General features: G+C 28.2%; 9 protein-coding genes across 11 annotated transcripts; 7 read left to right on the forward strand and 2 right to left on the reverse strand.

The window, feature by feature from the left end:
- Positions 1–2,512: 2,512 nt before the first annotated feature.
- On the forward strand, positions 2,513–18,836 carry Cpr56F (Cuticular protein 56F). The gene is made up of 2 exons (XM_075309493.1): positions 2,513–2,625; positions 17,355–18,836. The coding sequence occupies exons 1-2, from the start codon at positions 2,620–2,622 to the stop codon at positions 17,982–17,984; spliced, it is 636 nt and encodes a 211-aa protein (XP_075165608.1). The 5' UTR covers positions 2,513–2,619; the 3' UTR covers positions 17,985–18,836.
- An 8,898-nt stretch (positions 18,837–27,734) lies between these two features.
- Positions 27,735–36,944, forward strand: LOC142239523 (uncharacterized). The gene is made up of 4 exons (XM_075311311.1): positions 27,735–27,872; positions 30,175–30,263; positions 34,471–34,574; positions 35,607–36,944. The coding sequence occupies exons 1-4, from the start codon at positions 27,735–27,737 to the stop codon at positions 36,545–36,547; spliced, it is 1,272 nt and encodes a 423-aa protein (XP_075167426.1). The 3' UTR covers positions 36,548–36,944.
- A 3,823-nt stretch (positions 36,945–40,767) lies between these two features.
- On the forward strand, positions 40,768–53,273 carry LOC142238114 (VWFA and cache domain-containing protein CG16868). Its single transcript, XM_075309664.1, has 6 exons — positions 40,768–40,898; positions 44,524–45,082; positions 45,151–46,360; positions 49,471–49,725; positions 49,797–51,794; positions 51,866–53,273. The coding sequence occupies exons 2-6, from the start codon at positions 44,585–44,587 to the stop codon at positions 52,642–52,644; spliced, it is 4,740 nt and encodes a 1,579-aa protein (XP_075165779.1). The 5' UTR covers positions 40,768–40,898; positions 44,524–44,584; the 3' UTR covers positions 52,645–53,273.
- Positions 53,274–58,851: 5,578 nt separating this feature from the next.
- Positions 58,852–63,946, forward strand: Mpcp1 (Mitochondrial phosphate carrier protein 1). The gene is made up of 5 exons (XM_075309932.1): positions 58,852–59,010; positions 62,425–62,592; positions 62,662–63,238; positions 63,303–63,493; positions 63,570–63,946. The coding sequence occupies exons 2-5, from the start codon at positions 62,451–62,453 to the stop codon at positions 63,728–63,730; spliced, it is 1,071 nt and encodes a 356-aa protein (XP_075166047.1). The 5' UTR covers positions 58,852–59,010; positions 62,425–62,450; the 3' UTR covers positions 63,731–63,946.
- Positions 63,947–69,497: 5,551 nt separating this feature from the next.
- LOC142238003 (ATP-dependent RNA helicase DDX24) lies at positions 69,498–72,983 on the forward strand. Its single transcript, XM_075309490.1, has 10 exons — positions 69,498–69,773; positions 69,839–70,354; positions 70,687–71,119; positions 71,176–71,499; positions 71,554–71,673; positions 71,741–72,057; positions 72,131–72,266; positions 72,324–72,507; positions 72,572–72,703; positions 72,778–72,983. Exons 1-10 carry the CDS (start codon positions 69,573–69,575, stop codon positions 72,938–72,940), a joined length of 2,526 nt encoding a protein of 841 aa, XP_075165605.1. The 5' UTR covers positions 69,498–69,572; the 3' UTR covers positions 72,941–72,983.
- On the reverse strand, positions 72,692–74,838 carry LOC142238004 (sister chromatid cohesion protein DCC1). The gene is made up of 6 exons (XM_075309491.1): positions 74,687–74,838; positions 74,539–74,620; positions 73,377–74,267; positions 73,151–73,314; positions 72,987–73,087; positions 72,692–72,905 (listed from the first exon to the last, which is right to left on the reverse strand). The coding sequence occupies exons 1-5, from the start codon at positions 74,740–74,742 to the stop codon at positions 72,988–72,990; spliced, it is 1,293 nt and encodes a 430-aa protein (XP_075165606.1). The 5' UTR covers positions 74,743–74,838; the 3' UTR covers positions 72,692–72,905; position 72,987.
- Positions 74,839–77,117: 2,279 nt separating this feature from the next.
- sced (scrambled) lies at positions 77,118–84,906 on the forward strand. Its single transcript, XM_075310893.1, has 3 exons — positions 77,118–77,729; positions 78,278–79,961; positions 83,920–84,906. The coding sequence occupies exons 1-3, from the start codon at positions 77,236–77,238 to the stop codon at positions 84,715–84,717; spliced, it is 2,976 nt and encodes a 991-aa protein (XP_075167008.1). The 5' UTR covers positions 77,118–77,235; the 3' UTR covers positions 84,718–84,906.
- A 6,260-nt stretch (positions 84,907–91,166) lies between these two features.
- Dpit47 (DNA polymerase interacting tpr containing protein of 47kD) lies at positions 91,167–93,082 on the reverse strand. The gene is made up of 5 exons (XM_075312374.1): positions 92,831–93,082; positions 92,480–92,769; positions 91,583–92,059; positions 91,357–91,521; positions 91,167–91,301 (listed from the first exon to the last, which is right to left on the reverse strand). The coding sequence occupies exons 1-5, from the start codon at positions 92,981–92,983 to the stop codon at positions 91,199–91,201; spliced, it is 1,188 nt and encodes a 395-aa protein (XP_075168489.1). The 5' UTR covers positions 92,984–93,082; the 3' UTR covers positions 91,167–91,198.
- Positions 93,083–107,132: 14,050 nt separating this feature from the next.
- Agps (alkyldihydroxyacetonephosphate synthase) lies at positions 107,133–121,543 on the forward strand. 3 transcript variants are annotated; one of them, XM_075311382.1, is made up of 6 exons: positions 107,133–107,655; positions 115,699–116,045; positions 116,243–116,329; positions 116,635–117,820; positions 117,891–117,995; positions 120,873–121,543. In XM_075311382.1, exons 2-6 carry the CDS (start codon positions 115,816–115,818, stop codon positions 121,275–121,277), a joined length of 2,013 nt encoding a protein of 670 aa, XP_075167497.1. In that variant the 5' UTR covers positions 107,133–107,655; positions 115,699–115,815; the 3' UTR covers positions 121,278–121,543. The 3 variants fall into 3 exon arrangements, with proteins under 3 accessions (XP_075167497.1, XP_075167498.1, XP_075167496.1); XM_075311383.1 differs by having other exon boundaries at positions 115,751–116,045; XM_075311381.1 differs by lacking the exon at positions 107,133–107,655 and having other exon boundaries at positions 115,099–116,045.
- The last annotated feature ends 17,183 nt before the right edge of the window (positions 121,544–138,726 follow it).

The following is a 138,726-nucleotide window of genomic DNA, read 5'->3' on the forward strand; positions in this document are numbered from 1 at the left end:
CAGTCCCATCTCGCTCGTATTTATCAACCTAGCGATCAAAATAATTGCCGAACAATATCGGGAAAATTACCTAAAGGCAGCCCCATCTCGCTCGTATTTATCAACCTTGCGATCAAAGTAATTGCCGAACAATATCAGGAAAATGTCCTAAAGGCAGTATGGAAGCCCTGGCCAGACAAACATTTTGGCCGCAGTCCTCGGACATTCCAAACTCATTACTACGCGCCAACCAAGAATGACTTAAAAAGAAGGTTCTTCGCTTCATTTTTACCACCAAATGCACTCAAAAAAACAAAACTGAACTATCTATTTCACTAAAGAAAATTTAACTTTATTTTATTTATTCCATGAATTATAATGTTTGGAGAAAATTTCAGTTACTCTAATAATATTTTGCGTACGTAAGTTAAATGAAATAAAAACCGGGAAACAAAAACTATGCACAAATTAAGCACAAAGATTTACTAAATTCGTATTTCTCATAAAAATCTTCATTATTTCTTTAATTTAGTGATGTCACTAAAGACATTCTTGCAATTTTGAACTCCAATTTTTTTCTTCAAACTACAAAATTTCTTTAATAAGTGAAAAAAATTAATTATGTCTAATAAATTTTCCTGAATTAGTCGAAAAATATTTACTTACTTTTGTAATATCGGCGTGATGTCAGAGTTTGTAATACTGTTTAGTTAAAATTTTATAAAAATAATCTAAATTTTCTAAAATTAACCAAAATTGTTCTTCCTGGTGGCTTCACTGTTTTTTCTGTGCATTTCTACCGCACACTGGTCACCAAAATCTCCAAATCTCAATCCCTTGGATTTTTGCCCCTGGGGCATTTTGGAGAGTAAGGTTGAAACTAAAAATACCAAAGTGTCAATCATTTCAAAACGGTGCTTCGCCAAGAATGGATTAATATACCGCGGATTCAGATTCGCGCAGCGTGTGATGGTTTTGTCGGCAGTTTGAAGGCCATAATTCGGACCAAAGGTAGTCAAATCGAACAAATCTAACTGATTCTAAAATTTTGTCATTTCCGACATTTTTGCTTTTAGACAATAAAATTAAAAAATATAGCGCTTTACACTCAAAATACAGTGACCCCACCAGGAAAGAAAATTTTGTTTAATTTTAGAAGATATTAACTGAACTATAATACAAACACGGATGCCACGCCGATTTCACAAAAATGAGTAAATATTTACCGAAAAATTCAAGAAAATTTATTTGGCATAATTTTTTTTTTTTCAAAAATTGAGTGCAAAAATGTCTTTAGTGCTGTACGAAGTTCAAGATGGGCGCATTATAAGTAAAGTTTACAAATTTTCAGAAATTCTAAACTATTTTGTGGGTGACACGTATTCAGTTAATCTTTATGCTACATTTGTGTATAGTTTTCCCCCTTTCTCTCACTTTCTCAAAACATTATAATCCCGTCAACTAAAATAGACTTAAATTGGCTTTAGTTAATAATAGGTTTCAATTTTTTTAGTGTAATTTAATTGATTACATATTAGCCAGCTTGTATGGGTCGATTAAAATTTCCCATTGCGTCTTCTTGTTTATTTGCACGCAGGGAAAACAAGATGTTTGTGGCAAAAATTTCTCAATCATCCAAAGATAACATTTTGCTCTAGGAGGTGATCTGGGCTATTCGCGGTTTTCACAGTGACCTTGCCTATCTCATATATGTACCTTCGTTTGGCTTTGATTTTACATCCCTCGTATAATTCAATTGAATATTCGATAGTATTTTGTTGCTATTGGTTTTCAGGCTTATTTAATGAAAGTTTACTGAATGCAACAATCGGACAAACATATTGGACCTATAAATGCTCATTTGAAGCAACAACAAATGTATCAAAGACAAAACAATCAAAATGCTTAAAAATGTTCAAAAAAAAATGCTTTAGTCATAGTATATGGAAGGTAATGCAATTTTATAGGGTTTTGTTTGAGTAGTCCACAAATGTTTCCCTTGTATGTTTTAGGTTGTACAACAACAGAGATTCTCTTAGTTTATTTTTGAGTACTAAGCTTCTGAGTTGTTGAGTTGAGTAGTAGTAGTAATAGTGATTTCCATTGATATTTGCTATTGCTGATCTTGAAATTGAGAAGCTCTTCTTGGCTAGAGAGACCCTCAAAATAAACTGAAGTTCTCTTTCCACGAGAAGTTATATGGAAGCTACATTGAAACTTCCCGTACCAACACAGTACATCTACCTCTAAGAGTTGATTTTTGAATTTGGCGCGAATTTTCGATACTGTTTTTTTTTTAACAACATGTTTTGTTTTTGTCACTTTATATTGTTGTATATGCTCTACTGAGTATTATGCTTATGTATGTTAGCCGTTTTTTTATGTTTGAGTCAGCCAAAATATAGTGTGTGTGTGTGTAAAGTATCTTCTCTTACGGCGATGATGTTGATGATGATTTTGTTTTTCGGTTTTCCTAACATTAGTTTGGTACAAATATAAATAGCAGCCTACAAAATTGTTACAGTATCAAATCCCATTCAACCATCTTCATAAGAAGAACAGCAAACCAAAAACACATCTTAAACACCTAACTTTACATTTTGTGTGTGATCCTTAAACCCAAGCTTTGAATATACAACAATGAAGGTATAGAAAATAATTAGAAATAAAATTAAAACAAAAAATCTATTAAGGACATTATAATATGGAGAAATTTGTGAAAATTGTGTAAAATAAAGAAACATTATGTTTTGAGTCGGGAGAATTAAAAAAAAAAAAAAACATTTCTCAGCGAGAAAGGGGAGAGTGAAAGTGTTATCATTTTGAAATAAAAATAGCGAGAGTAATTTTGCTTTGTTTCAAAAATAAATTAAAGACATTTTTTTTATAAAACAACAGTGTGACAAAATCTAGAAAAATTGAATGAAGTGTTATACCATAAAATTGAAGGAGATTTGAAAGTTTGGATGTATTTGCAATTAAGAATCAATTCGAAAAATTTTCATAATTAAAATCAATGGATATTCTAAAATTAAAAAAGGAATAACATGGATATTCCATAGCTTTTTTTGTAGTAATTTTATACCAATCATATCCAGTGCTTTTTATGGCATTGAAATATAAGTAAATAATTATCAATATTTTAAAATGGAGAGTTCCAAAGGTCCTTTACCATAAAAATTTAAAATTAAAAAATCAAAATGTTTTAATTTGTAAAAGAGGACATTTAGAATAACATTGGGAAAATGTATATGAGCTATTTTTTATATCGAAAATATAAATGCAATATTGCTCTTAGTATACCGGAAAAAAAGTCAACGAAATTTTTTTTTTGAATCGATTTAACATTATTTTAGTTCATGACAATAAGTTGATTTTATTTAAATTTTGTCAAATGTGAGAACATTCTTCTTACTACAATTTTGTTTTGCTTTTTGAACTAAACACAATTTTACTAAATAGGAAAATATTATTTTATTTTTTTTTTTTTTTTTGATTTTCGAACTAAACACAGTTTTATTAAATTGGAAAATAGTTCACAAGTTTGAAGTTTACTTAAATTTTCTCAAATGAGTAAAATTTCCTTAAATTGTATCTGTCCTGCATTTCAAATAGCGCTAAAGATATTTTAACAATTTATAATTTCTTCTTGAAAATATGAAACAGAAAATATTAGTTTTAATACATTTTCTTCTATTTGACAAAAAATATTAACTTATTTGTATCATGTTGCAATTAGTAAAATATTTTTGAGTTAAAATTATCTAAAAGAAACTTACATTTTCTTCATGGTGGGTTCACTTTCTATTCCCAATGGAAATTCATGAAAAAAAACCTTGTCACTCCTAATGCCACATTACACTAGCAGTTCAAATAAATCCAAAACTAACTTCCCACTGATATATTAAAGAGGAAAAGTAGGAACATTTCTCACAGCAATGATAACATTTTTGCTTCTATGAATCGATAGATTCTTATAGTATAGTAAAAAGCATAATGATTTTGAATAAATGGTGATCAATTGAATGGAAAATTTATATCTATAATGGATTAATTAAACTCCTATAGTTCTATTAAATTCCTAAATAAAAAGATATCGTCATACTGCAGTTATTTAAATATCTGAAAATACACTAAAAAAAGTGAACCCTAGATGGCACTAAAGCCATTTAAATTCTACTTTAGTTCATGAAATTATTATGTTTTGAAAAATTTCCCTTCACTTTAATATTTTGTTGCATACGTTATTAAAAGGAACTAAAAAAAAGGTGAACAAAATTATACACACATAAAAAAAATATTTACTACATTCTCCCACATACGTTTCGAATTTCTTAAAATTTGTAAATTTTCGTTTGACACTAAAATTCATAAATTCATCGTATCGATGTCTACATTCCAAAGTGCGCTAAGCCTAAAAAGTGAATTTTACAGGAAACAAGAAACAAGTTTTTTTTTTTGAAATTTCTCAAAACCCGTATAAGATAGAAATTCCCTTATTTGCGGTCTTAAAATCATATTTTTTATAATTTTTTTTAGTATGTACGAACTCAAAATAGTGTAATTGAACATGACTAAAAATTACTTAGACCACTTAAGACCCAACACAGCTTTTTGTCCTTTTTGGATTGGACATTTTTTAAAACTTTAGACACAGGCTAAGTGCAATATTAACCATAACTTTTGATGGAAATGTCCAATAAATTCGATCTTTTGACAGGATGCAATTCACATCAATCCGAATAAAAAAACAGCGAAATCCATCAAAACATGCTAAGTCGACTTAGCGTACTCTGAAATGAGGGCATCGATATAACACTAAAGAAATTTTTGCAATTTTGAAATCCACAATTTCCTTCAAACTATGAAATTTTCTTTAACAAATGAATGAAATAATTATGTCTAATAAATTTTCTTGAAAAATATTTATAATATTTAAAATTGCTTAAATGTTCTTACAAAAAACCACGGTTGCCACTCGTGCCAAAAAAAAATTACCGTAATTTGAAGACAATCTTACCAAAAAATCTTCCAAATTTAAACATTTTATTTCTATAGAAATATTTCTCAAAAAAAAATTTTTTCTATAGAAAATTTCGTCAAAACTTTATTTCTATAGAAAATTTTGTCAAAATTTTATTTCCATAGAAAATTTTGTCTAAATTTTACTACTATAGAAAATTTTGTCAAAATTTTACTACTATAGAAAATTTTGTCAAAATTTTATTTCCATAGAAAATTTTGTCAAAATTTTATTTCCATAGAAAATTTTGTCTAAATTTTACTACTATAGAAAATTTTGTCAAAATTTTACTACCATAGAAAATTTTATCAAAATTTTATTTCGATAGAAAATTTTGTCAAAATTTCATTTCTATAGAAAATTTTGACAAAATTTTATTTCCATAGAAAATTTTGTCTAAATTTTACTACTATAGAAATTTTTGTCAAAATTTTATTTCCATAGAAAATTTTCTCAAAATTTTACTACTATAGAAAATTTTGTCAAAATTTTACTACCATAGAAAATTTTATCAAAATTTTATTTCGATAGAAAATTTTGTCAAAATTTCATTTCTATAGAAAATTTTGACAAAATTTTATATCTATAGAAAATTTTAACAAAATTTTATATCTTTAGAAAATTTTAACAAAATTTGATATCTGTAGAAAACTTTAACAAAATTTTATTTCAAAGGAAAATTTGTCAGAATTTTTTTTATGGAAAATTTTGGAAGTACCTGTTAGTTAAGTTAGGTTAGGTGGCAGCCCGATGTATCAGGCTCACTTAGACTATTCAGTCCATTGTGATGCCACATTGGTGAACTTCTCTCTTATCACTGAGTGCTGCCCGATTCCATGGTAAGCTCAATGACAAGGGACCTCCTTTTTATAACCGAGTCCGAACGGCGTTCCACATTGCAGTGAAACCACTTAGAGAAGCTTTCAAACTCAAAGTGAACCCTAGATGGCACTAAAGCCATTTAAATTCTACTTTAGTTCATGAAATTATTATGTTTTGAAAAATTTTCCTTCACTTTAATATTTTGTTGCATACGTTATTAAAAGGAACTAAAAAAAAGGTGAACAAAATTATACACACATAAAAAAAATATTTACTACATTCTCCCACATACGTTTCGAATTTCTTAAAATTTGTAAATTTTCGTTTGCCACTAAAATTCATAAATTCATCGTATCGATGACTACATTCCAAAGTGCGCTAAGCCTAAAAAGTGAATTTTACAGGAAACAAGAAACAAGTTTTGTTTTTTGAAATTTCTCAAAACCCGTATAAGATAGAAATTCCCTTATTTGCGGTCTTAAAAGCATATTTTTTATAATTTTTTTTAGTATGTACGAACTCAAAATAGTGTAATAGAACATGACTAAAAATTACTTAGACCACTTAAGACCCAGCACAGCTTTTTGCCCTTTTTGGATTGGGCATTTTTTAAAACTTTAGACACAGGCTAAGTGCAATATTAACCATAACTTTTGATAGAAATGTCCAATAAATTCGATCTTTTGACAGGATGCAATTCACATCAATCCGAATAAAAAAACAGCGAAATCCATCAAAACATGCTAAGTCGACTTAGCGTACTCTGAAATGAGGGCATCGATATAACACTAAAGAAATTTTTGCAATTTTGAAATCCACAATTTCCTTCAAACTATGAAATTTTCTTTAACAAATGAATGAAATAATTATGTCTAATACATTTTCTTGAAAAATATTTATAATATTTAAAATTGCTTAAATGTTCTTAAAAAAACCACGGTTGCCACTCGTACCAAAAAAAAATTACCGTAATTTGAAGACAATCTTACCAAAAAATCTTCCAAATTTAAACATTTTATTTCTATAGAAATATTTCTCAAAAAAAATTTTTCTATAGAAAATTTCGTCAAAACTTTATTTCTATAGAAAATTTTGTCAAAATTTTATTTCCATAGAAAATTTTGTCTAAATTTTACTACTATAGAAAATTTTGTCAAAATTTTACTACTATAGATAATTTTGTCAAAATTTTATTTCCATAGGAAATTTTGTCAAAATTTTATTTCCATAGAAAATTTTGTCTAAATTTTACTACTATAGAAAATTTTGTCAAAATTTTACTACCATAGAAAATTTTATCAAAATTTTATTTCGATAGAAAATTTTGTCAAAATTTCATTTCTATAGAAAATTTTGACAAAATTTTATTTCCATAGAAAATTTTGTCTAAATTTTACTACTATAGAAATTTTTGTCAAAATTTTATTTCCATAGAAAATTTTCTCAAAATTTTACTACTATAGAAAATTTTGTCAAAATTTTACTACCATAGAAAATTTTATCAAAATTTTATTTCGATAGAAAATTTTGTCAAAATTTCATTTCTATAAAAAATTTTGACAAAATTTTATATCTATAGAAAATTTTAACAAAATTTTATATCTTTAGAAAATTTTAGCAAAATTTGATATCTGTAGAAAACTTTAACAAAATTTTATTTCAAAGGAAAATTTGTCAGAATTTTTTTTATGGAAAATTTTGGAAGTACCTGTTAGTTAAGTTAGGTTAGGTGGCAGCCCGATGTATCAGGCTCACTTAGACTATTCAGTCCATTGTGATGCCACATTGGTGAACTTCTCTCTTATCACTGAGTGCTGCCCGATTCCATGGTAAGCTCAATGACAAGGGACCTCCTTTTTATAACCGAGTCCGAACGGCGTTCCACATTGCAGTGAAACCACTTAGAGAAGCTTTCAAACTCTCAGAAATGTCACCAGCATTACTGAGGTGGGATAATCCACTGCTGAAAAACTTTGTTGGTGTTCGGTCGAAGCAGGAATCGAACCCACGACCTTGTGTATGCAAGGCAGGCATGCTAACCATTGCACCACGGTGGCTCCCTACCTCTTAGTTGGAGAGGGATTTAATACAAAATCTACTAAACCATCAAGAACTCTACCAATCTACCAAACAGTAAAAAATCTAACATTTGTGGTAAAATTTTACCAACTGTGGCAACCGTGATCATAACGCATAAAATCAATGTAGTACTTACCTGATATAAAACGATTTGTAACCAACAGTAATGGAGAATAATCTGGAAATGAGAAAAAAATGTTTAAAAATTTTTTCCTTAAGAAATATTTACACTTCATTAAATGTAGACGTCAGATCAATATGCCTAAGGTCAAAATCTGTTATTTCTGCTAGGGTAACAAACATTTCTAAAGGATGATAAAACCCCTCAGTAATACTTAAGAAAATTCTGGAATATTTCAGATTAAAAAAAACTTTCCTTTATCATTGAGATTAAATTATTTTTCAATTATTTTCAAATGACCTAAGAAATTATTTATAGTCACAGAATTTACACATTTTATTAAATTTTTGGGTATTTACTTACCAAAAACATACTCTAAACAATAGCATACAAATTGGACAACTAATTGTTAATGATTTACTATATCAACTAAACAAATTTGAGTCACGATAACTAACTCTATGAATGAAAATAAATTGAATGTAAATTGAATTGTAAAGAAACCACTTAAAAGCAACCATTCAAGCATTTCATTTATGGTCAACAGAGTTAATGAAATGTACTTTAATAATAACAACTATGTTAGATAAACACCAAGACTCACCCAAACACAAAAAAAAGTACCAAAAAACATGCAGGCCCTATAGAAATACAAAAGGATTAGATTAATGTAACTATGTAAGTTTGTGGCTTAAGTCTCTTGTTTGCTTTTGAGAGGTAACACAAAATAAACCCAAAACCCAAACCATGGTGGGTCTTTACTTCTTTTCTTTTCAAAAGACATGATTTGATTTATAATTGATATATTAAGTTTAATGGAAGAGTTGTAGAGATTTAATTTCAAATCTTCCACTTTATATCACCTTTTAAATAGATAAATGAAATTTTTCACAAACAAAAAGTAAAAGCTTTAAAATTGATGTGAGATAACTTTCAGCTATTTACAGGAAGTGGCCAATACATCAATGTCAAATAAATGTTCAGTATTTGCTTGATGTAAGAAATTTGCTAAAGGCGGAGAAAGATTTGTTTAAAAAAAAATAATAAATAAAATCTTGTAAAATACAATTAAACATTAAACGAAAAAAAAAACACAACATGAGAACGTGTTTTGAAAAATATTTAGGGAATTTTAAAAATAAATTTCTCAGCTTTTGTGTACAGATAATGACTTTTCCTAATCTAACATTAGATATTCTTGCACCGTTTGTGTCTTAAGTTTTATTAAATATTTTTGGAATTTTAAAAAATTCCTAAAAAAATTAGACTTACTTTTTCTAAGATATTATTGCACTGTTTGTGCCTTAAGTCTTTGATTTGTGTACTAAATACGGTGGCCACTTGTGCCAAAAATAATCGACTAAAATTTTAAATAAATTTTACCAAAAATCTACCAATTGAAAAAATCCCAAATAAATTTGACTAACATACTTTTCCTCTATTGGTTAAGCTACTATTGTAGTTTAGTCAACGCATGGTTGGTTTTAAGCTGAAATCAAAACAACAATAAAAATTTTATTTATATAGAACATTTTTTCAAAATTTTATTTCTAAAGACAATTTTATCAAAATTTTATTTCTACAGAAAATTTTGTCAAAATTTTATTTCTTTAGAAAATTTTGTCAAAATTTTAATTCTACCGAAAAAGTTTCCAAAATTTTATTTCTATAGAAAATATTTCAAAAATTTTATTTCTACCGTAAATTTTGTCAAAATTTTATTAATTACAGAAAAAATTTCCAACATTTTATTTGTAAAGACAATTTTGTCAAAATTTTATTTCTTTAGAAAATTTTGTAAGAATTATATTTCTTTAGAAAATTTTGTCAAAATTGTAATTCTACAGAAAATTTTTTAAAAATGTTATTTCTTTAGTAAAATTTTTCCAAAATTTTGTTTTTACCAAAAATTTTTCCAAAATTTTATTTCTATAGAAAATTTTGCCAAAATTTTATTTCTATAGAAAATTTAAGTACCTCTTATTTGGACAGGATTTTTTTTAAATCTACCAAAACCTGAAGAACTCTACCAATCTACCAAACAGTAAAAAATCTACAATTTTTCGTAGAATTCTACCAACTATGACAACCGTGGTACTAAGTCTAACGTATGTTTGTGTCTTAAGTCTTTAGTTTTTTTTCTCAATTATTGTGTTTGTATTTTATTTCTTTAGAAAATTTTGTCAGACTTTTATTTCTTTAGAAAATTTTGTCAAAATATAAATTCTACAGAAAAATTTTTCAAAATGTCATTTCTCTAGTAAAATTTTTCCAAAATTTTGTTTTTACCGAAAATTTTTCCACAATTTTATTTCTACCGAAAATTTTGCCAAAATTTTATTTCTATAGAAAATTGGAGTTCCTCTTATTTGGACAGGATTTTTTTTTTGCAAAATCTACTAAAACCTCAAGAACTCTACCAAACAGTAAAAAATCTAAAATTTTTCGTAGAATTCTACCAACGGTGGCAACCGTGGTACTAAGTCTAACGCATAAATATCCAAATGTATGTTTGTGTCTTAAGTCTTTAGTATGTTTCTCAATTATTTTGTTTGTGTCTTAAATCTTTTGTTTTTCTAGGCTAACCCTTATTTCATAAATTTGAATTTCCTTCACAAAAACTTGATTTTTTATATATGCATTTTTTTACATATATTTTTAATGAGCTGTATTCAAATTACCTCATATTAATCAATTGTGATGTCAATTTTATCAAATCTATTGCTTTGATTAAACGCGTGAACTATTGTGCAATCCATTAATTGAATTTTAAATCTTCAAACTCTTCCAATTTCGTAATTTTATTTTGTATTTTACAAAAACTGCAATACCCATAGGCCCTTATCAAAATTTATTCACCAGCAATTATAATATACACCCGTAGAAACTTGTTCAAATATTTTCTCGACTTAAAACAAAAGCCGCCCGCTACCATTTGCATCAACACCATTTGAAATCAATGGCTTATACATAATTTTCTATTTTAGTGGCTTTTTTTATATCACATTACTAGCCCCCATCAGCAGTAAAAAAAATACATAGCGCGCCTGCCACCAGCATAATTAATAAAAGTTCACAATTTCTCACTGTCATCGTCCAATGGCATTTAAAGCATGGCATTTTTTTTCTTAACAAAAATGCAAAAAAATATACATAGAAAAAATATTTTGATATATATTACATTCAAAAAGGAAGAAGTAACTGAAACAAAAGAATTCAACAAAGTTCAAGTTCAAATCAATACTGAAAAAAAAAAAACAAAACAAAAAACGTTAAATACAAATTTGCAAATACACGCAATATATATTAGCGATTATTTTAATTTTTATGAGATTTTTCGTGCTTTGGTTTTTTTTTTCTTACAAAATCATTAAAGTGTCCAAAGCCCTGACAACCAAACTACATATCACAGAAAAAAAACCACATCAATTTTATATTTGTTTTCGTTTTTTTATTAATATGGATGTTATTGATTATGGGCTCATTCATGGTAATAAATTATAAGGGTCTGTTATTTAAATTAATTAAGCTATTTTGATTAGAGACCCATAATAGCCTACATCAATGAGATTACCTTTGATGTTCGATGAAAGCTATATGACGATGATAGGGCAAATTAGGTGGCCTAATGACAGCAAGCCGTCATAATAAATTTAGCCCCACTTTTAGCCTGTAGTCATTTGAATATTTTTGAAACAATATATTCATAGATAAATATTGTTCAAATAAATTGACGATATTTATATTAATGAATGAAAACTTTACACATATTTATGGTAATTTTTTTTTTGTATTTCTGTCGTTTTAATAAATGTTATTTGTGTTTTTCATACTAAAGAGGAGTTTAGAGGGGTGATAACAAGTATATTTTTTTTTATTTATTATTCACCATAATTTTAAAAACTATAATAAATATTAAAGAACTAAAACGAACAAAAGCTATTGGCTTTGTAAAAATTAAGAAATAAGCTAATTGAAAAACTCCCAAAAGTAGAAAACAAGTCCATATAGTACAACATTGTTATTGACCAAGTTTAACACTTTAGGAAATTTGCCCTAAAAAGTTTTAAATACTTTTTTTTATTATTAGAATAAAAAAGAAAATTATGTTTATTTAGTGGGTTTGAGGCTTTCTTCCTGTCCATTGAAGAAATGGATTCCCACAATATTCTTTAAATATTTTCCCTTTTTGGAACCTTATATCCCAATGACAAAAAAATAAAACAAACCCAAAACTACTTCAAAATAAGTATATACAGCAGTAAGTTCGTCCGGGCCGAATCTTAATTTATAGTTTCCTTTGAAATTTCAGGGGGGTTTGATGGCAGATATTCTCCCAAGCAGAGCATTGGAATTACACTTCCCGAAGATAAATTTAAAGATTTTACTTATGAAGACTATATCAGATTCTGGATTTATAAGAACCATGTTTGTTTGATTTGTAGAGGAATTATTAACATCTCTTGTAAGTGTGCAAGAAAATTATAAAATAAGGTCTTTATTTTAAATCTTAAACCTATAGATTTTCACCCGAGAAGTAAAATCTGGAAATTTTACATTGAGTTTCAAGCAATTTTCATGATCAGTGCGCCTTCTAGTTATACTTCGAAGAAGTGATATCGGTCTATATGGAGGCCTTGCCAAATGGACCGATAAAACCTAAATCCGATACCAGTTTTTGTGAGCCTAAAATATCAGAATATTTACAATTGCAGGCAAATCGGATAAACGCTACGGTTTCTAGAAACCCAAGGAGTTAAATCGGGAGATCGTTCTTATGGGGGCTATACTAAAACAAGGACCGATACTCACAGTTTTCGGCACACCTCTTTATGGTCCTACAATACCTGTAGGTTTCCAATTTCAGGCAAATTGGATAAACACCACGGTTTCTATAAGCCCAAGAAGTAAAATCGGAAGATCGGTCTATATGGGGCTATACCAAAACATGGATCGATACTCACCATTTTTGTCATACCTCTTTATGGTCCTAAAATACCTGTAGATTTCTAATTTCAGGCAAATTGGATAAAAACTACGATTTCTATAAGCCCAAGACCCCAAATCGGGAGGTCGGTTTATATGGGGACTATATCGAAACCTGGACCGAACTTGACCTGCCTGCAGACAAAAGACGAGTTTGTGCAAAATTTCAGCACAATTGCTTCATTATTGAAGACTGTAGTGTGATTACAACAGACAGACAGACGGACACGGTTATATCGTCTTAGAATTTCTCCCACACATCGATATTTCGATGTGTTACAAACGGTATGACAAACTTATTATACCCCCATCACCATTCTATGGTGGTGGGTATAAAAAAAACCAAAACTACTTTAAAAAACAAGTAAGGAAAGTCTAAAGTCGGGCGGGGCCGACTATATTATACCCTGCACCACTTTGTAGATCTACATTTTCGATACCATATCACATCCGTCAAATGTGTTGGGTGCTATATATAAAGGTTTGTCCCAAATACATACATTTAAATATCACTCGATTTGGACAGAATTTGATAGACTTTTACAAAATCTATAGACTCAAAATTTAAGTTGGCTAATACACTAGGGTGGAACACAATTTTAGTAAAAAAAAAAATAAAAAATATGGGAAACTTCGCAAAAGTTTATTTATGATTTATCGCTCGATATATATATATTAGAAATTTAGGAAAATTAGAGTCATTTTTACAACTTTCCGACTAAGCAGTGGCGATTTAACAAGGAAAATGTTGGTATTTTGACCATTTTTGTCGAAATCAGAAAAACATATATATGGGAGCTATATCTAAATCTGAACCGATTTAAATCAAATTTGGCACACATGACTATATTACTAGTTGTACTCCTAGTGCTAAATTTCAACCAAATTGGGCCAAAACTCTGGCTTCTGGGGCCATATAAGTCCACATCGGGCGAAAAATATATATGGAAACTATATCTAAATCTGAACCGATTTCAATCAAATTTGGCACACATGACTATACTACCAATTGTACTCCTTATGCAAAATTTCAAGCTAATCGGGATAAAACTCTGGCTTCTGGGTCCATATAAGTGCATATCGGGCGAAAGATATATATGGGAGCTATATCTAAATCTGAATCGATTTCAACCAAATTTGGCACGCATAGCTACAATGCTAAATTTACTTCCTGTGCAAAATTTCAACCAAATTGGGATAAAACTCTGGCTTTTAGGACCATATTAGTCCATATCGGGCGAAAGATATACATGGGAGCTATATCTAAATCTGAACCGGTTTCAATCAAATTTTGCACACTTGACTATACTACTAATTGTACTCCTAGTGCAAAATTTCAACCAAATTCGGCCAAAAATCTGGCTTCTGGGGCCATATAAGTCCATATCCGGCGAAAGATATATAATGGAGCTATATCTAAATCTGAAGCGATTTCGATCAAATTTTGCACACTTGACTATACGACTAAGTGTTATGTTTGTACAAAATTTCAACCAAATCGGTATAAAACTCTGACTGCTGGGTCCATATTAGTTCATATCGGGCGAAAGATATATATGGGAGCTATATCTAAATCTGAACCGATTTCTTCCAAAATCAATAGGGTTCTATTCTGACCCAAATTAGGAACATGTGCCAAATTTGAAGGCGATTGGACTTAAATTGCGACCTAGACTTTGATCACAAAATGTGTTCACAGACAGACGGACATGGTTATATCCACTAGGGACCCACCCTGAGCATTATTGCCAAAGACACTATGTGTCTATCTCGTCTCCTTCTGGGTGTTACAAACATATGCTCTAACTTATAATACCCTGTTCCACAGTGTGGCGCAGGGTATAAAAAATATTGTAACATTTTCCGGGTCACACGCTTGGGGTTTTATTAAATTTTCGTTTTGAGTCATATTTTTTTGGGATGTTATTCCAAACACTTTGCAAATACGCGCCAAAAGACAACAACCGTTGTACTTTAGTCAACAAAATTGTACAAAATTCGCTCATAAGCCAACAATTTGTTGTTATGTACGCATTTCCACAACCTTTATTGGACCTCTATTGGTCTTATAGCCTTCTGATGTACGCTTGCAGATTCACCCAGAGAAGGAATATGATCACCTCAAATATGTTGCAAGAGCAAAATGTTATTTTTGGATGGTACCATGTAACATGTTTGTCGCTACAATTTTGTTTTCTCGCCAAACATAACATACTTTCGGAAAACAGATACATAATTTCGCAGAAAATAACATGGTCACAATGAACATGTTACATGGTCACCATCCAAAAAATAACATTTTGCTCTTGAAACATGTTTGAGGTGATCATATTCCTTCTCTGGGTGTTGCTAGAAACAATCAAATCATTCGTCCTCTTTTCATCAAAGTGATAGCTAAAGTAAACCATTTGTCCCGACTCTTTGAAAGCAATGACTGCAATATGACATTATGGAAAACTGTGCCTGTATTAATACATGTGCTTTCAATCGATCTTCTTCAAATATTATAAAATAAAAAAAAACCTTCATTTGAATATACCATTACATCGAACTTGAAGTTTTGCTTCAAATTTCGGAAGTATATTAAAAACTTCCACATTTAATTATTAATTCTTAGCTATGGTATTTAAGCATGCATGTGCCTTAAGTCTTTCGTTCTTGCAGCTGCAGCTTAGCAAATCGAAATCATATTGACACTAAGCATTCTCACCAATAATTATCAAAAGAATTTTATGATCTTCCAAAACCACAACACATATCTTCTCAAGCACGCATGGGTCTTAAGTCTTTCGTTCTTACACCTGCCACAACAATGTTAAATCAAATTTTTCAACAACAAATTAAAAGCTACAAAACGTTAAGCTATTAAATAAAATCACCAACGGATATCTTAAAATGTAATTTGAAATTTACATAAAAATATTTGCGATACCAAATTCAAATAAACTAAACCAATCAAAATTGAATAGATTTTCAAAAGTGATTGGAAATCTCAATTTTTTTTATTGGCGATATAGCGACCTTTAAACCAGGCAAGCAATTACTCTCATGAGCAACAACCTAATCAAAATGTAAATAAAATTTATGATGAAATACTTGGTAAAAACAAAATCCAATTTAATTAAGTTTAACAAAAACGTATTCCCAGTAGGTATACGTAGAGAAAACGTTCCTTTTTAAGTCTTTTGATATTTTGTTCATGGAAGACTTTGTATATCATGCAAATTGTTGGGCAATATGACATTTTGTTATTGGATAATTTGATTTAATTACTTATTTTCATATAACCAAAAAAAAATCCAATCATGCTCAATGGACTTGATATCCAAATTCCTTTGAAACATAATGACATAATGTGACAGTATAATTTTCATACTGAAGCAAAACAAAAAACGTAAAAAAACAAAACAAAAATTAAAGAAAATCTTATTTTACAATCTCTAGATCTCATAGAAGCCAAAAGTCTCTTACAGCCGAGCTCTTTAAATGCTTGCTGTTTTTTGTTTTGTTTTATAAAGTCATAATCTCGGCAAGACTTCTCATGAAGAATTATCGCTTGAAATCTGAAATCATGTCTATCCCCTACGGCTATGAATTCATATGCCTGTCTTCTGCATTTTTCTTATATGCTTGCATTTGATGCTTGCGTTGGTTTTTCCTACAGATACTATTTCTTGAATGTTGTTATACTTATTTCACTTGTTATTGTTCCTCGGCTATCAACAATTTTCCTCTGATATAAATCATGAATATTTTAACAATTCTATTACATCGTGATCTCTGTCAGATTCTTTCCGCTTTAAATGCGCTAGCCTAGTCACAATGAATGGGGCGGCAGGTTTGCTACCACACAAAAGCTGTAAATGTATTTTTAAGTAAATGTTACATTGTTGATGAAGAGCTACAAATTATTATGAAAGATTTGTATTTGTTTTTTTTTTTTTGTTCGGCTGAATTGCTATAGCATTTGACTAATGTCTCGTATGTTGTCTCGACACATGTATTAGCATATTAGCTGCTAGAGTTTAAACCATACGACATCTATCAATTCAAATAATGATCAGATTAATTTGGCAAAGATAATTCTGGGAATAAGAAGTGAATGTAAAATAGTAGAGGTTACTTCATCACAAGTGATTTGAAAGGGTTGGCTACTGATAGTCAAACCAAAGGCTACTGATAGTCAAACCAAAAGTTTTTGCTATAAAAAAGTTCTCGAGGGGGAAGGGAAAACTACCAACATTAAATGGCCTTTCAAAGCTTTATTGGCACCATATTCAATTTAATTTAATTTCTTTAACATTTCTCTAATTTTATTTTTTCTTTTTTATTTTCACTTTTCAGTGCTTCGCTACAATTGCTTTCTTGGTCTGCCTTTCCGTCGTCTCTGGCGAACCTCCAGTACCACAGAATAACTATTTGCCACCCAATCAACAACAACAACAACCTTCGAGTAACTATTTGCCACCCCAGAACTCATATCAGGCTCCCAATAGTAATTATTTGCCTCCTCAACGTGGTGGTGCTCAGGCCCCACAAAATAGCTATGGTGCTCCCGCTGTAACTGGTGCTATCTTCCCCAAACAAGGTGCTGGCGTTGGTGGTGGTTATGGTGGTGGTGCTGGAGCTGCCGGAGGTTATGGTGCTGGTCAAAATGCCGGTTATGGTGGTGAAGAAAACTACGGACCTGCCAAATACGAATTCAAATATGACGTTCAAGATTATGAATCCGGTAATGATTTCGGTCATATGGAATCTCGTGATGGTGACTTCACCACTGGCCGTTACTATGTTCTCTTGCCCGATGGCCGTAAACAAATTGTGGAATACGAAGCCGATCAAAATGGTTACCGTCCAACCATCCGTTATGAACAGGTTAACGGTGGTCAACAGGCTGGCGGACGTGGTGGCAATTACAATAACGGTGGTTACGATAGCAATGCACAACAAGGCAAATTTGCTGGTTATCAATAAGGCTTCCACAAACAACAGAGTATAGAAAAAAAATAGGCTTAACAGTGAAAAAAGAGAGATTTTATTTCATCACTTAGTCGTTATGAATTCTTTTTTTAATGATAATTTTAGTATTTAAAAGCGAGCATACATTGGAGCGTTTAAAGTAAGCTAGCAAAAGCTTTAAGCTTGGTAAAAAGCTATTTAAAAGTATTCCTTAATTGTACCTTTAATTCTCACAGACTCTATCATATTCGCTCTCTCTCTCTTTAACTCTCAATATTGTTTCATTGAATTCTTTCCCAAAACCGAATTTTTTTATCATTTCATAAAACAAGCCTTAGCCTTAAGCTTTAACGCCAACTTGCCATAAAGCTTTTGTCTATTCATTGCCAAAGCTACTCTTAAAGTCGTCTTTGCTATCAATGAGTGGAGAAGAGCTTTTTTGTTGTGTATATTAATTATTATTAAAACTTTTTTGTTTATTCGTTTTTTATAATTTGTGCGCTATTCGTAATATCACCGTCGTTAAGTGCTTTCATTGTTCTCTTTTGTATATTTCAAAACTCTTTTATGCTGACACTCTCATAAAAGCACTCACACACAAAAAAACCCTATATATTTAGACACAACCATAAAAATGAACATACAAATCTCATCCCCCCCTACCCCATGCATATACACATACACATGAAAATGACCATTATTTGTCGTCCCATGAAAAAACCACCCCATTTAAATTTATTTTATAATACTCATTATTTTAAAGATATTTTAAATCATAGCAATTCATGTAAACAAAAAATCATGTAAAAAAATATGAATTAAAAATAAATGCATTTTTGTAAAAAACAAAGTAAATAGCAAAGAGTATTCATTATTCTAAAATTAGAAATGAAATTTTGCAAAAAAAATCCGATAGAAATGAAATTTTGCAAAAAAATTCCTATAGGGATGAAATTTTCAGAAAATTTCCTATAGAGATGAAATTTTCAGAAAATTTCCTATAGAAATGAAATTTTCAGAAAATTTTCTATAGAAATGAAATTTTCAGAAAATTTCCTATAGAAATGAAATTTTCAGAAAATTTCCTATAGAAATAAAATTTTCAGAAAATTTCCTATAGAAATGAAATTTTCAGAAAATTTCCTATAGAAATGAAATTTTCAGAAAATTTCCTATGGAAACGAAATTTTCAGAAAATTTCTAATAGAAATGAATTTTTAGAAAATTTCCTATAGAAATGAAATTTTCAGAAAATTTCCTATAGAAATGAAATTTTCAGAAAATTTCCTATAGAAATTAAATTTTCAGAAAATTTCCTATAGAAATGAAATTTTACAAAAATTTCCAATAGAAATGAAATATTGCAAAAATTTCCTATAGAAATGAAATTTTAAGAAAATGTATTTATTATAGAAATGAAATTTTTAGAAAATTTTCTATGTAACAGGTTGGCTGATAAGTCCCCGAAACACTGTTTTTTGTCAAAATTCGTTTTTATTATTCAACATAGTTCCCTCAAGAGCGATACAACGATTATAATGACTTTCCAATTTTTTGATACCATTTTGATAGTACTCCTTCGGTTTTGCCTCAAAATAGGCCTCTAGTTTCGGCGATCACCTCTTCATTTCAGCCAAATTTTTTCCCTGCGAGCATCCTTTTGAGGTCTGAGAACAAGAAAAAGTCGCTGGGGCCAGATCTGGTGAATACGGTGGGTGGGGATGCAATTCGAAGCCCAATTCATGAATTTTTGCCATCGTTCTCAATGACTTGTGGCACGGTGCGTTGTCTTGGTGGAACAACACTTTTTTCTTCTTCATGTGGGGCCGTTTTGCCGCGATTTCGACCTTCAAATGCTCCAATAAGATAATCGATAAAAATTATTCCATGCGAATCCCAAAAAACAGAGGCCATTACTTTGCCAGCGGACTTTTGAGTCTTTCCACGCTTCGGAGACGGTTCACCGGTCGCTGTCCACTCAGCCGACTGTCAATTGGACTCAGGAGTGTAGTGATGGAGCCATGTTTCATCCATTGTCACATATCGACGGAAAAACTCGGGTGTATTACGAGTTAACAACTGCAAACACAGAATCATCAACACGTTGTTGTTTTTGGTCAAATGTGAGCTCGTGCGGCACCAATTTTGCACAGAGCTTCCGCATATCCAAATATTGATGAATATCACAACATAAAGAATTAGCAATAAGTTTAGAATGATACTATTATTCGGGCGAAAATACAAAATAAAATTTTGACATGAGATTTCGAAATTTTGACACATTTTTCTATAGAAATGAAATTTTGCGAAAATTTCCTATAGAAATGAAATTTTGTAAAAATTTCTTATAGAAATGAAATTTTGCGAAAATTTCCTATAGAAATGAAATTTTGTAAAAATTTCCTATAGACTTGAGATTTTGACAAAATTTCCTATAGAAATGAAATTTTCAGAAAATTTCCTATAGAAATGAAATATTGCAAAAATTTCCTATAGAAATAAAATTTTCAGAAAATTTTCTATAGAACTTCCAAAAATTTCCTATAGAAATGAAATTTTTAGAAAATTTCCTACAGAAATGAAAAAAAAAACTATAAAATAATACTTTGCAAAAAAAAATTACTATAAAAGTGAGGTTTTGCAAAAATTTCCTATAAAAATGAAAAATTAAATTTTCAGAAAATAAAGCTTTCAGAAAATTTCCTATAGAAATGAAATTTTCCAAAAATTTCCAAGGAAATTAAATTTTCCAAAAATTTTCTATAGAAATGAAATTTTCCAAAAATTTCCTATAGAAATTAAATTTTCTAAAAATTTTCTATAGAAAGTAAATTTTCAGAAAATTTCCTATAGAAATGAAATTTTCAGAAAATTTTCTATAAAAATCACATTTTCAGAAAATTTCCTATAGAAATGAAATTTTCAGAAAATTTCCAATAGAAATGAAATTTTCAGAAAATTTCCAATAGAAATGAAATTTTCAGAAAATTTCTTATAAAAATGAAATTTTCAGAAAATTTCCTATAGAAATGAAATTTTCAGAAAATTTTCTATAAAAATAAAATTTTCAGAAAATTTCCTATAGAAATGAAATTTTCAGAAAATTTCCAATAGAAATGAAATTTTTACAAAATTTTCTATGTAATGTAGTAGCTCTGGACAATGACGCCACAAAACGTAAAAAATTAGCAATAAGTTTTGAATGACGCTATTATTCGGGAGAAAATACAAAATAAAATTTTGACATGAGATTTCGAAATTTTGAAACTGTTTACTATAGAAATGAAATTTTGTAAAAATTTCCCATAGAAATGAAATTTTGACAAAATTTCCTATAGAAATAAAATTTTAAGAAAATTTCCTATAGAAATAAAATTTTCAGAAAATTTCCTATAGAAATGGAATTTTCAGAAAATTTTCTATAGAACTTCCAAAAATTTCCTATAAAAATGAAATTTTGCAAAAATTTTCTATAGAAATGAGATTTTGCAAAAATTTCCTATAGAAATGAAATTTAGACAAAATTTCTTTGTAATGTAGTAGCTCTAGGACTTAGGATGCCGCACAATGTAAAGAATTAGGAATAACTTTAGAATGACACTATTATTTGGGCGAAAAAAAAACGAGGGGCAATACAATTTCGCCATTTTTATAAAGACTACAGAAATTTTGAAAAAAATTCCCATAGAAATTAATTACTATATAAATGAAATTTTGTGAAAAATAGAAATGAAATTTTAAGAAAATTTCCTATAGAAACAAAATTTTCAGAAAATTTCCTATAGAAATGAAATTTTCAGAAAATTTCCCATAGAAATGAAATTTTCAGAAAATTTCCTATAGAAATGAAATTTTCCAAAAATTTCCTATAGAAATGAGATTTTGCAAAAATTTCCTATAGAAATGAGATTTTGCAAAAATTTCCTATAAAAATGAAATTTTGACAATTGCCTCACTATGTAAAGAATTAGGAATAACTTTAGAATGACACTATTATGTTATTTGGGCGAAAAAACGAGGGGCAATACAATTTCGCCATTTTTATAAAGACTACAGAAATTTTGAAAAAAAATTCCCATAGAAATTAATTTCTATATAAATGAAATTTTGTGAAAATTTTCAATAGAAATGAAATTTTTACAAAATTTCCATTTCTTATTAAATTAATTAAATTATTAGACCCAATTAATACAATAAAAAAATTAAAATTGTTTACTTCATATTTGAGCTGTTTGCCTTTGAACTTCATATTTGATGACCATAAATTTTGATATTTGATATTAAGTGATGGATGGTTTAAATTATCGATAAATCAATGGGGATGTGAAACCATGAACCTACGGCGTCAAAGCAAATCATACTATAGAGAAACCCATATTTTTGCTAAAAACTTTATTTAAAAAATCAAAGGCGTAATATCAAAATTAATATTTAAGTTTAAAGTTTTTTTTCAAGCTCTTTAAGGAAGTTCATTTCAAAACCAACTAATATGACTCTCAATAAAAATTCATAAAAATCTGTTCAAGTACCATTCAGAATTCACAGAACCGTTTTAAATATTAATGAAACCTCCATTGGATCGATGTCATAGACCTTAGATTGAAGTAGAATGTAGAGTAATTTATACAAAGTGGTTAGTGAAGAAGATGTATAGACCTATTATTTGGAGGAAATAAACTATTTTGGGTGAATTTTTTATCTACACTGAAAAAACTGTAACCAATAGCTTATATGTATGGAATGAAAAAATGTAATTTTCTATATTCTATATGGGTTCAAACAATTCTTACTTTGCAAAATTTAATCTCTATAGAAAATTTTGTCAAAATTTTATTTCTATAGAAAATTTTGTCAAAATTTTATTTCTATAGAAAATTTTGTCAACACTTTAGCTGGACAAAAAATGTTTTCAAAATTTTATTTCTATAGAAAATTTTGTCAAAATTTTATTTCTACAGAAAATTTTGTCAAAATTTTATTTCTATAGAAAATTTTGACAAAATTTTATTTTTATAGAAAATTTTGTGAAAATTTTATTTCTATAGAAAATTTTGTCAAAATTGTATTTCTATAAAAATTTTGTCAAAATTGTATTTCTATAGAAAATTTTGTCAAAATTTTATTTCTGTAGAAAATTTTATTTCTATAGAAAATTTTGTCAAAATTTTATTTCTACAGAAAAATTTTTCAAAATTTTATTTCTATAGAAAATTTTGTCAAAATTTTATTTCTATAGAAAATTTTGTCAAAATTTTATTTCTATAGAAAATTTTGGCAAAATGTTATTTCTATAGAAAATTTAGTCAAAAATTTATTTCTGTAGAATATTTTGTCAAAATTTTATTTCTACAGAAAATTTTTTCAAAATTTTATTTTTATAGAAAATTTTGTCAAAATTTTATTTCTATAGAAAATTTTGGCAAAATTTTATTTGTATAGAAAATTTTGGCAAAATTTTATTTCTATAGAAAATTTTGTGAAAATTTTATTTTTGTCAAAATTTTATTTCTATAGAAAATTTTGTCAAAATTGTATTTCTATAGAAAATTTTGTCAAAATTTTATTTTGTAGAAAATTTTGTCGAAATTTTATTTCTATGGAAAATTTTGTCAAAATGTTATTTCTATAGAAATCTTGTCGAAATTTTATTTCTATTTATGAAGTATTTCATGGTTGGAGCGGAAAAATCAAGAATTCTACCAAGCAGTAAAAAATTTAACATTTTTGGTAGAATCCTACCAACTGTGGAGCATAGAAGACGCATTTCTCTAATATAAACATTGTGCAAAAGTCGATAAACTTTTCAATGTAGTCGTTTTGTCTTTAAAGTTAAGTGATTCGACTCAAAAGAAGGTATCATTACATGAAAGAAATTTTTGTTTGACTAAGTTTAAAGAAATTTGGTTTGACTAAGCTTTAATAATTCTGTTTGACTAAGCTTTAATAATTCTGAAAAATTCTTCAAAATGAATGAAATCGCCTTTAGATTTGTTGACTTTTTGTATCGTGACTTCAAATCAAAAATGCTTTCAAAAATAGAAGATGTTTTCCAATACTTCATAATTTCTACTTGAATTCTCAGCATCTTTGACCCGGAATCACTACCCCAATCATAAGTGTAAAGACAAAATCTTTGGAACCTTTTTTAATGTATATCTCGTTTTTATTTGGACATTAAATTTTTTTTAGGAAAATTTTTAATATTTTGATGTACGAAATGTACGGATTGCAATGAATGTCCAAAAGTCGACATTTTGGAAATTTCATCTACCTTGAGTCCCCAACGTTTTTATAAGCCTATCATAATATTCTCACAATGCAATAGAAATAATTACCAATCATATTGCACTCAGATCATAATAAATATAAATTTACTGATTACTTGATTTTTTATTTTGAAAAAAAAAAAAAAACATAAAAAGCCAATATTCTATGATGACTGACTCCTCAACAACATTGGACTCAAAAAAAAACCAAACAGCTCCCATAAAGTTCATGTACCATAAAAGCCCTTGAATTTGAATGCATGTTAAAACGTGAGTTGGAGCCTTTTTTGTTAAAAGCCTTCTTGGTTTATTTTTTTGTATAGTTAGGATTGTTTCTTTCAAACTGTTTATTGCAGAAAAATAAAACCTTTTTCAATTTATCTTCAATCTAAGTATTATGATATCTAATGAGAATAAGAAGACTTATCATGAATTAGCAAAAATTATGCTTTTTGTTCTTATTGTTGTATTGTAAAAAAAAATATGACGAGTTTTTGTAAAGGTGTGAAGATATTTGTAATAATCGATCAAATCCAAAAAAATCGTCTACTAAATGATGTTCATAGTCTGATTGACGATAAAAATTAAATCTATTTATACATTTATGTGTTACATCCATATTTTTAAATCTCATACTTAAAAAAAAATTTGGTTTTATGACTATATGGTACCTATGATAGAGAATTAGTGTTAGTAAATGGGCATAATGACATACGAACATCCCGGTCTTGATGACTCGAACTAGTAATTCTGACCCCTTTCGCAAATATTTATTGGACTGTAGGAGTTATAATCACGGTTGCACAGTTGGTAGAATTCTACCAAAAGTGGTAGATTTTTCTACTGTTTGCTAGATTGGTAGAATTGTATATGTTTTAGTAGAGTTTGCAAAATATTCCTCTCCAACGATAAGGTACTTCACAAATTTGTTATAGAAATAAAATTTTGACAAAATTTTCTAGAGAAATAAAATTTTGACAAAATTTTCTATAGAAATAAAATTTTGACAACATTTGCTATAGAAAAAAAATTTTGACAACATTTTCTATAGAAATAAACTAGAAATAACATTTTGACAAAATTTTCTATAGAAATAAAATTTTGACAAAATTTTCTATAGAAATAAAATTTTGACAAAATTTTCTATAGAAGTAAAATTTTTTAAAGAAATACAATTTTGATAAAATTAAAAAAAAAATAAAATAAAATATTCTATAAAAATGAAATTTTAGCAAAATTTTCAATAAAAATTTTGACAAAATTTCCGATAGAAATAAAATTTTGACAAAATTTTCTATAGAACAAAATGTTGACAAAATTTTTTATGGAAATAAAATTTTGACAAAGTTTTCTATAGAAATAAAAATTTGACATAATTTTCTATAGAAATAAATTTTTGACAAAATTTTCTATAGAAATAAAATTTTGACATTTTCTATAGAAATAAAATTTTGACAAAATTTTCTATAGAAATAAAATTTTGACAAAATTTTCTATAGAAATAAAATTTTGACAAAATTTTCTATAGAAATAAAATTTTGACAAAATTTCCTATAGAAATAAAATTTTGACAAAATTTTCTATAGAAATAAAATTTTGATAAAATTCTATATAGGAATAAAATTTTGACAAAATTCTATATAGGAATAAAATTTTGACAAAATTCTCTATAGAAATAAAATTTTGACAAAATTTTCTTTAGAAATAAAATTTTGACAAAACTTTCTTTAGAAATAAAATTTTGACAAAATTTTCTATAGAAATAAAATTTTGACAAAATTTTTTATAGAAATAAAATTTTGACAAAATTTTCTATAGAAATAAAATTTTGTCAATATTTTCTATAGAAATAAAGTTATTACAAAATTCTCTATAGAAATAAAATTGTGACAAAATTCTATACAGGAATAAAATTTTGACAAAATTTTCTATAGAACAAAATGTTGAAAAAAATTTTTATTGAAATAAAATTTTGACAAAATTTTCTATAGAAATAAAAATTTGACATAATTTTCTATAGAAATGAATTTTTGCAAAATTTTCTTTAGAAATAAATTTTTGCAAAATTTTCTTTAGAAATAAAATTTTGACAAAATTTTCTATAGAAATAAAATTTTGACAAAATTTTCTTTAGAAATAAAATTTTGACAAAATTTTCTATAGAAATAAAATTTTGACAAAATTTTCTATAGAAATAAAATTTTGACAAAATTTTCTATAGAAATAAAATGTTGACAAAATTTTCTATACAAAAACTTTGACAAAATTTTCTATAGAAATGAAATTTTCTATAGAAATAAAATACAATTTTGACAAAGATTTCTATAGAAATAAAATTTTAATAATTTTTTTTAAAGAAATAAAATTTTGATAAAATTTTTTAAAGAAATAAAATATTCGATAAAAAAATTGTAGCAAATTTTTTTTTTAAATTTTGACAAAATTTCCGATAGAAATAAAATTTTGACAAAATTTTTTATAGAAATAAAATTTTGACAAAATTTTCTATAGAAATAAATTTTTTCTATAGAAATACATTTTTGACAAAATTCTCTATAGAAATAGAATTTTGACAAAATTTTCTATAGAAATACAATTTTGACAAAATTCTTTATAGGAATAAAATTTTGACAAAATTCTCTATAAAAATAAAAGTTTGACAAAATTTTCTTTAGAAATAAAATTTTGACAAAATTTTCTATAGAAATAAAATTTTGACAAAATTTTCTATAGAAAGAAAATTTTGACAAAATTCTCTATAGAAATAAAATTTTGACAAAATTTTCTATAGAAAAAACATTTTGAGAACATTTTCTTTGGAAATAAAATTTTGACAAAATTTTCTTTAGAAATAAAATTTTGACAAAATTTTCTATAGAAATAAAGTTATGACAAAATTTCCTATGGAAATAAAAATATAACAAAAAATAAAAATAAAAGAAATAAAATTTTGATAGAAATAAAATTTTGAGAGAAATAAAATAAATTTTTGAGAGAATTCTCTATAGAAATAAAATTTTGGGAAAATTTTCTATAAAGTGAAATTTTGAGAAAATTTTCTATAGAAATGAAATTTTGCAAAATATGATCTTTTTTTTTACTTGGTAGGTTTTTGGTAAAATTTTCTCCAAATTTTTACTAGATTATTTATGGCTCGTGTGGCAACCAAAAATTCTACCTCCAATGTCATAAAGACCTCATACTCCAGATAAGTTTAAATGAGGGTTTATTATACCAGGGTAGACTATCACTCGATACTAACAACACCCTTTCATAAAATAAATAAATTAAAATATTTTACAAATGTATATGCACAAATCAACACTGATTTTTTTAACGTTATTCAAAATTGGTTTGTTTTTTAAAATAACCAAAAAATGGTCATGAAAGGCCAATAAATTCAAAACCAAATATTGTAACCTAAATCCAAGTTAAGGTGTGATCGTGTGTTAATGAATGGTGGTGTCTAGTGGGTGATGCGATTTGGAAGATGGCCAGAATGAATGAAAAATTAGCCACTTGGGTCAATGTTATAGCAGTCAGTTATGAGTCAACAATGCCACCAGATGGGGAGAATTGTTATGATTTTGACGTATCACAAAACAAACAAGCAAATATTGAAGAAAATCACCTTGGGGTAAATGTTTGTATTTTTTAGATGGTAACACAAAACCGTCTATATTTTATCCTTAGATCTTTTTTGCCATTTTTTTTGTAATTTTTTAAAATGTTAATTGCATGATTTTTATATTAATTTTCTGTACACAATTTCTTTAAGAGAAGTGCTCTGTATGCATACAGAAATTGTCAGGAACGAAATTTTAGACAGAATTTTCTTTTGTGTTTTGTAAAAAAAAAATTCTTTAAAAAACAACGAAAACATTTTAGAGACAATCGTTAAATCTCTTGTCTTATAATTTTGTAAATTTGTAGAAAAAGCGAATTTCGTTTGTCTAAAATTTCGTTATTTTAGACAAATTTTTATTTTATTTAATTTAGTATAATTTTTTATTTTATTTAAAATTTATTTTTACCTAATTCATTGGAAAATCATACCCGAGTTTAGCCTTTCCCTACTTACTTTTTATACCCACCACCATAGGATGGGGGGTATATTAACTTTGTCATTCCGTTTGTAACACATCGAAATATTGCTCTAAGACCCCATAAAGTATATATATATATTCTGGGTCGTGGTGAAATTCTGAGTCGATCTGAGCATGTCCGTCCGTCCGTCCGTCCGTCTGTTGAAATCACGCTAACTTCCGAACGAAACAAGCTATCAACTTGAAACTTGGCACAAGTAGTTGTTATTGATGTAGGTCGGATGGTATTGCAAATGGGCCATATCGGTCCACTTTTACGTATAGCCCCCATATAAACGGACCCCATAATTTGGCTTGCGAGGCCTCTAAGAGAAGCAAATTTCATCCGATCCGGCTGAATTTTGGTACATGGTGTTAGTATATGGCCTCTAACAACCATGCAAAAATTGGTCCACATCGGTCCTTAATTATATATAGCCCCCATATAAACCGATCCCCCGATTTGGTTTGCGAGGCCCCTAAGAGAAGCAAATTTCATCCGAACCGGCTGAAATTTGGTACATGGTGTCAGTATATGGTCTCTAACAACCATGCAAAAATTGGTCCACATCGGTCCATAATTATATATAGCCCCCATATAAACCGATCCCCCGATTTGGCTTGTGAGGCCTCTAAGAGAAGCAAATTTCATCCGATCCGGCTGAAATTGGGTACATGGTGTTAGTATATGGTCTCTAACAACCATGCAAAAATTGGTCCACATCGGTCCATAATTATATATAGCCCCCATATAAACCGATCCTCCGATTTGGCTTGCGAGGCCTCTAAGAGAAGCAAATTTCATCCGATCCGGCTGAAATTTGGTACGTGATGTTAGTATATGGTCTCTAACAACCATGCAAAAATTGGTCCACATCGGTTCATAATTATATAGCCCCCATATAAACCGATCACCAGATTTGACTTCCGGAACCCCTTGGAAGACCAAAATTCATCTGATTCAGTTGAAATTTGGTACGTGGTGTTAATATATGGCCTCCAACTCCCATGCAAAAATTGGTCGATATCGGTCCATAATTATATATAGGCCCCATATAAACCGATCCCCAGATTTGACCTCCAGAGCCCCTTGGAAGGGCAAAATTCTTCCCATTCGGTTGGAATTTGGTACGTGATGTTGGTATATGGTATCCAACAACCATGCAGGAATTGGTTCCTATCAGTCCATAATTATATATAGCTCCCATATAAACCGATCCCCAGATTTGACCTCCGGTGCCTTTTGGAGAAGCAAAATTCATCCGATCTGCTTGAAATTTGGAACGTGGTGGTAGTATATGATATTTAACAACCATGCCACCTCTTGGAGGAGCAAATTTAATCCGAGTGAGTTGAAATTTGGTACATTGTGCTAGTATATAGTCGTTAACAACCATGCCTAACTAGGTCCATATCGGTCTATAGTTATATATGGCCCTCAGATAAATCGATCCCCAATCACACAAAAATTGGTCCATATCAAGTTCATAATTGTATATAGCCCCCATATAAGCGACCCCCATATTTCAATTCTGGCTCTCTACGTACAAAAAGTCCATATCTATTCGTAATTATTTGTAGACTTAACTATACATAACTTTTTTGTCTAATATATACCATGTATGGACTAAATCACAATTTAGAAAACGATGTTAAGAAGTTTTAAGATACCACAACTCAAGTATTCGATTGTGGATGATAGTCTTTCGTAGAAGTTTCTACGCAATCCATGGTGGTGGGTACATAAGATTCGGCCTGGCCGAACTTGCGGCCTTATATACTTGTTGTTTTTTTATTTATATTTTTAAAGTATTAATGAATATTTTGTTAAAGCTCTATTATGTAATAACCTAGCGACGTCCAAGTGTTTTCTATCCGAATACACATTCCATTAGACTATTAAGTACTAGACATCATCCCAAATCTATGCACATGATCGATCTGTAATGTTGCCTTTCATTGTGTCAAAGCAAAGCACACGATCTTTTTTTTTTGCCATCGCCACTTAGAAATTATCAGCATGGCTGATTTTTTTCTCGTTATTTTAACTTCTTGTATTGTTTTTTTAATTTTTTTTATATCAACTCCCCATAATGATGACACTTGACACCAATAACAAGTGTAACTAACATCAAGACTTTGGCTCAGAAACATCAACAACAAAACTTTAAAAATTTCTCATATAAAAAAAAATGTTACAATTTCATCGTTTCATTGCGTGTCATGGTGATGGCGTTTTCATGATTATGAGGTGTTTTCAAGCACATAAAAAATAAAAGAAACACACAAAAGTAGGTAATTGTCAAAAACAAAATTTAATCTCTTGAAAGGAAGACATATAAACAAACAAACCTAGCTTAATAGAAAATTAAAAAAAAATAGTTTTTAAGAGAATGTAAAGCTATTTTCTAGGCTTTACTATAATAAATTAGCAAAAACAAAATTAAACGCAAACCTATTACATAGGTTCAAGTGATGCCATAAAACATAGTGATATTTGGAAATAAGGAACTATCCCTCCTTTTGATAATATATCATTTTGGGCCTATGGAATTCCATCAATATTTGTTTTATTTTGACACTTCTTTGATGAAGTGACACGAACTATGTTATGCGAATCATAAAGCATACGACAACGAGATGTTGTAAACTCCCCAACATATATGACTTTTTACAAAATCCCAAAAGCCAAACAAATGTGAAAAACACGTTTAGGTCTTAAGTCTTTTGTTTCAATGACACATTGCTAAGGTACATTTGTTTAGTGTGCTATTATTTTTAATATTTTACTTTCCTTAACAATTTGAGAATAAGAAAGTGTAATTTTCTTAGCAATTATCTGGTTAAAAGTGAAACAATAAAAAAGTGCCCTTAGTGTGATATAAAGCCAATGTTAACCGATCTCTTGATTTGCATTGTTTTAGAAAGAAAGAATTTTATTAATCCAGATTCTTAGGCCGATAACACGTAGTTTGACTTTTTGCACACAAAAATACCTTGTAAAGTTAAAGCTTCACAGGAATTCCGAATTTTAGTTTTATTTATATTGTCGTGTGGCAAAAGATTTCATGTCCTTAAAATACGCATACGCATTTGCTTAGCATAGAAGACGAATTTCTCTGATATAAAGCGTTTTCCTTGCCCAAAAGACGATAAGCTTTACAATAAGTCAATTTGTCCTTGTAGTTAAGTAATTCCAAATTGGATATCCTAACATGAAAGAACATTTTGTTTGACTAAGGTTAAATTGGCTTTAGTAATTCTTAAAAATTCTTCAAAATTAATAAAATCTCTTTTTTCTAATTTATTAACCTTTTGTATCTGAAGACCTACAATTTGTAAAGAAGACCTAAAATTTACATTATTCATCCTATGTATGTGAAATTTGCAATGTGTAGGTATGTAGGAAGTACACAGTCGAACAGACAACGTCCAATGGCGAATTATTGGTACGATTCGATGTCGAACACAGAAAAAAATAACTTTCGTTTTTAATCGCGAAATTAATTGATCTAATTAATTATTAATTGAAACTTCTTTGACCACAGACATGATCATCATCACCAATTAAAGAATTTATTCATTCAATTAATAAAACTTAAATTAAATGAATTTGTATGATTGATTTTTGTTTTAATTAAACAAAATTCTATTAAGCTTTTAATTTAATTATACCCTCCACCATAGGATTAACTTTGTCATTCCGTTTGTAACACATCGAAATATTGCTCTAAGACCCCATAAAGTATATATATTCTGGGTCGTGGTGAAATTCTGAGTCGGTCTGAGCATGTCCTTCCGTCCGTCCGTCCGTCTGTTGAAATCACGCTTCCGCACTTCCGAACGAAACAAGCTATCGACTTGAAACTTGACACAAGTTGTTGTTATTGATGTAGGTCGGATGGTATTGCAAATGGGCCATATCGGTTCACTTTTACGTATAGCCCCCATATAAACGGACCCCCAGATTTGGCTTGCGGAGACTCTAAGAGAAGCATATTTCATCCGATCTGGCTGAAATTTGGTACATGGTCTTGGTATATGATCTCTAAGAACCATATAAACCTATCCCTAGATTTGGTTTGCGGAGCCTCAAAGAGAAGCAAATTTCATCCGATGGTAAATGGTGTTGCTATATCAACCATGCAAAAATTGGGCCACATCGGTCCATAATTGTATATAGCCCCCATATAAACCGATCCACAGATTTGGCTTGAGGAGCCTCAAAGCGAAGCAAATTTTATCCGATCCGGCTGAAATTTTGTACATTGTGCTGGTATTTTATTTCTATAGAAAATTTTTTTCAAAAATTTAATTCTTAGAAAATTTTGTCAAAAATTTATTTCTATAGAAAATTTTGTCAAAATTTTATTTTTATAGAAAATTTTGTCAGAATTTTATTTCTATAGAAAATTTTATCCAAATTTTATTTCTATAGAAAATTTTGTCAAAAATTTATTTGTATAGAAAATGTCAGAATTTTATTTCTATAGAAAATTTTGTCAGAATTTTATTTCTATAAAATATATTTGGCAGAATTTTATTTCTATAGAAAATTTTGTCAAAATTTTATTTCTATAGAAAATTTTGTCAAAATTTTATTTCTATTGAAAATTTTGTCAGAATTTTATTTCTATAGAAAATTTTGTCAAAATTTTATTTCTGTAGATAATTTTGTCAGAATTTTATTTCCATGGAAAATTTGGTCAAAACTCTATTTCTATAGAAATTTTTTGTCCAAATTTTGACAAGATTTTATTTCTATAGAAAATTTTATCAAAATTTAATTTCTATAGAAAATTTTGTCAAAATTTTATTTCTATAGAAAATTTTGTCAAAAATTTATTTGTATAGAAAATTTTGTCAAAAATTTATTTGTATAGAAAATTTTATCAGAATTTTATTTCTGTAGAAAATTTATGAAACACCTCATAGTTGTAGAGGAATATTTTGCAAAATCTTCCATAACATCAAGAATTCTACCAATCTACCAAACAGTAAAATATCAGCCATTTTTGGTAGACTCGTGTTCATAATTGTATATAGCCCCCATATAAAGCGACCCCCATGTTTCAATTCTGGCTCTATAATTACCGCACAAAAGTTCATATCGGTTCGTAATTATTTCTTACCTATATATACCGGTCAAGAACTGAATATATACGTATTTAATTGACCTTTCTTTTGTCTAATATATATCCCGCAAGGGCTAACTTACAATTTAGAAGATGATGTTAAGAGGTTTTAAGACGCCTTGTCATCGGCCGCAACCCAAGTAATTCAATTGTGGATGACCGTCTTTAGTAAAAGTTTCTACGCAATCCATGGTGGAGGGTACATAAGATACGGCGTGGTCGAACTTACGGCCGTATATACTTGTTGTTTTTTAAGTTTTAATTTTTTTTTTTAAATTGCTTTTTCTGTGAAGAAAATATTTCTTTTTCATCACATCAAAGCACCGCTTACACCTCCCGCCACGCGTTCAAATGGACCTACAAACAGCTCTTCTTTTTACCTTATTATTCCCATTTCGGTCTTGCGACTTACACAAAAAAAAAATTATATCTGACTGGAAACAAATATCAGTAGAATGAAATAGCTATCGCTGCAACGGAGATCTTCAATCACAAAATTGAATTAATTGACCCAATTAAATTTTTAATTGAAATTGCTTCAATCTCTTAAATGATAATATCAATCACCAGAGTCAATTGCCAAATTAATTCATCCAATTAAAAAAATAATTGATACAATTACTTATTAGGATTGATTTTTATTAAAATTTTTTCGAATCAAATAAATTTGTGATTGAATTTTTTTATTAAAGTTCAATTAAAATTTTAGTTGTAGTAATTTTGGTGATATTTTTTGTGTATGTGCAGATCTTGAGAAACGTACTTTTTCAAACGGGTTAAAAAAAATTGGACCATTGCTGGGCCTAGGGAAACTGAATATGTTACTATGCTTATGCTTTTTTGAATGCAATTAACTTATCAAATCACCCTCGTAATATTGTTTAAGATCCTATTAGGAATATTTTAACGGATTATATTTTTACATATAAATACATTTATCAGTTCTCTTATTTGAACCCGAAAACCGACGTATAATATATTTTCTATGACCTTGACCAATACTTCAAATCCATAGAGGAGGATGGAAATTTCGAATTCGAATTATTCAAACACATGAAAATAATGATCGTCCTGATCGACTCAGTGCAATTTTCATTGGTGTCTTATGTGCTATTGATGGTAATTCGTTGATGGTAATGCGTAAATAAAAAATGGTGTAGCGTACTATAATTTTAACAATTTTAACAATTTTTCACTTTTGTTAACTAGGCATTATTCTTGTAGTTTTAAATTTGTTACTAAATTATTATTAATTAAAACCAAATGTGACCTGGGAGTTTTAATTTAAGGTTAAAGCGGTTGTTTTACTAATTTGGTTTCTGGAACACCAAAAATGAATAAAAAATCATTAGTGATTTTTTTGTTGTTGTCATTTGTCAACGCCGATCATAAAGCAAGACTACTAGTGAGACTTTTATTTTTATAAATAAAAAAAATAAAACACAAGAAACGACAGAAAAAGTGGCAAATAATTGTTGTAACAACATTGAACTTGAACACTTTCAGGGTACAATAAATTTTCGTATTTAAATTTGCAAATAAGAGAAAAGAAATTTTTTGAATATAATTTTAAAAAGAGGAAGCCTAAACATTTAAGAAATTAAATTGCAATTTTTTATTTTTTTTTTTATTTTGACAAAAACAAAGTCAATGTTGTGATGACAACTATACTCTAGAAAACAGAAAATCACTTATAGTTCATTAAACATATTAAAACGTGACCTGCACATATAAGGAGAAAAATTAAAAGAATTTTAAGTTAACAAAAAATATTTTTGGCAGACACCTCCTTATAATTGAATCATAGGCATAAACAAAAAAAATGCAACTTGATGCATATCTATGTGTTTGGAATTTTTAATTGACAACTGCAATTTTGAAATGATTGTTCAACTATATTTTCTATAAAAACCTCCTAAATATTCTAAATTGATAGCAGTCTTGATATTGTTTCAAGAAAGCCAGCTATTCTCAGAGATTCAAAATAAAATGATGATAAAAGTAAGTTTTCATTATTGAAAAAAAAAGATGAAAAATTTAAAGAATCAATTAATAAAAATAAAAATTAAAAAAATTGGTTGATATTAATTTTTAATTTACCTAAAAAAATTCTTTCTTCTTAATTATTTTATGTTTTTAATCTATTTTCAGCTAATTCTACTATCATCTTTAGCGGTGGCTTCAACTCTAGCCGAAGCCCCATTGAATGGTCAACATGGTGCCCCCTATGCCCTTCAGGATTTCGGCCAAATAAACCTTTTCATTTACCTGGTGAATATATACCACCTACAGTGGATGATTCTGCTTTGACAGAGCAACAGCAGCAATACGATCCCAATCGTGGTTTTTCATATGAAGTCTCCAAACAAAGGGTAGAATTTGCTGGACAAGAGGTTCAATCCTTCCCAATTAGCCAACCTCATCGTAATTATGGAGCCCCACCGCCACCACCATCACCCAGTAACAATGACCACCAGCCAGGATTTATAAACAATCATGATGAAATACCCCATCATCATGGTGGCAGACCATTTTTTGATCAACCACCTCGCCAACGGCCATCCGGTGGTAATCAAAGACCTTTCCAACGAAGACCAAGTGAACGTTTCCCTCCCCAGCAAAGACCCCAACCTAACAATCCTCAGCAAGGATTTTTTTCCACCCAACCTTTACCCAATCCCACCACTGATGAACGTTTTGAGCCCCAACAGAATTTACCCGAAACCCAGCCGAAACCTGCTGCCCAATATGGTGCCCCTATTAATGTAGATCCTCGATATGCAGGCTCAGAACAACAGGATAACATTGATGAGTTACAAAAACAATATGCTTTGGATGCTCTTAATGCCGCTGTAGACAATTACAACCGTCTGCAGGAAAAAAGTTCAGATCGAATAACTCAAGGACAATATTTTATTGTTAATCCCGATCAGACTATACAAAAAGTTCAATTTACTACAAAACAAACGGAACAAGAAGCCGATGCAAATGATTTTACAGCTGAACTCAAATACTCCAAAGTGGGAGAGCTGAAGGATCCTTTGTATAAATACAATGCCGAGGGGCAATTGGTGCGTATTGTCAAGAAGTAGAACGAAAGATGGTTGGTAACAGTATTCCAGTATTTACTCCCCAACAAATCCCACATATATGAGTATTTAAAAATTATTCTTCAGTTTAAGACTATTTTTAATGTATTACGTAATTATGGCAACTTAGATTTCTTTATATTTGCATACAAAATTTATGAAAAAGGTGGCATCGCTGAAACAGCTGACTACAATTTTTATGACAGAAGTGGTTTTTATATGTCAAGTTGGATTATTATTGCTCCAAAATTATACCAACTTTCACGAAAAACTTTTATTAAAATTTTAAATACGCAACGAATCACAATTTTCTGCTCATTTCAAAATAAATTTAATGTAAACTACACAAAATTCAAAAACAAAATAAAATAGCATCGTTGTTTTCGTAGAAGTGACACTACCTTTTGTAGTTTTAATTACCGAAATCAGATACATTATTTCTGAAATAATAAAATGGTTGCGATAAACATGTTTCAAAATTAACATTTTTCTCTTGAAACATGTTTGAGGTGATCATATTCCTTCTCTATGTGTAGAAGGTGTCTTTTAGAATGTGCCAAAAAACGACATTTTGTAAATTTTAAAGCAGCATTACAAGTATTAATAACGTCTCATATTTCCTGGCCGCATTTCAAAGTTCGTTTTTCTCTCCTATCACCAAAGTTAAAATTGGAAATGTTTTTTAAATATGATATTAAGGAAAATTTTATATATATATATATATATATATATATATATATATATATATATATATATATATATATATATATATATATATATATATATATATATATATATATATATATATATATAATATATATATATATATATATATATATATATATATATATATATATATATATAAAATTTTCCTTAATATCATATTTAAAAAACATTTCCAATTTTAACTTTGGTGATGGGAGAGAAAAACGAACTTTGAAATGTATATATATATATATATATATATATATATATATATATATATATATATATATATATATATATATATATATATATATATATATATATATATATATATATATATATATATATATATATATATATATATATATATATATATATATATATATATATATATATATATATATATATATATATATATATAATATATATATATATATATATTTATATATATATATATATATATATATATATATATATAATATATATATAAAGGGTGATTCTTTTGAGGTTAGGATTTTCATGCATTAGTATTTGACAGATCACGTGGGATTTCAGACATGGTGTCAAAGAGAAAGATGCTCAGTATGCTTTGACATTTCATCATGAATAGACTTACTAACGAGCAACGCTTGCAAATCATTGAATTTTATTACCAAAATCAGTGGCAGAAAATCCGCTTTTTTATCGACAAATTTTGTTCAGCGATGAGGCTCATTTCTGGTTGAATGGCTACGTAAATAAGCAAAATTTCAAGAACTGCCCATGCATCCCGAAAAATGCACTGTTTGGTGTGGTTTGTACGCTGGTGGAATCATTGGACCGTATTTTTCAAAGATGCTGTTGGACGCAACGTTACGGTGAATGGCGATCGCTATCGTTCGATGCTAACAAACTTTTTGTTGCCAAAATTGGAAGAACTGAACTTGGTTGACATGTGGTTTCAACAAGATGGCGCTACATGCCACACAGCTCGCGATTCTATGGCCATTTTGAGGAAAACTTCGGAGAACAATTCATCTCAAGAAATGGACCGGTAAGTTGGCCACCAAGATCATGCGATTTGACGCCTTTAGACTATTTTTTGTGGGGCTACGTCAAGTCTAAAGTCTACAGAAATAAGCCAGCAACTATTCCAGCTTTGGAAGACAACATTTCCGAAGAAATTCGGGCTATTCCGGCCGAAATGCTCGAAAAAGTTGCCCAAAATTGGACTTTCCGAATGGACCACCTAAGACGCAGCCGCGGTCAACATTTAAATGTAATTATCTTCAAAAAGTAAATGTCATGGACCAATCTAACGTTTCAAATAAAGAACCGATGAGATTTTGCAAATTTTATGCGTTTTTTTAAAAAAAAGTTATCAAGCTCTTAACAAATCACCCTTTATTTATATATATATATATATATATATATTATATATATATATATATATATATATATATATATATATATATATATATATATATATATGTATATGTATATATATATATATATATATATATATATATATATATATATATATATATATATATATTATATATATATATATATATATTATATATATATATATAATATATATATATATATATATAATATATATATATATATAATATATATATATATATATATATATATATATATATTATATATATATATATATATATATATATATATATATATATATATATATATATATATATATATATATATATATATATATGTATATATATATATATATATATATATATATATATATATATATATATATATATATATATATATATATATATTTTTTTTTTTTTGTATAATGTTAAGTACTAAATTCGATTTTGCGAAAAACGAATACCATCTGCCTATTTTTTTAAGAAAGTAAAAACTTTAAAAGAAATCTTTGGAAACATATGGAAACTATGCTTTGGAATTTTCTTAAAAATGTATAATTTTATTCTGCTTTTACAGATTTTGGATTTTAGCGACTAAACTCGAACTTAATATCCACCTTAAGACCGGTACTAAGTTCGTGTTTCTTAGGTGAAAACTAAAATTTTGCACTTTTACTTTTCTTTATCACGTTCCCTGCCAGCATTTCAAAGTTCCATTTCATCCTCATCGTTACCACAGACTCGTACGTGACACCACAACAATCGCCAACTGTGATGGGGTAAACGTATCAAAAAGTACAAAATGTACATGAAAGTATTTTGCCATCACTATACAAGAGCCATTTTATATTTTGTGAAACACCAAGCAACTAGCTTACTATAATTTATTTAAATAAAAATGAAAATGAAGTGCTGAAAACATAGTTATTAAGCTTTAAAATTGTGAAAGGTATATTGGTGAACAATTTTCGACTTTCCAAATGGAATAAAGTGAGAGTTTTTCAGATATTTTTCCGGACACGCTGCCTCCATCAAGAATTAACCCTGATAGACGCTGGAGCATCAGCCGAATATAGCAGAATTGCAGCTTATAAATCAACATAACTCCTTTTTTAATGCATTATGTTCAATGTGTTTTTGTTCGTATAAATGTTCTACCTAAAAATTTTATTCACCTTAATAAACATCTAAACAATCGTATTTTACTTGACCACAATGATTGTTTTACAACTATCTTAAAATGCACTTTTTCTAATAGTTTGAAGGGGCCTTATTGGCGTTGTTCTAAATGTATCTAAAAAGGCACCTAATAATTGCACTCATGCGATACTTTTTTGTAGTAACTTGGCGTGGTATAACTTCTCAATAATGACGACACTTTTGCGGCGAGTTTTGGATATCGTATACGACTGTTTTCGACGTGGTGGGGACTTTCAGAAACGCCGCTAAATTCAAAAAAAGTTGGCAGGGCTAACATTTTTCACTGTTACTTCTTTATCAGGTTATTTGAAGAAAATAGTACTTTTCGAACATATAATTTGGATAATTTCCTTCAAGTTATATTGGATTTTTCAAAGGAAACCCGAATCTTATTGTTAATTTGTATTTACAATTTTGGTTTTCACTTTTGAACCACGAGCATAGTACCAGCCTTCAAGTTACTAACAGGAACACTCAATCAATGTCTCTTTAGTTTGTTCACTAAATGGACCGTACATACGTTGCGTAGTAAAATACGTATACGCTGTTAAAGTGATAAATATATTTTCGATTAAAAATTTTGATTTTATTCAATCTTTCTTTTATAAATAGAAAATAATTATTCAAGCTTGAGATGGTGGAACAAAAACTAGGGATATAAAGCAAGTGTTCTGCTTGTTTATTTGTAATTTAGCAAAGTATATTATGCCTTCATTTTATATTTTGTATAATACAACAATGTAAAATTTAATTATCTGTGTTTTTTTTTTATAAAATCCTTCATGCAAAAGTTGTTTAGAAAGTGACTTTAGATAACAATACCAACGTTGAAAGCCACCTTTATATAGGCAAGCATGCCAAAAAAATAATTCCCAGGTAGTGTTTGAATAGATTTTAAATTCCTACACGGCAACACTGTTTGAAATCATTTGCTATATCGTTGTTGTTATTCTGTTCAGATGTATATTTATTTTTCTACCATATAAAATTATAAAAATTGTAATAAATTGTGTGAAAACTGAAAAATAATCAATATAAATATGTTCTCAATATCCTAATAAATCGAGGTAGACAGGAATTTAACAAATTTATAAATAAAAAACCAGTGAAAATGTCATGTAAAAATGTTTTCCTACAGAAAATGTGAATATGAATGAGTGTGTATTGTGTGTTGGAGAGTGTATGCTGGCATGTATCTGAATCTGAGTGTATCTGCCCTCTTTGTTGTTTGCCGCCGTCTATAAAAAAAGATTGTAAATAAACAAAAAAAATAGACACACTGTGGGTCTTAACTGGAATGCCATAAGGAAAAAACAACAAATTATTTTAAAACCGAATGTGATATCTTTCTTTGATGTGTGTTTTGTGCATTTTGCCATTCTAAACACCTACCTACCCGCCAATGATGGGCTATAGTTTTCGTGGGGCCCCAAGAGGTGCGGAACGGAACTAAGCATAAGAAAAAAACTTGTTTTTAGCTACAACGATGGGTCAAATCGTTAAGGGATTTTTCTGCACAAAATTAAACGTTTCCTTTGTCTGAGATGTCGTTCCTTTTCGTTGACCCTTACAATATAGAAATTTGCAATTTGAGAATACTGTGTTGTTTTACAGATAAGAGTATCAATTTTGTTTTTTTTTTCTTTTTTTATTTCCAATAGACTATGACCTGACAGTCTAAGTAGTAATACAGGCATGTTAATTATCACTATTACCTCCCTAGAAATAGCAGGAAAGAATTATTTCCAATATACCTGCCATTGGCGGGAATGGAACAAATCATATTGCAATCTACGCGATTCGAAATTAACGACATCAACGAAAAACTAAAATTTTTGGACGACATCCTACTGTGTGCATTTTGTTGTTAATAAACTTGATTTAAACTAAATTGGGTTAATGCACAAACAATTAACAATTACTACTTCCAAGAATCCCGAAAAAATCGTGGAAAACCTCGAGATCCCGGGACTTTATATTTTGAAGTCCCGAGATTTATAAAAATCATTCCCGAATGACAGATCTAGTTAACACTAGGACTCTACAAAAGCGTAGAAAGGCCTATGGGGCCTTAGCCCCCTCCCGAAACATTTCAACGTCTCCCAGAAATTGAACACCTAATTGCCGTTTTCCATTGTTCATTGTTACTTCATTATAGATATTTATTATAGAATAGACCAAAAATCTTTCAAACTTTGCAAAATCAATATTTTATTTCTATAGAAAATTTCGTCAAATTTTATTTTTATAGAAAGTTTTGTCACAGTTATTTCTATAGAAAATTTTACAAAATGTTATTTTTATAGAAAATTTTACCAAAATTTTATTTCTATAGACATTTTTATCAAAATTTTATTTTTATAGGAATTTTTATCAAAATTTTATTTCTATAAAAAAAATTTGTCAAAATTTTATTTCTATAGAAAAATTTTTCAAAATTTTAGTTCTATAGAAAATTTTACCAAAATTTTGTTTCTATAGAAATTTTTATCAAAATTTTATTTCTATAAAAAAATTTTGTCAAAATTTTATTTCTATAGAAAATTTTGTCAAAAAATTATTTCTATAGAAAAAATTTGTCAAAATTTTAATTCTATAGAAAATTTTAGTTCTATAGAAAATTTTGTCACAATTTTATTTCTATAGAAAATTTTGTCAAAATTTTATTTCTATAGAAATTTTTATCAAAATTTTATTTCTAATATAAAAAAATTTTGTCAAAATTTTATTTCTATAGAGAATTTTGTCAAAAATTTATTTCTATTGAAAATTTTGTCAAAATTTTATTTCTATAAAATATTTTGTCAACATTTTATTTCTATAGATAATTTTATCAAAATTTTATTTCTATAGCAAATTTTGTTAAAATTTTATTTCTATAGCAAATTTTGTTAAAATTTTATTTCTATAGAAAATTTTGTCAAAATTTTATTTCTATAGAAAATTTTGTCAAAATTTTATTTCTATAGAAAATTTTGTCAAATTTTATTTCTATAGAAAATTTTGTCACAATTTTATTTCTATAGCAAATTTTGTTAAAATTTTATTTCTATAGCAAATTTTGTTAAAATTTTATTTCTATAGAAAATTTTGTCAAAATTTTATTTCTATAGACAATTTTGTCAAAATTTTATTTCTATAGAAAATTTTGTCAAAATTTTATTTTTTATAGAAAATTTTGTCAAAATTTTATTTCTATAACAAATTTTGTTAAAATTTTATTTCTATAGAAAATTTTGTCAAAATTTTATTTCTATAGAAAATTTTGTCAAAATATTATTTCTATAGAAAATTTTGTCAAAATTTTATTTCTATAGAAAATTTTGTCAATATTTTATTTCTAAAGAAAATTTTGTCTAAATTTTATTGCTATTGAAAATGTTGTCAAAATTTTATTTCTATAGTAAATTGTGTCAAAATTTTATTTTATCAAAATTTAATTTCTAAAGAAAATTTTGTCAAAAATTAGTTTCTACAGAAAATTTTGTCAACATTTTGTTTCTATAGAAAACTGTGTCAAATTTTTATTTCTATGGAAAATGTTGTCAAAATTTTATTTCTATAGAAAATTTAGTCAAATTTTTATTTCTATAGAAAATTTTGTCAAAATGTCATTTTATCAAAATTTTATTGTATCAAAATTTAATTTTTAAAGAAAAGTTTGTCAAAAATTAATTTCTATAGAAAATTTTGTCAAAATTTTATTTCTATAGAAAATTTTCTAAAAATTTTACTTCTATAAAAAATTTTATCAAAATTTTATTTCTATAGAAATTTTTCTCAGAATTTTATTTCTATGGAAAATTTTCTCTAAAATGTTATTTCTATAGAAAATTTTCTCAGAATTTTATTTCTATGGAAAATGTTCTCTTAAATGTTATTTCTATAGAAAATTTTCTCAGAATTTTATTTCTATGGAAAATTTTCTCTAAAATGTTATTTCTATAGAAAATTTTCTCAGAATTTTATTTCTATGGAAAATTTTCTCTAAAATGTTATTTCTATAGAAAATTTTCTCAGAATTTTATTTCTATGGAAAATTTTCTCAAAATTTGAAATTGATTTCCATAGAAATCAAAATTTGTCAAAATTTGATTTCCATAGAAAATTTTATCAACATTTTATTTCTATTTTTTAATTTTGTCATTCTACTAACTATGGCAACCGTGAATATAGCCCCTCTACCACACTATATCCGAAAGTAGACAACAATCCGATATGCTCCCATGGCAAAGTAGGATATCTTAAAAATTCTTGTTCGTGGAATTTCCGTTCACCTGGAAACGAACTCGAGAACTAAAGTCTGTCGAATCACAAATATTTTGGGTGTTCGTTAGAAAATCATAAATCATGAGAGTTCATTGCGATTTTCGAAGATTTATAGCAAACACTATACCTAAAGTTACTTTAGATTCATTCTAGACGAACGATTCGTCTCGGGACGATTTTAGGTTTCATGAACAGGCAGATATATCGCCTTCCATAAGTTAGTCTTTTTCCATAGACCATTGACTTAATTTTTGGACTTTCCCCATATAGGGCACATAAGGGGTTCTCATCCAATTTCTTAAGAAATATTTTCTTCGCCATTAAAACGGTCCCCTAAACTACCCGAATCTGGGTTTATAACCAAATTTGTTTTCTCTTCTTAATACTAAGACTAATTGTTTTCTCCCCCTCTACCAATTTCAGAAACTCTTCATTATATTGGATTAGAAAAGGTACATCTAAATGTTGCATAAACAATACAAAAATGCCAACATCTTCCAGACATTTGCTAAAATGGCTATATGTGATTCTGCAGATAATCACACTAAGTAATATACCACATAGGGTTTATACATATCAAACCACCAATTCAAATACAATACTACAACAACAAAATGTTCCTCAAACACCAACTATACAACAACAGCAACAAGGAGAGGCAAAAGTAGTGGCCGCCGCATTAAATATACCGGCAGTTAATATTGTTAAGCAAAAAGTGCCTTTACATTATGATAATGGAACTGTGGTTGTTACACCACAAATCAATCATAATGTTCTACCAGCGCCTGCCGTGGTGGCGGTATCTGCGGCCTCACAAATCCCTAATGCGGCAGGGCCACAACAGCAACAATTCCTACAGACACCGGCCAGTGTTTTCTTTACGACTTATAATAGCCAACAAAATGTTCGACAATTATTAAGGAATATGGATGAACGTTTCAAAAATATGCGTAATGTAGAAATGAGAGTGGCCACCATACAAGTAAGTTTTGGGGTAGTTGATTTGTATTATAATACAATTTTTGTTTAACGTTTGTCTTTTGTTTTTAGGAAATTTTCGATTCTATGCATTTCTCCACATCGTCGTCATTTAATTTTAATAAAAACCTTTCCGTTAATGGAGATCGTATGCCCTTGGCTCTTATAGATTTTAAATTACAACATGATTTGCATCACTTTAGTAAACGATTAGCGGAAAAACTGGAAAAAGCTTTACATATCGTTAGAGAATTAAAAGATTTCTTCCAGACCAATATAACACAGATAATGCAATTTACAGCTGAATATGAAGAGGACTTGGAAGAGGATGATGCCGAAGTGGAACCAGAATTTGATATGGAATTAAATGATATCGAACGTCCTTTGAGTCCCCATGTCAAACCCTTGTATTTGAATACATTCATACAAGCTTGTTATGATATGGATTCTTCAAGTTTCACTGAAATGCCCGAAAACTATAACAAACAACAAATACAAATACTCAATTATGATAAGACTGATTATGCACCCCTCATGAAGAACTACATAGACACCTCTTTGCTCAATGAAAATAATGAACTAACCGTGGAGGCTAATTCATATGTCAAGGAAAAAATCAAATCGCTCAAGATGTCATTGCTGAAGAATGAGAAAACTCCATGGAATATGGAAAAAATAAATATTGGAAATCATATAAAACACATTTACTTTCTGTCACGTAGTGATGATGCCAGTGATGCATTCACAAAATTCTATCATGATTCACATTTTCGTTATCTATTTACATCGGCCATATATAAGAAATATGTCTTCCTTCTGCTCGATGTTGGCTCAGCCATGAGTGGTGAACTTTTGGAATTGTCCAAAACCTACATATCAAATATTTTACAATTACTTTCGCCCAATGATCTAATATCTTTGGTTTGTGTATCGGATGAAGTTGAGAATATGCTATTATTGGATGCTTCCGACACAGATGCGGCCAACGGCTTATATTTGACGTCACGCGAGCGTAAAGAAGAAATTCTCAATTATATTAGTAGCTTATCATTAAGTCGATCATTGACAAATCATTCATTGGGTTTTGAGTATGCCTTTAAGATGTTGGCAAGATTGGAGAATGCAAGTCTCATCAATGGTCAAACTCCAATACAATTTGTGTATATAACAAGGGGACTGTTGACTAATTTTTCGGATGCCATGCATGTTTTGAATGTTGTTGCTAAAGGACAACAAATGTTGCAGTCGCCGATTGTTATCAATGCTTGTGGAGTAGTTTTGGGTAAGTTTAAAAGAAATTTATATTATAAAAAGCTTTTTTAATTTATATCAAGGTTAAAGATATTTTAAGGGATTTTATAATAAGAACCAAAATGTCAGCTTTCGACTTTTTAGAATGTGGAAAATTGGCAATTGCGAGTTATTATTGTTAATTTCATTAATTTTAGTTGTAATTATAATTATTTTCCATTTTTAGGTAATTTTAATATTAATTTTATTTGTTTTTTTTTTTAATTTTAATTATAATTATTTTACATTTTTTAAGGGATTTTATTAAGAATCAAAATCTCGGCATATCGAGTTTTTGACTTTTTAGACTTTTACATTGCGAGTTTTTAATTTCATTAATTTTATTTTTTTAGTTTTAATTATAATTATTTTACATTTTAAGGGATTTTATTTATTATTTAATTATAATTATTTTACATTTTTTAAGGGATTTTAATAAGAATCAAAAAGTCGGATTTTCGAGTTTTTGACTTGTTAAAATTTGAATAATTTGACATTGCGAGTTTTTAATCTCATTAATTTTATTTGTTTTTTAACTCTAATAATGATTATTTTACATTTTTAAGGGATTTTATTATTGATTTTATTTATTATTTGATTTTAATTATTATTTTATTTTTTTTTTTAAGGAATTTTAATAATCAAAAAGTCGGATTTTCGAGTTTTTGACTTTTTAGAATTTTGATAATTTGCGAGTTTTTAAGTTTTAACTTCATTAATTTTATTTGTTTTTTAGTTTTAATAATAAGTATTTTACATTTTTAAGGGATTTTATTATTGATTTTATTTATGGTTTAATTTTAATTATATTTATTTTAATTTTTAAATGATTTTAATAAGAATCAAAATGTCGGCTTTTCGAGTTTTTGACTTTTTAACAGTTGTAAAATTTGACATTGCGAATTTAAATAAAATCAATAATTTTATTATTGATTTAATATATTAATTGATTTTAATTATTATTTTATGTTTTTAAGGAATATTAATTATCAAAAAGTCGGATTTTTGAGTTTTTGACTTTTTAAAATTTTGATAATTTGCGAGTTTTTAATTTTTAACTTCATTAATTTTATTTGTTTTTTAGTTTTAATAATAAGTATTTTACATTTTTAAGCAATTTTATTATTGATTTTATTTATGGTTTAATTTTAATTATATTTGTTTTACTTTTTAAATGATTTTTAATAAGAATCAAAATTGACTTTTTAACAGTTGTAAAATTTGACATTATGAGTTTTTAATTTCATTAAATTTATTTTTTTACTTTTATTTATATTTATCTTAAATTTTTAAGCAATTTTAATATTAATTTTATTTATTTTTTAATTTTAATTATAATTATGTTACTTTTTTTTAATAAAAAGAAAAAAGTCGGTTTTTAGAGTTTTTGACTTTTTAGAATTTGGATAATTTGAAATTGCGAAGTTTTATCTTTAATTTCATTTATTTTATTTTTTTTTAGTTTTAATAATTATTTTAAACCTTTATGTTATTTTATTATTAATTTTATTTATTGTTTAATTTTAATTATAATTATTATACATTTTATAGGATTTTAATAAGAATCAAAATATCGGCTTTTCGAGTTTTTGACTTTTTAGAATTTGGATAATTTGACATTGCAATTTTTTTAATTTTTAATTTCATTTTTTTAATTTTTAGCTTTAATTATATTTTACATTTTTTTAAGGGATTTTAATATTAAGATTCTTTATTTCTTAATTTTAATTATAATTATTAAAAATTTATAATATATTTATTTCAATATTAATTTTATTTGTTTTTTTTTTTTGTAATTAAAATTTTAATTATTTTACATTTTTAAGGGATAAGAACAAGATAATAAGTTTCAAAGTTTAATATAATCATTTAAATTATGAGAAGCATTTTTTTAATTTATATCAAAGATAAAGCAATTTTAAGGGATATTAAAAAGAACCAAAATGTCAGCGTTTCGAGTTTTTGACTTTGTAGAATTTGGATTTTTCATTAATTTTATTTTTTAGTTTTAATTATAATTATTTTAATATTAACTTTATTTATTTTTTAATTTTAATTATAATTATAATTATAATTATAATTATTTTACATTTTTAAGGGACTTTAATAAGAATCAAAATATCGGCCTGCCAAGTTTTTGACTTTTTAGAATTTGGATAATTTGACATTGCGAGTTTTTAGTTTTAATTTCATTAATTTTATTTTTTAGTTCCAATAATTATTATTTTAAATTTTTAAGGGATTTTAATATAATTTTTTTTTTATATTTTAATTTTAATTTTAATTATAATTATTTTACATTATTAAGGGATTTTAATAAGAATCGTAATTTCGAGTTTTAGAATTTGGATAATTTATTTTTATTTTATTTTTTATTTTATTTTCTGCATGAATGTAATATAGATATTAAAAAGAGCCAAAATGTCAGCGTTTCGAGTTTTTAACTTTGTGGAATTTGGATTTTTCATTAATTTTATTTTTTAGTTTTAATTATAATTAGTTAAATATTAATTTTATTTACTTTTTAATTTTAATTATAATTATAATTATTTTACATTTTTAAGGGACTTTAATAAGAATCAAAATATCGGTCTGCCAAGTGTTTGACTTTTTAGAATTTGGATAATTTAACATTGCGAGTTTTTATTTTTAATTTCACTAATTTTATTTTTTAGTTCTAATAATTATTATTTTAAATTTTTAAGGGATTTTAATATATATTTTTTTTTTTTTTTTTTATTTTTTAATTTTAATTATAATTATTTTACATTATTAAGGTATTTTAATAAGAATCGAAATTTCGAGTTTTAGAATTTGGATAATTTATTTTTGTTTTATTTTTTATTTTATTTTCTGCATGAATGTAATATAGTCAATCAGACCCTAAGACAGTTACAATTACAATACAATAGCAGTATTACTACTAGAAAATAATTTGATATTGCAATTAATTTTTAATTTCAATAATTTTATTTATTTTTTTTTTAGTTGTATTTGTAATTATTTTACATTTTTGAGGAATTTTCTAATTTACAAATTTTCGGATTTACAAATATTAAAATTTTAAATACTCAAGATTAAATTTTTCCAAATTTTTTCCAGATGAAAAACGCATTATGTACGAGAGACAATTTTTAACGGATATAACATCACAAAATTATACCAAATATGATATCGATGTTAAAGACTGGTATAAATCCGATTATCAATTAAATGGAAAATTATTTTTCCTTACCAAAATGCAACAGGACACAATTATACAATCGGCTACGGCAATATTTCAAAAGGATTTTCAAGATGGTAAAATAATAAAAACCTGGCAAGTACATCCACCAATTGTGGATGCCACAAGTAGAGGTAAGTGATAAAATAGATTCACTCATTAAAAACAAAATCATATTTATTCCATATATATTTTTTACATTTAGATACCATAGTCTCGATAACACATGCAGTCTATCCATTTGGTGTTGTGGGTGTAAATCTCTACCTGTCCGATTTAATAGAAGATGTCCACAGTTATCACTATCAACAACAACAGTTTACACTTAACAATCAACAAGATAACTCATATGCTTTTTTGATTGAAACCAGCGGCAATACCCTAACACATCCAGCTTTTCCAAGGCCCATAACACAAAATCAAACTCCCTTTCCTGTAGACATACAATATCTGGAAAATTCTACCAATTTCGCTTATATACGGCAAAAAATGTTAACGCAAGAAAATGGCAATGAAACAACCACAATATTTCTAACCAAGAATCGTAAACAAGAAAAATACATACGTTCCTATCAATGGCATAATATATTGCGTTTTTATGTCTTGTGCATGGTGAATACGAGAAAAGCAGAAGAGGTGAAAAATATGTCCACGAGTTCGGATACAAAACTAAACCTATTATTACCAGCCGCGTTGCCATTGACTTTGAAACATTATGCTTCGAAAAACAATATTCCCATGTATACCCATTCAGAGGATTATGAACAATATTTTACTACCATTGACTTGATATATCATCGCCTGGATTTATTGCCGGCCAGAGGATCTAGTAATTTATGTCGGTATTTTCGTCAAATATCTACAATGGATGCGGCCACTTTATTCTTAAGTTCTTTGGCATTTGAATCGCCTTTTACATTCCTTCACAACAATCGTTTGAGTTCTTCACAGAGCCAATTGAGAACTATATCGGAAAGCATTATAGCCTATTTGAAAGATTCCACGGGACTCTTGGCGAATCCAGGTCTAAGGCCTCAAATACGCCAGGAAGTTAATGCTCTCTACACAGCAATACAGCATCTTAAAAAAAGACATCAAGATGCTCGAGGATCGTTGAAAAACTTTATTATACGCCGTTACATAGCATCGGTAAATGGCGTTTTGCAAGTTTATCCTGGTTGTTTGCTAAGCAATAGTTTTGATCCCTCACAAAGAACCTGGTATCGCAAAGCTATACAAAATCCAGGAAAAATTGTAACCACAGAGCCGTATTTGGATGCCGCCGGTGCTGGTTATATTATAACTATAGCCCATACGATATTTGAGGGTAAATCAAATGCCTTACATTCCATAGAGAGGGATCAGCCAGTGGCTATAGTTGCAATGGATGTACCCTATTCATATCTATACAGAATGATTTTAGAGACCACACCTTTGTGTCAAATGCACAATATTAAATGTTTGCTTTTCGAAAATGAAGGCTATTTAGTGGCCCATCCATCGATGATGGAAGCCAAAACGGCAATACGTAATCAACGCAGGCCCCACGAGCATTTAACCCACAAGGAGTCATATTTGGCCAATGACATACTAAATCACAAGACTCTAGTGCGTAAATTGGCATGTGCAAATTATCAAAATCGTACTTTGCAAAGATACTACACCTTCAATACCTCCCTCACTGAGATACTTACAAATGTGGTGCATGGCGAGAGGACAAAATATGCCATAGCTCTCATAAAGGGATCCAATATTTTTGCTGCAGTCCTCAATTCAACATGTGATGGAGGTGCATTTTGCCCCTGCAGCACTATCGATCGACAATGTTTGAATTGCAAACGTATGGATCAATCGGATTGTGAGTGCCCATGCGAATGTCCCATGCCCGTAACAAGTGTTGCCGATTATGCATCGTCCCTGGGATATGATGAGGAAGAAGGTTCAACCAATTTCTCATATATAAATATAACAAAACAATATCCCTACTGTGAGCCGCCCTATGAGATTTATATTCCAGATCCTCAAATATTTCTGACACATGCTCAAAGTATGGAACTGCCGACATGTGTGAATATAAATTGTGATAGTTATGCCAATCAGCGTGAATGTTTGGGTGTTATGGGTTGTGAATGGTGTCAACAAGATGTGGATGGTAATGGATTTGCAGCGGCATTTTGTAGTGCTCAATCATCATGTTATAATGGTAAGTCGAATGAGATATCCTGAAATTTTTTAGGAGATTTAAATGTTTTTTTTTTTTTTCAAATTGTTAAGGAGTTCTTGCCAGCCCCTCACCATACGGCGAATTGTATGATGATGATCTTTTGGTGGCTCATGGATATAATCCAGCAATTAAACCCAGCAATTATTCAGCATTTGGACCTGTTGGTGGGGCAATTGTTGTCTTGGCCATAGTCATTGGTTTTGCCATTTATTGTTATCGCCACAATGTGGATAGCTCCTCCCAGGAACATTTCTATATGGATTCCATGCAAGAGGAAAACTATGGTTTACCTTTATCCCGTTTCAATTTCGATGATTGCCAGGCCCATGATGATCCTCCGGGGGGAGGAACAAGTGGTGGTTATGATCATACAGCAGCCCAACGTAGTCTTATGAATGCTGCTGATATTTCACCATACCACATGAGCACCGGCAGTAGTTATCGTCGTCCTCCCAATGGTGAATCTGATCATGGTTATTCAACTATGACTCCCCATGAAGATTCATCCGACCACCAATGCTTTACATTGGCCGAACCCCTATTGCTCAATGATAAGCGTCATAGTAAATCCGATACAATGTCCATATCAACATCCATATCTTCGCCCACTAATCGACAGCAGCAATCATCGCATTATGGGTTTTCAAACAAGGATTCCCGCTATAATATAACATCACCTAAAAAATATCATTCCCCTAGTAGGGGTGTCTACGAGCCAACTACAATGCCATTGCAAACATCACTAGCAAATGATGATGTTCCTGGGGCCACGCATCTCATATTAGCTCCTGTCACTGTACATAGACATATGGAAACAACCGAATCATAGCCTTAAGTTTATAGCTCTATTTTTTTCACTTACTGTTTTTGTCGCGCCATGTCGTCTTTGTTAATATGTAATTTTTGTCTTAAATCTATATTAAGAAAAAAAAAACAAACTATTCCACCAACAACTTACACTTGATTGCCAATATTAGTTTTTAAGTTAAAATCAACCAATTTTAGTTTTAGGCAAAACGTTTTTTCTATAGTTTAACTATAAAGAAAAAGAGTTTGAGTTGAGCGACTAAGAATTTCCAAAACAAAAAAAAGGGAAATCGAAAAATTTTGTTTACTAACTAAAACTTATGCATTTAAATGCTTCGAAAATATGTTTTTATTGTAAGAAGATTGTTTTTAATAAGTATTATATTTTAATAAATATTCGGATACAGTTAATACCCTAAATAGTAAACGGGAGTTGAGTGAAACGAGAGGAACCTTATAATTAATCCCTCCCCAATTTACAGTCTGCCCCCCTTGTCCATTTTAATTATATTAAATAATATGTACTTATTTAAAAGTATTATTGCTTTACCCATAACATAAAATCAAAATAACTAAACATTTTGTATACTATTGCGTTAATTTAAGAAGAAAAAAAAAACACCATTAAATAAAACTTAATAACAATCTTAATTATTTTTCATCATAAAAGAAAATTATCCAAAATATTTTGTTTTGTTGGTCGAAAAATAATGTTTGAGGGGTAAATGGGCCTTCGCTATTGGGCTCTTCTTGGATGTTGGAGATTCAAACAGAATGCAAATTTCTAAAAAAGAGCAAATGGAATGGTTTATTCCAAAATTTTATTTCTATAGAAAATTTTGTCAAAAATTTATTTCTATAGAAAATTTTGTCAACAATTTATTTCTAAAGAAAATTTTGTCAAAAAATTATTTCTATAGAAAATTTTGTCAACAATTTATTTCTAAAGAAAATTTTGTCAAAAATTTATTTCTATAGAAAATTTTGTCAAAATTTTATTGCTATCGAAAAGCTTATTCCTATAGAAAATTTTGTCACAATTTTATTTTTATAGAAAATGTTTTCAAAATTTTATTTTAATAGAATTTTCTTTTCAAAATTTTATTTCTATAGAAAAATATGTCAAAATTTTATTTCTATAGAAAATTTTGTCAAAATTTTATTTCCATAGGAAATTTTATTTCTATAGAAAATTTTATTTCTATAGAAAATTTTGTCAAAATTTTATTTCTATAAAAATATTTGTCAAAATTTTATTTCTACAGAAAATTTTGGCAAACTTTTATTTCTATAGAGAATTGTGTCAAAATTTTATTTCTATAGAGAATTTTGTCAAAATTTTTTTCTATAGAAATTTTTGTCAAAATTTTATTTCTACAGAAAATGTTTGGCAAACTTTTATTTCTATAGGGAATTGTGTCAAAGTTTTATTTCTATAGAAAATGTTGTCAAAATTTTATTTCTATAAGAAATTTGTCAAAATTTTATTTCTATAAAAAGTTTGTCAAAATTTTATTTCTATAGAAAATTTTGTCAAAATTTTATTTCTACAGAAAATTTTGTTAAAATTTTATTTCTATAGAGAATTTTGTCAAAGTTTTATTTCTTAAAAAATTTTGTCAAAATTTTATTTCTATAAAAACTGTTGTCCAAATTTTATTTCTATAGAAAATTTGGTCAAAATATTATTTCTATAGGAAATGTTGTCGCAATTTTATTTTTATAGACAATTTTGTCACAATTTTACTTTTACAGAAAATTTTGTCAAAATTTTATTTCTATGGAAAATGTTGTCAAAGTTTTTTTCTCAGAAAATGTTGTCAAAATTTTATTTCTATAAAAACTGTTGTCTACATTTTATTTCTATAGAAAATTTTGTCAAAATATTATTTCTATAAAACATTTATTGCTATAGAAAATTTTATTTCTATAGAAATTGTTGTCAAAATTTTATTTCTATAGAAAATTTTGTCAAAATTTTACTTTAAAATTTTTTTCAAGATGGTATTTTTATAGATTTTTTTTTTTTCAAAATTTTATTTCTATAGGAAATTTTGGCAAAATTTTTTTTCTATAGAAATTTTTGTCAATATTTTATTTCTATAGAAAATTTTGTCAAAATTTTATTTTTATAGAAAAAAAATTTGTCAAAATTTTATTTCGATAGATTTTTATTTTTTTTCACAATTGTATTTTTTTTTTTCAAAATTGTATTTTTATAGATTTTTTTTGTTTCAAAATTTTATTCCTATAGAAAATTTTGTCAAAATTTTATTGCTATAGAAAATTTTGTCAAAATTTTATTTCTATGGAAAATTTTGTCAAAATTTTATTTCTATAGAAAATTTTGTCACATTTTTATTTCTATAGAAGATTTTGTCAAAATTTTATTTCTATAGAAAATTTTGTCAAAATTTTATTTCTATAGAAAATTTTGTCAAAATTTTATTTCTATAAGAATTTTGTCAAAAATTTATTTCTATAAAAATTTTGTCAAAATTTTATTTCGATAGAAAATTTTGTCAAAATTTTATTTCTATAGAAAATTTTGTTAAAATTTTATTACTATAGAGAATTTTGTCAAAGTTTTATTTCTTAGAAAATTTTGTCAAAATTTTATTTCTATAAAAACTGTTGTCCAAATGTTATTTCTATAGAAAATGTTGTCGCAATTTTATTTTTATAGAAAATTTTGTCACAATTTTATTTTTATAGAAAATTTTGTCAAAATTTTATTTCGATAAAAAATGTCAAAATTTTATTTCTACAGAAAATTTTGTCAAAATTTCATTTCTATAGAAAATGTTGTCCACATTTTATTTCTATAGAAAATTTTGTCAAAATATTATTTCTATAAAAAATTTATTGCTATAGAAAATTTTATTTCTATAGAAATTTTTCTCAAAATTTTATTTCTATAGAAAATTTTGTCAAAATTTTATTTTTAAATTTTTTTCAAAATTGTATTTTTATAGATTTTTTTTCAAAATTTTATTTCTATAGGAAATTTTGGCAAAATTTTATTTCTATAGAATTTTTTGTCAAAATTTTATTTCTATAGAAAATTTTGTCAAAATTTTATTTTTATAGAAAAATTTGTCAAAATTTTATTTCTATAGAATTTTTTTTCAAAATTGTATTTTTATAGATTTTTTTTCAAAATTTTATTCCTATAGAAAATTTTGTCAAAATTTTATTGCTATAGAAAATTTTGTCAAAATTTTATTTCTATGGAAAATTTTGTCAAAATTTTATTTCTATAGAAAATTTTGTCAAAATTTTATTTCTATAGAAAATTTTGTAAAAATTTTATTTCTATAGAAAATTTTGTCAATTTTATTGCTATCGAAAATTTTGTCAATTTTATTGCTATAGATAATTTTGTCAAAATTTTATTTCTATAGAAAATGTTGTCAAAATTTTATTTCTATAGAAAATTTTGTCAAAATTTTATTTCTATAGAAAATTTTGTCAATTTTATTGCTATAGATAATTTTGTCAAAATTTTATTTCTATAGAAATTTTTGTCAAAATTTTATTTCTATAGAAAAATTTGTCAAAATTTTATTTCTATAGAAAATTTTGTCAAAATTTTATTTCTATAGAAATTTTTGTCAAAATTTTATTTCTATAGAAAAATTTGTCAAAATTTTATTTCTATAGAAAATTTTGTCAAAATTTTATTTCTATAGAAAATTTTGTGAAATTTTATTTCTATAGAAAATTTTGTCAATTTTATTGCTATAAAAACTGTTGTCCAAATTTTATTTCTATAGAAAAATATTATCAAAATATTATTTCTACAGGAAATGTTGTCCCATTTTTTTTATAGACAATTTTGTCACAATTTTATTTTTATAGAAAATTTTGTCAAAATTTTATTTCTATGGAAAATGTTGTCAAAGTTTTTTTCTTAGAAAATGTTGTCAAAATTTTATTTCTATAAAAACTGTTATCCACATTTTATTTCTATAGAAAATTTTGTCAAAATATTATTTCTATAAAAAATTTATTGCTATAGAAAATTTTATTTCTATAGAAATTGTTGTCAAAATTTTATTTCTATAGAAAATTTTGTCAAAATTTTATTTTTAATTTTTTTTTTTCAAAATTGTATTTTTATAGATTTTGTTTTCAAAATTTTATTTCTATAGGAAATTTTGGCAAAATTTTATTTCTATAGAAATTTTTGTCAAAATTTTATTTCTATAGAAAATTTTGTCAAAATTTTATTTCTATAGAAAATTTTGTCAAAATTTTATTTTTATAGAAAAATTTGTCAAAATTTTATTTCTATAGAATTTTTTTTTTCAAAATTGTATTTTTATAGATTTTTTTTTCAAAATTTTATTCCTATAGAAAATTTTGTCAAAATTTTATTGCTATAGAAAATTTTGTCAAAATTTTATTTCTATGGAAAATTTTGTCAAAATTTTATTTCTATAGAAAATTTTGTCAAAATTTTATTTCTATAGAAAATTTTGTCAAATTTTTATTTCTATAGAAAATTTTGTGAAAATTTTATTTCTATAGAAAATTTTGTCAAAATTTTATTTCTATAGAAAATTTTGTCAAAATTTTATTTCTATAGAAAATTTTTTCAAAAATTTATTTCTATAGGAAATTTTTTCAAAAATTTATTTCTATAGAAAATTTTGTCAAAATTTCATTTCTATAGAAAATTTTGTCAAAATTTTATTTCTATAGAAAATTTTTTCAAAATTTTATTTCTATAGAAAATTTTTTCAAAAATTTATTTCTATAGGAAATTTTGTCAAAATTCCTATAGAAAATTTTGTCAAAATTTTATTTCTATAGAAAATTTTGTCAAAATTTCATTTCTATAGAACATTTTGTCAAAATGTTATCTCTATGGAAAATATTGTCAAAATTTTATTTCTATTGGAAATTTTGTCAAAATTTCATTTCTATAGAAAATTTTGTCAAAATTTTATTTCTAATTTTGCTATTTCAGTATAGAAAAATGTTTGCTTTTGAACTATCGGATTACAGTGACCACACAAAGGCTTTTTAGTAAGCATTCTTACTGTTCCCAGCAAAAAAAGCGTCGCCAAAAAAGTTATGAAAATGTTCTTTTTGGATCCGGAAGTGGTGCAAAATTGACGCAGTAGCGATGAATTTAACATGGGCTTGTAATAGGACGGAAGTTCTCCATTTCAACAGCCGTTGCACAGAATTTGCATCACTTCTTTAGGTGTGATCCGAATTCAATGTTTTGGATGTAAATTAAAAAATTCTGTGATATTATGTCAAATAAATAATTTTTGTAATTTTTTATAATTTTTAATGGATTCTAACGCTTGTCGGAAACGTTTGACCTCAAATATTTTCAAAAATTCACAATTTTTTCAGATTTGTTCCATTTTATGAATTCTTACTCCGTTTTTAACGTATTTGAAACAAAAAAAAGTTAAAATTACCCATTAAAAGTATGAAGAACCCAAGTTATAAAAAATTGAATTAAAAGAACTTCCTTAAAATAGAGAACATTATTGGGAGTGCATCTTCTGGAAGTGGTTTTAAAGTTGTGCCTTTTGGAAGAACTTCCAAATTTTTTTGCTGCGATTATTAATAACAAAATTTTTGTTGTGTGTAATCGATGATTTCAATCACCTATCATCGAGTGTAGCATAGACTTTATGCCTATTCAAAAAATTTTGCTATTTCCTAAAAAAATTGAAGATTTTTTCATATGTGGCTGTTCTCTTTGTTCAATTGCAATAATCTCTTATTGTTGCATAAATACTGGCCTTGCTGTTGAGGGAGAACTGTAAGATGGTAATGAAATTTATTTTTAAAATTTTTCTTCTTTTGCATGCAACATGAAAGAAAGCATCTCACGCACAAACAAATTTGAAGGCAATGAGAATTGCACTCAGAGTACATAGCATTTACATACTACTAGAATGGTATAACTCATAATTGATTAACATGAAAACTATTGAATTTATCCAACAAATATAAATAAATCCATCTACAAAATTAATTTAAAAAATAAAACTTTTACAATTCTTATAATATTTAAAAATTCTTTTGGATAAAAGCTCTTTAGATTTATTCGAAATAATTGAGTCTTTTTCAGTTTTTCTATTTTGAGTTATACCATTTTTCAAATATAGCAGTTTGGTGGCAATTTCTCTTAAGGAAGTACAAAAAATGTACTTGCATTAAAATCTTTTTCAATTCAAAACCATAAAAAAATCTCATTAAATTTTCAAACCAATTTTGAAAATCATTTCAGTTGTTGGGTGTTTAACGAACGCGTAGCAGCATACGCTAATTCCGATACCAATTCAAAACGAAATTTATTCTTTCCCCCACAGCAGATAAATTTCGGTCTGAAGTAATACTTTTTTATTTAAATAAAGTGAGTTTAGAAAATCGATATCATAAATTTCAATAAAACCGTTTTGAAGTGGACTAGTAATCGCAAATATGGACATAGAATTTAAAATTTGCAATGTTATGCAATGTGTTTAGAAAATGTCATTAGGAGAAAAATAATGAATATATCCTATATAGTATATAAATAAGTGCAAGTGCAAAATATTGAAATTAGGAAAAAATATTTAATCAAAAAAATTTTAAAATTATAAAATAATTAACTTTCGGGATTTCAAAAAAAGGTGGCGATCCTAAATATAAATTAAATTTTAATTTATATTATTTGTAATTTGTAGTCTCCAATATTTACTATTTTCCAAAATTATTAGAAATTATCATTATGAATTCTATCAAAAAGCCATTTTTTTACAAAGTGTTAATGACCTTCGGGGAAAATTTTCACGGTGACAAATGCACCGAAAGAAAACCGAGTTACATCATTTTTTGGCATATTACAACAGAAGAATATAACCTCAAATCGCCAAGTTGTATCTCAGCATTATAATAAAAAAAATGCCATATGTTAGGCTTGATTCCAATACCAAAAAAATTAGAAAATCATTGTCATTAGTATCGAAATATACCTTGAACCTGAAAATGTAAAAAACTACATGGTATTGAAAAAAAATTAAATTGTTTCTTTGCCAAAATTAATTTAGCATTGATTGAAAATACCTTTAAACAAATTAGAATTTAAATGCAATTTGTAACAATTTTTCTGTTTTTATAGAAAGACCAAAGCATAGTTTTGTGGTTTTTGAAAAAATAAAGAAAAAAATTATTTTAAATATTAAAAAAATGATTGTAACCCACAAATTTTGGAATAAACACTCATAAAAAGTTTACTTGAATTTAAAGATTTTGACCTTCCCTTAAGGATTTTGGTCCTCTTAAGGGACATATTATTTGTTTGCTGTTATATATTTGCATTTAATGATCTAGCGAACAACAATTCTTAAAATGTTTATGTTTTAAATTTTTTGATTTTAAGAACCAAAAATTGTTTTTGTTTTTTTGTTAAAAGCTTTGCTTTATGTCTTAATTTAAGAAATATTAAATTTTTTGAGTAATTTCTTGTATATTAATTTTCATAAAATTTAATTTCCATTGAAAATTTTCACAAAATTTCATTTCTATAGGAAATTTTGTCAAAATTTCATTTCTATATGATTTTTTTAATTTAATTTCCATAGGAATTTTGTCAAAATTTCATTTCTATAGGAATTTTGTCAAAATTTCATTTCTATAGGAAATGTTGTCAAAATTTCATTTCTATCGGAAATTTTGCCAAATTTCATTTCTATAGGAATTTTGTCAAAATTTCATTTCTATAGGAAATTTTGTCAAAATTTCATTTCTATAGGAAATTTTGTCAAAATTTCATTTCTATAGGAAATTTGGTCAAAATTTCATTTCTATAGGAAATTTTGTCAAAATTTCGTTTCTATAGGAAATTTTGTCAAAATTTCATTTCTATAGGAAATTTTGTCAAAATTTCATTTCTATAAGAAATTTTGTCAAAATTTCATTTCTATAGGAAATTTTGTCAAAATTTCATTTCTATAGGAAATTTTGTCAAAATTTCATTTCTATAGGAAATTTTGTCAAAATTTCATTTCTATAGGAAATTTTGTCAAAATTTCATTTCTATAAGAAATTTTGTCAAAATTTCATTTCTATAGGAAATTTTGTTAAAATTTCATTTCTATAGGAAATTTTGTCAAAATTTCATTTCTGGAGAAATTTTCACAAAATTTTGTTTCTATAGGAATTTTTGAAAATATTTCATTTCTATAGGAAATTTTGTCAAAATTTCAATTCTATAGGAAATTTTGTCAAAATATCAATTTTATAGAAAATTTTCACAAAATTTCATTTCTATAGAAAATGTTCACAAAATTTCATTTCTATATGAAATTTTGTCAAAATTTCATTTCTATATGAAATTTTGTCATAATTTCATTTCTATAGAAAATTTTCATTTCTTTATGAAATTTTGTCAAAATTTCATTTCTATAGGAAATTTTGCCAAATTTCATTTCTATATGATTTTTTTTTAATTTAATTTCTATAGGAATTTTGTCAAAATTTCATTTCTATAGGAAATTTTGTCAAAATTTCATTTCTATAGGAAATTTTGTCAAAATTTCATTTCTATAGGAAATTTTGTCAAAATTTCATTTCTATAAGAAATTTTGTCAAAATTCATTTCTATAGGAAATTTTGTTAAAATTTCATTTCTATAGGAAATTTTGTCAAAATTTCATTTCTGTAAGAAATTTTGTTAAAATTTCATTTCTATAAGAAATTTTGTTAAAATTTCATTTCTATAGGAAATTTTGTCAAAATTTCATTTCTGTAGGAAATTTTGTCAAAATTTCATTTCTATAAGAAATTTTGTTAAAATTTCATTTCTATAGGAAATTTTGTCAAAATTTCATTTCTGTAGGAAATTTTGTCAAGATTTCATATCTATAGGAAATTTTCCTAAAATTTCATTTCTATAGGAAATTTTGTCAAAATTTCATTTCTGGAGAAATTTTCACAAAATTTTGTTTCTATAGGAATTTTTGACAAAATTTCATTTCTATAGGAAATTTCGTCAATATTTCATTTCTATAGGAAATTTTGTTAAAATTTCATTTCTATAGAAAATGTTGTTAAAATTTCAATTCTATAGGAAATTTTGTCAAAATTTCAATTCTATAGGAAATTTTGTCAAAATATCAATTTTATAGAAAATTTTCTCAAAATTTCATTTCTATAGAAAATTTTCACAAAATTTCATTTCTATATGAAATTTTGTCAAAATTTCATTTCTATAGAAAATTTTCATTTCTATATGAAATTTTGTCAAAATTTCATTTCTATAGGAAATTTTGTCAAAATTTCATTTCTATAAGAAATTTTGTCAAAATTTCATTTCTATAGGAAATTTTGTTAAAATTTCATTTCTATAGGAAATTTTGTCAAAATTTCATTTCTATAGAAATTTTGTCAAAATTTCATTTCTATAGGAGATTTTCTGAAAATTTTATTTCTATAGGAAATTTATGCAAAATTTCATTTACATAAGAAATTTTCACAAAATTTCATTTCTATGGGATTTTTTGTCAACATTTCATTTTTATAGGAATTTTCACAAAATTTCACTTCTATAGGAAATTTTGTCAACATTTTCTTAAATTTGAAAAAAAAAAATACTAACTTATTTTTACCGTGTTACAATTTGTAGATTAATTTCCTTAAAGTTTTCTAAGCTAGGCTACATTTTCTCTCAATTCATTTTTAGTAATAATATAAATAAATTTTTGTTTTATTGTTTTTTTTTCCTTTTTTGATGAATACTGTTAATGATGATATAATTTCCTTTGTCCTTTATTTTTTTTTCTTTTAGGATATATCTGCCATAAACCCAACAATATGTTGTTCTCTTCACTGATAGAAGCTGCCCAAAATTCTCCCTTTAAGAAACCATTCACCACAGCTAGCTGTGAACCAGCTATGGAGAAGGGTCAATTAACCAGGACCCACAATATCCAAGCTGCGGCAGTTGCCGAAGGTGGTATGTATTCAACTGTACAGTAGTACAAAAAGTAAAATAATCACTAAAAACATTTTATATATTTCATAGATTCATGTGAATTTGGTTCCAACCACTACTTTGCTCTATGCGGTTTGGGTGGTATAATTTCCTGTGGTATTACACATACTATGGTTGTACCATTGGATTTAGTCAAATGTCGTTTGCAAGTCGATCCTGCCAAATACAAGAGTGTATTCAACGGTTTCAAAGTGACATTGGCCGAAGATGGTTTCAAGGGCTTGTCCAAGGGTTGGGCTCCCACATTCTTCGGTTACTCTATGCAGGGTCTCTGCAAATTTGGTCTCTATGAAGTTTTCAAAGTTATGTATTCCAACATTATTGGCGAAGAGAACTCGTATTTGTACAGAACAGGATTATATTTGGCTGCATCTGCTTCGGCTGAATTCTTTGCCGATATTGCTTTGGCACCTATGGAAGCTGCTAAGGTTAAGATTCAAACTACACCTGGTTTTGCCAATACATTGCGCGAAGCTCTACCAAAAATGTCAGCCCAAGAAGGTATGGGCGCTTTCTATAAGGGTTTGGTGCCATTGTGGATGCGTCAAATTCCATACACAATGATGAAGTTTGCTTGCTTTGAAAGAACTTTGGAATTGTTGTATATGTAAGTAAAATATGGGATGGTTAATCTAAAGAGACTTCTGATAAAATTATACAAAATTGTTTAGGTATGTTGTGCCTAAACCACGACAGGACTGCACAAAGGGTGAACAATTGGTCGTTACATTTGCTGCTGGTTATATTGCTGGTGTATTCTGTGCTATTGTTTCACATCCAGCTGATACTGTAGTCTCAAAATTGAATCAAGCTGCCAAGGGCTCAACAGCTTTGGATGTAGCCAAACAATTGGGCTGGAGTGGTGAGTATCAGAAATGAAAAGAATTTTGTGAATTTATATCTTTACTTGCTAAACTGTATGAATTTAATATTGCCAGGTTTGTGGGGAGGTTTGGTTCCCAGAATTGTCATGATCGGTACCTTGACTGCTGCCCAATGGTTCATTTACGATGCTGTTAAAGTATATTTGCGTATGCCCAGACCACCACCACCAGAGATGCCCGAATCTTTGAAAAAGAAGATGGGCATTACGAATTAGGTTTTATTTTGTTTTTAGCTAATATTTTAATTTAATGAATAAATCGCAATTGCGTTATTCGTAAGAGCGTTCCCCAATCCGCACAATTTTGTGCTTATGCATATGTGTATGTATGTGTAAAATAGTGGCCTAAACGGAAATAGTATTCGAGAACAGATTCAAATGAACGAATATAATTTTAATAAATTCAAGGACGTCATTGTTCAAACAAAGTTATGTTTAGTGTTCGTTTTATTGGTCTTTTATGGAGTTGCGAAGTTATAAACTGAATTATAGATCCGTAGCTTAAATTTATGAAGTTACAGAGCATTTGTAATACTATGGGAATAATGGAGCGGTATGATTTTCAATAGCCCATTCACATTAGATCCGAAATCTACTTAAAATCGATTAGAAATCCTTTTTTAAAGTGAAATGACAGTTGAAATCTAGTTAAAGTGGATTTTGAAAATGAGGTATTATAAAAACGTGGCTAAAATTCATTTACAAAGAGCTGTAATGCCAGGTGAACGGTAACATGTCCTGGCCAGTGCTGCCGCTACTACTTCAATCGAAGTATTTTGCTTCATTTTCACAAAATTTACTTCGTCACTCCTTCTTCCAAAAATCTGCTTCACTTTTTGTTCTGCTCCAAATTTTTAAATTTTTCCCCATATTACCTCATTGTTTTTCCTATTCCTTTAATTACGATGAACATAGCGGTTTTAATCATTGAATTATTAACCGATGTGGACCAATTTTTGCATAGTTGTTAGGTTAGGTTAGGTTAGGTTATGTGGCAGCCTGATGTATCAGGCTCACTTAGACTATTCAGTCCATTGTGATACCACAGTGGTGAACTTCTCTCTTATCACTGAGTGCTGCCCGATTCCATGTTAAGCTCAATGACAAGGGACCTCCTTTTTATAGCCGAGTCCGAACGGCGTTCCACATTGAAGTGAAACCACTTAGAGAAGCTTTGAAACCCTCAGAAATGTCACCAGCATTACTGAGGTGGGATAATCCACCGCTGAAAAACTTTTTGGTGTTCGGTCGTAGCAGGTATCGAACCCACGACCTTGTGTATGCAAGGCGGGCATGCTAACCATTGCACCACGGTGGCATAGTTGTTAGAGACCATATACTTACACCATGTACCAAATTTCAGCCGGATCGGATGAAATTTGGTTCTCTTAGAGGCTCCGCAAGCCAAATCGGGGGATCAGTTTATATGGGGGCTATATGTAATTATGGACCGATGTGGACCAATTTTTGCATGGTTGTTAGAGATCGTATGCTGAAGCCATGTACCAAATTTCAGCTGGATCGGATGAAATTTGCTTCTCTTAGAGTCCCCGCAAGCCAAATTTGTGGGTCCGTTTATATGGGGGCTATACGTAAAAGTGGACCGATATGGCCCATTTGTAATACCATCCGACCTACATCAATAACAACTACTTGTGCCAAGTTTCAAGTCGATAGCTTCTTTCGTTCGGATGTTAGCGTGATTTCAGCAGACGGACTACTTCAATTTTATTCAATCCACTCCACTTTTTTCCAAAATCTACTTCACTCAATTTTTCACTAGCGGCAGCACTGGTCCTGGCATCTGAAGAGAGAGCACCTTTGTGCACTCTCGGGAGAACCAGTCTCTTTTCTTCACAACCGGAATGTAATCTCCCTCTCCACGCAAATCTTCATTTCTGAACAGCGTCTGTGTGTGCCGGCAATAAGGCACGATTTGTTTCGATCGCCGATCATTTTTTGGTTGTATCTTTGAGAACAAGATTACTCAAAAAATAAGTAGAGGGCGAATTTTACACCAATTTTGGTCTTGGGCCCACGGTTACCACATTTGGTAGAATCCTACCAAAAGTGGTAGATTTTTTTCTGTTTGGTAGAATTCTTGATGGTTTGCTCGATTTTGCAAAATATTCCTCTCCAACTAAGAGGTACTACAAAAATTTTTTATAGACATACAATTTTGTCTGTTTTCTATAGAAATAAAATACAAAAAAATGGACAAAATTTTCTATAGAAATAAAATTTGACAAAATTTTCTATCGAAATAAAATTGTGACAACATTTTCTATGGAAATAAAATTTTGACAAAAGTTTCTATAGAAATAAACTTTTAACAAAATTTTCTATAGAAATAAATTTTGACCCATGTTTTTTTTTAGAAATAGTATTTTGACAAAATTTTGTATAGAAATAAAAATTTTGACAAAATTTTCTAGAGAAATAAATTTTGACCCAATTTTCTTTAGAAATAAAATTTTGACAAAATTATCTATAAAAAAATTGAATATAATTTTCTATAGAAATAAAAATTTAACACAATTTGACACAAATATAAAATTTTGACAACATTTTCTATAGAAATAAAACTTTGAAAGAATTTTCTATAGAAATAAAATTTTAACCAAGTTTTTTTTATAGAAATAAAATTTTGACAAAATTTTCTATAGAAATAAAATTTGTACAAAATTTTCCATGGAAATAAAATTTTGGCAAAATTTTCTATAGAAATAAAATTTTGACAAAATTTTCTATAGAAATAAAATTTTGATAAAATTTTCTATAGAAATAAAATTTTGACAAAATTTTCTATAGAAATACAATTTTGACAAAATTTTCTATAGAAATAAAATTTTGACAAAATTTTCTATAGAAATAACAGTTTGACAAAAATTTCTATAGAAATAAAACTTTGACAAAATTTTCTATAGAAATAAAATTTTGACAAAATTTTCTATAGAAATAAAATTTTGACAAAATTTTCTATAGAAATAAAATTTTGACAAAATTTTCTATAGAAATAAAATTTTGACAAAATTTTCTATAGAAATAAAATTTTGACAAAATTTTCTATAGAAATAAAACTTTGACAAAATTTTCTATAGAAATAAAATTTTGACAAAATTTTCTATAGAAATAAAATTTTGACAAAATTTTCTATAGAAATAAAATTTTGGCAAAATTTTCTATGGAAAATAAAATTTTGACAAAATTTTCTATAGATATAAAATTTTAACAATATTTTCTATAGAAATTAAATTTTGACAAAATTTTCTATAGAAATAAATTTTGACCCATGTTTTTTTTAGAAATAGTATTTTGACAAAATTTTCTATAGAAATAAAAATTTTGACAACATTTTCTAGAGAAATAAATTTTGACCCAATTATCTTTAGAAATAAAATTTTGACAAAATTATCTATAAAAAATTGGACAAAATTTTCTATAGAAATAAAAATTTGACACAAATATAAAATTTTGACAACATTTTCTATAGAAATAAAATTTTGTGTAAATCAGTAACTAATCAAGCTCGATGTTATGACCTCGAGCTATAGAAAATTTTGTCAAAATTTTTTTGCTATAAAAAATTTTGTCAAATTTTTTGCTATAGAAAATTTTGTAAAATTTTTTGTGCTATAGAAAATTTCGTCATATTTTTTTTATAGAATATTTTGTATTTTTTTTTTTTTTTGTTATAGAAAATTTTGTCAAATTTTTTGCTATAGAAATTTTTTCAAAAATTGTTTGCTATAGAAAATGTTGTCAAAATTTTATGTCCATAGACAATTTTGTCAAAATGTTCTTTCTATAGAAAATTTTCTTTCTATAGAAAATTTTATCAAAATTTTATTTCTATAGAAAATTTTGTCAAAATTTTATTTCTATAGAAAATTTTGTCAAAATTTTATTTCTATAGAAAATTTTGTCAATATGTTATTTCTTTAGAAAATTTTGTCAACATTTTATTTCTATAGAAAATTTTGTCAAAATTTTATTTCTATACAAAATTTTGTCAAAATTTTTTTGGTATAGAAAATGTCAAATTTTTTTGCTTTAGAAAATTTCTTCAAATTTTAGCGATATAGAAAATTTCGTCAAATAGTTTTTGCTATAGAAAATTTTAACAATTTTGTTTTTGCTATGGAAAATTTTGTAATTTTTTTTGCTATAGAAAATTTTGTATTTTTTTTTTTTGACAAAATTTTGTCAAAATTTTTTTCCTATAGAAAATCTTGTCAAAATTGTTTTGCTATAGAAAATTTTGTCAATTTATTTTTATCTATAGAAAATTTTTTCAAAATTTTTTTGCTATAGAAAATTTTGTCAAAATTTTATTTCTATAGAAACTTTTGTCAAAATTTTATGTCCATAGACAATTTTGTCAAAATGTTCTTTCTATAGAAAATTTTGCCAAAATTTTATTTCTATAGAAAATTTTGTGAAAATTTTATTACTATAGTAAATTTTGCCAAAATTTGTATACTATAGAAAATTTTGTATCTTTAATTAAAAAAAAAAATATATTTATATTGAAAGCTTTTTTTTACTTTTCAATATATGACCCGTAAGTCGAACATCAACTTAATTCAACACTTTTCTTAAAAAACGCAAATCTAGAAAAAAATTAGATCAATTATCATGCTAATGTTTTCGATCAAATCAAATTGTCAATGACAACTTATCTAAAACAAAAAAAAAATCAGCCCCGTTTGTTTTCCTCATTATCCCTTATGTATTATCACAATTGATCTGGCAAAAATAAAAAATGAGAAAGAAAATAAAAACAATGAACTCAAACGGAAGGTATCCGTATTCGAAATTGTCTCGTTTTTTGCACTTTTTTGCAGTTGGTTATTTGTGGTATTCAAACACTTTTCCTGACAATTCGTATATAGAAATAAAATTTTAACAAAATTTTCTATAGAAATAAAATTTTGACAAAATTTTCTATGGAAATAAAATTTTGACAACATTTTCTATAGAAATTAGTTAGTTAGTAGTCCGTTGTAATTTATATAAATTGGCCGCTAAGTGACTTCAAATTACATGATGAAAATAAATAAAAAAAAAAATAAAATTATGACAGGTTTTCTATAGAAATAAAATGTTGACAAAAGTTTCTATGGAAATAAAATTTTGACAAATATATCTATAGAAATAAAATTTTGACAAAATTTTCTACAGAAAAGAAAATTTTGACATTTTCTATGGAAACAAATTTTTGCAAAATTTTTAATAAAAATAAAATTTTGCCAAAATTTTTAATAAAAATAAAATTTTGCCAAAATTTTTAATAAAAATAAAATTTTGCCAAAATTTTTAATAAAAATAAAATTTTGCCAAAATTTTTAATAAAAATAAAATTTTGCCAAAATTTTTAATAAAAATAAAATTTTGCCAACATTTTCTAAACAAATAAAATTTTGTCAAAATTTTTTATTTAAAATTTTGGTAGATTATTTTTAGTTCGAGTGGCGACCATGCTTAGGCCCCTTCCCATATAAGCAATATATATTATTTTTTTTTTTCAAAAAAAAAAGATATAAAAACGAGAATATTAAAAATCCAAGCGTATCATTTTTGGGTTCGCGTTAGCCAACTTTAGACCATATTCATAGGAGAAAGTCTCAAACTCAGGATGAGGAATAACAACGCGCATCATTTTGGATTCGCGTTAGCGCACTTTGGACCCTTATTCTAAGGAGAAAGTCTAAAACCTCCTTAAGAATATCGCTAGAGTTTCGCGTTAGTCCAGGTGTCGATGTGTCGAAGGGTAGACATTTCCGACAAATTCTTTACTTTACATTTTCTCTTCAAAATATACGCTTCTGCCCCCAAAACATTTTCAACAACTTCACTTTGAATATTTATTCAAAAAAAAATTATTAAAAATCGAAGAAACGCAAAGTTAATATTTTTTTTATAGATGTATTGGCAACTCTGTTATTGTCTCAGTTGACAGCATAACAACCCTGTTTTGAAAGCAAGAAAATCATAACAAACAATAACACGTGCCGGGATAGAAGATTGTTTTCTTCGTCTCACAGAAGGAACAATAATGGTTCAAAATAAACAGAAAGGTGGCCCAAAGGCCAAACTACCCAAACTTAAGACAAAATCTCCTAAACAAAGTGCAGGTCAATGGGAAAAAGTTAAACTCAAAGGTAATGTTATCACTGAGGATGGGGTAGGCTTAGAAGGTCTGATTGGGCTGGAAGTTTTGGAAACTTATGATCCATCTCTTGTTGAACTTTCAAAGGTAAGATATATAAAAATTCCAATAGCTAAACAATGTTTTCATGTCTTTCATATTTTTTACAATAGCCTAAAAGCACTCGTAAACAAAAACGTATGGAACGAAAAAAAGAATCAAAGAAGACTAAATCAAAATCAGATAGCAACGAAGAAACTGCTAGTGAAGATGAGGAAAATGACGATGAAATGTCCGATTCAGATTCCGAAGAAAGTGATTCTGGGGAATTTACTAAAAAGAAGAGTAAAAAAGAATCCTATAAAGATCGTTTGGCTATGAAACTGGAAAGAAGACGTCAGAAAAGAGAGGAGCGTAAGTTACAAAGGAAATTGTCGAAGAAGAAGGGAGTCACTGTGCCAGATAAAGAAGATAAGGACAATAAGAAATCCAAAGAGCAAGTGAAGAAACGCAAAAAGCAGGAAGAATCTTCTGATGATAACGAGGAGGAGGAGGAACAAAACGAAGATCGTTTTAAGTTTCTGAGACCACCGCCCAATGACGATGAAGATAATGGAATGGATGATAGCAATGAAGATGAAGCTCCCGAATTGGTGGATAGTAATGCTATAAGCATAGATGATCTTGAGGTAAAAATTTTATATGTGAGAGTAAGAGAAGGTGCAATTTATAAAACTATTTTTTCCTATCCTCATAAAAGTTAGCCCATGACCTGTTTTAAGAAAAACGGAGAGGAACTATTTCCATATATCTCACTATGAACGTAATACAACTTAATTTCTTTAAACATTGTTATGTCTTTTGTAATGACAACTTTTCCAAATTTTTAAAAGCCCATATGTTATATCGCATTTCCCAGCTTTGAAATAATTTAAAAGTTGCGAAAATTTAAAGGGATTTTTTTTATTTGGTCGAATTCTTGAAAACTAGAAAATTTTAAACTCTTCACTTATTTTTCCAGGGTTGGAATGGTTTGGGTGTCCCCCAATGTATTTTAAAAGCTCTAGCTGAAAAAGGTTTTAAATCGCCTACAGAAATTCAAGCGCGAACACTTCCTGCGGCTATCATGGGGAAAAAGGATATTCTGGGAGCCGCTGAAACCGGTAGCGGAAAAACCTTAGCCTTTGGCATACCTATTTTAACGGGTATTATGGAATTGAAAAGAAAAAAATCCAAAACTGGTATAAGAAAACCTTTAGCAAAAACGAAGCAATCGAAAGAGGACAAAGAGGAATTCGAAACGGAAGATATCTCTATGGAGGTTGATTCGGATATGAGTGATAATGAAGAAAAAGAGGATAATCAAAATCCACTTTATGCTTTAGTTTTAACACCCACCAGAGAATTAGCTGTACAAGTTAAGGATCATTTGGTGACTGCTGCAAAGTACACTGGTAATTGTGATAGTAACAAAAAAAAATGTCTTTAGCTAAAAAAAACTTTTTTTCAGGAATAAAAATTGCTGCGATTTTCGGAGGCCTATCGGTGGCTAAACAAGAGCGTCTTTTAAGTAAACAACCAGAAATTGTGGTGGCTACACCGGGACGGTTTTGGGAACTCTATCAGCAGGACAACAAACATCTAAGAAATTTAGAGGACATCAGCTTCTTAGTTATTGATGAAACCGATCGTATGGTGGAGAAGGGTCACTTTGAGGAACTTAGAAGTTTGCTTAAACTTTTGAATGACAATGAAGAGAAAAAACAATCCAGACAAAATTTTGTATTTTCTGCTACATTGACATTAGTTCATGATCTCCCAGAACATCTTCAAAGTGAGAATACAGTGAATTTGAAATTTAAACATTAATATAAAATCTGTATTTCAGAAAAAAATTTTGGCAAAAAGCCAAGATTTATTAAACAAACTTCGGAGGTGAAGATTCAAAGTCTCATCGATGAATTGGGTATATCACAACCTAAAATTGTAGATATTACAAGATCACAGCGTAAGCATTTTTTTACCCATAGCATATGAATTATAATGAATACAGAGTATTTTTTCCCCCATCCTAGAAACTGCTCAAAACTTAACGGAATGTCGTTTGATATGTCCCCTAGATCAAAAAGATTATTACTTATATTATTTTGTTCATAGACATCCTGGACGTACTATTGTTTTTTGCAATTCCATTGATTGTGTCAAGAGATTGGCCAACCTCTTTGGCTTACTACAATGTGAACCTTTACCTTTACATGCGAATATGATACAAAAGCAACGTTTGAAAAATCTTGAACGTTTTCGCGATAATCCTTGTGGTTTATTGATAGCCACCGATGTGGCGGCACGTGGTTTGGATATACCTAATGTGGAACATGTCATACATTATCAGGTTTGTTTTAAATCCCCTAAAACTAATAAAACTGCTAAACCTATAATATGAAAAATATGAAAATCTCTTTCAGGTACCCCGTACTAGTGAAAATTATGTCCATAGATCCGGTAGAACGGCCAGAGCAAATAAAGATGGCATAACTGTAATGTTTATGGAACCGGGAGAAGTCAAAAGTTATGTAAAACTTTACAAAACTTTGGAGCGAAGTTAGTAATTTGATACGCATCATTGTTTGCTTACCTTATCATTTTGTCAATTTGTAGCTGAAGATTTGCCATTGTTTCCCGTTTCTGATCGTTATCTTGGGGCAGTCAGAGAACGTGTTGATTTGGCTCGAGAAGTTGATGTACAGGAATTAAAATTGAAACGTATACAAAGTGAAATGGGTTGGATGAAAAAAACTGCCGAAGAAATGGATATGGTTATAGATGGCTATAACGATGAGTCGTAAGTTGTTAAATGGTTTTTCTTTTTATTTCTTTTCCAATTGACTGGCTTCTTGTATTTGAAGTGGTGGTAGTGATCAGGATGAGGATGCTTTTATCATTGAAAAACGCCGTAATCGTATACATTTGGCCAATACTAGGCATCAATTGAAAACCTTACTATCCAGGCCAATATTTCCCAAAGGTTTTAGTTTCAAGTAAGTTCTTTGAAGATTTCATTTTTTTTTTTATAAATAACTTTATAACTATTTTTCTTTAACTAAAAATACAGATATCCCACTGCTAGTGGCGGTTTACAAGTTCCAGAAATGTCTAATGGCTCAAAAATAAACAGCAACAATGAAAAGCCCAACAGTGCTGTAAAAGCCATGCAAGAGGCCATTGAAGATATGAAAAAGGCTAAGAAAATGCGTAACAAAAAGAAAAAATCATAATTATGTGAATATAATTTTTAATAAAAAAAACGAAAGCAAAATATACCTTAATGTTTAGTAACATAATATCTTACACCATTTTCCATTAAGGATCTAGCATGTTTGGCCATTAGCGTAGAAACCGAAAGAACAGGTGTAGTAAAGCATCTGGAATACAAGAAAGTAATAACAAATAATGATTACAAAACAAGGATCCACCCTGGGACTTACTCTATATAAGGTTCTATTTCATCCAAGGTCCATTTTGATTTTGTTTTGAACAAAAGACGCATACGATCATGTATATTTAAAGGTAAATTATCTTCGGCTAATGATCGTATACAAGGTACAGCTCCCTCCTTATCAAATATACCCAATCCCCTTAAATATTTTTCCTAAAATTAAAAAAAAAATACACAAATAAATGGCAATCACATTAATAAGGGCAAAAACTTACATCGCATTTCATTCCTTCGGGTACAGCCTCTTGCCATGTACTTAAGAATTCATCTACTCGGAATTTTAAACCAGGCTGCAAAATATTTTGCGCCACAATACGTGCCACCAATTCTTCTTTGTAGGTAAAACAATTTTCCTTGCCTTCCGTGGGTGTGGTATACAAATCGAATAGACCTTCTACAATTTGTTTTGGTGCTATACCCTCTAAAGCATTTATGGTCTCTTCACGCTCAACTTCATCCAGGGCCCAAGAGTTTTCTGCTATTATACCAACCATTAAATTGACAATACGATATTCATATTCACACTCCAAAACTCTCATCCAGCCTTCGAATTCCATGGCTCGATATTGTTTAAGACCCTCTAGAAATTGTTTACGGCTACATTGTATGGTATCCAGTAATTGATCGAAGGTAAAGAGCAATTTACGATCGATATCCTCTTCATGTTCTGGCCCTGAATAACGTGTCATTTGCAATAGATCTCCAAGTTTACGAAATCTTGGTCGTATCTCACGACATTCAAAATACTCATGGAATATTTTGAGAATTTTCTTTTGTTCAAGTGTACGCTCCATAAGTAAATCATCATCGGCACTATCATTTAAACTACGCTCCAAAGAAGTATTATTGCCCGTGCGGGGACTTTTCAATGGTGATGTACTGGTGGCAGCAGCATATTTTAAATCTGGTACTAGTAGCAAACTATTGGATATTTCAGCTGCTTTTATATCGTAAGTTTTCTCATCGGTACAGAGGACTACTTTCTCATTTTGACCACCTTTGAAAAATAATGATTGTCCTTCCTCTATTTGTTTGATCATATGATCATCTAATTCCAAAAGTTTGAGATTATCACTTATTATTTCTGCCGATGGATAATAAATGGCCTGTGATGAAATTAAGAGTAAATAGATCAAGTAATTTAGTAAGATTTCCAAGTATATTGATATAATTATTGGAAGATTAAAATTAGAAGAGGTTTCACCAAAGGAGCTTAAAGTTCAATTAGGCTTAATATTGATAGTAAATGGCCACTCTATATGAGCAGGACTTACCTGCTATTTGAACCGTAAGTTAATAACATTCAAATTTCAAATATGCGATCTTTACGCGAACAGTGTAAAGTTTATTTAAAATATGATCCAGTAAAATAGTTACCTGTGTAATGTGAGTTAGATTTCGTTCATCCAATTTTGCATGTTTAATAATTCCCTTAACATCGTCCAAATTACGTTGATACCTGCAAGTACAAACAGCAACAATAAATCAATTTCACCGCCTTTCACAAATAAATTTTGTTCCTTACAAGTATTCTTCTTGTTGATGCTCCTCCACTTCCATATACGAAGGATCTTCTGCCATTTCGGATAATAACAGAATTTGAGCTGGAATTGGAGCAATTATGTTTACTATTGGGACAATTGGCGCCAACACATTCAACACCTGATTATAGGAAGTGTTCACAATAACAAATTTTTAAGAATGTGGCAACAACGACAATAGTTAGAAATCAGTGTTGTCTACTTTTTTTAAATTTTCTTAGAATCTCGACAAACTCAATGGTGATGAGCATTCTTCATATGGAAAAACATACCTCTAACGGAAATTTCGTTTGCGTGCCAATAAAACATCCTTGCAATGTATTTCGGAGCAACTCTAGTTTAGCTATACCTCGTAAAAAATTTTTTTTTTTTTGGGTCGATAGAGAATTAAATTTGACATCAAAGTAAAAAGTAACCGGTTGGCGGTCGCAACCGGTTAACCGGTTATTCGAGCCTAAAGTGTAAGCAAATAATCGTTAATAAAACCGGTTTTGGTGAACCGATTACTTTACGTGTTTTTGAACCGGTTTTGTTGACAAACCCGGCTTTTAATCCAAAAACGCTCGATGTAAAGGTACAAAATTACTGAGTAGCTGTAAATTCTTTAATTAATTTTTTTAATTTTTATTTATTTTTTTATATATATATTTTTTATTTAGTTTTTAGTTTTTTTTTTTATTTAGTTTGTATTATGTTATATCATTTTTTTATTTATTTTATTGAGTCTCTTTACTAGCTTTTTATGTTAGTATTGCTGTCTTACTCACATATTCATGTTTTTTTTTACTTTTTTATTTTTTTTTATTGTTCTTATTTTTTAATTTTTTAAATTGATAATTTAATTTATTTTTTTTAATAGTTTTTTTCTTAATTTTGTTAATTTGTTTTAATTATTATGTATTTGTTAGTTTCAAATTCAGTTTAGTCACTTATTGATACTATTTTTGTTATTAATTTCTAGTTTTTAAGCGCATAATTTTTATAATTTGTTATTATTGCTATGTTTGTGTAGTTTTGGAATCCGTATATGGCTTTGCGGCTTGGATTCGCCAAGAGAAAATAAATAAAAAAAAAATTACTAATTGCATTGTAAAGCTAACACTTCTACCTATCCGATATCTCCGTTAGAACCAGATATATTTGATCTGAAATTTAATTGTAACCGTAAAATTTGAATTTATCGTTTTAGTGAACCGATTACTTTAAAATGTACATCACTAGAAAGCTAAAGGTACGACCTTTCAAATGAGGTACAACTCGAGTTTATTCGGATATCAGTTTAGGTTTTACATGAAAAAATACGTGTTTTTGAACCGGTTTTTTTGACAAAACCGATTTTTAATCCAAAAACGCTCGATGTAAAGGATCAAAATTACTAATTGCATTGTGTAGCTAACACTTCTACCTATCCGTTAAAGTCATTTGCTTGCCGATATCTCCGTTAGAACCGGATATATTTGGTCTGAAATTTAATTGTAACCGTAAAATTTGAATTTTACCAAAAAAGAATTTTATTCAATTTTAATTCAAAGTTGTTTTCGGGGTAGAATGAAAACAGATCCGGTTTAAAACCGGTTATGGTTTGAATGAACTGATTGTTCCTAAAGCCACATCACTAATCGCGCGATTTTTTTTGAAAAAATTTTTCATTTTGTCTTTTCAAACCGGATATGGATTGGATCTGGGTAGTATGTCTAATTGTAGGAATAAGAAAGTGCCGCAGGCAAAAAATTTTTTCAAAAAACTCGCGCGATATTTTTGAAAAAAATTTTTATTTTTCAAACCGTATATGGATGGGATCCGGGTAATATGTCTAATTATAAGAATAAGAAAGCGCAGCAGGCAAAAAAATTTTTATTTTTCAAACCGTATATTGATATATAATAGTTAATATCACCGGTTATAGTAAAGATAGCAGCTTGACTTTGACCTTGACGGAAAGGTAGAAGTGTTAGCCACACAATGCAATCCGTTATTTAGAACTTTTATATGGAGCAGTTTTTGAGATATAAGCTTATTTATAAAAAACCGGTTCCGAAAAATTCAAGTTTTTACCCGTACAGCTGGAAAGGATGAAGCTGATATAACGGTTCATACATCATTTTAAAGGTATCTTCGAAACCTTTCTAGTGATGCACTTTCAAAAGTAATCGGATCTCTAGAACCGGATATATTAAGGACCGGTTATCCGGTTACGACCGTCAAGAAAAAAAGTTGTTGTTGTAATCTACTCAAAGAGTACTACCATCTGTGAAGTTTTGAAAAAAATCTGAGAGGTATAGCTAAACTAGAGTTTAGCCAAATTCGGAGAGGCATTGTTATCGATTGTTTACATTTTGCTCCAAAAAATTAAATGGTAAAACTAAACTTACTAAAATACATCTGGCAACACTTAATGCATATCCTAGAATCCTGTTGTACACAAAAAGGAAAAGAGAATAGGAGAATAGTAGTCACACTCCCTAAAATTTAGAAAATAATTGTAGGAAATGTTTTAAATTACAGTTTACCATAAGAATTTAAGTAAATAAAAATGATGGAATCCAATGAAATATCCGTTTCGGTTGATGTCAAACTGGATATTTACGATAAACGACCAGAGTCGCTGAATTTTAAGACATGGACCAAATGTGAGGTGAAAATGGAAGCTGTCAAATGTTTACCCTGTTTCCTACGTATTACAATACAATCTCAAGACCAGGATCACACACAACCACCATTCAATCAACTGAATATTAAAATAAATGTTCCTGGGGTCTCACTTAGTTTGGCCACATCCAGAACCAAACAATTTTCGTATGGCTTATTTTGGAATAATCACCGTAGGGATTGTTTTATATATTTTGCAGCCGATACTGAGACAGAGTGTCGTAGGCACATGAAATGGATTAAAAAGTCCATAAAAAATTTAGAGATTTATCGACAGGTATTCTTTGAACAGCGTCGAAATAGTCGTTATCCTGGCAGCGGCGGAGGAGCATTGCAGGTTGATGGTTCACAGAAACTTAATAAAAAGGCTGAACTAAGGTAAGTGATGGAAAGGGTTAAGAAGTTATTTGGAAATACTATCTTTCTTCTATTTTATAAAAGTACATACATATTTGTGATCAGGAGATTGTTACATTGGGCAAAATATAGACCGTTTAGTAAAAATCCGATATACATACCTATGTAGCATATGGACACTAGTTGCATCGTCACTATGTAAATAAAATTTAGTGGTGCTTAGTGCAATTGAGTTAATAGTGGAAATAAGAAAATCGTTGTTGAAAAGTTAGAGCTGACAGGGGGTTCCAATTAGGTCTCAAAAAGGGCTTAAAAATTGTAAAGAATTATTTACCAAATATTTTCAAGACCAGTGAAAAACTTTGTGTTTTTTTTTAATGTTTCCATGTCTGCAAAGAATTATTCTACAAATCAATAACATTTTTTTAAAGCTCTGTAATTTTTAAAGTTTTTGTGAGGCTAAAAAAAATAAATAATAACTAAAAAAGCTACTTTTTTAGAGTTTTAGAAGACCTGGAATTGTTAACCCCACATTTCTAATAACATAAACAATTTCTCCTATTTTACAGCTCTGTAAAAGACGCCCTCAGTTCCCTTGGTCCGTTACCGCAAATTCCCATTACTAACAATAGCTTCAATTGGTCTGGAATTACTCGTGCATCACGAGCTTCTGACATTTATGAAGAAATATTCGAAGGAAATGTTCCCCCACATTTACCACGGCGTCTTTCGCGGGCTTCCATTGCATCCGGTATATATGAAGAAATGAAACCATGCTCCCAAAGCATAATTGACGCTATTGTGGAAGAACAATTGGAATGTCCACCTCCCTTACCACCATTGCCACCACATCGAAAACGTATGAATACTTTCGGTATCGATTCATCAAGTTCCCATGGTGATCTACCTCGCTCAAATACAAATCCTGAATCTGACTTAGCTAAAAAGAAAAAATACAAAAATGTTCTGGACAATATATTTGGATCGGGTCGCTCTAAACGGGCTGAAAGTGTTAGTGAGACACAGGCTTGTACTATGGAGGATATTATCAATGGGGGATCAAGTGACAACTTTAATAATCCTATCTATACCAATGATATTCTAAAAAATCCTGAGATCTCCAATGTCATGGGAAATAAACGTAATAGTTTTTCAAGTCCAGATTTGTCGAAAATAAATTTCCTGGATACTTTTGATGAAGAGAAAATTGCTGCTTTACTCTCATTACAAAAATCCACGGATGATTTGGAGGAAAACGATGACTTGAATGATGAGCATACTGATTTAGCCAATGCTGAAGTCCACAACTATAGTTCCTTGAGCTTGGATGATTCTTCTATTGGGCATTCGACGTCTAGGGCCATTCTGAAACGTTTACATGTTCTAAAATCGAAATCGGGTTCCATGGAAAGTCTAAACATTTCAGAGCAAATACCTCAAAATTTTAATTTCTCTGCCTGCAATACGTCTTCCATCAATTTGGTGGGATCAAGTGGAGCTGTACCTTCTTTGCAAAAATTGAAAAAGAATAACATTGTCATCGAAGATGATTTGACGGGCTATTGTGTTATGGCTCCCATACAAAAGAAAAAGACTGAAAATTGTAGCACTAATGCCACCGCCACATCATCTACTACTTCATCCACATCATCGGGCTATTCCACGGGTTCTTATTGTTCTACAACATCATCCTCCTCTTGCTCATCGAATACCAATTCATCGGAACAAAAGAAAGATCTCAAACCAGAATTGGCAAAAAACCAAAATTCCCAGCCCATACAAAAATTAACTAAGGAAAGTGATTATGATCTTGTGCCTCTGAGGAAAACACCCATACCAGTTAATAATGATAGCAATAATATCTATGAAAATATGCAATCCGGTTCACCAATTAATGTCAGTATTATTTTAAAACCTCATGAGCAAACACCACCCTTGAATAAGGATTTCAGTGGAAACCTCTATGAGAATTTGCTTACAATAAAGGCAGCTCAAGAATTGGAACAACCTCTGCCGGGTAATGTTTGCACCAGTACACCCACCGAAATGTCTGGCGAAAAGGATAATGCCCAAAATAGTATGGAGGAGCAAGAGAACTATTATCAAACACCTAGAAAATCCATTATCAGTATTGATGACAAAGTACCCTCGTACTATCCGAACAGTTGTGATACAATGAAAATGAAAAGGGGATCAATAAGTCCATCGAAACCAACGACACCACAATCCTCTTTGAAATCCGATGAAAAAGAGGTAAGAAAAATTTTATGTTCGATAATTAATAACTGTTTTGGTTCCATTTCAAATCAATTATAATTTTTTTTCTTTATATTTTATTGTGATGTTTTGAAATATTTTGTATTTGTTGATAGTTTAGTTCATAAAGGTTTACGGAGTTATTAACTTGACTAGGATTTGTATTTGTGTTAAAAGTCTTTTTAGTCAACATTTCACTCAAGCGGGTATTGTAAATGGTTTTTTATTAATTATAAAAAAAAAAACAACAGATTCTTTTAAATATTAAAAAAGTTGATATTGCGATATAAAAGTTGACATTGCGATATTCTTTGACATTAATAAATTTTCAGCGGTGAAATTTTTGATAAAAAATCGATTCTAATTAAAGTTAAAAGTGGAGTTTGAATATGGAAAATCCGTAAAAGAAATTAAGTCCATATTCAAAATTGGGGATATAAAACTTAAAGATTGACTGACATTTTACTTCTGTTCTTTGTCGGTTTATATAGAGGAGTCCACCATGGGGCTCAAGAAGTCAAATTTGGGGTCTACATATAAAAATGAACCGATATGGAAAATTTTTTGCATTAGAAGGCATATAATGACTACGTAACAAATTTCAACCGGAAATTTGCTATTCGAACAGGCTCCGAATCACGGTTGCCACATTTGGTACAATTCTACGAAAAATGGTAGATTTTTTACGGTTGGTAGATTGGTAGAATTCTCTATGTTTTGGTAGATTTTGGAAAATATTCCTCTCCAACTAAGAGTCATTTCAAAAATTTTTAATGACAATAAAATTTTGCAAAAATTTTCTATAGAAATAAAATGTTGACAAAATTTTCTATAGAAATAAAATTTTGGCAAAATTTTCTATAGAAATAAAATTTTGCAAAAATTTTCAATAGAAATAAAATTTTGCAAAAATTTTCTATAGAAATAAAATGTTGACAAAATTTTCTATAGAAATAAAATTTTGACAAAATTTTCTATAGAAATAAAATATTGACTAGAACATTTTGTCAATATTTTCAATATTGACTAGAACATTTTGTCAAAATTTTCTATAGAAATAAAATTTTGACAAAATTTTCTGTAGAAATAAAATTTTGAAAAAATTTTCAATAGAAAAAAATTTGACAAAATATTCTATAGAAATAAAATTTTGACAAAATTTTTTATAGAAATAAAATTTTGACAAAATTTTCTATAGAAATAAAATTTTGACAAAATTTTCTATAGAAATAAAAATTTGAAAAAATTTTCTATAGAAATAAAAATTTGAAAAAATTTTCTATAGAAATAAAAATTTGAAAAAATTTTCTTTAGAAATAAAAATTTGAAAAAATTTTCTTTAGAAATAAAAATTTTGACAAAATTTTTAATGGCAATAAAATTTTGACAAAATTTTCTATAGAAATAAAAATTTGAAAAAAATTTCAATAGAAAAAAATTTTTGACAAAATATTCTATAGAAATAAAATTTTGACAAAATTTTTAATGGCAATAAAATTTTGACAAAATTTTCTATAAAAATAAAATTTTGACAAAATCTTTTATAGAAATAAAATTTTGCAAAAATTTTCTATAGAAATAAAAATTTGAAAAAAATTTTGACAAAATATTCTATAGAAATAAAATTTTGACAAAATTTTCTAGAGAAATAAAATTTTGACAAAATTTTCTATAGAAATAAAATTTTGACAAAATTTTTAATGGCAATAAAATTTTGACAAAAGTTTCTATAAAAATAAAACTTTGACAAAATTTTCTATAGAAATAAAATTTTGACAAAGTCTTTTATTGAAATACAATTTTCGACAAAATTTTCTATAGAAATACAATTGTGACAAAATTTTGTATAGAAATACAATTTTGACAAAATTTTCTATAGAAATACAATTTTGTCAAAATTTTCTATAGAAATAAAATTTTGACAAAATTTTTAATAGAAATCAAATTTTTTCAAAATTTTTAATAGAAATAAAATTTTGTCAACATTTTTTATAGAAATAAAATTTTGTCAAAATTTTCTATAGAAATAAAATTTTGACAAAATTTTCTATAAAAATAAAATTTCGTCAAAATTTTCTATAGAAATAAAATATTGACAAAATTTTCTATAGAAATAAAATGTTGATAAAATTTTCTATAGAAATAAAATTTTGCCAAAATGTTTAATAGCAATAAAATTTTGACAACATTTTCTATTGAAATAAAATTTTGACAACATTTTCTATAGAAATAAAATTTTAACAAAATTTTCATTAGAAATAAAATTTTGACAACATTTTCTATAGAAATAAAAATGTTGTATAGAAATAAAATTTCGACAAAATTTTCTATAGAAATAAAATTTTGACAACATTTTCTATAGAAATACAATTTTACAAAAATTTTCTATAGAAATAAAATTTCGTTAACATTTACTACAGAAATAAAATTTTGACAAAATATTCCATAGAAATTAAATTTTTGAAGCGTATACTGACATCACGTACTGTATGTATAGCTCAGCCCCCAACCACTTACATCCCCACACTGAATGCAAATGTTCAGGAAACAGTCGCTAAAGTAAACCATCCATCCTACCTATCCCGTCCCTAACTTCCACTGTGATATATCATCACATGACCGTACCATGGGAGGCCCTACATCCCAGTAACCGTATCATGTCCAGAAATTTTGACAAAATATTCCATAGAAATTAAATTTTTGGAGCGTATACTGACATCACGTACCAAATTCAATTCATCAACCGGATCGTATAAAATGTAGTCCTTCAATTGTTCCGGAAGTCAAATTATGGTATGAAATTAATAAATTTTTTGCCTAATTATTGGAAAGTATGTACTGACATCACATACCAAATTTTAACCGGATCGGATAAAATTTGCTGTTCCGAAAGTCAAATTTGGGTCTATTTTATATTGGAGGCTATACAATTATGGACCCATATGTACCAATTTTTTGCATGCTTGTTAGATAGTATATACTGGCATCATATACCAAATTTCAACCGGATCGGATAAAATTTGGTCCTTCAATTGTTCCGGAAGTCAAATTTGGGTATATTTTTACATGGAGGTTATATATAATTTTGGACTGATATATATATAAAATTTTTGCATAATTTCTATAGAGCATTTACTGACATCATACACCAAACTTTGACAGGACCAAATGAAATTTCTTTCTTCAGGAGGCTATGGAAATCAAATTTCGGGAACGTTTTTATTATATATAATAATTATGATTTATATAAAGGCTATCCCTGAAGATGGTCCGATATCACCCATTTGCCTACATTAGTTGCTATCCGATTTACATTAATAACAACTATTACCAAGTTTGTGTGATTTCGACAGATGGAAGGGCATCGCTAGATCGATTTAGAATTTCTCCACGACTATACTATATTTTAGATCAATATTTTAATGCATCCTATGGCGTAAAGTAAAGTAAAAATACAAATCCACTTACGTCAGAGTTATACGTGTCCTCTTAATATGAGAAGAGAACACTGCATAGAATGAAGCTGCATTTTTATAAATGCGTGTTGCCTGAATGTAACATTAGGACAATGGGCAAACGAGTCCGATTGTGATGTGGAACCACTTAGAACAATATCATCAGCATTACTGAGTAGGAATTTAGCCGTGACCTGGAGTTTAATTAGTTGAAAGTAAATATACAGGAATAAATTATAGTGATAACACAAACCGGACCAAATCACTAACCTCAATAGTAGTAGATTTGTTCCAAGACGTCTTAAAACCATTGAGGTGTAGGGTATACAAATAAATCTAGTACGTTTTTTGTATGTTTATACCCTTCACCACTATTTTCTTTTGTTTATTTGTTTTGTGTTTGTTTTTGTGTGTATCTGCGTGTGTATTTTTGTTTTCATTGCAATCAGAATGTTTACATTCTATAGAAACAATACCATGCATTACCTGTTCCCTTTTAGAAATCTTCAAATAATCTTGGCCTCAAACATTTGGTTAACATTAAAATGAAACGTGAACGCAAAGAAAATCTTTATATATCTTCACCGCAAAAAATACTCGAACAGAGGAAAAAATCGATTTCCCAGTCGGATACATCGGCAGGTATCACGACGTTAACACGTCGTTCACAAAATGCTCAGAAGATTTCCGATAATGTTTATACAGTTAATCTAAATAAAAGAAAATCATTGATGCTTTCCTCCAGCAATAACAACAACAACAATAATAATACGGAAAAATCCTCATACAACGAAGAAAATGATGCCGCCCATATAAATCAGAAACTTCAAACGGAACTTTTACAATTAGCTTTATTACAAAATATCGATTTTAAATTTGATGATACATCCGATACACATAGTGGCAGTATAACTACTAGTGGAAATTCTCCAGCATCTTTGACAACTCAAAGTGGTATAAAACGCTTGGAAGAGGCTGAACTGGAGTACGAGAACTGTTATAGGGCCACCAAAGATGCCACTCGATTATTGAATAAATATGCCACCTTGGCTCCCAAACAATCGATGAGAATTAAGCAATTGCAACAACAATTGAAGAATAATCAAAGCACAAATCAAAAAGATCTAATGACACAATCCACAAAACTGGATTCGCCCGGAGGGTCCGAAAATTCCGTTCAGGTAATGGGTACGAAAAAATTTGCTTCGTTGCCAAGATTTAAGAAAATCGATTTTTCCCCTCTCAAATTGAAAATTAACAATGTGCTGCAAAGAAATAATCATCAGCCTGAATTTTAGTTAGTGATTTTTAATTGATAATCATTACACATAAGAAATAATCTATATATCTGGTAATAATTTATAAAAAAAAAGCTTTAATTGTTTTTTGTTTGTCTTTTAAGAAAAAAATGCTACATAGGAAAAAAAAAATTATAACACAAAAGATTAGGAAACAAATTAAACTTCCATTTCATATATTCTATTTATTGTTGATTTATATATCTAATATCTATACAATGATTTATTATTATTATGATTATTTTTAGAATATTTATACATATGTATGTTGTACAATTAGCATTTTATGCAAGAAATACTTTGTAAATTTTGTTTGTAATGATTATTTTATTAATTTTCATTTCAATTATTTATAAAAGAAAATATTTATTTTAAATAAAATCAAATTAGCTATTTCAGCATAGAAAAACTTAATACAAAATATAATTTATATATATATATATGGTAAAAAATATATCCATAAATCTACAAATCGTTCTACGTTATCGTTCTTCCGAATTTGAGTGATTATACTGGAAATTGAGTACCGTTGTGGAGGCATTAGGAGTTACTCCCTCAAACGATTCTCAATTTGTATGTAATCCTCATACCTGCAGCTTCTTCAATTGTAAGTTAAATCCTTTTCATCGCTGGACTCGTTTTTTTTAGTCATCTATAAGGCCTGGATCCACAGTGCGTGGTCTGAAATCGAAGTTATACATCAGAATAAAATTATTAATGTAAAATATTTAAAAAATCAAACATGAACTTAAGAGCATTGTTTATCGTTTCTTCCTTGCTCATAATTTTATGGGTACGTGCAAGATTTTTATATTCCTCCTCAAGTCTTTCAAGGATGTCTTTCATGGTTTACTGATTCTGAAAAAAACTACACATTAAAAAATAAAAACAAAAAAAAACTTACACTCGAACTGCACAAACTACGCGCTTCTTAACTATTTTGTTTACCGTCGATTTTCATCGCAATTAGCATAGCAATACTATCAACTCTATTGTATCGATAAAGAATTGAAATGCTAACAAAAAATTTGGAAGTTCTTCCCAAGTCATTACTTTTAAAGTACATCCATAAATGCTCTTCTAGAGATGGACTTAAATTTCACCTCAAAAGAAGTTATTTCGAGATAATATATAACAATTCTTTGTTTTATGCAGTTTTATCAATAAAATCAAATTTTCTGAATTTTTGCTGTGCAAAAAAACACAGCAAGGGTATATAAAATAACTGAAAATTTCAAATCAAATTTAGAATTTGCTATAAAATATTGTCTTGTTTTACTCAAAAAATCTTGACGAAGAGATAAAGGTTGAGAATGTTAAGAAAAAAATTTTATTTTTGTAATTGTTTCCTTATTTTTTTAAAATTAAATCTCTTCTAGAAATGGATTTACTTTTCACTTCAAAAGAAGTTATTTCGAGAGGAGATATATAAAAATTCTTTGTTTTACGCAGTTTTATCAATAAATTCAAATTTTCTGAATTTTTGCTGTGCATAAAACACAGTAAGGATATATAAAATAACAGCAAATTTTATATCTAATTTAGAATTTGCGATAAAATGTTGGCTTGTTTTATTCAAAAAATCTTGAAGATATAAAAGTTGAAAATGTTAAGAAAAAATTTTATTTTTGTAATTGTTTCCCTATTTTTTTAATTAAATCTGAAATGGCATTTTATCTGAAGAACTAATAAGAATTCAATACAGCGGATGCCCTAAAACGATGACTTTCGCCCTGTGACAAGTTCATGTAAAATGCATTGCTTCTGGGCCAATTTTCCACCACTTACAGATCAAAAAGAATATTTTCATTGCTGTGTTGGCTACGATGTTTTTGGTGGGATTATATATCCAGATGTAAATATGGCTCCGGCGTAATTTTTAACTCAAAATAATCTAGAAATTACATAGTGATGATAGATTTAATTAATTAATAATAATATTATTAAACCTGCTAGGATTATTAAAACACAGAAAAAAATTCACGAAAAAATATCCAATTGAAGTCTCAATTGAGTTTTAAAAAATATTCAATTAAAAATTTAATTGATTCAACAAAATTTTTTAATTGAAACGAAAATCAATCACAAAAATTAATAATCACCCATGTTCTGATGTCCACTTCAATTCCACTTCCATTATTCACGTCAAATCCACGAAGGTGAAAATTTGGTGTTCTTAATTCCACGCTCTTTTTTGAACTTTTCTGTAACCAGCTGGGTTGCACAAATCACCCAAAAATTCACTAAGGCGGAAATCAAAATAAGTGGAATCAATAGACTTATTATATTTTTTTTTTTCATTAAAAATGACGCAGTTTTAATAAAACTCATGTATTAAATATAAAACATTTCAAATTTTTTACGCGAGTACTTTTTTTAACCGGTAATACACCCATCTTGGACATAATTCAACTTTCACCAAGACTTTTGCAAGTGAATTGATTTCACGAAAATTCCAGTGAAAGTGGATTGTAGGACACGAAAATCGTGGAATTGATTCACATTCACCTGGAAGTGGATTTGGGAACATGGTCAAATATCAATTAATTTTTTTTAAATAGATCAATTAATTTTTTTAAATAGATCAATTAATTTTTTAATTGATACTATCATTTCTGTGATTGAACACATTTCAATTGAAAATTAATTGAATCAATTAATTTCGTGTTTGAAGACAAAAAATATTTTTTTGTGTGAATGTAGTGCAAATAGCTGTAAACTATTATTAACAGTTTTTTTTGTGATTTTTTTTATATTTTTATTAGTTAAGTCAATTAACAATTATCAGTATTGTATACCTACTTGTATTACATTAGCTAGCCTTATTAAAGCAAATAAAACATATCTATATTAATTTCGGCTTGAAATGCTATACATAACTTATATATACATAAGCTCAATGATAACAAAAAAATATATAAAACGTTCAAATAGCTAAAGCTCAATTATATATCGTTTGGGAGAAATGTTGAAAATTTTGGAAGAAGAAATTCAAAAAAAAAAAAATCCATATACTACGAAAAAAGAACAATTTTGTATGAATATTTTATAAAAAGAAAAATAATTAAAAATAAAAATTTTGATATCGTTTTCATAAAATTTTAAACAACTGCTGCTTGTTTTTAAGAAACCCATAAACAATTTTTCAAATTGACATTTAAAAATATAGACTTTTCTTTTCAACAGCTAGAACCTGACAGTAATTCTATTCTCCTAAACTGAAAAAAAATCATAGACTGGTATGTAATTATATATAAATATACATCTAAATTTCATTTTAATTAAAACTAAGAAGATATTGTTGACTATTAATTATGCTTGTTGAATATAACTTTTTATACGATTTTCGTTGCAAAATTTCGAATTTGAATACGCTTTTTAAACATAAAAAAACATATCAAAAAATTAAAAAATTTTTAATGTAAAATTATTTTAAAAAATGTGTTTTTTGCAAAGGAAAAACTAAATATAATATATTTTAATGCAAAAATAACATTCGGCTTGGTCGAATATTACATATGTTAATTATATGTCTTTAATATACAAACTAAAGAAAGAAAAAAATGTATGAAACAATTGCTTATAATCGTAAAATTTTATGCCAAGTATCCGTGGATGTTTTGAGTCTCACATCAGAATTTATCAATCAATGGTCCCCAAATTTGTTTTTTAACATCATAAAGGAGACAATAGGACAACAAGGTTCTATAGGTTATACTAACATATTTCCGGGTATTCTATGTCCATTAAAATTAGTAATGTACTAAAACAATATTTATGGAATATACAGCTTATAGGGGACTCAAAACTCTACACCGATAATTATTTTTTTTGCAAATGCGATTTCATTTCCTTTCATTTTAGGTTATAAAAAATACGATAATTGATATTAGTTATTTAATATTTTTATATTTTTCTAGAATAATGAAAAATTTAAATTATGTTAAAATAAGTTTTTAATAGTTAAAAAAAAAAAATATTACTACAATTCTCAATTAAACAAAAAGACTTATACAATATTTGCTCCATATACTAGTAACAATAATGAAAATACCACCAAATTTTTTGTAAGACATGTAAGTTGATTGATAAGAAATTCAACTCAATATGAAATTAATCAACATAATTTATAATCTACACAATCATTTCTATATATATATATAAACATATTGAAAGCTTTCCGATTTAAAATTTATTGCAAATTTTTTTGCTTACTTATTGTACAAAACAAAATATCTACAGAAATATATGTATGAAAAAAAAAATAGTAATAAAGCGCTTTGATATTTTTGAAAAAAAAATCTGTCTAAGAAAATTTATTACAATCCTTCTTGTATAGAAAGGATCGTGGATTCCCTCTAAGCTTCATCTGAGGACCAACAAGTTAGTAAGCGATAGCTTAAGACCTTCATTCAAAAAATAGTAATAAAGTGCTTTGATATTTTTGAAAAAAAAAATCTGTCTAAGAAAATTTATTACAATCCTTCTTGTATAGAAAGGATCGTGGATTCCCTCTAAACTTCATCTGAGGACCAACAAGTTAGTAAGCGGTAGCTTAAGACCTTCATTCACCCACGGTTGCCACAGTAGGTAGATTTTTATCAAGAATGGTAGATTTTTTACTGTTTTGCAACGAGGTACTTCATAAATTTTTTATAGAAATAAAATTTTGACAAAAATTTCGATAGAAATAAAATTTTGACAAAATTTTCTATAGAAATAAAATTTTTCACAAAATTGTCTATAGATATAAAATTTTGACAAAATTTTCTATAGAAATAAAATTTTGACAAAATTTTCTATAGAAATAAAATTTTGCCAAAATTTTCTATAAAAATAAAATTTTGACAAAATTATCTATAGAAATAAAATTTTGACAAAATTTTCTATAGAAATAAAATTTTACCAAAATTTTCTATAGAAATAAAATTTTGACAAAATTTTCTATAGAAATAAAATTTTGACAAAATTTTCTATAGAAATAAAATTTTGACAAAATTTTCTATAGAAATAAAATTTTGACAAAATTTTCTACAGAAATAAAATTTTGACAAAATTTTCTATAGAAAAAAATGTTGACAAAATTTTCTATAGAAAAAAAATTTGACAAAATTTTCTATAGAAATAAAATTTTGACAAAATTTTCTATAGAAATAAAATTTTGACAAAATTTTCTATAGAAATAAAATTGACAAAATTTTCTATAGAAATAAAATTTTGACAAAATTTTCTATAGAAATAAAATTTTGACAAAATTTTCTATAGAAAAAAATTTGGACAAAATTTTCTATAGAAATAAAATTTTTACGAAAATTTTCTATAGAAATAAAATTTTGACATTTTCTATAGAAATAAAATGTTGATAAAATTTTCTATAGAAATAAAATTTTGACAAAATTTTCTATAGAAATAAAATGTTGACAAAATTTTCTATAGAAATAAAATTTTGACAAAATTTTCTATAGAAATAATTTTTTTTTTTATAGAAATAAAATTTTGACAAAATTTTCTATAGAAATAAAATTTTGACAAAATTTTCTATAGAAATAAAATTTTGACAAAATTTTCTATAGAAATAAAATGTTGACAAAATTTTCGATAGAAATAAAATATTGACACAATTTTCTATAGAAATAAAATTTTGTCAAAATTTTCTATAGAAATAAAATTTTGACAAAATTTTCTATAGAAATAAAATTGTGACAAAATTATCGATAGAAATAAAATTTTGACAAAATTTTCTATAAAAATAAAATTTTGACAAAGTTTGCTATAGAAAAAAAATTTTGACAAAATTTTCTATAGAAATAAAATTTTGACAAAATTTTCTATAGAAATAAAATTTTGACAAAATTTTCTATAGAAATAAAATTTTGACAAAATTTTCTATAGATATAAAATTTTGACAAAATTTTCTATAGAAATAAAATTTTGATAAAATTTTCTATAGAAATAAAATTTTGACAAAATTTTCTATAGAAATAAAATTTTGACAAAATTTTCTATAAAAATAAAATTTTGACAAAGTTTGCTATAGAAAAAAAATTTTGACAAAATTTTCTATAGAAATAAAATCTTGACAAAATTTTATATAGAAATAAAATATTGACACAATTTTCTATAGAAATAAAATTTTTACAAAATTTTCTATAGAAATAAAATGTTGACTAAAGTTTCTATAGAAATAAAATTTTGACAAAATCTTCTATAGAAAAAAATTTTTGACAAAATTTTCTATAGAAATAAAATTTTGACAAAATTTCCTATGGAAATAAAATTTTGACAAAATTTTCTAAAGAATTAAAATTTTAATAACATTTTCTATAGAAATAACATTTTGACTAAATTTTCTATAGAAATAAAATTTTGATAAAATTTTCTATAGAAATAAAATTTTGAGAAAATGTGCCTTGTGTGCATTCAATTTCTTTTTCGAATTAAAAAACTAATTTCTTTATGTGTTATTTACATTTTATTAAAACTATTTCAGTAAGCCACGTCGTTCCTCATGTATAAATTTCTGTTCTATATGAGAATCCTTAGGCACAATGTAAAATAACAAAGAACCACCGGTCACAAAAAAGCTGAAAAATTAAGCGTATTAAAAAGAAACACATTTAAGTTGAGACCAATATTTACCTTTTTTCTTCCAAAATCTGTCGAATCGTTTTATCCAATTTTACTTTGTGAACACAACCAACTTTACGATTTTCATAGTAGACATTGACTTTATCCACTCCATAGCTCGAATTTTTGTCCATAGGCAAAGGTTCAGCAAATAAGGATTCCAAGACATCCAACATTCTAAAATAAACTCAATATTCAATAAGAAATTTAAATAAAATCTAAGATTTCTTATATTTACGTAGCCTCTTCCGATAATTGTTGTTGATAGTCACTGTACAAAAATTCTGGATAACAAAAAGCCGCTGGCCACATTAAAGTTTTATTATCCTCATCCAAATGAACAGGAAAATCTTCTAATGGCAATAGTTTAGGTCTTAAAATTTCCTCTGTTATCGATACACCCGGTTTGATATCATCATATTTAATTTTACGTTCCTCTAAAGCAGTCACTAGATTTTGAAAGCGTTGTATTTTCTTTTTTTGTTGGGCAACTTCTTTGCGTTTGTTACGCTCTATGTCTAGTTTTTTGGCTTTGTTCTTTTTCAGCAAGTTTTGTGCGTCTTTATTGTCCACATGGTTTTCAAGAATTTGCTCACAAATTTCAGTGCATACATCAAATCTTTCCAATTCATAGGCACATTGGGCAGCTCGCCAGCGAGCTTTGGCATAATCAGGTTTATATTCTAAAGCTTTTTGAGCATCGGCCAGGGAAGATCTGAAAAGAAAATGGAATGGAATTATTTGCCAACAAAATACTTTGTTTTTATATTTAGGAGCTTGTATATGTAAAGGAAATGAAGCTGACTAATTCAGGACTTGTTAGTGGTAAGCAACACTTGGAATATTTAAAACCATCCCAGGAATTCCAAGATGGCCTTAGCAATTTGATTTGAGTTGGGTTTACCCCTGGAGAAAATTTCTATGTCCTTCAACCAATGCCATTCAGAAAAATAGTAGTAGATCAGCATATTTAAACCCCCAAGGAATTTAAAGGCGGCCTTAGAAATTTGAATTGAATAAAACCTTAATTTCTTCGTCCAATGCAATTCAGTAATAGTAGCCTTACATATTTTTTTTTGAAATCACTTCGCCACATATTCTTTTGCCTTTATGTTATATACATGGATATATTTACCTATAGTTCTTTAGAAAGTATTGTGCTGCCGAACGATTATTGTATAAAACAGCCAACACCTCCGGTTTTTCACATTTAGCTTTAAGACCTTCACTGAAACTGTATACAGCCATACGGAATTTTTTGTGTTTCATATAGAAATTTCCATCTTCTTTGTAGTTCAGAGCTAATTCCTCGCATGTATTTTCTTCGGGATCGTATTTAAGCTTTTGTAAACCTTCAAACATAGGATGAATTTCATCTCCTGGTTGTGGTTCTTTTTTCATGAAAAAGGGATGTTTGTCCATTTCCTGTAAGGTAATGAAATTGGCATTTTGTTGAAGATCTTTTTTGCTCTTTTTGTGCACTCACCTCTTGCCATCGATCCTCTGGCCATCCTTCTTCGTATCTTTTCTTTTCCAGACCATTGATGAATTCATCCAATTCAGCATCCATTTTAGCGGCCAATTCTAGACGTTCTTGTTCTGTCCATTGTTTCTGACGTACCTCTTCCTCGGTTGGCATGGTTTTATTTTATTCAATTCAAAAAAAAAGAAATCAGTATTAGGTTCCTCTAGCTCCAGAATTGGGAGATGATATTATTGAGCAACAACAAACAATAACAAATATGACATGTGCTTGAAAATGACATATGATATCGATAAATTAAAAGCGAGAGAAGTTATCGCTATTTTGTTTTATCGATAATGAACACAGCTAAACACATGCCACAGACGACCGTTACAGAAATAGATTTTGAAAAGCTTTCCATTATGAAGCTCGGAATGTACATCTAATGCAACTTTTGTGTTCAATACAATAATACAGTTTGCTATGCGTTTTTATGGGACGAAAACGTAGCAATCGATAATAATGTTTCTTGAATTCTGATTAAAAACTTTTTTTTAAGATCGGTATTCACCTTATGCGAATTGTCTGTTGCCCTTGGGAAATGCATAGGCCAGAGAGTGAATCCGACCCATATTTGTCGGCAGCGGCTGACACCAAAATTTTGCCTCTGGCGGCGGCGGCTTGACGGCCGATATAAATTTGTCCATCCGGCGGCGCTCAATTATACATTATAAAATCAATTTGATGTTATTCGAATGGTAATGCGATTAGTTGTACAACCAATCTTACAAACAAATTTACTTTTCTAATTATACAATTATTTTTCGAGCTTTATGGACAGATATAAAGGGTGATTCTTTTGAGGTTAGGATTTTCATGCATTAGTATTTGACAGATCATGTGGGATTTCAGACATGGTGTCAAAGAGAAAGATGCTCAGTATGCTTTGACATTTCATCATGAATAGACTTACTAACGAGCAACGCTTGCAAATCATTGAATTTTATTACCAAAATCAGTGTTCGGTTCGAAATGTGTTTCGCGCTTTACGTCCGATTTATGGTCTACATAATCGACCAAGTGAGCAAACAATTAATGCGATTGTGACCAAGTTTCGCACTCAGTTTACTTTATTGGACATTAAACCAACCACACGAATGCGTACAGTGCGTACAGAAGAGAATATTGCGTCTGTTTCTGAGAGTGTTGCTGAAGACCGTGAAATGTCGATTCGTCGCCGTTCGCAGCAATTGGGTTTGTGTTATTCGACCACATGGAAGATTTTACGCAAAGATCTTGGTGTAAAACCGTATAAAATACAGCTCGTGCAAGAACTGAAGCCGAACGATCTGCCACAACGTCGAATTTTCAGTGAATGGGCCCTAGAAAAGTTGGCAGAAAATCCGCTTTTTTATCGACAAATTTTGTTCAGCGATGAGGCTCATTTCTGGTTGAATGGCTACGTAAATAAGCAAAATTGCCGCATTTGGAGTGAAGAGCAACCAGAAGCCGTTCAAGAACTGCCCATGCATCCCGAAAAATGCACTGTTTGGTGTGGTTTGTACGCTGGTGGAATCATTGGACCGTATTTTTTCAAAGATGCTGTTGGACGCAACGTTACGGTGAATGGCGATCGCTATCGTTCGATGCTAACAAACTTTTTGTTGCCAAAAATGGAAGAACTGAACTTGGTTGACATGTGGTTTCAACAAGATGGCGCTACATGCCACACAGCTCGCGATTCTATGGCCATTTTGAGGGAAAACTTCGGAGAACAATTCATCTCAAGAAATGGACCGGTAAGTTGGCCACCAAGATCATGCGATTTGACGCCTTTAGACTATTTTTTGTGGGGCTACGTCAAGTCTAAAGTCTACAGAAATAAGCCAGCAACTATTCCAGCTTTGGAAGACAACATTTCCGAAGAAATTCGGGCTATTCCGGCCGAAATGCTCGAAAAAGTTGCCCAAAATTGGACTTTCCGAATGGACCACCTAAGACGCAGCCGCGGTCAACATTTAAATGAAATTATCTTCAAAAAGTAAATGTCATGGACCAATCTAACGTTTCAAATAAAGAACCGATGAGATTTTGCAAATTTTATGCGTTTTTTTAAAAAAAAAAGTTATCAAGCTCTTAACAAATCACCCTTTATATACATTTTTCTGATTTAAATCGATATTTTTGATTAATTGGCGGATAAATTTGAGTCGAGATGAGTCGACATATTCGGTGGCGGCGTCGACTGGGAAAACAGGGTCGGCGGCAACTAAAATCGGCGGCGCGACTCGGCGGCTTCATTCTCTGGCATAGAGATTTTTGCCAGCGGAGTTTGCGTTAGGGAATGCGTTGTCGATTTTTTACATATTCCCCTATAAGAAGCATATGATAAATGATCGCATGCAACAGGAATTTTTCGCAAACGCTGCATAACAGAATTAATGCATTGTAAAATTTCGATAGATGTGGTTAAGTATCTTTGAGAAAAGGTGTTTGGACAGAAATGCATTGGATTTTTCCATAAGAAAATGTTATAGATTGTTTACATTTTTTCCCATAAGAAACTCAAGAGAAAATGGTATTAATTGGATGCAACGGGATTTTTCGCAACATGGCTTTATGGATAGCAAATATTTTGATAGAGGAGGCGCTTACGCCTCTTTCAACAATATGAAAATGAAAGCAGGCGATAATATCGTGTCGTAGAATTCTGGTTAAAAAATGCTAAAATTTTTCTTAAGATCGCATTTTTCGAATTGTCTGTTGCCCTTGAGAAATGCATAGCGAAATTTTTGTTAGACAGATAGTTATCGATTTTTTACAGTTACCACCATAAGAACATAACGAGAAACCTGCGTTATCGATATGTAACAAGAATTTTTCGCAAACGTTGCATACCAGGATTTGTGCATCGTAAAAAGTTGATTGCTGTGCTTAAGTATATTTGATATGCTTTTTGCAAGCGGAATTTTCGAGAAGCCTATGTTATCGACTGTTTGTATTTTCTCCCAAAAGAAACTCATCGTAAAATGGAATTATTGGAATGCAAAGGGAATTTTCGCAAAGCTGCATACATGAATTCTATATAGTAAAACTTTCGCTATAGGTGCTTAAACATCTTTCAGCAAAATGAAAATATAAACAGTCGATAACAGTCATGGAATTTTGGTTATAAATATAAACAGTCGATAACAGTCGTGGAATTCTGGTTATAAATATAAACGGTCGATAACAGTCGTGGAATTCTGGTTATAAAATGGTTATAATTATAAACAGTCGACAACAATCATGGAATTCTGGTTATAAAATGGTTATAAATATAAACAGTCGATAACACTCGTGGAATTCTGGTTATAAAACGCTAACACTTTTTGGTATTTTTCACAAAGCTGCATACATGGCTGTATGTATAGTAAAAATTTAAGCATCTTCGAGCAATAAGAAAATGAAAACAATCGATAATATCGTGTCTTAGAATTCCGGTTATAAAATACTAACATATTTTTTTCAATCGGTATACACATCTTACGAATTGTCTGTTGTCCTTGAGAAATGTGTAGTTTTTTGTTTTGCTAGCGGAATTTTCGTTAAGACGATGTTATCGATCGTTTACATTTTCTACCATAAGAAGCATATGACAATTGTGAATTATTGACATGCTCGAGTATCTTTCAGAAGAGGTGTTTGTTCAGAAAAAGCAGATGGGTTTGCAGTGTTTAGCGTATTATAAAATTAACAAAAGGATGAGGTAAAGCGTGATTTTTAAAAAGCTTTAGATTTTTTTTCAAAAAAAAAACTCCAGTCAAAAAAATGTATGAATCGATAGTACGGTCCAATAAATTAATGTTTGGTCATTATTTAATTCAAATGTTGACCGAGACTGCGCCTCAAATAGTCCATCCGCTTGGACAAATTTTGACTCTCTGTTTATGTACGTAACCATTGAAACAAAATTGAGCTTTGTCCTGAACACAAATATCCATCAAAAGCACGCGAAAACTTTCTTAACAGAGCACGCATTTTGATTAAAAAATTCGATAATTTGCAAATGGTGTTCGTTTGTGAGACGATTCATGGTTAAATTATAAATCAAACTGAAGACGTTTGACAGTGAAACCAAACACGAACCGTGCATTAGCTGTTTACACCAGTGTTGCCAATATCACCCTTTACAAAAACTATTTTCCGATAGATTATTACTTACAAAAGTATAATAGCAGCAACTGACTGCTGATTTTAACAGACTTTTTCCTATGGATGTAGGAAACATATAACATTTAACATGCAAACGAAACGGTATGCACCTCTAGCGGTAATTTCGTACATAGTTGCTAACGAATATTCCATGAGGAGTTATTAAAGATTTTTTACATTTTGCTCCCATAAGAAATTGAATGCAGAACTGTGTTATTGGCACCCAAACGAAATTTCCGCTAGAGGTTCATACCGTGCTTTATCGGAATACAAAGCAAATTTTTTTTAATTGTACATACCGGCCCTATATACAGATTGTACTAACGTCGATAAATCTGGTTACATACAACAATAGAGGTAATGCCGTGTTCTCATAATGCAAAAGTAATTTTCTGACCAAGAACGTTCTGGATTTTGTTCCAAGTGCTCTCTTCCTTTTATTTCAAATTTAATTCATGATCTATTCTCACATGTAATTTATATAGATCTCCAGTTTATATGATTTATTCAATAAAATTTTACATCGTTTATAAAAAAAAAAAAAAAAAGATTGGACAATTTCCATAACACGTTTTTCCATCTATTCGAATGATAATTGTTTGGTAAATAAGCAAAAATTAAAACATAAGAGCACAATACCATCGAAAAATCACACCCAAGTTTGTTACACATGTGTCTTCTCTAGCGATATCTACTAAAATGTTGTAAAGCAGGAAGAGATATTTTGGAAAATTATTTAAATGTTTTCATTTACATCGCACCCATCAATGGAAGAGTGTTCGAGATGTACAGTGGGCCATTATGGCAATACTAAATAGGCGAACTAAACATATATTATAAAATGATAATAGATTAGCTTTCAACACGGAAAATGTTGACACAAATCAGAAACGTGTAGCTATTGTTGATGTCTATATACGTTGATAACAATGGTTTCTAAAAAGCGTTTTTTTTTTTGCAAAAATTTCTGTTTGATCCCTACAAATCTAGTACATGTCGATAAGACCCATTTGTCAGGTTTTGTTCCATCAATTCTGAAATTCTGAGTCGAACTAGTATTATCTGTTAAAATTTTATTTCTATAGAAAATTTTGACAAAATTTTAGTTCTATAGAAAATTTTGACAAAATTTTATTTCTATAGAAAATTTTATCAAAATTTTATTTCTATGGAAAATTTTGCCAAAATGTGTTTTCTATAGAAAATTTTGTCAATATTTTATTTCTACAGAAACTTTTGTCAACATTTTATTTCTATAAAAACTTTTGTCCAAATTTTATTTCTATAAAAAATTTGTCAAAAAATTTATTTCTATAGAAAATTTTGTCAAAATTTTATTTCCACAGAAACTTTTGTCAAAATTTTATTTCTATGGAAACGTTTGTCAAAATTTTATTTCTATAGAAAGTTTTGCCAAAATTTTATTTCTATAGAAAATTTTGTCACAATTTTATTTCTATAGAAAATTTTGTCAAAATTTTATTTCTATAGAAAATTTGGTCAACATTTTATTTCTAAGAAAATTTTGTCAAAATTTTATTTCTACAGAAAATTTTGTCAAAATTTCATTTCTACAGAAAATTTTGTCAAAATTTAATTTCTTCAGAAAATTTTGTCAAAATTTTATTTCTATAGAAAATTTTGCAAAATTTTTTTTCTATAGAAATTTTTGCCAAAATATTTTTTCTATAGAAAATTTTGTCAAAATTTTATTTCTATGGAAAATTTTGCCAAAATGTGTTTTCTATAGAAAATTTTGACAAAATTTTATTTCTATAGAAAATTTTATCAAAATTTTATTTCTATGGAAAATTTTGCCAAAATGTGTTTTCTATAGAAAATTTTGTCAAAATTTTATTTCTACAGAAACTTTTGTCAAAATTTTATTTCTATAGAAAATTTTGTCAAAATTTTATTTCTATAGAAAATTTTGTCAAAATTTTATTTCTATAGAAACTTTTGTCCAAATTTTATTTCTATAAAAAATTTGTCAAAAAATTTATTTCTATAGAAAATTTTATCAAAATTTTATTTCTATAGAAAATTTTGTCCAAATTTTATTTCTATAGAAAATTTTGTCAAAATTTTATTTCTATAGAAAATTTTGTCAAAATTTTATTTCTATAGAAAATTTTGTCAAAATTTTATTTCTATAGAAAATTTTGCCAAAAAATTTTTTCTATAGACAATTTTGCCAAAAAATTTTTATAGTGAAATTTTTGTCAAAAATTTTATTTCTATAGAAAATTTTGTCAAAATTTTATTTCTATAGAAAATTTTGTCAAAATTTTATTTCTATTCTACCATTCTATTATTTCACTACGAATGGTTTTTTTTTAAATTTTTTGTGATACTTTTCTTGTCTATTATTCATTGGTCGTCGTTTCATAAGTTATTAAGAATGAAAAGCTCAACGATTTATGGTAGTTATATTCGATTATTTATATTTTAGACTATTTTACGATATTTATACTAATGTAAATTTATCGTCTCATCTAGGGATTGTAATACGTCGATGACCCCATAAAAAAATATTGCCAATGATTTCAGTTGATTATTCAGCTGGTGTTTAGAATATTCATTTCCATTTTGCTTTTATTATCCGTTTAGTTGGAAACGGATAATTTAGTTTTAAGCTTGCTTAGGAAGCTAACCAATTAATATAAATTATTTAAAATTTCCTAAGTGCAATGATAACAAAATGTGTAAATTGTTCATTATGTGCCATGTATGTAGGTTCTATAGCAGTGCATCAAATTTACGATAGAAATTTGTCAATATTTACTCATAATTTTGTTAGTATTAGCAGCTACTGGTTGTAATTGAAAGGGATAAAGGGGGTAATGAGGAAATCAAGGTGTGTTGGGATTTTATTTTTTATTAAAAACCGCTTACAGCTTGCAATATATGTTAATGGGAATCTGTAGTGTATAATGTGATGTTTGCCCAGAGTTTGGATTCCATTCAACCTTTGAGCGATTACATTATAGAAATAGTAACCAAAATATTTATAGTAGATAAATACTTATTGGTAAACTTATTTACGAGTATTGCATTTTTAATAGGCTTATAATATATATGCAACAGTGTATTCGTAATGACCTTAGATGTAATTAACATCGCTTGCTAATTAGCATCTACTGATTTAAGGCTTTAATATTCTATAACTACACCCTCACAAAAAATCGCTTCTGTAACATATACTCCCAAACATATTTTGCTTCAAGCATATACATTTTTGGGTATTGTCCAAACATTTATATGTTTGATCTCTACCAATATATAATATGTTTGAAAGCATATTGGTCTAAACAATATATGTTTGGGTAGTCTAAGTTCCAAACATTTTGTATTTTTGCATCCAAATTCAATAATGTTGTCTTCCAAAAAACAATATGTTATTATGTGACCATATAATATGTTTGGAAGCATTTTGCACCCAAAAATATTATATGCTTAAAAAAAATTCTCCCAAACAATATTGTGCTCAAAATTTTATTTATTTATATATTTATAATCATAATGAATTATGAAAATAAACAGGTAATATAGGTGCTAACAACATAGGTTTTCGACCTGAATGCTCAAAATTTTGTTTCTGCCCAATTGTATATTCCCCGACATCTTTCTCACTCCCACAAGATTTTTTAGTTCTTAGCACCTTTTTCTGTAATACAAACATTGTAGAAGAAATTATTCAATTTTTTTTTTATTTTAATTTTACCTTTTGCCGGACGGGGATTCGAACAGCGGACCACACAGTTTGTAAGGATCAAAGAAGTATTTGATCAATTGCCCAAGGAAAAATAAAATGTTAATTTTGTAATAACAAGCAACAACCACCAACTTAATTCAATATCGCTCCCTGTTAAATAGCGCTCCAAGCTACTAAACACATATATGTTTATAGGCTATTTCTAAATTAATATATGTTTGCATCCACGCATATTATATTTACAAACATTTTATGTCCCAAACATAATATGTTCTAACATATTAACATATATGTCTCAAACATGTTATGCTAGTTTATGAACATTATATGCTTGCAATCAAAAATATTGTGTTAAAAAATTTGTGTTCCAAACATATAATGTTTATAGCCAAACATATGAAAAACAGTCTTTTTCATCCGTGTAGGAGAACTAATATTCTGTAACTAGAAGCATAATTAATATAATAAAATTATAGTGTAAATATACATCATTTTATTTTTTCGATAATTAATAAATCAAATATTTTGTCTAAAGGGCGATATGCACCTCTAGCGGAAATTTCATTTGCATGCCAATACAATACAATTTTGTCACGAGTTCTTATTTTATAGAAGATAATATAAACATTTGATACCGATGTCTCACAGAATATACACGAGAATGTGTTAAATGGATTAGCAATAATCTGAGGTCAGGGGCAATAGCAGACCTAACGGCTCGATCATGAACCGTATTGGAATTCAAAATTGTGAGCTACGAGGACTCAGCAGGATCCACATCATATGGGTGCCCGATAATGGCGGAGGAAGAAAAACAAAAAGGCAAATGAAATGACGATATAGAGTAGGATAAAAAGGGAAGTGGATATAGGGTATGCCGGGCCCACAGAGCCCACGTGAGCTGAGTTGGATCAATAAGCTCTGGGGAGACACTCCCTTGAGAGTGGGAAAAATGTAACTTAATTCGACAATAGCCACTCGGCAATAAAAATGTATCTGAGCGAAACGATTTTTCTCAAATATGAATTGCTTTTAGGCTGGAAGGTAACTTTTAAGACCTGCTTTATCAACTCGTCGTCCAACATTTACTTCCAGATAGAGATTATTAGTAATAATAATAATCTCTTTAAATACAACTCTTGCCTTCGAGTTGTTTTAAGGGATCTTGCTCCTAAATATAGGGTGGTAATAGTTCCACATTCACGAAATTTTTAATTAGTTTTAAAATTTCTGATTTGTTCAACGAGTATTCTCCACATATTCTCCACTATTGTAAATCCGAGCTAAAATCATATATTTTTAGTTATTCGCAAAAATTTAACTCTTGTCATTAATTATTAAATTCACTTAAACGAACAAAACAATATTGTACGCATGTTCATAAATATTAAAACAAATATTGCACACTTCTTTTTTGTGTGGACGAGGCGAAAGAATAATCAAATATGCAAATATGTTATAAGGAAATAATTGAAGCACAGAACTATAATAAACTTGTACAATATCATGTATAGTAAAAAATCTGAGTATATCTAAATGTATATGATTCGTCAGATCGCAAATCCAGTTGAGATACAATCGACATTTCTCAGAACATTTTCATTTTCTATTTGCAACTGAATTACGGAATTAAAAATAAACAACAACTTAAAACTGAAATTTGAAACTATTATAAAAAGAATATATTAAGTATGAAGCCTGAATTATTTGTTTAATCTGATTTCAATAATCTAAATTTGTGTTTAGAAATTATTTATGGTTTTGTTTTTTTTTTTTATTTTTCAAAATGCTTTTATCACAGCGATAGGCATTCGAGACTATTTGTTGTACGAAGTACACATAGCGTACTCTAGTACATGTAATGATATCATGGCTTATTTATTATTATTTTTTATGGTGTTTGGAAAGTTAAAAATGTTGTCAAAAATGGTTGGGAAGACAGCTGTTTCGAATTTCCACATCCTCATCAGTTCCCTTTATTGGAACTGATGACTATATATAAAGCGTTCTTCTAATGCCAGAAAATTTTCTCAACATTTTATTTCTATAGAAAATTTTTTCAAAATTTCATTTCTATAGAAAATTTTGTCAAAATTTTATTTCTATAAAAATTTTGCCAAAATTTTATTTCTATAGAAAATTTTGTCAAAATTTTATTTCCATAGAAAGTTTTGACAAAATTTTATTTCTATAAAAATTTTGTCAAAATTTTATTTCTATAGAAAATTTTATCAAAATTTTGTTTCTATAGAAAATTTTGTCAAAATTTTATTTCTATAGAAAATCTTGCCTTGCTAAAATTTTATTTCTATAGATATATATAGATTTTGCCAAATTTTTATTTCTATAGAACTTTTTATCAAAATTTTGTTTCTATAGAAAATTTTGTTGACATTTTATTTCTATAGATAATTTTGTCAAAATTTTTTTCTATAGAAAATTTTATTAAAATTATGCTTCTATAGAAAATTTTATTAAAATTTTGCTTCTATAGAAAATTTTGTTAAATTTGTATTTCTTTAGAAAATTTTGCCAAAATTTTATTTCTATAGATAATTTTGTCAAAATTTTATTTCTATAGAAAATTGATTAATTGGTTGATAGATAATTTTGTCAAAATTTTATTTTTATAGAAAGTTTTGTCAATTTTTTTCTATAGATCATTTTGTCAAAATTTTATTTCTATAGAAAATTTTATCAAAATTTTACTTCTATAGATAATTTTGTCAAAATTTTATTTCTATAGAAAAATTTGTCAAAATTTTATATTTATAGAAAAGTGTTTCAAAATTTCATTTCTATAGAAAATTTTGCCAAAATTTTATTTCTATAGAAAATTTTATCAAAATCAGAAAACTTTTATTTGTATAGAAAATTTTGTCCAAAATTTTATTTATGTAAAAATTTTGTCAAAATTTTATTTCTATAGAAAATTTTATCATTATTTTGTTTATAAAATTTAAAAAAATTTTGTCAAAATTTTATATCTATAGAAAATTTTTTTCTAAAATTTATTTCTATAGAAAATTTTGTTAAATTTGTATACACGCTCACAAAAAATCGCTTCTGTAACATATACTCCCAAACATATTTTGCTTCAAGCATATACATTTTTGGGTATTGCCCAAACATTTATATGTTTGATCTCTTCCAATATATAATATGTTTGAAAGCATATTAGTCTAAACAATATATGTTTGGGTAGTCTAAGTTCCAAACATTTTGTATTTTTGCATCCAAATTCAATAATGTTGTCTTCCAAGAAACAATATGTTATTATGTGAACATATAATATGTTTGGAAGCATTTTGCACCCAAAAATATTATATGCTTAAAAAAATTCTCCCAAACAATATTGTGCTCAAAATTTTATTTATTTATTTATATATTTACAATCATAACGAATTATGAAAATAAACAGGTAATATAGGTGCTAACAACATAGGTTTTCGACCTGAATGCTCAAAATTTTGTTTCTGCCCAATTGTATATTCCCCCACATCTTTCTCACTTCCACGATATTTTTTAGTTCTTAGCACCTTTTTCTGTAATACAAACATTGTAGAAGAAATTATTCAATTGTATGATTTGTTTTTATTTTAATTTTACCTTTTGCCGGACGGGGATTCCAACAGCGGACCACACAGTTTGTAAGGATCAAAGAAGTAGCTGATCAATTGCCCAAGGAAAAATAAATTGTTAATTTTGTAATAACAAGCAACAACCACCAACTTAATTCAATATCGCTCCCTGTTAAATAGCGCTCCAAGCTACTAAACACAGATATGTTTATAGGCTATTTCTAAATTAATATATGTTTGCATCCAAGCATATTATATTTACAAACATTTTATGTCCCAAACATAATATGTTCTAACATATTAACATATATGTCCCAAACATGTTATGCTAGTTTATGAACATTATATGCTTGCACTCAAAAATATTGTGTTTAAAAATTTGTGTTCCAAACGTATAATGTTTATAGCCAAACATATGAAAAACAGCCTTTTCATCCGTGTATCTATAAAAATTTTGTAAAGATTTTAATTCCATTTATTTGGAGAAAAGTATTTTGAAAACCATACCAAAACATTAAAAATTCTACCAATCCACCAAACAGTAAAAAATCTTACCATTTTTTGTATAATTCTGCTAACTGTGGCAACCGTGCAGATCAGTCTAATAAATTCGCAAACATTTGAAAAAATCCCGCATTTTTAATTTTAAATTAGATTTAATTCTTGTGCATATGCTAGTCAAATAAATAAATAAATAAAAGTAAATAAAATTTAAAAAAAACTCGTGTTTTAGATTTTAATTGTGTTCGTTCCTTAAAATACTCTAGGGTTTTTTATAACAATCCCTGGAGTATTGGGCTATTTGTTTTATATATGAGAAAACGGTGGAATAGTTATTTCGTAAAAATGTATCTACTCCCCCAAATTTACCTTCTCCCCCAATTGCCATATTGTTCCTAACACTATCGAATCATTTCACTTTGTTGGCTTTTCATCCCAAACTCGGAAGTTATTTTATTTCTAACACTAGACTTGAAGTAAATGAAGAATTTTACGAGACAAGTTCTTATACGGAAAGAACTTTTATGCAAATAATGTTTTTATTTCAATACAATTTTATATATGTTAATTTTTTATATGTTAAATTTTTCCTATCGCTCTATTTCAATTTCTTCATAAAATCAAATTCTTGTAACAATAAAATTTACATGTTGATTTTTTTATTATAATTTAAGAACCGATCCGGTTTTAAAAAGACGAATGTTGACAAGTATCAAGATTTACCTCTTTGTTTAAATGGGTACATCTATGTGTAATAACACTAGGTAACAAATAACAAAATTGTCTCTGTGATTTGTTTCTAGCATATTTTTTCTTATTGATTTTGACCTACTAAACACGAAAATGAGTTTTAAAAAATTTTCTGTCCATTGGTTTTCGAGATACAATTTTTTTTAATTTTTTTTTTTAATTTTTTGGAGGTACACCTACAATTTTGAGCATATCTTTCGTCTTATTTGACCTATTTGATCCTAGTGCTGCTCAAATTAAAGAAAATTGAGCCGTCTACAACTCATTCTCAGAAAATTTTCAAATCGGGTAAGTAGTTTGGATGTTGGAGGCTTAAAAAAGTTAAAAAACGGCGTTTTTTTAGTAAAAATGTGGCAGAAAAAAACATAAAAATTCATATAAAATAAAAAACACGATGCTAACAGCAATTTTGGTTTTTTACAAAGATAATAAGCCCTTACGTAACACAATCTAACAACAAATAACGGACTTATAATTTTGGTAAAGTAAAGTGGTAAAAGACCGAAAAGACAAAATCAACGCCCCCAAAAAAAAAAACATGAGTAGAAACAAAGATATAACTGTACATTTTATGCCACGTGGAAAACAGCGTTGATGCGTTGATTTGGTCTTTTCGGTCTTTTATCAAAAAAATTATAAGTCCGCTATTTTGTTAAGTAAGGGCTTATTTTCTTTGTAGAAATTTCAGCTATATGTAAAAAAACCAAATTTGCTGTTAGCATCGTGTTTTATATTTTATATGAATTTTTATATGGTTTTTTCTGCCACATTTTTACTAAAAAAACGCCGTTTTTTAACCTTTTTAAGCCGCCAACATCCAAACTTCTTACCCGATTTGAAAATTTTCTGAGAATGAGTTGTAGACGGCTTAATTTTCTTTAATTTGAGTAGTATTAGGAGAAAACGAAAGATATGCTCAAAATTGTAGGTGTACCTCCAAAAATTAAAAAAAAAAATTAAAAAAATTGTATCTCTAAAACCAATCGACAGAAAACTCATTTTCGTGCTTCGTAGGTCAAAATCAATAAGAAAAAATATGCAAGAAACAAATCACAAAACGACTGTTGGCTAGTGTAATAGAACATATTTTAAATTTGTTGTTGTAACGGTTATTTCAAGTAGCAAACCTTCTCTCGCTCTCTATCTATCATTGGCTAGAAAAAAGCTACGTGATGACACCCTTTAAAATGTAATTTTAATAATATAATTTAGAAATATTACTTTTATGCATTTTGGGAATAATTTATTATTTGACATTTGTCATCACATCTCTGTTCATATTTTGTATTTGGCTATCAAACAAAATTTAAAAACAAATAAAACACTACGCTGAGCTTATTTTAATACTTAATGTTAGCTCAAATCTCTGCAGCTAAAGCCAGTCCAGAGAGACACGCACACACACCCATGTATACGTAGCCATGCCTTATGTTTTGTTTTTAGGTAAATATACACTCTACAGCATAGGGTAGTAGGCAGAGCCGCAACGACGACGGCGTTGTGTTAAAAATATTTACGAAGGGACCATCACTCTAAACAAATCTATCGAAACAAAGTAAGACGCTGCAGTTGCAATTTTCAAGTTGGCGCGTTAACATTAACCTATCGAATCCGGATATACCGTCCAAAAATTAAACAGGCTAACAATACAAATTTTGTAAAAAATGTGTAAAATTTAAAATAATGTAAAAATAAAAGAAACAAAAATAAAAAACGTGTTAAAAACGTTTCTTTGCGATAAACAAGTGATAAATTTGAATATAGCAAAAGCTAAAAAAAAATCATTAAATTATCCCATTAAAAGTAATGTCCCTATATCTTTACGTTAACATTATTACAGTAAAAAAAGTGATAAACTAAGAGAGAGTTTAGAAAACTCTTATATTATTTTCCCTACAGAAAAAAAAAATAGTTTCGATTCTTAGGGAAATTATATAAAACAAAATTCACATATTCGTCCGTAAACCCTAGTCTAAGGTCACCTTCCACGAATAAAATTATTGTTCTATTGCTGAAATAAATTTTTTTCACACTTGTGTCCTCGCTTAAATGGACTTTTCCATACCACTTTAAATTTGTACAAGCTGTTCTAAGGATATATAAAGGTACGTGTATACACAGATATCAGATCATAAACCATCTATCAGGTATTGCAAGCATCCAAGTGCGGCAGAAAGTTCTGCTTATCCTAGTTGATTCAAGTAGGATAAGCAGAACTTTCTGCCGCAATCAGGAAAGAAAAAATCAGGAAAGAAAAAAAAAATTAAGAAAATTTAATCTTAGACCATTTTTTATTTCAGTATTGAGTTTTTCAAAACATGTCCTTAAAGTTTATAAATCCCCACCAATTTTAATAATAATTACCGAAATTACCATTGCCATTATGTTACCATTATTTTCGTGTATTTCGGTGTGTAAGGCGGGCATGCGAACCATTGTGGACCAATTAAACATAAACGAGTTAAAGTCGTGTCGGTAGTCCACACAATTTTGGTCCTTTTGTATTGAACAATATATCCCCTTTTGATAAGGAAATCCTACGCGTTGATCCTAAATGATAGCTACCAAAATTTTAATATTATAGTAATGTCTCGAGAGATATCCTTTCCGACAAGAACACCCCCAAGCGCTGTTACAGGTGTGCGAAATTTTTTTCAAAATTTTTTTCTATAAAAATTTTTAAAAAATTCTATTTCTGTAAAAAATTTTTAGAAAACTTTATTTCTAGAATTTTTTTTTCAAAGTTGTATTTCTATAACAAAAAAAAAATCCTATAAAAATTTTTAAAAAATTCTATTTCTGTAAAAAATTTTTAGAAAACTATTTCTAGAATTTTTTTTTTCAAAGTTGTATTTCTATAAAAAAAATCTGAATTTTATTTCTACAGAAAATTTTTTCAAAAATTTTAGTTCTATAAATTTTTTTTCAAAATTTTATTTCTATAAAAAAATTTGTCAAAATTTTATTTTTATAGAAAATTGAAGTACCTCTTAGGTGGAGAGTAATATTTTACAAAATCTACCAAAACATCCAGAATTCTACCAAACAGTACAAAATCTACCATATATGGTAGAATTCTACCAACTGTGTCAGCCGTGCCCCCATGCTCCCTGAGCAGGTTCGTTATATCATTTATATAATGATATAATTTATAATAATGATTTATAATTATTATATAATTTATAATAATGAGATAGTTCGTTATATAATTTAATTTTACATATTTTAAATGGTGTCAACTTAGGAGAGGTTAATTTTTATTTGTTAATAATAATAATTGTCTCACAACGTCCACTTTTTAGAGGTGTCCGGTTTTCAGAGTTTTCAGATTTTTCTCCCTATTAGCTAAGTTCTTTGGATACATAAATATCATTTGAAAGGTAAATGTGAAAAATTGTAATTTTCTTTTTTTTTTTGTAAAAAACAACACAGAAATATATGTAATTATTTTTTCTGTATTGCCTCCCTGCCTTTGTTTTTAATTGTAGATTAAGGCCTTTTCACAGAAAATCATTCGCGTTTCACCGAAGGATGATGCTTTGCCTAGAAATGACTTATTTTCATAGTTTTTTTGTCACTCTTAGTTTTAATTTTAATCCGTGTACCTGTCATTCGGTAAGCTCGCATTCGGTCTTTAAACGGTATATGGCATTACTGCTTTAAACAACGCTGAAAATTTCGATTAATTTTTACACACTATTGGCAACACTAGTTAATCGTTATCATATTGTAACGGTACAATCTTACACATACCTTAATATGGCGTGCAATTGACATATTTTTACATACCTACATATTTAATTGAATCTTTAAAGACAAGTACGTCATTCATTCATTTTAAATATCCCTATTTAAGTTTAAAATTTTTCCCATTTAATAGTTCAACTATTTATGTTCGCCACCACCTTCTAACCTATATAATTAATAGTAAACAAATTGTTTTTAGTAAATGCCAATTGGATAATATTAGTAATTCTTTTCAATTTTTGAGTCCGAATTAATAATTTACACTACACATTTCGATATTCCCACATATCCGTTACAATGGGGTGAATAAGGAACAGTAGGTCAAACACCATGTGGTCGGTCGGTTGGTCATGTCATTCTTTTGGGGGGGAAATTAAAGAGGTGTACTTGAAATATAGAATGATTGTTGTCAGTCGAACCGGTGAGCAAAACGGCACATGTTTCAAACGAATGGCGGACTACAATCATCCCCCTTTGTGGTAAAATGAGGCTCATTTCTAGTTGTATTTGATTTACACTCAAAATAAACCACCCCACCAAGTGCTGCTCTCAATGCATTCTCACTTCAAAGAGACTTTGGTTTATGTGAGTGTGGCGGCGAATACTAAAGACCCGTTATATAGCATGAGTACATACTCAGCAGACTATTATAGGGCATGGAGCCAGGGGTTTTTGGTATTTAATTAGAATACACTGAAAAAACAGTGAACCCACCACGAAAGAAAATTTTAGTTAGTTTTAGAAAAAATATATGAATTTTAGAAAATTTTAACTAAACTGTATTAGAAACGCAGATGTCACGCCGATTTCACAAAAGTAAGTAAATAATTTTCGACAAATTCAAGAAAATTTATTAGACATAATTCATTTTTTTCACTTGTTAAAGAAAATTTCGAAGTTTGAAGGAAAAAATTGGAGCTAAAAACTGCAAAAATGTCTTTAGTACCATACGAAGTTCATGATAGGCTCATTACTGGTAAAAATTTACAAATTTTAAGAAATTCTGAACTATTTTGTGGGAGACCCGAATTTAGTTAATCTTTATGCTTCATTTGTGTATAATTTTTTCCTCTATTTTAGTTATTTAACTAACGTAAGCAAACAAATTATTAAAGGCATGGAAACTTTATTAAAACGTAATAATTCCATGAACTAAAATAGAATTAAATCAGCTTTAGTGAAATATAGGGTTCACTTTTTTTTGAGTGTACCATATGACACAAAAGGGTCCAACGGGAAAACGTAAAACATTTCAAATTTGCTTATTAGAAATCATTCATAAGTGTTCGTATGTGTAAATGTATTAGATAATTGTTAACCCTTTGAATGTTAATGTTACTTTAGAAATACACATATTCCTGCTATAAGAAATAGGACATTAAACTGTTTCATCGGTGTGCAGATGAAATTTTCTGCAAAAATTCCTATCAAGTCGATAACAATGTTTCATGGTTTGTCTAAACGGTTGTCACTCGAACCAAAAATAATCTACCAAAATTGGGAGAAAATTCTACCAAAAATCCTTTATAGAAAATGTTGTCAAAATTTTATTTCTATAGAAAATTTTGTCAAAATGTTATTTCTATAGAAAATTTTGTCAAAATTTTATTTCTATAGAAAATTTTGTCAAAATTTTATTTCTATAGAAAATTTTGTCAAAGATGTATATCTATAGAAAATTTTGTCAAAATTGTATATCTAGAGAAAACTTTATCAAAATTTTATTTCTATAGCAAAATTTTGTAAAAATTTTATTTCTATAGAAAATTTTGTCGAAATGTTATTTCTATAGAAAATTTTGTCAAAATTTTATTTCTATAGAAAATGTTGTCAAAATTTTATTTCTATATTTAATTTTTTCAAAATTTTATTTCTTTAGCAAAATTTTGTCAAAATGTTATTTCTATCGAAAATTTTGTCAAAAGTTTATTTCTATAGCAAATTTTGTTTTGTAAAAAGTTTATTTCTATAGAAAATTTTGTCAAAATGTTATTTCTATAGAAAATTTTGTCAAAATTTTATTTCTATAAAAAATTTTGTCAAAATTTTATTTCTATAGAAAATTTTATCAAAATTTTATTTCTATATTTAATTTTTTCAAAATTTTATTTCTATAGAAAATTTTATTAAAATTTTATTTCTATCGAAAATTTTGTCAAAATTTTATTTCTTTAGCAAAATTTTGACAAAATTTTATTTCTATAGAAAATTTTGTCAAAATTTTATTTCTATATATAATTTTGTCAAAATTTTATTTCTATAGAAAATTTTATCAAAATTTTATTTCTATAGAAAATTTTGCCAAAATTTTATTTCTATAGAAAATTTTGTCAACAATTTTTTTCTATAGAAAATTTTGTCAAAATTTTATTTCTATAGAAAATTTTGTACAAATTTTATATTTATATAAAATTTTATCAAAATTTTATTTCTATATAAAATTTTGTCAAAATTTTATTTCTATATAGAATTTTGTCAAAATTTTATTTCTATAGAAAATCTTGTCAACTTTTGATTTCTATAGAAAATTTTGTCAAAATTTTATTTCTATAGAAAATTTTGTCAAAATTTTATTTCTATAGAAAATTTTGTCAAAATTTTATTTCTATAGAAAATTTTGTCAAAATTTTATTTCTATAGAAAATTTTGTCAAAATTTTATTTCTATAGAAAATTTTGTCAAAATTTTATTTCTATAGCAAAATTTTGTCAAAATTTTATTTCTATAGAAAATTTCGTCAATATTTTATTTCTATAGAAAATTTCGTCAAAATTTTATTTCTATAGAAAATTTTATCAAAATTGTATATCTATAGAAAATGTTGTCAAAATTTTATTTCTATAGAAAATTTTGTCAAAATTTTATTTCTATAGCAAAATTTTGTCAAAATTTTATTTCTATAGAAAATTTTGTCAAAATTATATTTCCATAGAAAATTTTGTCAAAATTTTATTTCTATAGCAAAATTTTGTCAAAATTAAATTTTGACGAAATTTTCTATAGCAATAAAATTTTGACAAAATTTTGTATAGAAATAAAATTTTCGATAGAAATAAAATTTTGACAAAATTTTCTATAGAAATAAAATTTAAAAAAATTTCTATAGACATACAATTTTGAATAAAGTTTCTTATAGAAATAAAATTTTAACAAAATTTTCTGTGGAAAGAAAACTTTGACAAAATTTTCTATAGAAATAAAATTTTGACAAAATTTTCTATAGAAATAAAATTTTAACAAAATTTTCTATAGAAATAAAATTTCGACAAAATTTTCCATAGAAATAAAATTTTGACAAAATTTTCTATAGAAATAAAATTTTGACAAAATTTTCTATAGAAATAAATTTAAAAACAAATTTTTAGAAATAAAATGTTGACAAAATTTTCTATAAAAATAAAATTTTGACAAAATTTTCTATAGAAATAAGATGTTGACAAAATTTTCCATAGAAATAAAATTTTGACAAAATTTTCTATAGAAATAAAAGTTTAAAAAAATTTCTATAGAAATAAAATTTTGACAAAATTTTCTATAAAATTAAAATGTTGACAAAATTTTCCATAGAAATAAAATTTTGACAAAATTTTCTATAGAAATAATACTTTGACAAAATGTTCTATAGAAATAAAATGTTCGATAGAAATAAAATTTAGACAAAATTTTCTATAGAAATAAAATTTTGACAAAATTTTCTATAGAAATAAAATTTTGATAAAATTTTCTATAGAAATAAAATTTTGACAAAATTTTCTATAGAAATAAAATTTTAAAAAAATTTCTATAGAAATAAAATTTTGAAAAAATTCTGATAGAAATAAAATTTTAACAAAATTTTCTATAGGAATAAAACTTTGACAAAATGTTCTATAGAAATAAAATTTTGACAAAATTTTCTATAGAAATAAAATTTTGACAAAATTTCTTATAGAAATAAAATTTTAACAAAACTTTCTATAGAAATAAAACTTTGACAAAATTTTCTATACAAATAAAATTTTCGATAGAAATAAAATTTGGACAAAATTGCCTTTAGAAATAAAATTTTGACAAAATTTTCTATAGAAATAAAACTTTGACAAAATTTTCTATAGAAATAAAATTTTGACAAAATTTTCTATAGAAATAAAATTTTAACTAAATTTTCTATAGAAATAAAATTTCGACAAAATTTTCCATAGAAATAAAATTTTGACAAAATTTTCTATAGAAATAAAATTAAAAAAAAAAATCTATAGACATAAAATTTTGAATAAAATTTCTTATAGAAATAAAATTTTAACAAAATTTTCTATGGAAATAAAACTTTGACAAAATTTTCTATAGAAATAAAATTTTGATAAAATTTTCTATAGAAATAAAATTTTAAAAAAATTTCTATAGAAATAAAATTTTGAAAAAATTTCTTATAGAAATAAAATTACATACTATCTACCTTTAGTGAGTAATAAAGCAAAATATTTAATTCCACCTGAATATCTATCTCTTGTTATCCTTCATTACTAATTAATAGTTTTGTGTCTTACCTATCCAATCGATCTTTGAAGGGTTAACCTATTTGACAATATGACAAATATTACAGCATCCCCTTCATTATGGTGTGACATCAACAAAACAAACTAAAATTGCTCTACACACACCCGGCAATTTTTGCTTGGTTTTCTTTGTATTTGTTAGTAAATACTATCGGTTTACACAAATAAACGTACCTTGTTTATTTCCGTCTACATTTTATTTGCAGATTTTGAGGTCTTTACATCGTGGTTGGTGAAAATTACACTTTATGTTGTTATCCATGCGCGCGCATCAAAGAGATGCGTTTGACAGCTGCAAAGAAAGTCAGACCAGTGAGAACATTTTAATGCTAATGTTTAGAAAAAAAGTTTCCAAGGGAGGAGAATATAAAATCAGAGAAAAAAAATGTAGATTCAAATTTAAACATTTGTCAACATGAGGGTGTATGACAATTTCGGGTAATCCGGATAATAGAAATTGGGAGTGTATACACTCAAAAAAACAGTGAACGCACCAGGAAGGAAAATTTAGATTAATTAAAAAAAATTAGGTTAGTTTTATAGAATTTTAAGTAAACTGTATAACAAGCTCAGATGTCACGCATATTTCACAAAAATAATTAAATATTTTTCGACAAATTCAAGAAAATTAGTTACATATAATTTTTTTCCACTTGTTAAAGAAAATTTCGTAGTTTGAAGGAAAAAATTAAAATCCAAACATTATGGGTAAAACTGACAAATTTTAAGAAATTGTTAACTATTTTGTGGCAGGCACGAATTTTGTAAATATTTATTCTTCATATGTGTATAATTTTTTCCAATTTTTATCTTTTAGTATTTAAATTTTTTTATATTTTATAAAAATAATCTGTACCTAAGCGCACTTTAGGCTTTTTTGCGGTTATCTGGCATTACAATTCAAATTATTAGTTCATTTAACTAACATACACAAAACAATGATTAAAGTCAAGGAAACTTTCTCAAAACATAATAATTCCATGAACTAAAATAGAATTAAATTGCCTTTAGTCTCATATAGGATTCACTTTTTTTGTGTACACATGTACAAAAATAAAATTACTGAAATTTTTCAAAAGATAATTGGAACGAATATTTTATTCTTATAAAAATTTATAATGAAAATATCATGTCAACTGTTTACTAATGTGATACGTCCATTTACTATAGTTTTCCCACTATAGTAAATTTCTGATTTGATATGCAAATTGGAAAAATGTTTGAATATGTTTGCGTTGAAATTCAACATAAAGACATTATGACCTAACTCTCATGCAATTCCTGAAATATAAAACAGTCTCTTATTCAACTTACCGTTATTATAAAAAATAACTATTGGCAACACTATTTGAAATAACCGCTAGCCATTTGTTGTTTATTTTTCTCAATGTGATTGAGTGAAAATAATTGTCACATGTTCTCAAGTTTTTAGATTCTCTCTGTCTCTCTTCATCATGGCTGCTGTCAAGCATTTCTCTTAAGGTTTTCACTCCTTGAATTTTTCACATTGCATAGAGGACGTGCAAGTGTCAGTGTATGTAAGAGCATACAAGAGCTTACAACTAATATAACAAACCCCCTTAGACTTATTTTTTATGTCAAGAAATAATAAAAAAATACAGCTAAAATAGGAAATTTGTATAATAAAGCAGTGTGTAAATTTATAATGAAGTTAAATATTTACAAGAAACACACTAAACACATTACTAAAACATAAAAATAAAGAAACTAAACTAAAAGCAATAGAAACGTAGTTTGAAAGTTTAATAAAAAAAAAAACAACAAAAACAAAAGTTATCGAATTTTTGTTACAACATAAAACTATTATTTTCGCGAGTAGATAAAAGTGTTAACTTTTTTTTAAAGGAAAATCAATAATATCCATAAAACAAACGTGATTTTTCCCTGGATTTTAAAGGATAAGGGATATTTTTCTACCGAAAAGATAAGGAAACGGAAGCATTTCAACACACCATAACGGCCATGACAGATACTAGCGTAAATTATGTTACAGCACCAACTTCATTGTCGGATAACAATACCGATTCCTGTGAAAACGTCCCTGAATCCACATCCGACGATTCCAAGACGAAAGCCAGTGGCGCCCCAAAGGCGGTAACGTCATCATCCTTATCCACCTCGTCGTCATCAGCACTTGCTGTAATGGATGAACGACTAACTACCGATGTTGAAAGCGTGTATCCTATGAAAAGGTATGTCACATACATAGTTTTATTGAAGATTTTCATGTCTTCCAAAACCATCCCCCTCTTCAGATAACATGTTTTTGCCCCCCTCCAACCCCCCCTTCATCCTTAGTAAGAGCACTCATATGTACACCATAAAAAATAAGGGTGTTGTTGTTATTGTGAAATTTTGACCTCATTTGTTTTTTGTTTAAAATTTCCAGACATGAAGTCCTCAAATGGTATGGCTGGGGCTATAAAGATGCTGAATTTTTTATAAAGGACGAGACAATATGGTTTAGAGGAGAAAAGTAAGTATGAAATTACAATTGAATTGAAAGCTCTGATTTCGTTTCTGTGAAAAGGTGCGAATACTTAATCCAAAAGATTTGTCAAAGTCATTCAAATTTTGCAAGCCATTGCCAAAATTTATTATTATTTATTTATTGGTTATTTTAATCATACAGTAAATGTATGATAAAAAAAGAAAAGTAGCATCAGCTATTTGAAACTTGTTTTTTGTTGGAATCGAAATCCAAACCAAGAAACGAAGCTTACAATTCAGTTGTTGATATGCGGAATGCCTTATTAATTGGAATTTTTGTTTTAATTGCAGTTATCCTTTACATGGAAAACCTTTACCTTTATTTACCCAATGGGTAATGGGTACATTTAAATGTCTACTACACGAAGGATTACATAGACCAGAACTACCTAAAAATCTACCACAACCCACCATTAATCAGGAATTTCTTAAGAATATTAAATCGTCGGGCATAACGCACAGCTTTGATGGTGTTGATCGATTCATGCGTTGCCATGGTCAGACTATACGTGATATTTATAATGTAAATTTCAATACATTTCAGAGAATACCCGATATTGTTACATGGCCCACTTGTCACGATGATGTTGTGGTCCTAGTGAATATGGCCCATCGCTGTAATGTTGTAATTATCCCTTATGGTGGTGGTACATCTGTATCGGGAGCTGTTACATGTCCCCAGAATGAGGAACGTATGATTTGTCTTTTGGATACATCACAAATGAATCGTATGCTGTGGATTAATAAATCCAATCTAACAGTATGTTTTGAGGCAGGTGTTGTGGGCCAAGATTTGGAGAGAACTCTACGTGCCCAAGGTGTAACGGTGGGCCATGAGCCAGATAGTTATGAGTTCTCCACCTTGGGTGGATGGGTGGCTACTCGAGCCTCTGGCATGAAGAAAAATGTCTATGGCAACATTGAAGATCTGGTGGTTCAGGTCAAAATGGTTACACCGTCTGGTGTATTGGAGCGACAATGTACTGCCCCCCGTATCTCATGTGGACCTGACTTTAATCATGTGATCATGGGCTCAGAAGGTATGTTGGGCGTTGTCACCGAAGTTGTATTGAAAATAAGACCTTTGCCCAAGGTTACACGCTATAACAGTTTAGTTTTTGCCACCTTTGAATCTGGTGTGGAGTTTATGCGTGAAGTTGCCAAGCGAAGATGTCAACCATCATCGATACGATTAATGGACAATGAGCAATTTATTTTGGGTCAATGTCTAAAGCCACCCAAGGATTGGAAGGGTGAAATTAAAGATTACATCTCAAAGAAATATGTGACACTCATCAAGGGTATAGATCTAACCCAGATATGTGCCGCTACATTACTTTTCGAGGGTGACCAAGATGAAGTCAGTCGCCACGAGGAACTAATCATAAGCATAGCTAAGAAACATAAAGGATTTGCGGGAGGAAGTGAGAATGGTGAACGTGGTTATATATTGACATTTGTCATTGCCTATATTAGAGTAAGTAAATGAAATGGTCTATAAATGAAATTGATAAAAAGAAATGGACATTATTTTAATTCAATTTTAGGATTTAGGCTTTCAACACGACATTGTGGCGGAATCATTTGAAACTTCGGTACCCTGGGATCGTTGTTATAGACTGTGTATGAATGTTAAGCAACGTGTTGTTTTGGTAAGTCTAGAGAAGTAAACAAATTGAGATCATATGATGCTCGTACAAATATCAGTTGTATGTAATGCAATGATCTACGAAAGGTAACGATAATATATTGAGGTATCAATATAAAAATTAGACTCGAGTTTTGAGACCACGGGAGGTTAATTTATGGAGAACAAATTAATTGACCAAAAAATTGTTTAATTAAAACAAAAATCAGCCATTAATATGAATTCAATGGCAATTAATTTTTTAATTGATTCTTTAATGGAACAAATTTAAATTACAAATTAATTGGATCAATTAATTTAGTAATTGAAGGTAAACTTATTTTTTCTATAGTTGGTAGAGTTCTACCAAAAATAGGTACCTTTTTTACTGTTTGGTAGATTGGTAGAATTCTTGATGTTTTGGTAAATTATGCAAAATATTCCTCCCTAATTAAGAGGTCCTTTACAAACTTTTATAGAAATAAATTTTTGACAAAATTTTCTATAGAAATAAAATTTTGACAAAATTTTCTATAGAAATAAAATTTTGACAAAATTTTCTATAGAAATAAAATTTTGACAAAATTTTCTATAGAAATAAAATTTTCACGAAATTTTCTATAGAAATAAAATTTTAACAAAATTTTCTATAGAAATAAAATTTTGGAAAAATTTTCTATAGAAATAAAACTTTGACCAAATTTTCTATAGAAATAAAATTTTGACAAAATTTTGTATAGAAATAGAATTTTGACAAAATTTTCTATAAAAATAAAATTTTGACAAAATTTTCTATAGAAATAAAATTTTGACAAAATTTTCTATAGAAATAAAATTTTGCAAAAATTTTCTATAGAATTAAAATTTTACAAAATTTTCTAAAGAAATAAAAGTTTGCAAAAATTTTCTATAGAATTAAAATTTTGACAAAATTTTCTATAGAAATAAAATTTTGACAAATTTTCTATAGAAATAAAATGTTGACAAAATTTTCTATAGAAATAAAAATCTAACAAAATTTTCTATAGAAATAAAATTTTGACAAAATCGTCTATAAAAAAATTGGACAAAATTGCTTTTAGAAATAATATTTTGAAAAAAAATTCTATAGAAATAAAATTTTGAAAAAATTTTCTATAGAAATTGAATTTTGTCAAAATTTTCTATAGAAATAAAATTTTGACAAAATTTTCTATAGAAATAAAATTTTTATAAAATTTTTTATAGAAATAAAATTTTGACAAAATTTTCTGTAGAAATAAAATTTTGACAAAATTTTTTATAGAAATAAAATTTTGTCAACATATACTATAGAAATAAAATCTGGACGGAGGAATAACATTTTTGACAAATGAAGTATTTTTTTGGCGCTAATTTATTTTTATTATGTTTTCTTCAATGCCAATTACTTCAATGCAAATTAATTTTTTAATTGATTCTGTCATTTCTTTCATTGAACAAATTTAAATTACAAATTAATTGGATCAAGTAATTTAGTAATTGAAGGTAAACTTATTTTTTCTATAGTTGGTAGAATTCTACCAAAAATGGTAGCTTTTTTACTGTTTTGAAGATTGGTAGAATTCTTGATGTTTTGGTAGATTATGCAAAATATTCCTCCCTAACTAAGAGGTCCTTTACAAACTTTTATAGAAATAAAATTTTAACAAAATTTTCTATAGAAATAAAATTTTGACAGAATTTTCTATAGAAATAAAATGTTGGCAAAAATTTTCTATAGAAATAAAAATTTAACAAAATTTTCTATAGAAATAAAATTTTGACAAAATCTTCTATAAAAAATTTTGACAAAATCTTCTATAATAAAATTTTGAAAAAAAATTCTATAGAAATGAAATTTTTACAAAATTTTCTATAGAAATAAAATTTTGCAAAAATTTTCTATAGAAATAAAATTTTGCAAAAATTTTCTATAGAATTAAAATTTTGACAAAATTTTCTATAGAAATAAAATTTTGACAAAATTTTCTATAGAAATAAAATTTGACAGAATTTTCTATAGAAATAAAATGTTGACAAAATTTTCTATAGAAATAAAATTTTGACAAAATTGCCTTTAGAAATAAAATTTTGAAAAAATTTTCTATAGAAATAAAATTTTGACAAAATTTTCTATAGAAATAAAATTTTGACAAAATTTTCTATAGAAATAAAATTTTGCAAAAATTTTCTATAGAATTAAAATTTTGTCAAAATTTTCTATACAAATAAAATTTTGACAAAATTTTCTATAGAAAAAAAATTTTGACAGAATTTTCTATAGAAATAAAATGTTGACAAAATTTTCTATAGAAATAAAATTTTAACAAAATTTTCTATGGAAATAAAATTTTGACAAAATTGCCTTTAGAAATCAAATTTTGAAAAAAATTTCTATACAAATAAAATTTTGAAAAAATTTTCTATAGAAATAAAATTTTGACAAAATTTACTATAGAAATAAAATTTTGCAAAAATTTTCTATAGAAATAAAAGTTTGCAAAAATTTTCTATAGATTTAAAATTTTGACAAAATTTTCTATAGAAATAAAATTTTGACAAATTTTCTATAGAAATAAAATGTTGACAAAATTTTCTATAGAAATAAAATGTTGACAAAATTTTCTATAGAAATAAAATTTTGACAAAATTTTCTATAGAAATAAAAGTTTGACAAAATTCCCTATAGAAATAAAATTTTTATAAAATATTCTATAGAAATAAAAGTTTGACAAAATTTTCTATAGAAATAAAATTTTTATAAAATTTTCTATAGAAATACAATTTTGTCAAAATTTTCTATAGAAATCAAATCTGGATAACATTTTCGGAGGAATAAAATTTTTGACAAATGAAGTATTTTTTTGGCGCTAATTTATTTTTTTTTATGTTTTCTTCACAGGAATGCCATGCAAGAAGTGTTATGCATTTCTCTGTCTCTTGTCGTGTAACACAAACCTATGACGCGGGGGCCTGCGTCTATTTCTATTTTGCTTTCAATTTCCGAGGCTTCGATAATCCGGTAGATCTATATCAACAAATTGAAGATGCTGCTAGAGATGAAATAATAGATAATGGTGGATCGATATCACATCATCATGGTGTTGGTAAAATGCGATCTCCATGGTATCAACAATCGGTTACAAAAACAGGTGTAGAATTATTCCAGGCTACAAAGAAACGTTTGGATCCCAATAATATATTTGCCCTGGGAAATTTACTGCCTACAGAATGCCAAGAAGAAGATGCAAAATCATCACTGTCATCGACAAAACGTGGAAATGTTAAAGTTATGTCAAAACTTTAAAAAAAATTTGGAGAATATTATTTTTTGTTTATTTTTTCGTTTGTGGAAATTCTCCTCGCACACATGAACAACAAAAAATCATAACTTTAGCTTAATACTTTTTTTTACATAAACATAAGTGTATGATATGAACATTGTATAATTACTGCATATATTATGCTTAGCTTATATTTTTTTATGTGTGACACAATTACGTTTTTGTTAATATGGACATTTGTTTTATTTTGTTTTTGGTAAAAAATTGAAGGGATATGTTTTAAATTATGCTGTTTTTTTTTGTTTAAGATTTGTAATATATTTTTATATACATGTATTATTTTATAGTTAAATTTAATAAAATATAATAATTTAAGAAAGTTTGTGTAATTTTTTTAATTAAAATCGGATATTTCGCTACCATAAACAGTGTATTGCTCTATTTGCTAATATACTTGCGTCGTTACTATCGACTGTTTACATTATACATGACAAAACTGTTTTATTGGCATCCATACGAAATGCCAAAAACTTATTTTTCCCGCCTAAGTAAATTAATTTAATTTAGAATTAATTTCTTTAATCCCGTACTCATCGCTTGTGGAACTTAATTTCATGTCGATAGTGCAGTTTTGTAATGTAAGATTATGAGAAATTGTAAGAATTTTTCGTGAAACATGCATATGATTTACATGTTGGTAATACAGTGGCACATACCTCAAATAAGATTCTCTTTATCGATAACACAGTTTTCACCGAACACATATTTGTGTAATATTGTCATTCCATTACATTTCCATTTCTTTGGCGTTTATGTTTTACTAGCATCGCAATACTATGCTATAAAGAAACAAAAAAATGTTCAAATTAGAATTTGAATATGAACTTTTGTTCATATTCAAATTCTACAACTTCTTGTGAACATATATTCTCCCAAGTGTATTAAATTACAAATGGTGATGACGTATTTATTGACATGTACATGTATCTGCAAGTTCCCCTCTTCGTAAAGTATACATATTTGTGTTCTTTACGGAAAAGTGGTTTTCATTTCTATTATTTAAGTGGAACAAAAGAAATACATATTCAACAGAAATGAATGACAGCAAAACGGCTTTTAATGAAATTAAAGAATTTATGCTATTTTCATATTTCACATTGAATCGTATTGTTGACAGAAGAAATATTGAAATATTTTAGAAATGAATTATCGATAATAGGGACTTGCATTCAATGAAGCAATATTAGCAAAGTCTTGGGGGAAGATATTCCGAAAAATGATATGCATGCCAATTTTTTAGGTTTGCCAATAATGCAGTTTTGCAAACAAGGTACCCCGAGAAGATATTGGTTTGCTATAAATCACCCTGTAGTGTTAAATGTTTCTATAAAGGGTTTAACTAAAGGAAAAGATTCTACTCGTAGCATACTTTTAGGCAAATCATATCTCAGCATTAGGGTTGCCAACCGAAATTTTATTAGACATGCTTTTTATACCCTAAAGCACATAGTGGTCAGGGTATAATAACTTTGATCTGCCAAAAAAATGTCCCTACCAGAAATATTGATTTTAGACCCCATAAAATATATACCGATCGACTCAGAATCACCTCCTGAGTCGATCTAGCGCTTGGCGTCCGTCTGTCCATGTATTTGTTGTTCACAGGATTCCGGTAGCAATTATTAACCGATTTTGATGAAATTTAGTACAGGGTGTTTTTTGGGAAAAAGGACGAACGCTATTGAATTTGGAAGAAATCGGATCAAATTTAGATATAGCTCCCATATATATGTCTCGCCCGATTTCAACAAATGGGGTCACGTTGCACTTTTTTACTAACCGATCGTCAAATTTGGCACAAAATAATCTTCTGCACCACCCTTTAAGTCTGCAAAATTTCATCGAAATCGGTTCAGATTTAGATAAAGCTCCCATATATATGGGTCGCCCAATTTTTCTAAATGTGGCCATAAAACCCTTATTTATCAACCGATCTTACTCAAAGCTGGCTAAATGTAATCTTCTATAGCACTAACTATATGTGCAAAAAATCATCGAAATCGGTTCAGATTTAGCTATAGGTCCCATATATATGTACCGCCCGATTTGTCTAAATTTGGCTATAAAACCCTTATTTATCAACCGATAGTACTCAATGTTGGCCAAATGTAATCCTCTATAGCACTAACTGTATGTGCAAAATTTCATCGAAATCGGATTAGATTGAGATATAGCTCCCATATATATGTATAGCCCGATTTTCCCAAATTTGCCCATAGAAGCCTTATTTATTATCCCATCTTACTCAAAGTTGGCTAGATCCAGTCCTCTATAGTACTAACGGTATGTGCAAAATTTCATCGAAATCGGTTCAGATGTAGATATAGCTTCCATATATGTATCGGCCGATTTTGAAAAATTTGTTTGACCATAGAGGTCTCATTTCTTAACTGATCTTACTCAAATTTTGCACAAGGTAACCTTTTGTGGTATTAATCAAACCCGCAAATCATTATGCAAATTGATTCAGATTTACATATAGCTTCCATATATATGCATCGGTCGATTTTCCCAAATTTGGCCATAATACTCTTATTTATTAACCAATGTTACTCACATTTCAAATTTTGATTTACTAGCCTATCATATTTATACGTACTTGTAGCTATTACATAAGAATATTGCTCGATTTTTAGAAATTTGGATTTATTACCCACAATAATTGAGCGGTTTTCTCTTTTTTAATAATGGACTCAATATTAGTGGCATACTAACTCCGTAGGTGCAATATCAACTACAGCCAGTGTTGCTAGAAGTAGGGGAAATTCCCTATATTTTGGTTTTTTGTAATATTTAGCGTCTTGTAGGACGTAGGGCCACAATGTAGGAACATTTTCACTCAACACAATTTGTAATAATTTTTACATTTTGGTGGCTCTAGAGGAGGAAATTAGAAGCCGGCAAGGCTTGATCTTTAACAATGTGTGGTAACAACAGTTACCACTCGTGCAAAAAAAAAAAAAATCTAATAAAATTTGAAGATTACCACAAATTACCACAAATCTACCAAACAAATATTCCTATAGAAATTTATGTCAAAACTTTATTCCTATAGAAAATTTTGTCAACATTTTATTTCTATAGAAAATTTTTGCAAAATTGTATTTCTATAGAAATTTTTTTCAAAATATAATTTCTATAAAAAAAAAATTTCTAAAAATTTTATTTCTATAGAAAATTTCTCAAAAAAAAAATTGTTTATAGAAACTTTTTCCAAAATTTTATTTCTATAGAGATTTAAGAAAAAATTACTATTTTTGGTAGAATTCTACCAACTGTGGCAACCGTGTTGGTAATACAAATTTATGTTCTAGATTATATACGTTGCACTTTTATGTTTTAAGATAATAAAGTACTTGGAACCATTTTTGATTTGTAAACTTTGTTTAAATTTAACGAAAAATATTGTAGGGAAAATTGTTTGGGAATGTATGGGAAAGTAGGGAACTTTTTTTTGTCCTTGTAGGGTAAACCGAACATTTTCCCTGGCAACACTGACTATGAGCTATAGTCAGATTGAGACAAAGCACCCATAAACATGTACCCCTTAATTTTCTTATTAAGGGGTATATGCGGTTTATCACCCGGACCTATATCAATGTTAGCCCACAAATGCTTATGATTACTAATTCAGTAAGGGTGATATAGTCAGCCCCGCTCGACTTTCTACTTTACTCACTTGTTTAATTCGATTGTGTTTTTATGAACTGAACGGCAGATAACAATTTTTGCGAATTCGAGCATCCATAATAGGCCAATAAACGCGAATAATCAAAAACAACCGAGAGTAAAGTTCATAGAAAATCACAGCCAAACGGAATAAATAAATTTTTTTTTATTCTAATTTTTGAAAAAAAAATACAAAGTTAATATTCGTAATATTAACGAAACGTGTTTCAAAAAACCAAAACACAAAATTGTCTTTTAACGATTGATTTCATTGTATTAACGATCACTTTCTTTCTCATAACGAAAAATTTCGTAATATTAACGAAAAATAATCAACGAAGCCCGTTCGTTAATAGTACGAAACATTTTTCTACCAGTGTAGGGGTGGCAACACTGACTATGAGCTATAGTCAGATTGAGACAAAGCACCCATAAACATGTACCCCTTAATTTTCTTATTAAGGGGTACATGCGGTTTATCACCCAGACCTATATCAATGTTACCCCACAAATGCTTATGATTACTAATTCAGTAAGGGTGATATAGTCAGCCCCGCTCGACTTTCTACTTTACTCACTTGTTTAATTCGATTGTGTTTTTATGAACTGAACGGGAGGTTACAAATTTTGCGGATTCGAGTATCCAGAATAGGCCAAAAAACGCGAATAATCAAAAACGTCCGAGAGTACCGTTCATAGAAAAGAATTCATTGTCAAAGCAAAACGGAATAAACGTTAATAAAACAAAAAACTACTTAAAAATAAATTTGTTAATAAAAAAGGCAAAATTTTAAAATTCATTATAAACGATGTTAAATCAAAATGCCGAAAAATGCAATTTTCCCCAAAATTGAATTTTTTCGAGGAGGAGTCAATATCACAGAATTCCTTACTAACGCCCCAAGACGGTTTTCCATAGTGAGTATCGATGCCGGTCCGCATGACCTTAAACATATATGGAACGTCATGCAGCAAATAAAAAATCCGATCATCGTGGCGAAATCTATTTTCCTCATTTGCTAACACCATAAAAAGTCCGATAGTTGCTCCTGATTGGTCGCATATTAAACATCATACACTCAATCCACATTCAATCTGCAAGCAGTTGATGATCTCCATCCAAATATCTATCAGTTACGGTCCGTAGAATGCTTTATAGACAAAAAATTAAAATACAAATTTCCACGCCTTGAAACATTCTTTAATAATGAAGACAGAGGTTCTATGTTGTTTGCCTATGATTGAAACATTTGGGTATTCCGTTTACCGTTAGCAATTAACACCGATAGTGAAGAATACCACTTTTATTCTTCATGCGATGATTACACAGCTTAGCAACATGCTTAGCAACTTTATTGTTTCTAAACACGACAAAACAACAAAACGATCAGTCATTATTCTCTCCTGCTATGAAGCAACAACATGTTAGTCTTTCGCAGTCTTTTTTGTCTTTCGCATGTTTTTTTTTTTGCTGCCCGTGAAATTTAATATGTAAACATTAGTACGTAATATTCATTTAAACTAAGCTAAAGTTTACTTCGTTTTTTACTTTGGCACTTCGTTATGGAATGCGAAATTATGGCACTTGAACGTCGTTAGTATGGTGGTTAAACGCTAGACGTATTCTTTTGTAAAACAAAATACTATTACAATTGCTGGGACTACTACAATGCGAACTAAGACAAGCTTTTTTATAGGCAAACAAAATCAGTTACTTGAAACCGATTGTACTAGACGGTAGTGGTAGAAATTATAAAGCGCGAAGTTGACTATGAACTGAAATTAAAAGGCCAAGGCAAAGAGGAAAAAATAATAAAAAACACGTAATTCAAACACTCGTTTTGTTAGAATTCTGGATTGTTATGGTTGCCCCCTTTGGCTAACTATGGACGATTACAAGTTGCGTTTTAAGAAAACATATAATTTAGAGATTAAGGTGTAGTCTATAATTCCTATGGAGGCTTATAGGAAAAAGAATGATCAACAAAGCTAATCTACCCATAGCATTATCATAATCATCATCAGCTGGGATTTGTCTCGGGCCAAAAGCATGATCATAGCGTGTATTAACAAAATCTAATTCTTTAGCATGGTGTGGTTACCCCCTTTACCATACAACACATTTTAGCTTAGTGTTTGTTGTTGTTGTGATTGTAATAGCGGGCGTGTGTGTGCGCGCGCGGAAGTGTATTTTTTGCCATAGAGAGTCTAAGAAACATAGAAGATTTGTTGCTAAATCTCATCATCGTTAACATCAATGCCGTTGTCAACATTGTATGGCGAGAGTAAATTCGCAAAACAAAAACTCTCATATATGTTGTGTCTCTTGTATCTTGAACTTGTCTCTCAAGCACATTGTCTGCATAACATTTGTTTGTATATTTGTTATTCCAAAGATTTTCATTGAATTCATCGTTTATGTTGTTGTTGTGTTGTGTGTCTTGTTATTGTTGGGGGAAAACATAAAGCGAAATGTGCATTGTGCGTTTTAGTCCGAATTGAAACGTCGCGCCAGCAACATCGTATTGTGTTAAAAGAACGCGCCATTTATCCGCATCATGTATCAGTAACAACATAACAGAGCATCCATTCTAATCTACTTGCATACATGCCTCTGAGAATATAATTTGTGAATATTATCAATGTAAAACGACCTGTAATTACTTAAAATAGAAACAAATGGAAGTATCGTAATTGTATCCGTCTCAAGTGTATACAAAAAAAAATCTTCTATAATTTTGTAGCTTAATTAAATGGGAAAATACAAGTACCAATTATACAATGCAAATTTATATAAAAATGAAAAAAAAAATCGATTTCAGTAATTAAGTGTGTTTTTCTTTGGATCTAATGCAAAATAATTGGTTGATATTTCTTAAAATAAAAAAAAAATAATAATAAAAGTGTTACAAAGTTTGTCGGTGTTTTGAAAGGCAAGTTCTAAATAATCTTTTTTGCTGCTACTTGGAATTTCCATTAAACAGGTGCGTATTTAATTTAGTGTTGTGGTCAACTATTTGATTTGTGTTAATTACTTAAGATCATGGATACCGTACATAAGGCAAATCGGTATATCAATAGATCAGGTTGGAATAGGTACCCATTTGCTCATGTGCTAAAAGAAAAATAACAAGTATATATGGCCGTAAGTTCGGTCAGACCGAATCTTATGTACCCTCCACCATGGATAGCGTAGAAACATCTACGAAAGACTGTCATCCACAATCGAATTACTTGGGTTGTGGTATCTTAAATCGTTTTCTAAACTGTGAGTTAGTCCATACGTGGTATATATTAGACAAAAAAGGTATGTGTAGGTAAGTCTATAAATAAATACTAATCGATATGGACTTTTGCACGGTACGTAGGGAGCCAGAATTGAAATATGGGGGTCGCTTATATGGGGGCTATATACAATTATGAACTTGATACGGACCAATTTTTGTGTGATTGTGGATAGATTTATCTGAGGGCTATATATAACTATAGACCGATATGGATCTAGTTAGGCATGGTTGTTAACGGCCACATACTAGCACAATGTACCAAATTTCAACGGAGTCGGATGAAATTTGCTCCTCCAAGAGACTCCAAAACCAAATCTCGGGATCGGTTTATATGTGGGCTATATATGATTATGGGCTGATATGGACCACTTTTTGTTAAATATCATATAGTACCACCACGTACCAAATTTCAACCAGATCGGATGAATTTTGCATCTCCAAAAAGCACCGGAGGTCAAATCTAGGGATCGGTTTATATGGGGGTTATATATAATTATAGACTGATATGAACCAATTCCTGTATGGATGTTGGATACCATATACTAACATCACGTACCAAATATCAACTGAATCAGATGAATTTTGTTCCTCCAAGAGGCTCCGGAGGTCAAATCTGGTGATCGGTTTATATGGGGGCTATATATAATTATGCACCGATGTGTACCAATTTTTGCATGATCATTAGAGACCATATACTAACACCATGTACCAAATTTCAGCCGTATGGGATGAAGTTTGCTTCTCTTAGAGGCTCCGCAAGACAAATCGGGGGATCGGTTTATATGGGGGCTATATATAATTATTGACCGATATGGACCAATTTTTGCATAGATGTTAGAGACCATATACTAACACCATGTACCAAATTTCAGCCGGATCGGATGAAATTTTCTTCTCTTAGAGGGTCTGCAAGCCAAATTTGGGGGTCCCTTTATATGGGAGGCTTGCGGAGCCTCTAAGGCCAAGACCAATCTAAGAACAAATTTTTGCATGGTTGTTAAAGACCATATACTTACACCATGTACCAAATTTCAGCCAGATCGGATGAAATTTGCTTCTCTTAGAGGCTCCGAAAGCCAAATCGGGGGATCGGTTTATATGGGGACTATATATTTTTATGGACCGATGTGGACCAATTTTTGCATGTTTGTTAGATACCATATACCAACACCATGTGCCAAATTTCAGCCGGATCGGATAGCTTGTTTCGTACGGAAGTTAGCGTGATTTCAACAGACGGATGGACGGACGGACATGCTCAGATCGACTCAGAATTTCACCACGACCCAGAATAAATATACTTTATGGGGTCTTAGAGCAATATTTCGATGTGTTACAAATGGAATGACAAAGTTAATATACCCCCATCCTATGGTGGAGGGTATAATAACTTTGCAATTTTTACAAATTTTTCGTTCGAGTTAAAAGCAAATACTTTTATTTATGTACACAGAAAAAAATGTAATGATCCACTTAAAATATTAATTGACACATTTGAAATGTGCGACTGATTTTTGTTTTGATTAAAGAATTAATTTAATTCATTCAATTTTATTGTTGGGTGAAGAATCCTTAAAACGTTTTCTGGCTAAACTCCTCTCAGTAATTCTGGTAAATTTTTAATTTGATCTCTATGTGGTTTCACAGTAAGTCTTACCAGACCCTTAGACTCGGCTATACAATTTCTTTAATATTACGAAATTTGTCATTAAAATTAAGCCAACGAATAATATAATATATAATAATTTAAGACACAAGATGAATCATATCCCTTCGCCAGATTTGTACTAAAGGCTATGGAAATTCGAATTAACCAACGATAAAACATGTACACTAACCCCCATATTCATAAAAGTTAACGTAAACTTTAAACCTACTATTGCCATACAAATTCCTTCGATAAACTGTCGGTAAATTATTATGAATATAGCCATAAGTCTAAAAAGTGAATTTTACAGGAAACATGTTCAAAGTTTTTGTTTTTGGAATTTCCCAAAAACCGTATAAGATATAAATTCACTGTTTTCGGCCTTAAAGTCATGTTTATTGTAGATTTGGGTTTAGTATGTACAAATTCAAAATAGTGATTATAGAACATGGTTAGTTTAGGTTAGGTTAGGTGAGGTGGCAGCCCGATGTATCAGGCTCACTTAGACTATTCAATCCATTGTGATACCACATTCCCTCTTATCACTGAGTGCTGCCCGATTCCATGTTAAGCTCAATGACAAGGGACCTCCTTTCTATAGCCGAGCACGAACGGCGTTCCACATTGCAGTGAAACCACTTAGAGGAGTTTTGAAACCCTCCGAAATGTCACCAACATTACTGAGATGGGATAATCCACCGCTGAAAAACTTTTTGGTGTTCGGTCGAAGCAAGAATCGAACCCACGACCTTGTGTATGCAAGGCGGGCATGCTAATCATTGCACCACGGTGGCTCCCGAACATGGCTAAAAATGACTTAGATCGCTTTAGACCGAACAAAGCTTTTTGCCCTTTTTGGATTGGAAATTTTAAAAACTTTAGCCACAGGCTACGTACAATATTAACCATAACTTTTAATAGAAGTGTCCAATAAATTCGAACTTTTGACAGGATGCAATTCAAATCAATCCGAATAAAAATCAACGAACTCCATCAAAAAATGCTAAGTCGACTTAGCGTGCTCTGGAATGAGGGCATCGATATATAGTAGGCTTGTGTAGATTGGTATCTGGTATTTTTTTTTCAATAAGCTCCAATAAATATTGTAATAATATGTAAAAAAATAATGAATTTTTTCGTTAATATTATGATCTTTCTATTAACCACTAATGAACATTTTCACATTGCCACACTGTTAGAAAAATATGTTTTTCATATGTTCTGATATAAACAAAATGTGCTTCGGGCACAATTTTTAAACACAATATATTTAAGTGCAAACATGTAATGTTCCTAAACTAACACAAAATGTTTGGGACACATATGTTAATATGTTAGAATATATTATGTTCGGGGCATGAATGTTTCAAAAAAATAATATGCGTGAATGGAAACATATATAAATTTACAAATTTCGAGTAAACATATATATGTTGTGATACTTTATTCAGAGAGCGACAGAGAGAGAGAGTTAGTATAGAGAAAGAAATAGAGATGGAAACCGGGAGGGTTGAATAAAAAGATATCAACATAACACAGCGAGAGAATGAAATGAGAGCAATTTCTGTGAAACCGCTTGTATGTTGTTTCGGAAAACTGTTTTATAATATTGCCAAAAATTTGGTATGCTTAAGTCTAAATATTATTTAATTTGAATAGTAGATTGAGTATTCGGAATAAAGAGAATAGACATTCGGAACCAAGAAAATAGACATTTGAAAAAAAACAACATATTTGTATTACAGAAAAAGATGCGAAGAACTCAAAAATTTAGTGGAAGTTAAAAATATGTGAGGGAATGAACACAATCTTCTTTGGGGAATTCTTCCAAGTATATACTATTTTTGGACTCAAAATGCTTCCAAACATATAATATGCTCACATAAAACAAACATATTAATGTTTCGGCGGTATCCAATAATATATGTGCTTCCTGCAAAATATGTTTGGAACATATGTTAGAGAAGCGATTTTTTTTGAGGGTGCAATGATACATTTTCATCGTGTCAATGAAAAAAAGTCGTTGGCTCAGTTTTAAGGAATCGTTGGCTCAGTTTTAATGAAATTTTCTTTCTGTGAAGCCTCTTGTAAAGAGCTAAATATAAAATGGACATCATCCATAGATAGAAGTGAGGAGGGGAGTGGGAGTACACTTTCCCCCGACACAGGTAGAAACCTTCAATGAGGCCAGTGGTTAGGGAAACCAACCCATCATTTAAAGTTTCTGGCTCCTTATATGAAATCGAGTGGCCTTATACCAGGTTTCCAGGCAAAACCCATATTCTAATGGTATCCGAGCAGGGACAAGGAATTTTATATTCCAAGTATTTCTGTAACAACAAATAATCATCGGCAAGAACTATAGGTAGCTCAATGATAACGAGGTCTCTTGTCATTGAATTTAACATAGAATTAGGCAGCACTCATTGATAAGAGAGATATAGAGTTCGCCACCCGTTGTATCACAATGGACAGATTAGTGTAAGTGAGCCTAGCGCAGGTGGTAAACTTCTCTGACCTATAAGATGTTTAGCACACTGACAAATGACTTCTTTTTCTATACGCGAACCGGGAGTCACACAATGTGAAAGAATTCTCAGAAGTGATGAACGTTTAGAAATCCCACCAAAATATCTGAGAGGAAATAAATCACTGTTGAAAAACAACGGCGATACTGCAATTGATGCACGATGAGCATGACATCTCCTCACATTTTGAGCGTATACTATGGTCACAACATTAGAGTGTTCCATGTTCCAAGTAAAGTGTATACACTCTCACAAGCTGAGGGTTTCCTTTCCTCACTTGTAGTGGATACACTTTTCTCACAGGCTAAGGAACCGCAAGAACCATAATATTACTACAGAAGAAACTTTAGAACCCGAGCAGAATTGCGGGCCCAGGCACACAGCGATATCTGAAACGTTTTTACAGAATCGCCAGCTACCAGCAATTTAGTTATAACCTTCAAGCCGAATCCGGCATTAATCAAGGAAACTAATTTGTGAAATCATTTGAGTTTTGAGTCTCCTTGAATTAACTGAACCCACACCATCTTTCCATATAAACAATTGTTAAAAATGGCGCCCGAGCAGGAACTCATCATATCACCAATATTTTGATTGTCTAAATATTTCTGCAACTAACAATCACTATATTTGCCCAAACCTAGAATTGTAGTAGAATTGCGTAGCACCCAGGGACATTAAAAACTTTTTACAGAATAGCGAGCTACCAGCAAGTTCATTATAACCATCAAGCCGAATCTGGACATAATCCCCATCATTGTCTTACGTTTCTCTCCAACACAAGGGAAACTAATTTCTGGAATTATTTAAGTTTTGCGAATCCTTAGATCGACCCTGGAATTGACTAAACCTAACCCAGCTTCCTATGAAAAAATATTGCAAATGGCGCCCGAGCAGGAACCCATCGTAACACAAAGATTTTAATTGTCATAGTTAACCATCATACTTAATCTAACTAAGAATTGGATGGATAGCAAATCTGAAATCAAACACATTTTGGATTCCAAAATTAAAAAAACACTTAAATTTAGCGAACGAAACAAATTCCCCCCTACTCATTTCCTAGAAATTGCAAAATTTTTAATTATAGCGTATTTATTTTACAATATTTACCTATAGTTTGCAACATTTATACTTCCATATCGGGTGGCATTAGTCTAATTCACAATTAATTGCCGTTGTTTGGTTGTCTTCGTTGTTGCCGTTCACTCGCTTATTCTCGCTTAATTCGGTTTTATTTTGTAAAATGGCAACAATTTTAGATTTAATTGCAGTTTTTTTTTCGTGGAGAATGACTTTAATGACGTTTTGTCTTTGGTTTGACTACGAAAAGCTTGAATAAATACACACCGACTATGTTTTTTTAGGCGTTTGAAACACGTTACAGGTGTTATTAGCCGTCGCAAAATGGCCATAAATGGAGAGGGTTGGCCAAACTGACAGATGGACATCATCATCATCAGATGTGAGGCCGATTGGGTAAAGCAAATAATGGTAAAAATATATTTACAATAATTCTTTTATTTAAGCGAGTTTTGTTAATGTAAAAACCCACACACTCTGTCGATTTTCAAATTTCTTAACATCTTAACATCTTTCTGATTGAATTTTATAGGATATTGTTTGGATACGTTTGTATTTTAATTTAAATTAGGCTAAAATAAATACCCGGTCCAATTTGGTGGTTGAGTTAACCACTGAGATCAAAATCAGAGAACTCATCCTCAGAGGTCCGTTCGTTTTTGTTATTTTGAATATCATTCGCTTTCTTTTTCTGTAGGCAGATGTTTAGTTTGTGGTGACCATCAAGACAAAGACAAATCCTGTTTATCTTACAGTCACTACAAAACAGATGTCAGATACACTATAAAGTGATCTATAATTGGTGTCCTGCGGCTTTAATATACGATGTTTGTGGATGAATAAACAACAACAAAAACACGGAAAGATTTTATCAACGGACATGAACTCAAATTTATTTAACATGATTTTATCATAATCAATAATTTAGGATAATAGCTGGCGGTATTTAATTCTGTAGAAAATTTCTGCAATTTTTATTTTTGTAAGTAATTTTGTCAAAATTAATTTTTCATAAATTTTTTTTTTCAATATTTCATTTCTATACAAATTTTCTGAAAATTTCTATAGAAATTTTCTAAACAAATCATTTTTGTAGGGTATTTTCTAAAAATTAATTTTTATATAGAATTTTCTAAAAAAAAATCATTTCAATTTTTGCATAATTCATTTCATATTTGAAATTTTCTAAAAATTTCATTTCTATAGGAAATTTTCTTAAAAATTGCATTTCTATAGAATTTTCTAAAAATTTCATATCAATTTTCCCAAAATTTTATTTTTATAGAAAATTTTTGCAAAATTTCATTTCTATAAAAAAATTTTGCAAAATTTCAATTCTGTAGAAATTTTTTGCAAAATTTCGTTCCTAAAGGAAATTTAAAAAAAAAAATAATTTCTGTAGGAAATTTTCTGAAAATTTCATTCCTATAAGAAATTTTGGTCAAAATTTCATTTCTATAGGAATTTTTCTCAAAATTTCATTTCTATAGGAAAATTTCATTTCTAAAGGAAATTTTCTGAAAATTTCATTCATATAAGATTTTTTTGAAAATTTCATTTCTATGAAAATTTTTGTCAAAATTTCATTTTTACAATTTTTAAAAAATTAACTCCAATAGGACATTTTCTGAAAATTTAATTTCTGTACGTAATTTTCTGAAAATTTCATTTCTCTAGGAAATTTTCTCAAAATTTTATTTCTATAGGAAATTTTCTCACAACTTCATTTCTATAGGAAATTTTCTGAAAATTTCATTCCTATAACAATTTTTTTTTTTGAAAATTTCATTTCTATAGGAATTTTCTGAAAATTTCATTTCAATGGAAAATTTTCTCAAAATTTCAATTCTATAAGAATTTTCTCAAAATTTCATTTCTATAAAAAATTTTCATTCGTTTTTGTTTTATTATTGTTGGTTTTGTTCTTTAACATTGTTGTTTTTTTTTCGATTTCAGCTTAAAACCATGCATTGCATCTACAAGTGTAAATTAGTCAATGCTAAAAATTTCATTTTTATAGGAAATCTTCTCAAAATTTAATTTATATAGAAATTTTTCTCAAAATTTCATTTCTATAGGACATTTTTTCAACATTTCATATCTATAGGAAATTTTATCAAAATCTCATTTCTACAGAAAATTTTCTAAAAAATTTAATTTCTATAGGATATTTTCTGAAAATTCCATTTCTATAGGATTTTTTTTAAATGTCATATCTATATTGCTATTTCTATAGAATATTTTCTAAAAAATTTTATTTCTATAGGAATTTTCTGAAAATTTCATTTCAATAGGAAATTCTCTGAAAATTTCATTTCTATAGGAAATTTTCTGAAAATTTCAATTCTAGAGTAATTTTTTGGAATATTTCATTTCTATAGGAAATTTTCTAAAAATTTCATTTTCTATAAAATTTCAATTCTATAGGAAATTTTCTCAAAATTTTATTTCTATGGCAAATTTTCTGAAAATTTAATTTCTTTAGGAAATTTTTAAAAATTTAATTTCTATAGCAAATTTTTGTAAAATTTAATTTTTATAGGAAATGTTTGCAAAATTTCATTTCTGTAGGATTTTTTTTTTGCAAAATTTCAATTCTATAGAAAATTTTTAAAAAAAATATATTTCTATGGGAAATCTTCTGAAAATGTCATTCCTATTTTGAAAATTTCATTTCTATAAGAATTTTCTGAAAATTTCATTTCAATAGGAAATTTTCTGAAAATTTAATTTCTATAGGTAATTTTTTGAAAATTTCATTTCTATAGGAAATTTTCTGAAATTTAATTTCTATACGAAATTTTCTGAAAATTTAAATTCTGTAAGAAATTTTCTGAAAATTTTTTTCTATAGGAAATTTTCTAAAAATTTCATTACTATAGGAAATTTTCTCAAGATGGGAAAATTTTCCAATTTGCATAATATAATTTTTCTAGAATATTTAATTTCTATAATCTTTTTCTTTTTCTCTAGGAATTTTCATTGTAACCTTTAGATTTAAATGTAATTTTGTTTCTATGACAAATTCTAAACATTATCATAAGATAGCTCAAGTCATTAGCTTTTCGCTAATTCATTTGTTACCCACTTGCTAATTCTGACGGATTTATATTTATTTCACCGCACCGAAACGAGAAAGGGGTTACCAGTAATCGTGTGGGTGATTGAGTTAGGTAATGTTTAAGTTAACCTTCTACGGGAAATAAAACTGAGATGAAATCACCACCAAAAACACTCTAGAATGTCTACGATTTCACGTAATAATATTGTCTCATACCTAAGATAGAATGCACATGAAAATGATGATTTCTAGTTTTAAATGCTCGAAATGTTTTAATTACTGATCTTGGATGTTAAGAGATTTGAGAATTGATTGATATGAGATCATTTATAGTGGGCGCTTATTTGGAATTTCTTTAGAATTTGTAGAAAAATAGTATAAAATTGATTTTATTTAAAAAAACCACGTATTTACTAAATATAAATGATGTTAACGCTTATCAAATTATTTATATGAGTGTGCACAACCTGTTAACTATTTCCATAAAAGGTTATTGTCCCATATTTTTAAGTGTTTCCTTTTTGGTAATTGTCTGCTTTATTTTTTGGGGTTTTACTGCTATTACTTAGATATTTATGGGTTTACAATTGGAAGTGTTTTTTTGCATAAATTCTTGGGTGTATAATAAATAGATTTAAGTACTAATCACTTAACGATTGGTAGATACATTGTTCATCTGAACCGATTTTAACAAAACTTGGCGAACCGATGGTTTGCAATGGACTGCATACTCTAAGTGAGCGTGAACTATCGGGCTGCCACTATACTAACCTAACATAACCTAACCTGACCTAGGTCAGAGTCCTCAATTGTCGAAAAATGTTTTAGCCAAGTTGATTAAAATTTTAAATTAGAGCTTTGTCCCCCAAAATAAAACCTGTGTCCTTTTGTAGCCCAAATCCTCCATACGAACCCTATTGTCTGCCGTGGAATAAAAAGGACCAAATTTCTTTTCTCTTTAATTTTAACGATTCGCTGTTCCTCTGGAAATAAAAAGAATTTCATGTAAAACTGATTTATTATACTGAACCGACTTCGAAAAAGTCCCCACAAAATTCCCAAATGTATGGAAATATCCAAGTCCCCAACTCAAAAATTTCGTCCCCAGCCACGAAAAATATTGCCAAATTGGGGAAAAATCCTCAATAGCTCAATACCGATAACATGTACTCCCAGTTAAGTTTATATGGCCCATAAGGGCTCTTTCAATATTTCCTTGCCATAGACTGCAGCAAATCCCTCGATAAGATAGTTAATCTGCTCAATATTCCTTTAATATGGATGTTAGTGTTACTACTAAATATCTGAATAATTACTTTACTGGCTGAAGTTCGACAATTTTAACCAAGTTTTCTATAGAAATAAAATTTTGAACACATCTTCCATAGAAATAAAATTTTGATAAAATTGTCTATAGAAATAAAATTGTGATAACATTTTCTATAGAAATAAAATTTTGACAAAATTTTCTATAGAAATAAAGTTTTGACAAAATATTTTATAGAAATAAAATTTTGATCAAATTTTCTATAGAAACAAAGTTTTGACAAAATATTTTATAGAAATAAAATTTTGACAAATTGTCCATAAAATAACATTTTAACAACATTTTCTATAGAAATAAAATGTTAACAAATTTTTCTATAGACATAAAATGTTGACAAAATTTTCTATAGGAATAAAGTTTTTAAAAAATTTTCTATAAAAATGAAATGTTCACCAAATATTCTATAGAAATAAAATTTTCCATCAAAATAAAATTTTGACAACATTTTCTAGAAAATTTTCGATAGAAATAAAATTTTAACAAAATCTTCTATAGAAATAAAATTTTGACAAATTGTCCATAGAAATAAAATTTTGACAAAATTTTCTATAGAAACAAAATTTTCACAAAATTTTCTATAGAAATAAAAAAAAAATAAAATTAATGTCAAATTAATTTCTATAGAAATTAAATTTTCTATCAAAATAAAGTTTTGATAACATTTTCTATAGAAATAAAATGTTGACAAAATTTTCTATAGAAATAAAATGTTGACAAAATGTTTCTATAGAAATAAAATGTTTCTATAGAAATTCTATAGAAATAAAATTTTGATAAAATATTTTATAGAAATAAAATTTTGACAAAAT

This window comes from Haematobia irritans, chromosome 5 (assembly GCF_050003625.1).
Source record: "Haematobia irritans isolate KBUSLIRL chromosome 5, ASM5000362v1, whole genome shotgun sequence".
Taxonomy (NCBI): domain Eukaryota; kingdom Metazoa; phylum Arthropoda; class Insecta; order Diptera; family Muscidae; genus Haematobia; species Haematobia irritans.

Bases quoted from the DNA above. Each gene is read 5' to 3' on its own strand.
- LOC142239523 (XM_075311311.1), top strand. From the start codon at position 27,735: ATGAATGAAAAATTAGCCACTTGGGTCAATGTTATAGCAGTCAGTTAT. The intron at 30,264-34,470 runs GTAATGTTGCCT...TCAAATCCATAG, and splicing joins TCTATGCACATGATCGATCT to AGGAGGATGGAAATTTCGAA. The intron at 34,575-35,606 runs GTAATTCGTTGA...ATCTATTTTCAG, and splicing joins TGTCTTATGTGCTATTGATG to CTAATTCTACTATCATCTTT.
- LOC142238114 (XM_075309664.1), top strand. From the start codon at position 44,585: ATGCCAACATCTTCCAGACATTTGCTAAAATGGCTATATGTGATTCTG. The intron at 45,083-45,150 runs GTAAGTTTTGGG...TTTTGTTTTTAG, and splicing joins TGAGAGTGGCCACCATACAA to GAAATTTTCGATTCTATGCA. The intron at 46,361-49,470 runs GTAAGTTTAAAA...AATTTTTTCCAG, and splicing joins TGCTTGTGGAGTAGTTTTGG to ATGAAAAACGCATTATGTAC.
- Mpcp1 (XM_075309932.1), top strand. From the start codon at position 62,451: ATGTTGTTCTCTTCACTGATAGAAGCTGCCCAAAATTCTCCCTTTAAG. The intron at 62,593-62,661 runs GTATGTATTCAA...TATATTTCATAG, and splicing joins TGCGGCAGTTGCCGAAGGTG to ATTCATGTGAATTTGGTTCC. The intron at 63,239-63,302 runs GTAAGTAAAATA...AAAATTGTTTAG, and splicing joins ACTTTGGAATTGTTGTATAT to GTATGTTGTGCCTAAACCAC.
- LOC142238003 (XM_075309490.1), top strand. From the start codon at position 69,573: ATGGTTCAAAATAAACAGAAAGGTGGCCCAAAGGCCAAACTACCCAAA. The intron at 69,774-69,838 runs GTAAGATATATA...TTTTTACAATAG, and splicing joins CTCTTGTTGAACTTTCAAAG to CCTAAAAGCACTCGTAAACA. The intron at 72,267-72,323 runs GTTAGTAATTTG...GTCAATTTGTAG, and splicing joins TTACAAAACTTTGGAGCGAA to CTGAAGATTTGCCATTGTTT.
- LOC142238004 (XM_075309491.1), bottom strand. From the start codon at position 74,742: ATGGCAGAAGATCCTTCGTATATGGAAGTGGAGGAGCATCAACAAGAA. The intron at 74,621-74,686 runs GTAAGGAACAAA...TTGTACTTGCAG, and splicing joins CATCAACAAGAAGAATACTT to GTATCAACGTAATTTGGACG. The intron at 73,315-73,376 runs GTAAGTTTTTGC...TTTTAATTTTAG, and splicing joins CCGAAGGAATGAAATGCGAT to GAAAAATATTTAAGGGGATT.
- sced (XM_075310893.1), top strand. From the start codon at position 77,236: ATGATGGAATCCAATGAAATATCCGTTTCGGTTGATGTCAAACTGGAT. The intron at 77,730-78,277 runs GTAAGTGATGGA...CCTATTTTACAG, and splicing joins AATAAAAAGGCTGAACTAAG to CTCTGTAAAAGACGCCCTCA. The intron at 79,962-83,919 runs GTAAGAAAAATT...GTTCCCTTTTAG, and splicing joins TGAAATCCGATGAAAAAGAG to AAATCTTCAAATAATCTTGG.
- Dpit47 (XM_075312374.1), bottom strand. From the start codon at position 92,983: ATGCCAACCGAGGAAGAGGTACGTCAGAAACAATGGACAGAACAAGAA. The intron at 92,060-92,479 runs GTAAATATATCC...TTTTCTTTTCAG, and splicing joins TACTTTCTAAAGAACTATAG to ATCTTCCCTGGCCGATGCTC. The intron at 91,522-91,582 runs GTAAATATAAGA...AGTTTATTTTAG, and splicing joins CAATTATCGGAAGAGGCTAC to AATGTTGGATGTCTTGGAAT.
- Agps (XM_075311382.1), top strand. From the start codon at position 115,816: ATGACAGATACTAGCGTAAATTATGTTACAGCACCAACTTCATTGTCG. The intron at 116,046-116,242 runs GTATGTCACATA...TAAAATTTCCAG, and splicing joins AGCGTGTATCCTATGAAAAG to ACATGAAGTCCTCAAATGGT. The intron at 117,821-117,890 runs GTAAGTAAATGA...ATTCAATTTTAG, and splicing joins TTGTCATTGCCTATATTAGA to GATTTAGGCTTTCAACACGA.